At 41.0% G+C, this 144179-nt stretch overlaps 1 protein-coding gene across 6 annotated transcripts; it reads left to right on the forward strand.

The window, feature by feature from the left end:
- The first annotated feature begins 20543 nt into the window (after positions 1 to 20543).
- Positions 20544 to 118401, forward strand: LOC124554185 (zinc finger protein 723-like). Of its 6 annotated transcripts, XM_047128254.1 has the most exons (8): positions 20544 to 20593; positions 21975 to 22066; positions 23987 to 24073; positions 43312 to 43401; positions 97280 to 97351; positions 106029 to 106066; positions 114186 to 114754; positions 116908 to 118401. In XM_047128254.1, the coding sequence occupies exons 3-8, from the start codon at positions 24005 to 24007 to the stop codon at positions 117744 to 117746; spliced, it is 1677 nt and encodes a 558-aa protein (XP_046984210.1). In that variant the 5' UTR covers positions 20544 to 20593; positions 21975 to 22066; positions 23987 to 24004; the 3' UTR covers positions 117747 to 118401. The 6 variants fall into 6 exon arrangements, with proteins under 6 accessions (XP_046984210.1, XP_046984211.1, XP_046984212.1 ...); XM_047128255.1 differs by lacking the exon at positions 97280 to 97351; XM_047128256.1 differs by lacking the exon at positions 43312 to 43401.
- The last annotated feature ends 25778 nt before the right edge of the window (positions 118402 to 144179 follow it).

The following is a 144179-nucleotide window of genomic DNA, read 5'->3' on the forward strand; positions in this document are numbered from 1 at the left end:
AATCGTTTGGCACGCAGCGGGTTCAAGTGCCAAACGCACAAATTTCCATCGCTTTATTTTCTGACCCCACAATCAAATTGTGCAACCTCTGTTGCCGAAGTGTTAACGTTGTGGTTCCATCCTCATGCAGGAAGTAATCCTGTGATTTCTTACACATTCCGGCCAAGTATCAAGTTGGCATCATAGTTGCATGGATAATGAAAGAGATGAAATTTATCATATTAGGTGCTAGTGCGAAGTTTGGTGTCCGCCCTCCGACGTGTCTGAATAGTCCATAATAGAAACCTGTATTTGAAATTTGCGGGAATCGTTTATGTAGCTAATCTTTGAAAACCAGGTCCCAATTAGGGCAAAAAAAATGCTAAGCTGAAGTTACTGTGTACTACTGGCGTATTTTATTTGTCTTTGGTAGACTGACTTTACGTAGGAAAGCCTCTCCGGTACTCAGAACATTTCTGTGAACGACGCATACTACTTTTGTTTCGTTCAGACCTATGCTTAGATGTAAATATCGAATCTTGTAGCTGCTGTTTTAGAGATTATCCAAATACGGTTCTGGAGACGATATTTAGCAACTTTCAGTTTACTCAATATTGGTAACAAATGAACATACGTTGTTGTCATGCCGTAAGGAACTGATAGCACCCATTTTTTCCGACACATTATGTTTAACCACTTCTCCACGTACACCACAACGTCATCGACATTACGTTAGTCTTCTGCACTAGATATACACTGAGACCAGAAGAAAAATGACAGAATCATTGTAGTAACTTCGTCACATTTATTTTTGTGTTTAATATTCAGCTCTCGATGTGTGCACTGCTGTGTCTGGGAAGTAGGGGCGCGCCTCTAGTTAAGCAACGTCCGCAAACTTTTGCCCACGGCTGAATCTCTCTTTCCAAACGCTATCAAGCCGGGTCGCGCTTACTAACGAGGCGATGAAGTGATTGGACCAACTCGTCAAATGTTCTGCCTTTTATTTTCATTTCCTATGGGAACAGACTGAAAGTGCATAGTGATGTCTCCCTTAATTCACAGAAAACACAATAAGAAATGTTACGTTCTTCCGAATAAAATGGTTCGAATGGCACTGAGCACTATGGTGCTCAACTTCTGAGGTCATCAGTCCCCTAAACTTAGAACTACTTAAACCTAACTCGTCGTCGTCGGCTGATACTCGTATCCGAGTTTTCATTTCTCTCCTGAGATTTCCTTTGTCTCGGTTCACGCGTGGAAGTGTCGTTGATGGCTTTGCAATCCAATCCTAGCGTGGAACAGGCGGCCACAGACATTACAGCTGATGGAAAGTGGAGGACGTGGCTGAGCCTGGAGCAGTTTACGTCTCCGGCGTTTGTCATTCTCCATTCTTCCAGCTCACAGTTTTGAAGAGCATGTCCGACCCTCGCAGGATGAACTGTTCCCTTCGCTTCATTTCCGTTACGTATACTCTGGTCTCGGGGGAGGTCTCTTGCTGATACACTATGGTGACGTCATAACATCGACACTCGCGACTCATTCATTATTAACGATCCTGCACTGCCGCGTATGCTACCCCTGTAATCGAGTGTGTCTGCTCTGACACTCTGCTTCTTAAAGTAATGCAATGACTATTCTGAAAGTTCCGTGCGTTTATGGAAAAACTTGTTTTCTTTAATTTTACTTTCCAGTGTGTCTCATTTTTGTTCTAATGTCGGCCCCGATACATCTTGAAAAAGCAAACGGCGGAAATCTTTCCGATCGATTTTGTTAAAAAATTGTTCAAATGTGTGTGAAAACTTATCGGACTTAACTGCTAAGGTCATTAGTCCCTCAGCTTACACACTACTTAACCTAAATTATCCTAAGGACAAACACACACATCCATGCCCGAGGGAGGACTCGAACCTCCGCCGGGGCCAGCCGCCCAGTCCATGACTGCAGCGCCTGAGACCGCTCGGCTAATCCCGCGCGGCCCGATCGGTTTTAACTCTCCTGGTAACAGCTGCCGACTATACAATTATCAATCGCTCTGTCTTCTGATTCAGCAAAAGGATCACGCGAGCCCTGTAGACGACGTGTTTACACTGCTGTGACATTTATATTTCCTGTACGGAAATGGTGCCGTGATCTCATCAACAGTCCTGTCGTATGTAGCAACGGACCCGAACACGTCTTGTTGACATTCGGAATCAAGTAAAGTTATCATTTTTATAACCTCTTGTCAAGTATAATGTCGATACTCCATCGTGTTTGACAGTCGACCTTGCTAGTTTTGTGGATCATGTAGACGTTGTCTTTGTTTTATTGCCCACACTGGTGCCTCAGTATGAACATGGAAACTTTCAGCGGGTACCTTATTAAATTCTTGTAGTTGACCTACGTTGAGGCGTGAGGCAGTGTAGTGAAACTGTAAATATATGTCATAAAGTTAGACTCTGGCCAGTAGAAATAGATGACGTGTGTTTGTTTCCGTATAGTATTATTCTTGTGCCGTAGGTATGTAAGAGAATAGCAAGAGGACTTCATGTCTCCGTATTTTTGTCTCTCTGACTCAGATTCATCCTACAGGGGCGTGCTGTAAAGTAGTGCCTGCGATTTTTTTATGGAAGTTGTTAAAAGTCTGTAAATGAAACAAACGTTATTGATAATCCACGTCTGTATTCTTCGAGTCCACGCGGTGTGTGAGAAACTGTTCAGGAAACCGGAAGCTACGACCACAGCCACCCACCCACTCGGCGGCAGAGGCTGCCGCACATCAGCAGTGGCCGGCGACACAGCGCCCCGTGACTCTGGGCACAGCGGTACGGATGGGTCCTTACTCGATCAGATGTATTCTGGCCATCCCTAAACGCCTAAAGTCTTGTTCTTACACCAGCGATCGCCTCACTCTTCTTACCACAAAGAGCGTAATTTCGGTCGCTCAATAAAGCAGCTGCCAACACTTTAACACACGTGGATAATACTTTTGTACATCCCCTTATGTGGAACCTCATCATCTTCATCATCATCATCATCATCATCACCATCAATACTACTAGGGCAAGGTTCGTTGCAGCCCACTCTCCATTGTTGCCAAATTTATTCAAGATGGCGGCGCTGACGTCATCCAAGATGGCGGCATGTAGACTTGACAACAGCCGATTACATCATCCAAGATGTCGGATTTTGGTGGGAAAATAGGCCAATTGTGCTATGTCCACTAACCTAACCTCCAGAAAAAATGGCGGGAATTTTGAATTTTGGCGGGAAAATCAGTTGTGCTATATCCACTAACCTAAGCCTCCAGAAGAAAAAATGGTGGCAAGTTTGAATTCCAACAGGATAATGCATGCAAAACCGTACTTGTCTTTATTATTATTAATGATTATTATTTATTAACATTCATTATCGTTTATTGTCATTTAAATAGACCAATTGGGCTATGTCCACTAACCTAAGCCCCCAGAAAAAATAGGCCCCAAATTCAAATTCCAACAGGATAATTCATGCAAAACCGTACTTGTCTTTATTATTATTCATTATTATTGATTATCATTCATTATCATTTATTATCATTCATTATCATTTATTATCATTTATTGTCATTTATTATTATTTATTATTATTGACCTGCCTCCACTAGAAAATTCCCTCCAAATTCTAATTCCAACACGATAATGGCTGCAAAACCTTACTTTTGTTTATTACTATTCATTATTATTCATTGTCATTTAGTAACATTCATTATCATTCTCTGTCATTTATTATCATTCATTGTCATTTATTATCATTTATTATTATTATTATTTATTATTATAGGCCCACCTCCACTAGAAAATTGCGCCAAATTCAAATTCCAACACGATAATGTTGAAACGGAAATTGTTGTACCGTCCCAATGTTTTATTAAATTGCTAGCACGCAGAAATTATTAGCAAGAGTTTCTTCTCTTGCAGGTAATACCTCAGCTGGTGTCCAAAAGGAGAGAATGGACTAAACAGGGTATTTATTGAAATTTTTCTGTTGTGTACCACGTTACCCATTTTCCTTTCCCTTGTGCGGCCTGGATGGCATAAATGAGTGAGTGGCTGAACTAGCAGAAAGCTTTAGGCACATATTGTAACACTGCATGAATAGTCGTTCTGTGGTAGGGTAGTACCAACCCCCCAAGCGTGAACAAGTTTAGCAGAGACCAAGTTTGCAGGTCAGGGCAAAGATGACAGGCAGGCGCGCGTATTGGCTCTGTCAGGTTGGCGCGCCACCCCCACCACGTTTGTAAGCGGAACGGTTAGGCGAATTCGGTTGGAAGAGCACTTGTTCCTGGGTCGTGGTGCTGGACAGACATGGAGACGCAGCTCACGTCTTGGTAATGTTAACATAGGTATTAGATTGTCTGAAATCTGCTCTGTAATGAAGTCCAGATGTTGAAATCAGGGGCGAAATTACCACTGAACCCCATAAGGGAATGGATTTTCTTAATTTACTCGAATTTGAGTAGACCTTGCGTTAGTGTCTTGTTCAGGCAACGCACCATGTGCCTTAAGCTCACTGTCACGTTATTGCTCTGTGCTTAACGAAAATTCACTCATTCAATGTATTTTCATCTGCTCTTCCATTTACAGTAATATTTTGGGGATTTTTATTTATTTTCCATATGTTTTCTTTGTGAAATTGCTTTCGCGCCACGTAATCGGTTGGAGCAACCGCCACAGTGATAAATTGTAGTTTCATGTGCCTTAAGCTCACGGTCACGTTATTGCTCTGGGCTTAACGGAAATTCACTCATTCAATGTATTTTAATCTGCTCTTCCATTTACAGTAATATTTTGGCTTTTTTAAATTTATTTTCCGTATGTTTTCTTTGTGAACTTGCTTTCGCGCCACGTGGTCGGTTGGAGCAACCACCGCATTGATAAATTGTAGTTTCGGTCTGAAAATATGTTGTACACGATGAATAATCGTACGATAGTGAGCGAGTGTAAAATAGGAAGGAATAATCGTGTGTGTCCATATTTTTTTATGTTTCTGTTGGCCACTGAAACTTCGCCATGTGGGTTGAACAGCATTGAAGTGATGTTTCTTCTGCACCTCCATAACGATTTGATTTGTTGGCGATGTTGTGCATTAAGTAAAATACTCGTGCCAGTAGGAAAAGTATCGGATTTTAATGCCCACTGATTTGATAAAGATTTGCGAAATACTCTTCCACCCTGACCTAGTTTTGCTTGTATTGTCTTTGCGGAACTTGTTCTGAGTAATCTATAGTAACTGAATGTAATAACCGAGGGTATAGGTATGATTGTGTGGTTGTATAGAATTACATTGAATCCAGGTCTACGCTCCTCTGTCTCATTCCATAATTACGTGGCGAAACTGAACCATGTTAGCTAGAGACCGGTTATGATGATGTACACTGCAAGAGAAACACGACTAGTTGTTGAAATACCATCGGTACTGAATAAATATCAATTAATCTCTACCCTCGACTGATTATTTACTCTTTCCATCGTAAAGAATAGGTGGCAGTCAGTGCCACAGTCAAATTCTGTGTCATGAAAGCAAATAAAAGCTGTATAATGCCTATTACGCCCTGTATAGGTGCCTTCTGTAGTGGTTCAAAAAATGCGTTATCCGTTGCGTTCAAACTTCTACTGGTTCGTAAAAAACCTTCCGCTAGAAATTATTAATACCCAGCAATAACTCGCAGGGGCCAGTAATTTCGTGGACCACACGAATTTAAGAAACCATTTACTGCAGACGGTAGCTTGCAGGAGCGGTAGGACACGTCAAAGCGACGGTAATCTACCTACGTAGGTGGACTTATGCAACCATCAGTACTGGAAGGTTACGTTGCGATTTGTACATACTTGTCTATTACTCATACGTAAACTCATACTGGCCATTACTATGTACTTGGTTTTCATTTTAGCAATTCACTATCACCAATAAAGCGATACATAAAAGTGAATAAAAATACACACGAATGAGGAAACATGAAAAGATGTACATAGAAACACATATGTGCTCATTAGAGAGCCGTCTTCCCACTGGAAATTCATTTTATTGAATAACGTTGCTTGTAAAAAGAAAAATAGATACCTTTGGTTTCAATAGTATGAACAATTTATAGTGCCTAAAACTGAAAAACTATATGCTTTCGTAACATGAAATTTCATGTTCTACAACTTTGATTACGTTTTCCATTTGGAGTAGGCATTTTTGAGTTACAGGAGTTGAAGACGATTTTTTAGACAAGTTGCTAAAAATGAACGAACTTTGACAACTTACTGCAGCCAGATGGCTACACCGATATTGGCATTTCTACATCTACATCTACATCTATACTCCGCGAGCCACCTTACGGTGTGTGGCGGAGGGTACTTATTGTACCACTATCTGATCCCCCCTTCCCTGTTCCATTCACGAATTGTGCGTGGAAAGAACGACTGCTTGTAAGTCTCCGTATTTGCTCTAATTTCTCGGATCTTTTCGTTGTGGTCATTACGCGAGATATATGTGGGCGGTAGTAATATGTTGCCCATCTCTTCCCGGAATGTGCTCTCTCGTAATTTCGATAATAAACCTCTCCGTATTGCGTAACGCCTTTCTTGAAGTGTCCACCACTGGAGCTTGTTCAGCATCTCCGTAACGCTCTCGCGCTGACTAAATGTCCCCATGACGAATCGCGCTGCTTTTCGCTGGATCATGTCTATCTCTTCTATTAATCCAACCAGGTAAGGGTCCCATACTGATGAGCAATACTCAAGAATCGGACGAACAAGCGTTTTGTAAGCTACTTCTTTCGTCGATGAGTCACATTTTCTTAGAATTCTTCCTATGAATCTCAACCTGGCGCCTGCTTTTCCCACTATTTGTTTTATGTGATCATTCCACTTCAGATCGCTCCGGATAGTAACTCCTAAGTATTTTACGGTCGTTACCGCTTCCAATGATTTACCACCTATGGCATAATCGTACTGGAATGGATTTCTGCCCCTATGTATGCGCATTATATTACATTTATCTACGTTTAGGGAAAGCTGCCAGCTGTCGCACCATGCATTAATCCTCTGCAGGTCCTCCTGGAGTACGTACGAGTCTTCTGATGTTGCTACTTTCTTGTAGACAACCGTGTCATCTGCAAATAGCCTCACGGAGCTACCGATGTTGTCAACTAAGTCATTTATGTATATTGTAAACAATAAAGGTCCTATCACGCTTCCCTGCGGTACTCCCGAAATTACCTCTACATCTGCAGATTTTGAACAGTTAAGAATGACATGTTGTGTTCTTTCTTCTAGGAAATCCTGAATAATTCGATGCAAAATATAATGCTCCTTCATTTTGCTAGTAGTGAAATTCTGAGTAGGATGCATTGTGACCGAGTAATAGGTGAAAACCCGAGAAAAGTACCCACATTTTGTGGTTTTCTGTCCACCTAAATTGTCTTGAGGGTTTTGGATTCTACATGCTCTCAACTATATGCAAAAGATGATAAAAATTAAATATTCTATCTCAGCTTTTGGAAGCAAACAAACCCCATTACGGACTAATAGAGATGGAATTGCAGCAGAATAATGAACAATTAGATTATTAAACTAACAACTAAGTGCAAGTCAGGTCAATAGTTTGTGAAACAGCCGAGTCTCAGTATAGAAATAAACTTGTAAATACTTTACATGTACTGTTACAAAACCTACAGCAGTTCTCATTTCACAAGACATCTATGGTTCTCAATAATTACATTATTTCATTCAAAAAGCCTCGAGTCGCTTGAATATCGAGGCAGACATTGAATTTTACATATTAATCATATGCCAAAACACTCTCGTGCTATCATTTGCCAAAATCTTGTTTCGATATCTCAGACCATTAATGACGTACGAGGAAATTTTGAATAAGTCGTTCTAGTTTTTCACTGACACACGAGTTCGTGATGGAGCGCTTTACATACATTCTATTATCTCGAGATTGGAAACAGACAGCGATATACTTCCAAGTTTAAAGAATGACTCAATATATTATCTACATTTAATACACAGAAACATGTAATCTGACACGAATCAAACACAGGTTCATAGCGGTACCTATTTTTCACTGCAAACTAAGAATTTCTTGAACAGTTTACCTACTAGCGAAGTATCACAATAAATATAACCATTAACGAAATGCTAGATGGTTCATCATGAAGCTGGCGCATTAAGCTATGAGATGCGCGAGAATGAGCATTTACTACCGAATAGTTTCTTTAAAATCGTTTCAGAAAGATCGCAGATTGGCCGGCTTGAGCGGCAGTTAAGCGAGCCGGACTGGTTCTGCACCGAGTAGGTCTGTACTGCCATTACACTGTGGTCACCTGCTCACCCGCCCAGCACACACTCGTAAACTGTAATTCCCTCCACTTACTCTGTAGTGAAGTGTTGAGAGTCGCCACTTTTTTTAAACGCACTTAAACTTCAGGTTTCCATAGTGTAAATTTACCACAGTTTTCTGTGATTAAATTTTCATAAATGTAATAATTAAACAAAAGCGATATTTTGCCAACAAACAATTTGTTTCAGGAAATCAGTCTTTGTACTGATTGTTTCGTATCCTACAAATAGAAACAAATAAACGAGCATTTAGCGGCATAAATCATGTGTTTGGTGAAGCATCTTGTCTGTATGGTCATCACAACCCACTGGATCATATTAAAGTCGTCGGCAAACGTTTAGTTCTGAGTAATTAAGTGTATAACATTATATCTGTACTTTTGATTTCTATATGTAGTGCCATTGTTGCTGAAAGGTCACGTTTGATTTGATTTCATCTTTTGGTATATTTCAACATGCCAGGAAGGAGAAACTGCCAAGAGAAGGTGAGAGTGCTCGATTACAAAATGAGTGAAAAATAATTTACTGGTTTCAGTCTTACTTCTGTCTCGATGAAAGTGTGTCTAACATTACTGTATCAGTTGAGTGAATTACTTCCTTCATCGACAGCCGCTTGTCGAAAAAAGCCACCCCATTCTCACGAAGTTCCAGAATTCCTGCAGATGTGCGTCAGTTCCTTCATCAATAGGGAATACATGCCATCACCTTCCTCCCTTCTACCCAGCCTGGTTTGAACCCAACAATATCTGGCTTGTGCTCTTCATTATACTCCCCTAATCCTAAGAGTGACAAACACTGCCTGTCCAGTAGCTCGAAAAACAACTGCATCCTCCATGTGCATAATGTTGTAACAGTGCAGTTCAGACAAACATATTCTTGTGATGCCATATGTCATAACTAAAAACAAACAGTTTAGCCCATAATTCAGAACAGAAATAATATAGTTCCATGATAGTTACATAAGAGAATAACAATTACTTAATAAATAATAATAACAAGAAATGCAAACAATTACTTAATAAATAATAATAACAAGAAATGCAAACAATTACTTAATAAATAGAAACTTCGAGTTCTCAGACATTTTTAATTTGAATGAACACCTTGACAAGAAATCAGACAGCCCACCTCAAGATTTGCACATAATTACCATCTAGTGTGAGTTCCTGGACTTACACTAGGACTATTCTGTCTGCATCATGTAATTAAGTGACGTTAACCAATGTGCAGTTCCAAACATGTACGCTTGGGGCTCTGCTGCATAGGCTTAGTACTACATATTTAGGTACATCATGTAAAACAGGCTTAAAACCATATCACCTACAAGCGACGACTTCAAGCGACTACAAGTGGAAGACAGTTTTTGACAATGTTGGTTTTCAGTGATTAAGCCACATTTTGTGTGTCTCAAAAGGTGAATCATCCAAACGACATTAAAGAAGAATTTCGTGGTTCACCTAACATTAACGTCTTTTGAGCCCTGTCCTCTTCAAAAGTTTACAGACCACTTTTCTTCCTGGAGAAAACTGTGGTTTCGTGTACCTACACACACGGCAGCTGTGGCTTATGCCCTGAAGTACAGCAAGCAAGTGAACAGTTCATTTTGCAACAAGACGATGCTCCACCTTACTTTCTTTCAGACATTTATGGCTATCTCGATGCCGAACTGCCTCAGTGTCGAAATGCACATGGTTCCCATCGTGACCCTCTTCTCCAGTGGCCCCCAGGGTCACCTCTCTTAGCTTAATTTGATTTCTTCTTATGGGGTTAAGTCAAAGATCACCACATTCCTGCTTCCATTGTCACTTAATTTGGAAGAGTTGAAAGGAAGGACTAATGTGGTCCCTGACAATGTAAAACTGCCTTGGACAGAGAAACGGCCTTGGACAGATTTGGAAGCATAGAGAACATAACATTATGGATAAAATAGAAAATTCTGTTTCCAGTTCTTCAGAAGGATGAGAAATGCACTGAACTCTTCCTAAGACTGACATGAAAGAACGTGAGAAACCAATTTAAAAAATGGATTGGTCTTGTATGCTGCACAGTGATAAAAATTTCTCTGTATTCCTATCTGATAGTAAATACATAGCAGATGATGTGTATATCTGACACTGAAAAATTTCACTTGAGTACTAGTCACGAGCGGCATGACACCAGTATATGATGTAGTCGAGAACTAGATAACCTTAGGGTACTGCTAATTATTTTGAGCAGCTCGAGCTAATATGAAGCTAAAACATTTTTATTCTTTCATTTTTCTAAAGTGCGTTTGCGGAGAAAGACGTGTTCCCCTGAGTGGCATGTGGCAGAGACCAAGTGAACTAGTTGTGACATGTTTACCACAAGCAGCCAGAGATGCTAAACAGATCTATGAATTTCGAGTCAAAAGATTCCAACACGTCCTTCACTCTTTACGTAAATGTAAACAGTGGCGTAAATGTGCACTTTTGCTAAACGTTAGGGATTTTAACAACTGATTAGCAGCCAAAGAGTGCTGTGTAGACAAGTTCCACAAGGTGCATTTTAGTTGTGTATGTTTTTACTTGTGGTAAATCTATCTGCAATGAACTTTTTGTCAAGCCTGTGTGGAATGTGCAATCCGATCTCTACTCAAATGTGAATAACACATGAGTGATGAATGCACAATGGAACATGATGTAGACCTGAACAAGTTTTTAATGGTCTGAAGGTGACCAACTTAGCTGTTGAAACTGGTAAATAAAGAACAGGTTAGATCGAAATCTTGCCTATAGACTATTTCTTTAAAGTACGTAGAGATCTATGATTCTCATTTCTCATTATAAGAAACTTCAGAGAAGTAATGTGCCAGTTTAAACTTAGGGAACAGATGTATAATGAGCAGGTTACTGGAAACATGTGGTGAAGTATCACAAAAGTACCATCAGAAAACAAATTTTGTGAACAAAGAAAACAAAAATTTTGTACACCTGCTTGATATGTATTTATGTAGAAATCGATAACTGGCTGTAGTACCTTTTCAACATAAGGAAACTTTTGAAAGTGGAGTATTCTTATTTGAAATTAGCAAATTAGAATAAAAGTGATTGATGAACTTTTGTCATAGACTTTCTTCTACCAGTATAAAGCTTACAGTAAACGCACAATTTAAGAAAACACACAGACTCAGAGAGGAACAAAGCACAAACTGAGTGTGACTTTACCTTCTGGATTCCTTCCTGGACTTTATTTCTAAACTAATTTGAAGTAAAAATGTGAAAATGGGCAGTTAAATATTCATCTAATGCAATTTGCACATTTCTTTAACGCAATTATTTTCTTTCAACATCTAACGTTTTCTGTCATTGTTAGCACTTTTTAAAAAGAGGACATTTAAGCTTCATTTGGCTTCTTATTTTTTTCCTGAGGATCGCAGTTCCATGTGACTTTTCAGTGTAAATATGTACATTACTTGTAACAATTATTAACATGATATTTACATGAAATAATTGTATTTTGAATGCTATTAATCGCTTCCTGAAACAAAATTAAATCAATCCAAGAATAATAATAATTACCCACAGTTGAAAATGCATACAGTTTCTGTTATTCCACTTGCTGTGGCATCACATTGGTTGCAAGTCACTCCTGCACCCCACAGCAGTTAAATAGGAGCAAATATTAAAGTTACTCTGTAACGAATTTGGAATTATGTTTTGTGCAGGTGCACTTAAAGACACTCTAATACAATTCATTTGCATTGTTAAAAACTACACTTAATCTCTCGAATATCGTTCATTTCCTTTATTAAAAAGTATACTTGATCTGAAGTTATACTGTCACCAGAAACCTCCTTACTTCCTTCCTTGAATCCACTAGGTCAGTGTCTAACGCTTTGTACTCTGTAATGGAGACATAGGGCATCTGTGTACACTCATATTTAAATCGCCATCACCTGGTGGCGAGTGTGCCACAGAGAATTGCACTCTTTGTGGAAACAATAAGGTCACTGACCAACAATTAGGATATACATTAAAACAAGAAGTCCACTTTCTTGCAAGCATATTTACATCAGCATTACAATCCAAAACTTTTCATTGTGTGATATTTTTTGAATCTCTTCAGGGTGGTCTGTTTCCATATCATTTTACTCGAATTGTTCTCAGATGAATCACTGTCATTATATAGACTATTGACATGGAAATCGTTGTTGTTCCGGTTTTCACTCTAAGATTTCTGTAAAAGCTCTACAATCTCTACCTCAGAAAGGAATGTATATGAAGAACTAGCCATTTCACACCTACTTACTTGAACATGGTAGTTACAACTTTTCTCTCAACATTGTGGCTATAGTTCGACACTGAGTTGACACAGACTTCCCTCAATGGGAAGCAATCAAGTTCGAGAATGGCGCATGTAAGAGCTATGAAAAGCAATATTTGGAATATCGGGCGCCACTGGCCATTGGAGTGGGAAGGATTGAGAGCATTGAAGCTGCCAAACCTAAAATCCGAATATACTGCCAGTTCTGTATTTAGTTTCACCATTTGTAGAAATGAGAGCGCTAATGTATAACTACAAATCACATTCCATTAATTATACAATAATACTTACTTACTCAGACAGAAATCTTAACTGTGCAGCATATAATGGAACATCATCAACAGTATAAATGAACAATGACATGCCCACAACTGCAGTGGTCAAACGTTCCATTGCTAGCAACCCCAAATGTAGAAAGTTAATATTATATTGCTGTCAAAATACACACCACATAGTCACAGTCAGGGCACATGCTGTTTGGAATAAAAGCACCCATGATGTTGTCAAAGTTACTTGGTACTCACCAATAATGAAATCATGCTCCACATCTCTTTTTCTTTTTTTTTTTTCGCTTAAGTACAGTAACATTATTATTGTGATCAAACTTTCACAACTATCTCTCTGCATTTGAAAGAATATGTAGGATATTTTTCTAAATGCACATAAAATTAATTATTACTTTCTTTAAGTAGGCTATAATATAACTTATTTGCAATTATACAGTTGCAACATAGTGTTTAGAAATCAGTCTTTATAAGTGCCAGTTGGACTGGCAGACACACCACTTCCTGTGGCTGTAGCACAACAAACAGTACTAAAACCGACACTTTTTGTAGAGATCTTTGGTATGGTGTAAAACTGAATCTGCATATTATCCTAATACACTGGTATAAATATCAAAGCTACCAATACTGCATACTAGCTTCAGAATCACTGAAACCATAATGGCAATTGCTCGATTTACTTCTGACACTAATTAGTGTGGGTGAAGGAAAGTAGTGACAAATAGTTAAAACGACTTTGCCTTTTATGAAATAGTTAAAAGTGGCTTCACTTAAGTGATGCCACAGTAATCGGGGTGCTACAATTTCTGCGTAGTTACACAGTTTTCTATACAGCATCAGTGTCAACTGAAATTATTTAGGCAGGTATTATGTAGTAGTACAGATCGTGGCATTCGAATTGATTGAGTCAAGAGTTAATTACACATGAAAGAATATGCAAAGGATACCAAAACAGATTTCAGACAGGAATTAAATGGAAATTACAAATTCGCCATTAAAAGTATTGCCATTAAAACATGAAAACTGTTTTATAAATCATTTCTTAACTACAAAAACAAATGTTGAGTACTTCTTGAATCATGTACCAAGCTCCATTTAAAGATGAGGAAGACAAATTTTGGATGCAAACCCAGTTTGCCTGAAACTGCAGGTGAAAGATACTGGCATGTCAGCGTTATAGTGCATCTACAGTGTCCTCAGAAATACAGTTTTAGGGTACTTAAATGAGATGAAGGATGCTGTTTACAGATGTAGCAATCATAATAAAATTTCTATCTGTGAACCAATTTCGAATAACAAGAACAAATGTTGCATAGTTGTGGAGCTGCATATTGGACACTATTTAAAAATCAGATACTCATATTAAAGATGCATTATAAGTTCTAGTGAAACTGCAAATGACACTTCAATATTTCACATGTGGCATTTACCTGTCATCTCCCCAATATTTATATCATGTCCCCAAATACAAATTTTTTAATTCCGGAATGTTCTGTTGGATGCTGTTTACTATGACCAGAAGACACATTTGAAAGCTAATATTTTTTCATCCCTGCACCCAATGTCAGTTAAAAATGACAAAACATTAATGTTACTCTATAATAAATTTTGGAGTTATGCTTTGTTTAGGTGCACTATAATATAATGTAACATTGAATATCCATGTTGCTGTATTAAAAGCTAGAGTAAAGTTGAAAGTATATTGCCATCAGTAACCTTTGTTACTTCCTTTCTGAAATTCACTGGATAGATGCTCAAATGTATGTCGCCAGTACTATGATCTGAATACATTTTCCAATATTGCATTGATTTTCAACATTTTTAGAATTCAATGAGCTGCAGTAATTCAATTTCACATATTTACACACAACCAGAACCTACCCATGTACCAGAGAGCATGGATACGATACATTTCCACCACATATATTAACCATTTGTGCTCATATCTGCTATCTCAAAACTTTGACTATGAACAGCTTCGAAAGTAGGAAATTGATATATGCTTCTATTGAAATAATTTAACTAAGAACACACAGATCATGTTGTAAGAATTGCTGCGTACTCACCTTGTACTCAACCTACCAATTTCCGTGAGCAGCTGTTGTAAACACACATAAAATAAAATAACAGGTTTCTAAAGTATAATTTTTTTCATGTAGTGCCAAACATTTTCAGAAAACAATCTTTTTAGGTGCCAGATAAATCTGTACACACGCCACTCTTCTGAGACTTTAACAATTTCTTATGTTCATTGATTTAGACATAGTGATTAATTCTTATTTTAGCTTTTGGCACAACTAAATGACAACTGTAGACAGTTCCTGTGTACCTACATCTACATCTATGCTCTGTAAGACAGCCTGAAGTCAATGGCACAGGGTATGTCCAAATACCAGTTATTAGTGTTTCTTCCCATTTCATTCCCATGAATCATGAGAAGCATGAATGTTTGAACGCGTCTGCATGTGCTGTAATTATTGTAATCTTGCCCTCAGTATAACTATGTGAGCGATGCATAAGGGGTTGTAATATATTTACAGAGTCATCATTCAAAGTCGGTTCATGGCACTTTGTTAGTAGCCTTTCTCAGGATAGTTTATGTCTATCTTCAAATTGTGCAGTTCAGCTTCTTCAGTATTTCTGTGAAACTCTCACAAAGATCAAACAAACCTGTGACCATTTCCGGTGTACTTTCAATTTCTCCTGTTAGTCTTATCTGGTATGGGTCCCATACACTTGACCAATATGCTAGAACCAATCACATGACTGATTTGTAAGCAATTTCCTTTGTAGACTGATTGCACTTCCCCAGTATTCTACCAATAAACTGTAGTCTACCCTCTGGTTTCCCAACGACTAAGCCATCTCATATCGCTACAAAGTGTTACACCCAGGTATTTTTATGATTTGCCTATTCTAACTGTGACTCATTGGTATTATAGTCATAGGATATTACGCTTTTTCATGTTGAAGTGCACAGTTTTATGTTTCTGATCATTTAAAGCAAGTCGTCAGTTATTACATGCCTTTGAAATCTTATGACGATCTGACTGAAAATTTACGCAGCTTCTTTCAGGCAGTACTTCATTATGGATAACTGCATCATCTGCAAAAAGTCTGAAGTTACTGTTAATATTGTCTGCAATGTCATTAATATACGCTATGAACAGCAAGATCCTAACACACTTTCCTGGGGCACATGTGAAGTTATTACTACACCTAACGACGACTCTCCATCCAAATAACATGCTGCATGCTCCCTACCAAAAATTCCTCAATCCAGTTGCAAAATTCAGTTTTTACCCCATACAAACGTACTTTTGATAACAAGCACAGGTGCGGTACTGAGTCTGATGCTTTTCGAAAATCAATAAATACTGCATCTACCTGACTGCCTTGATTCAAAGATTTTAGTATGTCATGTGAGAAAAGAATGAGTTGGGTTTCACATGACCGATATTTTTGGAATCGTTGCTCGCTGGCATGGAGGAGGTAATTCTGTTTGAGACAGCTCATCCTGTTTGAGCTCAAAATATGTTCTAAAATTCTACAACAAATCGATGTCAAGGGTACTGGAGACTAATTTTGTGGTTCACTTCTACCAGCCTCTTACAGAGGGTGTGTCCTTTGATTTCTTCCAACTATTAAGCACCATGTTTTGTTTGAGGCATCTGCAACAGATTTTAGTTAGAAGTGGGGCTAACTCAGCTGTAAATTCGGTATAGAATCTGGCAGGGATTCCACTGGGCCCTCGAGCTTTATTCAAGTATAACTATTTCAGCTGTTTATTAGCACCACTGCCACTAGTACTTATTCCCTCATCTTTCCGGTGATATGAGGAGTAAATTGGGGCATTTCTCCTTGGTTTTTCTTTGCAATGGAAAATCTGAAAACGAAGTTAAGCATTTCAGAATTTGCTTTGCTACTCTTTGTTTCAGTTCTTGTTTCATTCACTAGGGACTGGACACTAACTTTTGTGCTACTAATAGCCTTTACATACCACCAGAATTGCTTTGGGTTTTGTGAAATATTATTTGACAACAATGCCTGGCAATTCCTGCCCATCAGTACGTGAGGTCTGCCTGGTCTGGGTTTAGCTATGTTTATTCCTTCACAGCTTCACTTCAAAGTCACAGCATCGATATTCGACGTAGGCAGCTGACAGAACACTTGACAATGTTCTGCTACAGCAGCCATTGAAAGCCTCACACAATGATCTCTTGACAGACAAATGCGTTTTATTCGGCAATTCTCTAGCTACAGCTCTATGCTTTGTTTTACATCAATTACACAGTAGTCTCTGTTTGTTTAGCAGTTTCTTTACAGTAACTGTATACTGTAGAGAGTGCCTCCTATTATGAACTGTTCTATTGGGTACATATCTATCCAGTGCATGCTCAGCTATTCTTTTAAACTTGGGCCAGCGTTCTTCTACATGCTGCTGCCCTGTGCTTAAACTTTCAGTTCCTCATTGAGATATGACACTATTGATTTTTTATCTAGTTTACTGAACACACACACACACACACTTACACACACACACACATCACACACACACACACACACACACACACACACACACACACACACACATATTTATATATATATATATATATATATATATATAGATATATTTTTCCCATGTGGAATGTTTCCCTCTATTATATATATATATATATATATATATATATAAATAAAAAAGAGGGAAACATTCCACATATATATATATATATATATATATAATAGAGGGAAACATTCCACATGGGAAAAATATATCTAAAAACAAAGATGATGTGACTTACCAAACGAAAGTGCTGGCAGGTCGACAGACACACAAACAAACACAAACATACACACAAAATTCAAGCTTTCGCAACAAACGGTTGCTTCATCAGGAAAGAGGGAAGGAGATGGAAATACGAAAGGATGTGGGTTTTAAGGGAGAGGGTAAGGAGTCATTGCAATCCCGGGAGCGGAAAGACTTACCTTAGGGGGAAAAAGGACAGGTATACACTCGCACACACACACACACACACACACACACACACACACACACACACACACACACACACATATCCATCCGCATGTACACAGACACAAGCAGTGTATATATATGCTTGTTTCAGTTATTCTTTCTACTTTGTTAGTACTCTGTTAAGCTGAATAGTGCATATCACAGTCACAATACTAGAAAGAAACATGATATCCACTATGAACAGCTAAATCTAAGTATGGTGCAGAAAGGAGTCCATTTCAGTTGCTGTAAGATTTTTTTAATGCCCTCCCTTCAAGAATTAAGTGTTTGGTAGATAAAGATCTCTTGTTCAAAAAACCTTAAGGCAGTTCCTATTGCAAGGATCATTTTATACAACAGAAGAGTCATTGAACTACAGTGTTTAACATTTCTTGTACGGTAAATTGCAAATGTATGCCCAAATTTGTATTTGTAATACCGAATATTTTTATTGCAAACATGTATTTTGTAATATCTATTTCTCTGTAACACTTATTATTTTGTAATCTTTATCTGTCTCTAAAATGTACTTTTTGTAGTAGGACTTAAGTTACTGTTTACTGTTTTTGTTTTGTAACCTCTGTATATCTCTAAAATGTATTTTTTTGTAGTGGGACCTAAGTGACTGTTCACTGTTTTTGTTTTGTTTTGTGTTTTACCATAAATTCTGGCCAAAAGCTTATAAAATTGACACATTCCATGTCCTGTGATAGTGTCACAACATGGATCACTGGAACAGATAAATTCAAAAATAATAATAAATAAAAGAAAGTCATTGCTGTCACAACCATATCATGTTCACTGATATGGACATCCTCAAAGAGGTCAGGTCTGTTTGTTGTTGCCATTAGAAACAATATATTTTCATCATGAGAGATGTTCCTAACTGTCTGTTCTAGGTAGTTTTCAGAGAAGCCATTTAGTAATGTCTCACAGGGTGTCTTACCACACCCATCACTAACAAAACTGTAATTTTCCTAATTGATTGTTGAATTACTAAAGTTCCCCCAATGAGTACAGTATGATTTGGAAACTGTTGTTGAAGCGAAACATTCTCACATGCAGCTTCTATTGCCATCATGGTGGCTTTGAGTTTTTTGTCTATTGCAACGAATTTCTCGTTAGCCTATTCTTTCGATATACTCTTAAATTTTCCCCAGAAATCTCACTGCCATTATTTTCAGGCTCAGCCATCTATAATTTAAGCAACCTATTTGTCTAAAGTTCTGTATTTCTGGTGATGGTTCTTGTACTTCCAGAAAAAGAACGTTCCCTACAGCTAAGGATCTGTAATAATGCTGCTGACAACAGGTCTTTAAACGTTTTTGGTACTCCAGAATGTGCATCACACACAAGACAATTTTATGAAATGGAAACCTAATTACAGTGATGGTGCTTTGAAATTCAGTCAAAAGAATGCAGCCAAATGACGCAATTCACTGGTGGGAATGGTAAGTGGAGTAGAAAGTAGAATCGAGTTGAACTTTATGTCGCAAGATAAATGTTACTTAATTTTTGCGATGTAACTGAGCCGGCCGCGGTGGTCTCGCGGTTCTAGGTGCGCAGTCTGGAACCGTGCGACTGCTACGGTCGCAGGTTCAAATCCTGCCTCGGGCATGGATGTGTGTGATGTCTTTAGGTTAGTTAGGTTTAACTAGTTCTAAGTTCTAGGGGACTAATGACCACAGCAGTTGAGTCCCATAGTGCTCAGAGCCATTGGAACCATTTTTTGATGTAACTGAAAACTGTGTCTTTACTCATTTAACTGTGGTGTCATTCCAGTATTCCATCATCTAGGGTGTCATATTAGTTGCACATATGCACTGGGCTTAAATCATGAATGAAGATTCACTACAAACTATTTCACGTACAGCACTATTCACTTAAGAAAACTCTCAGACATGCACTTTTGTTCATGTTGATATGCTCTGAAGTTAGGGATGAGGGATTCTCTGAATGCTAAAGTTGTATAAAGCATTGCTTTAATTAAATTTGTTTAAAATCTTATAGATGGTTCCTTAAGACAGTATTAAGCTGACAAATCATGCATTCCACATTACACTTCAAGCCATGAGAGTCTCTGTTTTCGTTAGTAGTATTATTTTTAAAATTTAGTAAGTACAGCATATATTTTTCGCAATATTGTTTTAGTTGAAGCTTTGCAATATAGCGGATTGGGTGAACAATGTTTTTGTTTTTTAAATTGTGTGACCATAGTATCCACAAATACTGTAGAATTATTTGTAGATTTCGAAACCATACTTGCAACTATGAAAAAATTAATAAAAAACACACAGTTTCCCGTACGACTTTCATGAAACAGCGAGGTGGCGCAGTTATAGCACAATGAACTCGCATTCCGGAGGACCACGGTTCAAACCCGAGTCCAGGCTTCCTGATTGGGTTTTCAGTGACTTCCCTAAATCGCTTCACGCAAATGCCAGGACAGTTCTTTCGAAAAGGCACGGCCGACTTCCTTCAGCAATGGGACCGATGATTTCACTGTTTGGTCCTCTCCCCCAAATTAACCAACAAATGACTTTAATTTTCTCCTAGCAGATATGCAGCTCTGATTCCAAGAATGTTAGAACGACCTCCTTAGTAGGTTCCTTCTTCCGCATTGATTGACTTTGACCACAGCAGCAGACGACCGTAGAGTTTAGTAGTTCGTGTCATGCGTTTGTATCATGGAGGTAAAAATAAGAGGAGTTGTCATGACGTCACAAACTTGAAGCCGATCCAAGAGAAGGTCCGCCATGTTAGCTACCCCAAAACATTCGCTTCTGGTGGTTTGATTCCGTGTAGTCGTGAAGTGTTTTGATAAAAAATGCCGGCTTGCGTCGCTCACGGGTGTACTAATCGTTCTGATTGTAGTCTAAAGTTTAAACAAACCACATTTCATTCGTAAGTGGACTTATTTAAGTGCTATTTTCTTATATATACTTGAAATTCTGATGCATTGTAAAGTTTTACAGTATGGTTTTATTTCTGTGATTTAACTTTAGATTTCCTATCAATCCAAGGCGAAGAGCTGTCTGGAAGTGAGCATTACACTTGGTTTTCACTGTGTGGTTATTCTGAAGTAACTGAAAAGTCCTGGCAAGAAATATCCTGGAAATGGGGACTAATGTTTTAAAATGCAATAATTTAATGTAAAACTAATGTAACTACATGTAGTTAATTAAATCTTCAGTAAAATGTGTGGAACACCTGTTACAGTGGTTAAATTATAAGTACTTAAATGGTTACATATTTGTTAAAGCAAAGTTCCCTATCGAAGTCCAGGCTTAAATCAATACATTAATCACTGTGTTGTCGTGTTACCCTGTAAATTTCTGTTCTTTGCTACAATGAATGTCATTTGGTAGGTACAATTTAAAAAGAAAGCAGATGTGGAAATTGCAATGGGCCTGACAATCTTAAATTCAGTTCTGTTCCTTCGTAATTTAACGTATTTTTCACTTTGTTGACATGACAGCTGGCTTGTTTATATCATCGCTGCATACATCTATGGGACACCAAAGGAAATAAGGTAAGTTTCTTGCAAACGTGAACATTTAAAATTTGCATTTGACTTGAAAATGCAACGAATACAAATCGGTGCCTCTTAACTATCAATCATTGTTTTTGGAGTTCTGGCTTTATCAATTATCGACACAAACACAATGAAAGTGAATAGAAATGGATTACAAAAGCACGCTTTTCATAGCACATACGTCTCTTCTCGGTTATTCTAAGTGTATAAACAAAAAGGAATTACAGTACTGAGGCAAGAAGCGTAACATTTTTACGTATTACTGTATCGAATACGCATTTAAGACCAGAAAAACGTTTGAAGTTGCGTCCCTTATGCTGTGTTGTTCACTAAAACCGAGTAACATTTACTATATAAAACAAATATCACGTGCACACGACATAAATAACGAACAAGAAGCAATTGTAAACACTCGTCTGCTAATGTTTTGGGGGATCCAAGATGGCGGCAGGCCTCGCCCACTGGCTTCAAAACAACTTACAGCGCAAGTCTGTAGCGCCATCTCCCCTTATTCTACCTCCATGGTTTGTATGGTATTGTGTTGCGTTTTCTGTGTAATATGTAAGTGATTTGATGGTGGAGACAGGAAATCACGGAAAGACACATATTGAGTGTGGTACTAAGTCAATACTTAATTTTTATTATCATTACAGCTAACTGCGTCGAATGAAGTAGTTTGCCAATGCCTTGTAATGATGCTATAGTAACTGTTCGTACAATTATAATATTAGTTTAATTTCATTTATTGGGCACATTTGAACGATAAGTTTGTTCCACATTTAATTCTTGTATCATCCTTGGCGCTTCTGGTTATGGTTTCAGATAGCCTTAGTATTTCGTAAGTAATTATTTCAGGTTATGTGTATCAGAACCAAACACTTGTTATTTTCAGTGAGCTTGTGTTTCCGCATTGCGAGCAGGAGGTGACTAGTGTTTAGACAAACATATTAGCGCACATTACGTACCTGCGCTGTTCGGCAATTACGAAGAACACCAGATCGACGCGTGGGTATGTAATGTGCTTGCTGTTTTCGTACTGTCCGATAAAATTGCTAAATGTTTCCCGTGATTTAGCAAAAGAACCGCCAGATATTTTGATGTGTTGTCTGTAATTACCGGAAAAGTGTCTATATGCTGTGGTGGTTAGAGAAAGTGAAGGTCATTGTGAAATACTTTGTCATGGACGAAAAAAGGCCCTCATTAAGTTCACACACACGCTGCATTCATATTGTTATATTTACTTGTATTGTGCATGCGAAGTTCGGTAACAATATTTGTGAAGGAAGGAATAGGGACAGTAAGAGCTCACTGTAATCTGATCTGTAGTTCGCCCGGGTTGTAGCGCAAACAGTTGTACTGCCGATACATCAGATTCGTTAGTATACGTTAATACAGAGTATCAGGGATTGGTTATGTTGGTATGAAAGAGAATGCTGTAGAGGGAATTCATTACGTTGCGTTTTCCGTGGATTTTCAATGTGCCTATGTGCTCCATAGTTCAGTAAATAGTGTTAACTGCTGTTTGTAGTAGTGTGCACGTTTCAATCTGTGGAAGGATATGGGAATGTAATTGACTCTGTAAGGCCTAATGGGTATGTGTAATTGCCACCGACAAAAGCATACGAAAACCACAGAACATTGTCATGGGTACGCTTATGAGAAAGTAATTTCACTAAGTCTTGTTAGAGGAATTTAATCGTTGTTAAATCTTGACAGTCAAGAATCATTTGTTTTTCTATGCAACGTGCAGGCAGCAGTGTGGGTAAAGATTGCAGCATTGCTCTATATTGAGTTGATAACGTTGAATATGGATCACTGTATAAGAAAACAGTTTTTAAAAATACATACTAAACTGACTGAAAAAAAGAAAGTACTGTCTGTATGGGTGGATTTTCATGTTCTGCTTTTCTGAATACCATGAGCAAATATGGGTTTATAGATTGATTGAAAATGCAGCCAGTATGATTGAGAAATAATTCTTTTCTGTTCTTGCATATGTTGTTAAGAACATAATTATAAACCTCTTACATTATTCTATATATTAAGGAATTTGCAAGATACATTAACAGGCTTCGATATAGCTCAAGGCTAATTTTAATCTTTTATTCTTCATATGTAAAATTGTCTACAGTAAATAGATTTGTCTGGTAAATTCACTTTATCTTAGTTGCTTCACATGACACTTAGAAATTTATGTGGAAAAAGAAAGTCAGCTACCATATTCAGAAAAAGACTGATTACCACAAGCAAATGCTACTAAGTAACAGCAGTAACTGAAAGTCATTTGTTTCCACTGTGTGGGGGTTTTTCTTTTCTCTCAAATTGAGTTTTGTTTACCATTAATGACACTGAGGCTTCAGAGCCCTCATAACCAGCAAGTTGTAAATCAGTTCATTTTGTCAGGTTCTTTGTCCCTCAGCCATTTTTAAATTTTTCATATGCATCGACTCATTTGCTGCAGCCAGAAAATACTGCCTGTGCACTATGTCGAATAATAACAATGTAAACATATAACTTTTGCTTTCTTGTTTTTCAGTGGCTTAGGAAGGCAATCATGGACTGCAAGGGAACTAGTTGGGTGAAAAAAGAGAAGAGTGAAATATATGCTGAACCAGAATCCTTGGTAAATAGCTTCTTGTATTTTTTACCATTGTTTCATTAATTTCTTTGTGCAGTGTGGTGTGTAAACAAGCAGATTACATGTCCTGTTGTTTGTCAGATGAAAAATTTGGTATTGACTGTTGGTTTTGCTTCTTGACCAAACGAAGTTGTGAGTGTTGGCTGTGCAACATATTTGCAATGGATTGGTGTCTTGTAGTATATGATGCTGCTCTCTAATATTTAATATGTTTCAAAATTTCTGCAGCTTAATGTTAGTGTGATGTTGGCATCCCAGTAGTCAATGATCACATGTTTGCTGTCTACTAGGAAATTGTCAAATGTTCTTGAGTTGTGACATTAGCAATCACTTGTTACAAATTAATTTTCTGTTTTGAGATTTAGTTCGGTGTGTTGTTAATGTCTAGATTTGTTCCTTTTTTAGAAAGAGGTATTATTAATGGATATGATAAAGTAATATATGAGTGGACTCCACTTGATAGAGTGCAGATGATTTAGCTACTACTGTAGATCAGTTGAATGGTTTGCTGGACGAATTGATCATATGCTATATGTGTGGTCAGTTTTTTTAAGTTGACCAGTGTTGCTTTCTCAGACAAGAGGGATATATATGTGGATTTATTGCAAAGACAATATTTGGCAGTCTATTCGTCATGGTGCATGATGGAGAAATCTAAACTCACGACCTACAATATTTCTTTCCTGGTGTATAATTTTTGCTATTGTTCATCTAATTGGTTTTATACCCTCAAAGTTATTGTTAGCAATACTACCGTTCTTGATCTGTTTTTGTTTTGTCAGTAGGTATTCAGAATCTATTAAACATAGGGAAATGGTAGGGGACCAAGAGTTGTTGAAATCCTTTGAGAAGCTTAAATACTATTAAATGAAACAGCAGTTGGTAGTGTAATGTACAACCCTAAAAAGAAATGGTGGTAATGCTGAAACTAAAAGGAAAAAAAGGAGTGTTATAGTTTTAACTACAGAGTGTTGGAATGTTTGCAGTGCTCTTTAACCAGTAGATCTTCACATTACTACTCTAAATATTTAGTATCAAATAAATTACTTAAATCTGAATATAATCACAGAGTTAAACTGTGTGGGCTCAAGTATGACACGTCTGTAACATACAACATATGCTTACAGGTTTGGTGATCATAAAAGAAGTAATTATAGCAGAATGTCACTGTCAGCGTCAGGCAAATTAAAACATGCTGAAGTTACTGTTAGAGCTCACTCCTTGATTCATTTTTTCTGAGATTAGCAGGATTTTCAGTTTTCCAGTGTGTGGCAATCAACATTTTATGGAAAATTCACTCCTCATCGAGCTGGTTTTGAAAATATATCCTTCATTTCTTTCTTCATCAAAGCGCTGTAATTTGTTTCATGTAGTTAGATCAAAACACTCCTGTGACACTGTAAAGATGTCATTTGCTCTGAATCATTCATCTTGAGAGTTTCTCTAGAAGCAGTGAAAACACAAATGTACACTCACGCTAGACAATGTCATGTTATAAAAGTAGCCTTGTCAGGTTGTTGTTAGCGTCAGCTGCCAAAGTCTGCGTCAAGTAGGACCTTCCTCCCCCCCCCCCCCCCCCCCCCCGAAAAGAAGAAAACCTTTGTGCTTCGAATTTCTCACTTACCTTTCTTTCTATGAACTCAGTGTGTGTAGTGTCGTGCTCATATTCAGGTTCTTCGTTCTTCTAGTGGTATTGTAGTTCGTGCATTGATATCAAAATGTCAGCAGTTGGTTAAGGCAAGTAGTTGTAGATATAGCACACATGCCTTCACTGTACCAATCTTCTTATCACTTCTTTTTGGAATAACTACGGAAGTGAGGACTATATTGCACCTTCATATCATGTGTTACATCTGTATTGTAAATGTATCTGTTTTTCCATTAGCTCAAAGCTGTGTAACTGAGCAATTGCTGTTCAGGCTTTTCATGTGGGGTTGTATCTGAACTGGACCAATGGTGACAAACAAAACTCAGTTGCTTCAGTTGTGTTTTCCAAAGAACAGAGAAATTAAAATCAAACACGGGAAATGTCAGGATAGAGTAATGATATACAAAGCATGCGTTCCAACTCAACACATTGAGGAGACCTTAGGTTGCAGGTAGGTAGAATGAATTGACTGCCAAATATTTAAGCTTTTGCACAAAGTAATTCATATGAAATACAGAACAACACTAGGCCATGAACACATCTAATGTGAGTAGAAATCTGTGGGAGTGAGAGGTAAAGAGGTGCTGTGGGGTGGGAAGTGAGGGATAGCAGGGTAGGGGTGGAGGTGATGCTGTGCTGCCTGTGGTATTGGTCAAGGACATGTGGGGACAGAATAGGGCTGCTAGGTGCAGTGCTTGGAGGCTGTGTGGGGCATGGGGGGGGGGGGTGGAGTTGTGGGATAGGTGTGTGCAGTGCTAGAATGAGAGCAAGGTAGGGAATAGGTGGGGTGGAGCATACAGACTAGTGGACGTTGAGGTTTATGGGGATGACTGATATGTTGTACGAAGAGTTTCCATTTGCACAATTTAGAAAAGCTTGTTATGTGTGTGCGTTTTTTTAATGTGCTCCCAAAGATGGAATCTTTGCTCATCTTCAACCTACCCTGCCACAAAAGACACCAATCATTTCCTTCACTGAGCTTCACAGTTCCTGCTCCTTTACCATTTGGCACCCTGCTCATCATTGTCAGTGCTGTCACCCTCTATGATTACATCCTCCAACACCCATGGCTTTCTGTTACTGAACAGTACCTTTCCCAGTGTCTGACTCTCTCCTAACCTACAGCCCCTTCCTGGTCGCCATGACCAACTAGATTTTCACCCACAATTCTCCATTGAAGGCACCGCCTACAAACAAATCTACAGAACATCAAAGGGCATTTGTATGGCACCATGTTCTGCCAGTTCATTCATATGCCACCTAGAGGATTCCTTTCTAACCACCCAGAATCACACACCCTTCACCAGATCAAGATTCGTTGATGACATTTTTATGATCTTATTGGTTTGTTTATTGAACCTGATCTGATTAGTTCCATCAGGCCCTCTATTAAATTGGACCACGGTTTCACAAATACTGTACGCTTTTTGTATCATATTTTCCTGAAACTAAGTTTTAATATGACAAATAGTATTACAATGATTTGGGTGTCTCAATTGGCAATGTCAGTGAATAATACTATGAACTAAAAGTTAATACTGGCAGTACTTCTACTACTGCAGTTGATACCACTAGTGGTGCTAGTAGTGGTGGTGGTGAAAGAATTTGAAGGAGTGTAAGGTAGATTTTTTCTGATACAGTGTGTTATGGGGAAAGGAATTGTAAGGAGACTCCATCAGCTAACAATATTGGGAAACAATGTGGTTGCAAGGAATATACTAAGGGTCACACTGAGGCCTGCACAGCCTAAAATTTCCTTTCGAGCATTATCCCAGAAACAGATCTCCCATGCCTTGTCTTGTCAGTCACAAATACAGAAGTGTCCAATTACACCCATCTACTTTGATCCATGACATCACAAATATGGCAGAAGCAATCATACACTACGACTCCAATATGGCACCTATGACGTCATTACATAAACATGACCACTAACACGAAAATACAATTAAAAACCCAAACACCCAAACACACACACCCAAACACACACACCCAAACACACACACACCCAAACACACACACACCCAAACACACACACACCCAAACACACACACACCCAAACACACACACACACCCAAACACACACACACACCCAAACACACACACACACACCCAAACACACACACACCCAAACACACACACACACACCCAAAAACACACACACACACACACACACACACACACACACACACACACACACACACCCAAACACACACACACACACACACCCAAACACACACACACACACACACCCAAACACACACACACACACACACACACACACCCAAACACACACACACACACACCCAAACACACACACACACACACACACTCAAACACACACACACACACACACACACACCCAAACACACACACACTCACCCAAACACACACACACACACCCAAACACTCCCAGTGCACTGTGCAGTTATTGTTTTCCCTTTCTCAGTTTCTCTTCTCCCCTTCCCCTCCCACAGTATAGCTTCCCAAAACTGCCGTTAGCAACCCATACTGTCTCTACCACATCCTTGCATGGTGTGACAGAAAACACATTATCTTCCCCCCACCCCTCCTCCCACCTTTACATTGCTGTCCCTCTCTCCCTGTGTGTGTGTGTGTGTGTGTGTGTGTGTGTGTGTTTGTGTGTGTGTGTGTGTGTGTGTGTGTGTGTGTGTGTGTGTGTGTGTGTGTGTAATCTCAATTTTTTAACACTCTTTCATTGTACATATCTGTGAATCAGTATAGAAAGTAAATGTGCCAAATTTCATGTTGATGGGAAAGTGAACTGGGAAAAAGATAACCAAATCTGGAAGAAAAGCTCTCAAGATTGTTGTACCTTATGTGTAAACTGAGAGTAGTGTTTGGTTGTAACATGCTCTGTATGTCATATTTTGGTTGCTTTGTCAGATACCTGTTTATTCTGCTGATATCAGTGGCATAAAAAAATCTGTGGAATATGTTAGGCAGAACATATAGTGGTGCCTGTATTTGTTTACCAGGCTTAGAATACTAATAGTTTTTGATATCTCCATGACTCTGCTGTTGGCATTAGGAAGAATGGTAAGGAATGTGTTGCCAGGACGCAGTTCACAAAGAAGATACTGTAAGTAATGCAAACATCCACATCCCAAGGCATGGGCTAGCAAGAACAGGAAACTCTCACAAAGTGAATGACCTCAAAAGTTTTATTTATTATTCCCTCCCTGCTTCATCCACATCATTTTTAAATTCCAAAATAAAACTGTGTGATTGGCTAATAGAAAATCCATGTTACAATTAGTTGTATGGTGTGGGTATTGTTGATTTCAATATTAAAGATTCTGGTTGTACCCACTGATTTCACTACACTATTGTTTTTTTTTTTATATGATGAAGCGCATTTCGTATAAAATAGTTACCGATAAGTAAATAAAGATTATGGGAGTAGGAAATATGATTCAAAGTAGCAGCCTAGGAAAATGAAGTGCAAGATGCTAATAAATTTTCAAATTTCTTGTCACTGATCATTCATATAACTTTTAGATCACTACCATTGAAATGCACCTTACTGACTGTCACTGAGAAGGCCACTCTGAAAAGAATGAGTCATTTATTGTTTAGAAGTGTCATAGACTTAAAATATGTGACAATTTTTTGTAATATATCTAAAATTGTCTTCTTAAAAGAACTCTTGGCAGATTTTTTAAATCGATGAGCAAGTGAACCAACAGATAATTCTAGAATTTGTGTGACTGTATGAAATTAAGCAGTGTTATGTTATGGCTCAATTTTGGTGAATATAATATAGATTGGCTTTATGCATTTGCCCATGCTAGACTACCCTCCACAAACCTCTTAATCTCTGATGACTGTCACCTCCTACATCCATTTGAGCTTGCTTCTTGCCTTGAAGCCATAGTATCCCTCTACACTTTTTACCCTCACATATGCCTCCATTACCAACTTTACTATCCCTAAAAGCCTCAGAATTTGTGCTATTAACAGGTTCCTTGTGTTAGTGAAATTGGTCCCTATGTTCCTCCCTCATTTGCTGTTTTGTGTACCCATCAAATCTTCAGCATTCTTCTGTATCACATTTCAGATGCTTCCATTCTCATCTTGTCTGAATTGCCTATCATTTATGTTTGACTTCCATACAGGGCTGCAATGCTAATATCTTCAGAAAAGACTTCCTAACACTTAAATTTATATTAGATGTGAACAGTCCTCTTTATTAGGCACATGTTCATTGATATTGCTAGTCTTCACTTTATTCTTTCGTACTTCGGCCATTGTCAGTTACTTTGATGCCCAAATAGCGAAAGTTGTCTACTACTTTTAATGTCTCATTTTGTAGTCGAAACTCAACATTGCCTGATATATTTCAGCTAGATTCCATTGCTTTTATTGATGTTTGTCATACAATCTCCTTTAGTGATGCTATCCAATTTTACTCTTCAGAGTTTTACCGCCCACACATCCCTTCATTGAGAGTTTCAAGATGCCTGTTTTGTTTGATAGAATTACATTGTCATTGGTAAACACACAGTTTGCTTTACTTTTTTCCATATTTCCTTCGTGTCTTCGTCGTACAGAATGCATATCAGATGTAGGCTACAAGCCTGTCTCATTTCCTGCTCAATGCTTCCCTTCCATGTCTTTAAAGTCTTACAACTGGTGCCTGGTTTCTATGAAAGTTGCAAACAAACTTTTGTTTCCTGTCTATTTATTCTGCTGCTGCCCAAATTCCAAAGAGTGCAGTGAACTCCACATTCTCAAAAGCATTTCAGTAAATCTGCAAAAGCTGTAAACACAATTTTGTTTTCATTTAACTCATCTTCTAAGGTAAGTCATAGTAGCAGTATTGCCTTGTGTTACATGTTTCTGGTACCCAAAGTGATCTTATGTAAGGTTAACCCTCTAAAAGCTTTTCCATTCTTGCAAACATGTCATATTAATCTGATAATATTCACAGTTGTTAGCACCTGCCTTTCTTCAAATTTGAATTATTACATTTTGGTTGATGTATGACTGTGCGTCAACTATCTCATATCTTGCACAAAAGTGGAATAATTTTGTCATGGATGGCATTCCCATGTATCCCAATAATTCTGAGGGAATGTCATCAACTGCAATGGCCTTGTTACTACTTCGCTCATTTAGTGCTGTATCAAATTCTGGTCATATTATGATATTTACAGTCTTGTCTACAACTACTTCCTTTCCCCTTTCTTGCGCAAGTTCGTTCCCCTTTGCCTTACAACCATTCTTGTTTAGCCATATTGCATGTTCTGTCAACATCATTCCAGTAATGTCTGTATTCCCTTTTGTCTGCTTAAATAGCTACATGTTTGTATTTTCTCTTCTCATCAATTAAATTCAGTATCTCATGAGTTGTGAAGGTATTCCTACTAGGCCTAACTTTTTACCTATGTTTCCTCCTGCCTTCACTGTTTCATCTCAAAGCTGCCTATTCATCACCCAGTGTATACTTACCTCTATTTATCACTTGTTGCCCAATGCTCATTGTCAAACCATCAATGAGTTTTGGTTCATGTAAGTTTATCCAAATCCCATGTACTTAAATTCTACTTTTACCATTTCTTCAACGTTACTCTGCAGTTAATAAAAGCAACTCTAGCCAGAGTCCACATCTAGCCCTGGAAATGTTTTGTAGTTTACATTCCTGTTTCGAAATCTTTGTTTTTGACATTACATAATCTGTTTGAAACCTTTTGGTTTCTCCATGTTATTCCACATACACAAGCTTCTTTCATGATACTTGAAAAAAGTGTTTGCAGTGACTAATTCATGCAATGTGCAAAATTCTACCAGGCGGCTTCCCCCTTTCAGTAATTTGTGCCATTGGATGTTCTCTTTACTATTTTACATCCTATTCCTACAATTGAATTTAATTATCTTCTAGAATTGGCTGTCATCTTCCTTAGCTATTGAATAATTACTCATCAAACTTTTTACTATTCCATCTGCTGGTCTGGTTGCCATACAAATATCTACCACTGTTGTATTTTCTTCATGCCTATTTCAGCTATGGTAATTCAGTGACATTGCTGTTGATATTAGCTTACTCAAGTGCCTATTTTCTTGCTTATTACTAGGGCTCTCCCTGCATGACCCCTATTTGATGTTTTGTTGATAATCCTGTACTGGCCTGACCAGAAGTCCTGTCCTTTCTGCCACTGCACTTCAGTTCATACTAAAACTGAATACAACCTATCCAATTTCCTATTTAAAGTCTCTAACCTTCCTAGGCTGTTGTTGTTGTTTTCAGTCCAGAGACTGGTTTCGTGCAACTCTCCATACTACCCTATCCTGTGCAAGTTTCTTCATCTCAAAGTATGTACTGCAGTCTACGTCCTTCTGAATCTGCTTAGTGTATTCATCTCTTGGTCTCCCTCTTTGACTTTTACCCTCCACACAGCCCTCCTATACTAAGTTGGGGATCCATTGATGCCTCAGAACATGTCCTACCAACCAATCCCTTCTTCTAGTCAAGTTGTGCCATAAATTCATCATCACCCCAATTCTATTCAGTACCTCCCCATCTAATCTTCAGCAGCACCACATTTCAAAAGCTTCTATTCTCTTGCACACACACACGCACACACACACGCACACACATGCACGCACACACGTGCACACACGTGCACACACGCATGTACGTGCAGAGAGCCGAGACCACACTGCCAAGCTGTGGTCTCAGCTCTCTGAGACTGCGATCGTGTGAGTGTGTGAGTGTGCGAGCGTGCGTGCAAGGGTGCACGTGTCTACTGCTGACAAAGGCCTTAATGGCTGAAAGCCTTAATTGTGTGAATCTTTTTATTGTGCCTATCGCGACTCGGCATCTCTGCTATATGGTGAGTAGCAACTTTCCTTCTCTGGTATTGTTACATTCCATCCTGGATTTTCCATTGTTTGATGTTTGCTTCTATTCTCTTCTTGTTTAAACTGTTTGTCGTCCATGTCGTCCACTTCCATACAAGACTGCACTCCATACAAATACTTTCAGAAAAGACTTCCTGACACTTAAATCTATACTCAATCTTAACAAATTTGTCTTCTCAAGAAAAGCATTACTTGCCATTGCCACCCTACATTTTATATCCTGTGTACTTTGAACATCATCAGTTATTTTGCTCCCCAAATAGGAAAACTCATGTACTACTTTGTGTCTCATTTCCTAATCTTAATCCCTCAGCATCACTAATTTAATTCAACTACATTCCATTATCCTCATTTTCCTTTTGTTGGTGTTCATCTTCTATTCTCCTTTCAAGACACTGTCTATGACAGAATTAAAATGTAATCAGCGAACCTCAAAGTTTTCATTTCTTCTCCATGGATTTCAATTTCTGCTTCAAATTTTTCTTTTGTTTTCTGAACTGCTTGCTCAGTATACAGATTCAATACCATCAGGGATAGGCTACAACCCTGTCTCACTCCCTTCCCAACCGTTCTGTCCCTTTCATGCCCTTTGACTCTTACAACTGCCATCTGGTTACTGTACAAATTGTAAATAGCCTTTTTTTCCCTGTGTTTGACCTCTGAAACCTTCAGAATTTGATAGAGAGTATTCAAGTCAACATTGTCAAAAGGTTTCTCTAAGTCTACAAATGCTATAAATATAGGTTTGCCTTTCCTTAATCTGTGTTCTAAGACAGGTTGTAGGGTCAGTATTGCCTCATGTTTTCAAACATTTCTATGGAATCCAAACTGATTTTTCCCAAGGTCAGTTTCTACCGGTTTTGTCCATTCATCTGTAATGTATTCATTTTAGTATTTTGCAGCCATGACTTACCCAACTGATAGTTTGGTAATTTTCGCGTCTGTCAACACCTTCTTTCTTTGGGATTGGAATTATTATATTCTTCTTGAAGTCTGAGGGTATTTCACCTATCTCTTACATCCTACTCACCACATAGTAGAGTTCTGTCAGGTTTGGCTCTTCAAAGGCTATCAGTAGTTCTAATGGAATGTTGTATACTTGCAGGGCCTTGTTTCGACTTGGGTCTTTCATGGCTTTGTCAGACTTGTCACACAGTATAATTTCTCCCATTTCATCTTCATCTACATCCTGCTGTATTTCCATATATTGCCCTCCAGTACATCGCCCTTCTATAGACACTCTATATAATCCTTCCACATTTCTGCTTTCTCTTCTTTGCTTAGAACTGGTTTTCTGTCTGAGCTCTTGATATTCATCCAAGTGCTTCTCATTTCTCTAAAGGTCTCTCTAATTTTCCTGTGGGCAGTATCTATCTTACCCCTAGTGATATATACTTACCCTACTAAGGTATGTAATACTCCACACTCAGACATATAGACTGCCTGGCCTGCTTTTCCTGATAACATCCTACTTAATAGCCTCCACCTGTAGATCTGAATGGGGGATTATTTTACTTCCAGAATATTTTGCCTAAGATAATTTTGTACAGTAGAGCTGCATGCTCTTGAGAAGAAGAAAACAAACATAGCTGCGGTTTCCCTTTGCTTTCATCTACTTGCAGTATTGGCACAGGAAATTGGTTAATGCTACAAGGCCAGGTCAGTTGATCATACAGACCATTGCTCCTGCAACTGCTGAAAAGGCTTTTGCCTCTCTTGAGGAACCATGTGTTAGCTTGATTTCTCCTCAGATAATACTTATTCGTGTTTGCACCTACCTGTTTTCAGTATGGTTGACATGCCAGCAAACCTACCTTGGCAGTGTCCATGGTTCATTTGGTGTGGGGGCTGTGCACTATTGTTTAAAGTGCTGTCTTGGAGCAGAAGAAATAGTCTTAGCATGTTGTTGTTGTTGTTGTGGTCTTCAGTCCTGAGACTGGTTTGATGCAGCTCTCCATGCTACTCTATCCTGTGCAAGCTTCTTCATCTCCCAGTACCTACTGCAACCTACATCCTTCTGAATCTGCTTAATGTATTCATCTCTTGGTCTCCCTCTACGATTTTTACCCTCCACGCTGCCCTCCAATACTAAATTGGTGATCCCTTGATGCCTCAGAACATGTCCTACCAACCGATCCCTTCTTCTGGTCAAGTTGTATTTGTAGAATTACTTCATTATCTGTATGAACACAAATAACAATTCTGTGAGACTGCATTGGTACACATACAAACCCACAGATGAAAACTGTTGCTATGTCTCAGATTTGTGGCTGTAACTCCTGGTTTCAGGACCAGTTACTTTAAAAATTACCCTAACCAAGCATGCCTCCAGGGCTGCCAAGGGGATGCCACTTGCATGTCCTCATAGATTTTCATCTTAGGTTCAGGATTTTAAGGTCAGCGACCAGCCAATAATTTTGTAAAGCAGTATGACACAGTTCTCCATAGAAGTAGAAACAAGAAATGCATTTGGCAGTTGGGTGATTTGTTAGTGCTGGTAAGTATAAAAAATTTATTATATAGTTGTCTGTAGCTGAGTGCATAGGATAACAGTATAAAAACCATAAAATTGGTGGTTCAGATAACACTAATCGCTACCAGTTCTTTTAGTTTTATTTACATTCCATATGTAAAACGAATGTTAATTTTATATCATGCTGAATCATACTTTATTAAAATTATTTTTAAGTAAAAGTTACATAAAAATGCAAGTATTGTTGAAAAATTACAGTTTGGTACAAAAATGGAGAGCATCAAATTGAAAGTAAAGAAATCTCACAGAAATGTATCAAAAATTTGGTTTTAATATGTCGAATGTTGAAAAAATGTAATTTTTACTAAACCGTTACAATTCAGTATTTGTTAAATTTGCAAGTTGTTAGTAGACATGGAAGTTTTCAAAAATTAGTAATTCCGACTAGAAGATTCAAACCAGCAGCTTTTTCATTAAGGCACTTTTGTGCTATAGTCTCAATTACCAGCAATTGTGTTAATAATTAGGAAATATTTTTTAGTTGACAGCACTCAGAAATCTTGTGATCATCAAAGTCAAATTTTTGTAGTTGTTTGGTAACTGCATAGTGCTGGTTTAGGAAATTGATGTTCCAGCACTGAACTCCAAATACTCTAAATCTGAAGGAAATTGAAGAGGATGATTTGCAAGATACCATTTTCAGTCAAGTTCTTATTATTGCAGGGATGTGTCCATAATGGTTAAGGTGACAGCCCATAAAATGCAAGAAATCCAGGTTTAACTCATCAGTGCAGCCAAAATAAATTTTTACGTCTGTTTCATAGACAATTCGCTAATATTAGGCAGCCATTGGATCAAATTGTGAATGTTTCTGATCAGCATAATTTATCTGGTATTCAAAATTGTATTGGCTGACTGCATTGCAGCAGAATTGTGAGTGACTAGAGCAACTGATTTTAATTGATCAATGACTGTAGGATCCATTTTTACTCTTGCAGAGGAACTGTTTTCTTTCCAAAATCATATAGGGGAACAAAATTATCTTCTGTTCAGGTCTTTAGCTCCAAACATGTTTCCTGTGTCTCTTCTTACAAACTGAAATGACCTGTGCATTTTTCTATTCCCATGAAAAGCCACTGTTCCATAAAGTAACACTTCAATTGCCAGAGGTTGTTCTGCAAGATCCACTTGTCTTATTTAATCTGATGGCTGCCACTTCAGGTCTAGTGGTCTACTGTGTAGAAAAAGTTTGGTTTTTCCTTCTCCCTCCAGTCCCCACCTTAGTCAATTATGTATCTGTCATTTTAGTATCCATGCTGCAGCCAAAAATGTGAAATACATTTTTGTGTTCTTTAATGGAGAAACTTTCTATGGCAAAGCATTGTAAATATGAGTTTTCTGTTACTGTCATCTGTTTTGCTACCACATGCATCATTGTCAACTTCCCTTTGTAGAGTTGTCTTTGATCCCTTTTCTAACATTTTTGTTCAGAAGTTCTGGGGTTTTCGTTTTTTGTTTCATGTTTTGCAAGATATGATCTTGCTTATAAATTAATGGAAGACTTCTTATATAGGCTGTCTTGGTGGGTCTCATATGTTCAACTTCTGGTTGGCCAAGGGGATTCAGGGGATTTAGCTTCATTTGAATTTGCTGTACAGATCTCTGCTGTCATGTAACTATGTAATGTTGTTAACATCTGCAGGTCCTCACCCTATTCCACAACATTCCCCATACTGGGTGTATTGGCTGTTACATCATGTTTGATCACCTTACCAGGTTTGTTAGGCAGAAGTATGTTCCTATGTTTCAGAATTTGTTTTTAACAGTAGCAATCTGTGATGCTTCAGTAGTCCAGTGCTCATGTTCCAATATCTGTATTTAGAGAATTTATTATTTTGGGCATGTTTATTGCTAACAGAATAAATATTTTCCTGTTGTGTGTGTTTTCTAAACAATTGCACAGGCTAATGTTTTGGAAAACATGTTTTGTAGATTTTCACAGGATTTTTTGTTCTCACAGCTGTGCTAATGTCACAGGATGTGATTGAGATGAATGAGTTCAGATTGTCCTCTGGAAATTTAGGTCTACATTTTCCATGGATTCTCTAAATTTCTTCAAGGAAATGGTTGGACAGCTTCTGATAAAATGACATGGCTCATGTTGTCTATATTTGACCAACCTCATGTTGTACTTTATTGATGTAATTTTCCTCCACATCTTTCTCCCCATCTAAAGGCATGCATCTTCAGTTATGTAGCTGAGAAGTATATATATCCTGTCACTACAGTATGATAGAGAAATTCGATTGTATACAATATTTACCTGACTATATCTTAAGCATTAGTCTACTATGATGGGTGGATGTTGGAACTCAAATGTTCTTTTTTTTCCCACATCACATTTGACACTTTAAAATTATTTTTTCCTCACATTTGATACTTATCTTTATGCAGATTTCAAATTTCAGTAACATGCAATGAGATAAATGCAGATTTATTTCATTCTACAGTACTGATTTTTCATGATAATAAAGCTATTACTGCCTGCATTATGTGGTGCATCTTTCTAATGGGTCCTCTGTATGGAATATCAGATTTTGTAGCTAATCATTTCTAGTTTTCCTTCCAGCATTGTGTGTATAATGCCACTGTTAGTTAATGAAACTCTGGATCTTGTCTTGAATGCTTACATACTTTTCTAAGAGTACGAGGATTGCTTCTTGAATGGGTGTGAGGCTACAAATTCAATGTTTTGAGTTCAGTCCCAAGCATCATCTGTCACTTTTTCTATGTGGAAAATGACAGTTTCCATTCCAGTGTGAAGCTCTAGGTCTTCATGTAACTTACTATGTCAGTGAGTTCAGAAGTTGGAGGCAGCCAGTGGCATACCACATCCAGTAAGACAATGCCTAATAGAGCACTAAGATGTTAATAACTACTTCTACTTCTACATCCATACTCCTCAATCCACATGATGGTGTGTGGTGGAGGGTACTTTGAGTAACTCTATCAGGTCTCCCTTCTATTCCAGTCTAGTATTGTTCGTGGAAAGAAAGATAGTCGGTATGCCTCTGTGTGGGCTCTAATCTCTCTAATACTATCCCCATGGTCTCTTCACGAGATATACATAGGAGGAAGCAACTTACTGCTTGACTCCTCCTGAATATATGTTCTCGAAACATCAACAAAAGCCCGTACCGAGCTACTGAGCATCTCTCTTGCAGAGTCTTCCACTGAAGTTTATCTATAATCTCCGTAACGCTTGCGCGATTACTAAATGATCCTGTAACGAAGCATGCTGCTCTCCGTTGGATTTTCTCTATCTCTTCTATCAACCCTATCTGGTACGGATCCTACGCCGGTGAGCAGTATTCAAGCAGTGGGCGAACAAGTGTCTTGTAACCTACCTACTTTGATTTTGGACTGCATTTCCTTAGGATTCTTCCAATGAATCTGTCTGGCATCTGTTTTACCGACGATCAATTTTATCTGGTCATTCCATTTTAAATCACACCTAATGCCTACTCCCAGATAATTTATGGAATTAACTGCTTCCAGTTGCTGACCTGCTATATTGTAGCTCAATGATAAAGGATCTTCTATGTATTCGCAGCACATTTCACTTGTCTACATTGAGATTCAATTGCCATTCCCTGCACCATGCATCAATTCGTTGCACATCCTCCCGCATTTCAGTGCAATTTTCCATTGTTAGAACCTCTCGATATACTACAATATCATCCGCAAAAAGCCTCAGGGATCTTCCCATGTTATCCACAAGGTCATTTATGTATATTGTGAAAAAGCAACAGTCCTACAACACTCCCCTGTGGCACACCTGAAATCGCTCTTACTTCTGAAGACTTCTCTCCATTGAGAATGACGTGATGTGTTCTGTTACCTAGGAACTCTTCAATCCAATCACACAACTACCTCCAAGTTGTTGAAAGCTTCACTTTTACATTGGGTTTGCATTAGTTTTGGTGACATTTGAGATGTATTTTCCTGAGTACCAAAATTAGGTGACCCACACTTAGATCTGCATTTACCTGCTTATTGTCTTTAGGGGTGGTTTTATAATCTAAAAAATGTGTTCTGCATATAACCTGCTACTTGTTTAGTTCCTTATTGACCATAGTGCCCTCATGGGCTTTGCAGAGGTACCCTATCATCTTCCACTGAATAACACAGGTCAGAAAATAGGGAGCTGAGATCATCATAAAATCAAAAAATATACTTATTGGAGCCTTCACTGTGGCACAGGCAGAGGAGAGAGAGAAGTTCCAACTTAGTGTCAAACCCAAGTGATTATAAATAGTGATACAGGAATATAAACATTGTTCTCAGTAAAGAAAAGAATTATAGCTTGTGAGTGGAGTTCTACAAAATGGACATGAAATTTTGTGGTGCAACAAAATTGCTTCATAGGTAGAGATTTGGTGATTAGCCAACCAAACTCACGGGAACATAATTTAGTTGCAGATGATAATCTATCAGTACGTAGAAAGATATAGAGGATCATATATAAACTAGAAATATACAAAAATTGGGTAATACTGAAAAGACATAAATTGTTATGAGATCTTGAAACATGTAGCTGAATAAAAGTACTCACTGATGATTGCAGAAAAATGCTGAATAATTTTTGGGCATTTATTAACAAAAAGTTTCCGTAACATGTGGATCAGAAATTCCAGTAATTGTACTATACATTACTCAAACTCACCATTGGAATACCACATCTCAGATGGAACTTTGGAGAACACAAGATCTCGACATGCATCTTATTCCCTGTACTTTTATCCTAAAAACGTTATTTTATTTTTCTAATCTTGTTACATAAATAACTCAGAGATGCTAGTATCATTTATTGGAAACATGATGTAGGGATATGCATCAACTTCTCCACAGTGGTATGTGTCACCACATTACTTCGTAGTGGTGTGTATCACTACACAGTGCTGCTGTGTGTCTGAGTCTCACTGTTCTGACACTGAATTTCACAGTGAAGAGCAACCCCTCACTGCTTGGTTGGATGCTGCAGTGAGGCATTCTTCAGGCCCAAATAAGCGAGTTGCATTGGTTTGGGTGTCCAATCAACAGTACTCTGCAGATCATGGAGCCAGTACCCTCCCTTTCCTTTTGACTGAAGACAAACCAGCGAAGTCTAGAACACTGGAAAGCTTATGAGCCTGTGGCATCTTGACTGGAACCAGGGGCTTCTGTCATTCCTTAGTCCTTGCCATGGAGACCTGATAAGTGCAGGTACTTTAGATGGACATACGTTACCTTGAAATAGTTTTGTGTGTCCCCATTAATAACATAGTTCCTCAAGTCAACAACTCCTGTGGACAGGTTTATTAGCTAAACTTCACAAACAGTGCTCCACGTACGGCACTAGTTTATGGTAAAAAGTAGATATTTCTGTCATGTCTCTGGACCGGTTTGTTGGCAGCCAATGGAAGGATATTACATCATAGACAATGCACAGCTGTTAACCATCTCAGTCCTGCCATTAACATACAAACTAATCATGTTGTGGATGGCCTTTACTTCACAGCACGCTTTTGATACATGTTGTCAATTCTGTTAATGTAATATAATCATATAAGTGTGTATACAGAACACATGTGCAACTTTGATTTTGAAAGTTTATTAATTTTATCTGATATAAATCCTGGTTTTGGTGAGTGGTATTGTCTGCATAGTCGTATCTTTGTGTTCTTCTGCTGCTTACAAGAGGTTCTTGTATTGGGGTGTAGAGCAGTGTTTCACTGCCTCTCTTCAAATACTATTAACAGCTTTCTCTCAGAGATGAATCTATGTTGTGGCAGACTTGATATATAGCCTTCCCTCGGGTTTAGGTTAGCCTCAAAACTGACACTTTCCCCTTATATCCTGTCTTTGTCCACAGCCCTGTTGGATACAAATCAATATCGGAAAGAAGAGTGCAAAAATAATTCATGAAAACCCAGTTTTACATTGTTACATGTTTATTTTGTTTGGTCACTGCAAACAGGCTTTTTCCCTGAACATTCACTTTGATCCCACTCTAACATCTGATATGTCAAGGTAGTTGTTAGATCAAACACTGTGTTTGTCTCTCCATTGAATTAAAAATATGTCATTGGCTACATAAATCGGCTTTTCAGCCATCATAACTTCCCATTACAGCCTGCAACAGGTGTTACCAATATACACTTAGGGGTTGGAGAGGGGATGGCCCATGAAAAAGTTGTACCAGCTTATCTTGGATTGTCATATTTTCCTCCAGGGTTGCAGATGCATAACTTCATTTCCTGTCTGAGGTGTTTTTTAACTTTATAAATGAAAAGAAGTTTGCAAAGAACTTACATGGCTTCCATGTGCAAAATAGTAGTGAGAAGCATTTTAACTAGCTTGCTGCATAAGTGTTTCCACATTCACACTGGGCAAAACCAAAGTACCTTCTTCAAACCTGTAGCTGTCAAGACATGTACTTGATGCAGTCATCTACATGGTGCCATGACTCACTCCACACTACTGTCAACAGTAGTTTCCTTATTGTGGTGGTTTGTGACATTATTCTGTGGTGTCTAAAGACCCCTATGTCATAATTATAATGTCATATGAACCAAATTACGTTTCATGTAATTGAAAGTTCTGCTGTCAGCCGATTGTAATGGATACATTCAAATGCCCAAATGATATTTGGAGTTTCTCATAAATGGCCAGTTCTGTTTTATTGCAGATTCTATTTGTAATATATTGATTGAAATAGGCTGAAAGGGGGCAGGAAGGACTGGAACCATCCAAAAATAAAATTAACTTAAATTCCAAAATAAAAATCAAGAAATGCTATTGTGATGTGTCAAGTGATTCAATTTGAATTCCATTTGAACAAGTCATAGTTCTGACTTCCAATAAATATTAGTAATATCAGGTCCAATGTCTAAAAAGGAAACAAAAAGTGAATATTTGCATTACACAGTAAAAATAGCAGGGTAGAGGAATAGAATTTAAAGCTAATCAGATACTATAACAGAAAGCTTAGGTTACATAAAACTACCTTTTGTTTTGTAAAATTTTATGTTTTACTTTATAAAGGAGTTAGCATCTGAACCAGTATTTTACATGTAATAAGAGAGCTTGCAGTTGATCTTTGACTTATAAATAGAGTGGAGAGCTCAATAGAATTGTATTGCAAGCTTGAAGCCATTGACCACATCACACTTCACCAAGCATTTTGCAGGCAATTGACCAGTTTTCCCTACTCCTGCACACTTCAAACGCGAAAGGTTCTCTATTTGGCTTCATTCATACAGCACACAGTTCAGTTTAGTAATGTTACTGGAATTTCTCAAGTCATGCAATTGCAAATATCATAATAATAATAATAATAATAATAATAATAATAATTCATGTTGGCACCTACATAAACACTGTGAGTAATCAACATCTTCCATTCATTAGTAAATACAGTGCATTTCTGTGCAGATAAATTTATTCAGTTCCTCACAATAATAAATAAATGTTGCAGTAAAACAGTAGAAATTCTAAAATTTGTCACATAGTATGATTTGCTTAATGATACCCAGAAATGTCTGCCTGCTTACGCAAATCCTGACATGCTCAGTGCCTTACGTCAATGCTGGTGACTGGAACCATCCCTGGCAGAGTTGCCTAAATCAAATTACAATGGTGGCACACTATTTAAATGTTTAAATAATGAATGAAATGGGATGACAGTGGTACTGGTGAAAAGGAGAAAATTACCATGATATTTTACATGGCGTGTGTAATTTTTTCCATGAAATAAAATTGTATTGCATTAGTGCAATTTTCTTTGAGCCAACTACCCACAATAACATGTCTCCCTTGCAAAATGAGCAAAATTTTAGTTGAGAAAAATAATAGTGTGTGTGTGTGTGTGTGTGTGTGTGTGTGTGTGTGTGTGTGTGTGTGTGTAATGAAAGTAGCTGCTTGGCAAGGATGAAATGATTTGTTGTTTGGTTGATGTCTGATGTGTCTATCTCCAAATTAAATAGAGTCTTGATTTCAAATGTGTGGATCAATTGGGATGAAAGTAAATCTTATTTAACGTGACACAGTTTCTTGTTACCTAATGCCAGTAAGTGAATACATGTGACCAATAGGTTTTTAGCCCCACATGATGTGTAACCACCAATCAAGTGCAAGGGACAGAAGCTTTGAATATGCCATTCTTTCTTTTTTCAGTTTCTTGAAGGTGCGCTAAAGATTTTAATGCCTAGTCTCCATATAAAGCAAGACCTAGAACTGAAACAGGAGGATGGCATTGAGCGTGATGTAAGTTTTCACATCAGTGATGTATTGTGCATGAAGTACTGTATGAATATCATGAGATGCATTGGATGCAGTATATTTTAGTGATCATAAATGATGAAACATTAAAACCTAGTATATTTGCACTCCCCCAGAATGTTTATAGAATTTCAATTGACTGTAGGTATATTGTTCTGTTGTGTAATGGTATTTGAATGAAACTTGCAGGAAACATAAGTTTATTAACTGTAACCCACGGTAATTTTGTTGTACATGTAAATAATGAATGCCTCAAATTCATTCTTGGAACAAATGTACCAAAGATGACTTCCTTGCAGCAGCTATCAATTTGTCTCTGTCAGAGTTCTATAATAGAAAAGATGTAAGATGTAAGAGGTAAAGCAATCAACTGTAAGCAGTATGTTATCAGACAAGTATTGTGTTTGTCATACTATTTCTTTTTGCTGAAGTATTTAATGAAAAACAAACTGCATTATTGGAATTGTGTTGGCTCTGTGTAAAGACAATGGGTTTATCCAGTATGTATGGCATAAATTTACAGTGTAATGGAACACTGCTTATCCCAAACTGCTTGCAGAGAGAAAACGTGATAGCAAGAATTTTTGTAAACAGCATTAAATTTAGTCTGTGAAATTCCATATTAGTTTGATTAACTATCATCATAGTGTACTAAATTTAATGCTGACGAAGGTTTGTCAGATCTCTAGCCACATGGTAGCATTGATTTCATGCGATGTTTCAGGAAGTCGTATTACCCATCTTCTGGCGTAGTGTCGAGATTCGTGGGGAGTGGGCTATTTATATGTGCCAGCATCCCCCTTCACTAGACCTCGGGTGGCTGCAGTTTTGGGGATGGTGGCTGCATTCGGTTATCGGTGTAAGCATTATGTCTGTGTCCACAGCGGAGGGCGTTGACGGTCGTGCTCCCGATGGATTGCCACTATCGCAGGGTTCCATGGTGCGCTGAGTTTCTATCCATTATATCTGTTGACCAGATTGTCGTGAATCCTTATTTCTATGGATTGTTTGATAATGCTTTCCCAGAAGCCAGAAGTTCAGCACAGTACTTTCGTGTTTTTGAAGTTGAAGGTGTGTTCTGCTGTGGCTGATTTTTCAGTGTGGCCTAGTCGCACACATCTGATATGATCTCCGAAGCATTTAGATATACAGTGCTGTGTTTGCCCAATGTATTGTTTTCAGCATTCGCATGGTATGCTATATATACTCCTGGTGTGTTAAGGTTCAGCGGATCTTTGGTAGAACCTAGGAGCTCCCTGGTCTTTGATGGTGGTCGGAGAATGCTTTTGATATTGTATTTGCCCAAAAGTTGTGCAATTTTGACCGGGAGCGGAACCGTGTACGGATGGAATGCGAGACGGTCTGATTCTTCTTCGTCATCTTTTTCTGGGGTTCTCACTGCTTCCTTCTTCCTTTGAAGTGAAGTGCTCTGTTAATCTGTGTTTGACTGTAGCCGTTTTGGTAAAAGACTTCCCTCAGGTGTTAATGCTCAGATGGTAGGCTGTCTTTGTCACAGATGGCATGCACCCTATGTACCAGGATGGTCAGTACTGTTTGTCTTTGTGCTGGATGGTGGCAGCTTGTTGCACGAAGGTATAGGTCTGTGTGTCTTCTTCCTGTGTACTGCATGGCCTAGTGAACCATCTGCCTTCCTCTTAATTAAAATATCAAGGATGGGGAGCCAGTCATTTTCTTCCATTTTCATTGTAAATTTGATCTTCGGATGGATGCTGTTGAGGTGTTGCAGAAATTCATCTAGCACCTGTTTGCCATGTCTGCATATGACAGAAGTGTCAATGACATAGCCGAAGAGTGCTTTGGTTTCTGTCTGGCAGTTTGAAGGGCCACCACCTCGAAATGTTCTATATAGAGGTTTGCAATCACAGGAGCCTGTGGGGAGCCCATGGCCACACCATCGATCTGTTTGAAGAATTCCCCATGGCACTGAAAGCAGGTGGTTGTTAGTGCTTGTTTGAAGAGCCTGACTGTTTGTGGGTCAAAGTGCTGGGCTAAAACTGCCAAGGAGTGTTGAAGGGGTTCTTTTGTGAAAAGCGACGTCACATTGAAGCTAACGAGTAGGTCCTCCATTTGTAGTCATATGTCCCTCAGTATTTCTACGAATTTGGCTGAGTTTCTCACATGGTGGCTGCAGTCCCCCACAAGGGGTTTGAGCAGTGTTTCTAGGCGTTTAGCAAGTCCGTAACAGTGAGAGTTGTCCACAATTGGTCCAGAGCTACCCCTTCCTTATGGATTTTAGGGAGTCCATAGAGGCTTAGTATTGCTGGTGCTCTGGGGTATAGGTGCTTCTTCATTGGCTCAGGTAAGTCAGATTTCTTAAGCAGGGCTATCGTCTTTCTACTTATCGTCGGGGTTGGATCCGTCTTCAGCCTCTTGTAGGCCTCATCTTGTTGCAGCAGGTTTTCTGCTGGTACTCGGCAGTGCTTAATAGCACTGTAGCATTCCATTTGTCTGCTGGTAGGATCGTTATTTCACGGTCATCTCAAAGGGTCCAAAGAGCTGCTCGTTCTTCCGCAGATACGTTATTTTTAGGCAATTGAAACCTGTCGATTATTCTGGAAGTTTCCCATGTGACTTCCTCTGCTTCCTCCTTGGGAAGCCTTCCACGCCACTGATAATGTCTCATTTCAAGTTATGTTCTGGGGATGGGGGCAAAATTCAGTCCTTTCCTGAGGACTGCCATTGTGGCAGCAGCCAGTTCTTTTCCAGTCAAATTGATCATGGCTCTGGTGTCATTCATCTACTTTTTTGTCAAAAACATTGCAAGATATCAATGCTACCACCCGGCTGGAGACCGGAGAAACCTTCATGAACAGTTTACGCTGGGAAAGCCAACAGTTAAATTTAATGCTATTTACAAAAATTAGTAATACTTAATAGAAATCTATTTTTTGTAACAGTATCAAGCTCTGTGGACTAAGTTCAGTTGCGGTGAGTATTAGAATTTTTACTGGGTAGATGTGATTGGAAAATGAAAAAGAACAGAACTCTCACATTTCAGATATGGGATTAGAGAATGCTGCTGAAAATTAAGTGAACTTAGAGGGAATATGGAGTCCTCAGCAGAACAGTCGAGGAAAGAAATGTACGGAAAATGCTGATGAAAAGAAGGGACAGGATGATAGCATAAATGTTAAGACATAAGGTAGTGAACTAGTCAGATGTGTTTCCTTCTCACTTGGGGAAAATGCTACTATTACACATATCATAAAGGAACTTTAAATGGGGTGTAGTTAATCTTGTTATGTAGTCACTTGTGGAACCTCATCAAGCACTGGCAGCTCTAAACTAGTAGATAAAGAAGTGCTTTTTTGAGGGGTATATCTTGCAAAGTAATTGTAGCAACAAAATAGGAAGCATTAGAGCTAATATAGATGCTTCCTGGCAATTGTTCTCTCCAAACACTACCTTCAAATAGAATAGAAAATGGTGAAGTAATGGATGTAGTGGTATCAGAAGTACCCTCTGGCATGCACCATTAGGTGACTAGTCTAGCGTAGATGTAGGTGTACAAAGAATCAGATATTAATAGGCAGGGATATGGACTATAATCACACATTTATTATGAGACACATTTGGGAGAGATTATGAGAGAATAAGGAATCCATTTCTTAAAGATCACAGTACTCACAGACAATGATTGCACAGCACTGCGAGTGTGTTGAAAAACATCGTTGTCGTTGTCCAAGTGCATTCAACATAATACTTGAGAAATTAACAGTGATATATTGAATGAGAGAATCTGTGCTTGGCACAGCCGTGGCAAATTCCAGAGCTAAAAAGGTTGTCTGTAGCATGTATGAAAGTCTGTAGAGCATTATCCGAGGAAACAGATGTGGTGGTTCTTCCTTCCGGAGTAATGCAGTGTGTGCCACTTCATACTGAATTTCATGTTTGCCACCATTGAGAACTGTTGACACATGGGTACAAGCGACAGCTGAATGTAAAGCACTATAGCATTAGTACATCAGTAACTTTGAAATTGTGAAAATGATGGTGTAAAGTCACAATCTCCAGTAAAATTAAAACTGAGGCATGTGATGTATAATCTCCTCACAATTACTTTGGGATTGACACTAGAGCAGGAACACATGGAGATGCAAAATGAAGTTGCTTAATTCTTCCCTGACTGTTCGCATGTTCTGACATTTCATTGAACACACTCAAATTTGCATACTAATCAGTGTACAAAGGTGGAAGTGGGATCAATAGATTCTGGAGGAGTTTTACTACATTCTCATTTGAGATGTGTTTGTGGTAATAAATTTTAAATTTTATATGCAGAATATTTTCGAAAATGCATTGTTCAATGTTCCTGAAAATTTGACTTACAGGGAAACTTTGTTACTAAGTTTAAATGTCCAAATTGTGTTAACAAAATATTTAGAATATATCTTACTTCCAACAGCTCCAAACTCTGTCAGAGATGTCTAACATAAGATTAATTTAAATTAAACATTGTGTGTGATGCTCTGCTCATATGATAAGGTATCAGTCATCTGTTTTGTTGAGAGAAACACAGCACAGCAATTACGGTTAACATGACATTACATTTTCTGATCAAACATTACAAATCTTTGTAGCAAGAAAGGTACCCATTTTGGTAGAGGTATGGAAATTTAAGTATGAAAGTAAGAAGAATAGTGATAACATCATTCACTACCTTCCAATTGCAACTATTATGATGGAAACAATGAAGATCTTGTTAATGTCATTAGTGCTGAATTCCTGAGGTGCACTTCATTTGACTGTAGTTTCCAGTAACAGCATTCTTAGTAACAATTAAAATTTATGAAAATACAATCTGCTCTGCAGGTAAATACACCACACATTCCCTGGTAATTTTCCTAACAGCTTCATTACTGAGTTCCTCAACTGTGGACAGTGTACCTTTTTTACTTGTTTCATCACTGTTTTGCAACATAATTGTCAATTTAGGTCCATATCAATTCTGTTGGGTTGAAGTGCCAGTGAGAACTTGTCAGCCTAATTATTTTATGCCTGTATGTTTTTGTCAACCTGTCAGTTTTTGTATGTGGGCAACTGCGGTTTATGGAGAGGTATTGGATTTATATGCTCCATATTTTTAAATGTTTCACTTACTTCCACTTACATATGCTGAAGCCAATAATTTCCTCCTTTTATTTTAGCTTAAGGTTCTCGTCAACAACAGATTATTTGGGAGCACTATCAACAACAGATGTTGATGATGTAGGCAGATTATGCACAAACCATTTATCTCAACTGATTTTGGTTTTATATAGCATTGCCTTGAACAAGTGATATCGATGTATCCACTGAATAACATTTGCTGAAGTTGCTTTTAACATTCTTAAGCACTGCACACTCCAGAACTGATAACAGTAATGACTGGTAAAATTTCAATCCTATTAGTGTACAAAATGAACACAAACAGAAACTCATAGTGCAGTGAGCAATTCCATAGGACAGCAAGCTGCCTAAAACTGAACTGTACCACACTTGCATAGTATATTGGCAGTGTGGTGAAGGTGTATCCCTTGGGATAGAGTGAATGTATGATCTGCAGTCTTTGAATGTGTCCACACTATTTCATATCTAGCTGCCAGTCCTAAAGTAATTCTGTATAGAGTTAAATTAAATTACCCTGTTGCTTTCTGGAACCAGGTCCTTGATTGTGACACAGGCAGGCAATGCAAAACAAATTTTGCGGGCTAAAAATCTTGGACATTATCTTTGGTCCAGTGCAAGACACTACTGATGATTGGGGAGGAGGAGAAGTCAAAAGAATACATTGTCCAGTAATGGGTGTCAAATGCCTGAACTCATTTGAGCTAAAGCTGCGAGTGTGAGAACAAGATAAGTGGATAAATGCGGGGAACAATAGGCAGGTGAAGGCTGAAGAGGAGTGATAAATGGTGTGTGGATGGGAGAAGCACAACATCGCAACTCGAGGCAAATTTCTAGGTCTCCAGATGATGGTCAGGGTCAGTAAGTGCTGTGCTGTGAATTATACAGTGTAGGAGAGAGCGGTCAATGTCTCTGCAAAGAGCACAGTGAAATGTACCACAAGGTGGAATCATGGGAATGTGAGTTAGAAAAGCTGATTAGCAAATTATGTCTTTGTATGGACAGATTTGCACAAGCTGTATTAATTCGAATATTCTTTGTTATTTTCTTGAAGGTCTGTTGGGAGTATTCTGCCACAGAGAGTGTATCAGTGAGGATCCCAGACTAAGTTTGGGGTGGGATGATCTGGATAACATTTCCAGCATTCATATCACTAATATTGCATGTAGAATGAGAAAAGTCACTGGCTAATTGAAATAATCATACATCATGAATTTTCTAGAGATCAGCAGTATATTAGTAACCAGCTGAGTTCGTGGTATTACCAGGGTAGGTATATATTCCAATCTGTTAGTCCATCTTCTCCTACCACATTCATTCCATCTCCTCCCTGTCACTCTTCTGTCTCCTCCTCACCCACCATTTTCCCATCTTCTTACCCACTCTCTCTGCCTGTCTCGTCCTTGCCCTTTCTCTCTGCCCCTCAACTTTTCCTCAACGTGTGCAGTCCACCTATGAGCTCCCTTGCAGGCAGAATGACATACCTGTCTACTTACAGTGTCATGTAGCCATAATACTTCAACTATCACCTTGAAAAATGTATTAGTCAGCAATGTGAAACACATACCAAGCAGCAGTAGGAATCAACTATTTCTTATGACTAGACACAGCCATGTTCCAGTTAAAGTTGTGCTCAATGCTATGGGCTGGTGGAAACTAGTTAACAAAATTAATTTTTTTTGTTGATAAGAAAACAATGACATTGCCAAGGCAAGGGATGAAAGAATACACAAAACAAATATTAAATGTCCAATTTTCTGTTTGCAAGTTGCGGCAAGAAGTATGTAATACTGAGATGAGTATAATTGGAATATCTATGCCAGTGGAAGAGCAGCAACATGTACACAGTATAAATGCCTGGGAAATGTGATAAATGTGTTGTATGGCAGAAATTCTGTGAGCTGATGAACAATGCAAAAAAGTACAAACTTTGCTAGAGGTTAACAGCTTATGTTGAAGAGAAATGGACTGCATAGCTAGCAGACAGTCCGACAAAGGGATAGGAAAACAGACTGAGGCTGCTGTTATTTAAAGTGCTGGGTATCCCACCCAAAAACCATTTGTCATGGTGGCATTTGTTACACATATATATCGACAAATTTAAATCTCTCTAAAAGATCACACCTCGTTTAGTAGAGCAGATGAGGTTTGTGGTTTAGATCCTACTACACAATGAATTTTCCTTCTCTTTTCCTCTACACTTCCTGTACTCTCACACTGCAGGACAGCTTCAGTGCATGTCGTGATAGGAAAATCAGTAAAATACTTTTGTTGCACCATGAACGTTATATGTACAGCTTGCCACTGGTGCATTTAATTTGCAATAAATTTGAGAAACAACGTACTAGGGACATTATGCGTCATTTGTTTTTTATATTAATTTTACAGCCATTAACCAGTATAAGATTTAAATTCAGCTTTCTTAACCCTTATTTTCAGTCATATGCCAACACATGCTGTCACCAACAAATATCCCCCTGCGGGTCCGTGATAAGAATAGGCACGAGGTATTCCTGCCTGTCGTAAGAGGCGACTAAAAGGAGTTTCAACCGTTTTGGCCTTCAATGTGATGGTCCCCATTGGGGTTTGACCTCCACTTTTAAAATTATACAGAAGTACGCACCTTTTGGGGAAGTACACCTTACCTGGTGTATCACCGGTCCTCAGTGCACTAAGACCTTGACACTCATCATCGTAACAGCACCCACTGTTCATCAATTTGGGCCTAAACACCTGATGGGTTGCATAGGTTATGCCCGTAGTGCGTCCCCATCTGCACCTTCGATCATGATGGACTTTCCATGGCACTCGAAATCCAGCACGGTAGCTAGCCAGTTGTGGTCGGGTAGTCATATACCCTCTAGGTTTAAGCCCCCTGACAACACAGGGGTCGTATGCCGATACCTGAGCTGCACCCTCTCCAAGTAAGCCAAGGAGTAGATGCCCGTCTACCTGGGGCATCAGGACTTCCAGCAATGGTCATCCTGCCAGGTGGCCCTTGCTGAGGCTGGGAGGCACCTGTGGAGAGAGCCCCTGGTCAGAGTGGGTGGTATCGGGGCGGACGTTTTGCAGATGAAACGTCAACATGCATCAGGTCACTCTTCGTCCGCGTCTTCTAAGAAGAAAGGTTCTGTCTCCGTCTCTGGTTCTGGTCCTTCTGCCTTTCCCCCTTGGCCACTCCCTGCGAGGAAGGACAGGATCGCCGGCTTGGGCGAAATACTTCCCCCACTATTTAGTCTGTTCTCGGACTGATGGGGGACGTTCGCCACCTCCAAGCCCATGTTCTTTGTACGGCATATCGAGGATATCTTCGGAGAAATCGAGGCTGTTAGTAAAATGTGTTCGGGGTCCATTCTAATAAATACCACCTCCGCTACGCAGTTGATGGCGCTCCAGGCATGCGACCAACTAGGGGACGTCCCAGTGTCCATTGTCCCACACCTGGCGCTCAATAGGGCGCAGGGGATTATTTTACATCGGGACCTCCTGCTGCAATGTGATGAGCTCAGGGCCAACCTGCTGTACCGTGGCATGCATTTTGTCCGGCGAGTCCAGCGCGGCCCCAATAATGACCATAGCTTCGACACTGGGGCCTTTATCCTCGCATTCGAGGGCGATGATCTCCCAGAGAAGGTAAAGGTGATGTACCACCAGTGCGACGTGCGACCTTACATCCCACCTCCTATGCAATGCTTTCGATGTTTGCACTTCGGGCATATGTCGTCAAGGTGCGAAGCTGAACCCCTTTGTGGCGATTGTGGACGTCCTCTTTGTGAGGGACATACATGCACCCCATCACCTCGGTGCGTCAATTGTGCTGGCCTCCACTCGCCTAGATCTTTCGACTGCCCTGTCTATCAGAAGGAGAAGAAGATACAAGAATTGAAAACCTTGGACCGTCTGTCTTATTCTGAGGAAAGGAAGAAATATGACCGCCTCCATCCCGTGATGTTGGCAACGTCATTTGCTTTGGTCGTGTCCACTCCTTCCGCAGTATCCTCACCCCTATCCTGTCCCCACTCCATCTCCTCACCCCATCCAGGGTCCATGCCTGCGCCTCCCAAATCCCTCCCTTCCAAATCCTCCTTCGTGGCCCCTGCCCCCTCTGCCCCAGGGGCCACCCTTCCTCCTCCTCCTCCTCCTCATCCTCCTCCTCCTCCTCCTCCTCCTGAGAAGCGATCCTCTTCTCAGGCATCCATCGGGGAAATGTTACAGACCCTGGCTACTAACCCCCCAGGGGGGTCCACAACTTTTTTGTGGATACGTGCGTGGCGAGCACGGGGCCCCGAGCTATTGCAGCCTTCTTTCTCTCCAGGGCTGCATTTCCTTCCCCTTCCCCTCCTTTCCCCTCCTTGCTCCTTTCCCGTCGCCCTCTCCTCTCCCTCTCTTGGTGTCCTTGCTTATGTTGGCCCCCGCTATCCTCCTGGTTCTGTTGGTTTTACACTCCGGCTTTGTTGCATAATCATCTCCTCCTTTTGGCATTCCCTGTTCCCCCTCTGGGGTTTGACCTCCATTACAAAATTTCTCCTCCGTAGTGTGTGCCATTTGGGGAAGAGCACCTTACCTAATGTCTTTGACGTGCGCCCTCCTAGTAAATTCCACCTTTCCTTTCACGTCCTTGTCTGATGCTCGGGTGCATAGCCAGCACGGTAGCCAGCCCGTGTGGTGGGGTCGCTATGTACCCTTCTGGTTGAGCCCCCTGAACACGCAGGGATCACACTTCTGATACGTGAGCTGTGACCTCCTCATGGATGCCTTGGAGTGGTTGCTCCTCATCCTGGAGCATCGGAACTCCCGGCAATGGCCGCCGTGCCAGAGGGCCCTTCCTGTCGCTGCGTGGTGCCCGTGAGGAGAGCCCCTGATCAGAGTGGGTGGTATCAGGGCAGACGCTACACAAATGAAACGCATCTGGGTCCAGAACTCTAGCCGTTCTTCTGCGGCCGTCTCTCTGCATGGAACTGATTAAAGTGCTGCTTCTCTTGCCCCTTCGGCCTTCCCTTCCATGGCTATCCCCTGGGAAGAGGGTCAGGCCCGTCGTCTAGGGGCGAAACCTTTCCTCCGTTATCTAGTTTGCACCAGGACTGATGGAGATACTTTCACCAATACCAAACCTTTATTCTTTGTGGAACACATTGAAGACAAGTTTGGCGGAGTGGACTCCCTGAGCAAGATGCGGATGGGTTTGGTGCTGATCAAAACTGCTTCAGCTGCCCAATCTGCGGCCCTTCGTGCCTGTACCCATCTTCGCACAATTCCTGTGTCCATTACCCCCACCAGTCTCTAAATATGGTTCAAGGTGTGATTTTTCACAGGGACCTCATCCTTCAAACTGATGAGGAACTTCGGGACAGTCTCGGATGACGGGGTGTTCACTTTGTTTGGCGTGTTCAGAAGGGTCCTAAAGACAGTTGCATTGATACTGGTGCCTTTATCCTGGCCTTTGAAGGGGATACCCTCCCTGAGAAAGTTAAGATTATGGTTTATCGATGTGGTGTGAAGTCGTACATCCCACCTCCTATGAGGTGTTTTTAAGTGCTTGCGTTTTGGACACACATCTTACCGCTGTTCGCAGGCCCCTCTCTGTGGTGACTGTGGACGCCCACTCCATGAGGGGCGTCCCTATGTTCCTCCTTCTGTGTGTGTAAATTGTCATGGCAGTCATTCTCCACGTTCACCAGATTGCCCAGTATATAAGAAGGAAAAGAAGATACAGGAATGTAAGTCCCTCGATCGTTTAACCTACACAGAGGCCCATTCAAGTATACATGTCTTTACCCTGTGTCCATGGCATCTAGTTACGCTTTGGTTACATCTTCACCGCTTCCTCCCCCTTCCTTACCCCCATCCCGGACCCCTCTCCTCCCCCCCTCCCATGTGGCTCCCACACCTTCTCCTCTGGACACTGCTCCCCCTCCCCAGCTGGAGAATTGTCCCACTTATTCGGCATCTGCCGGTCAAGGGTGGCTCTCCCAGGATGCCCCTTCCTGGCACCTTCCAGGACAAAGGTCTGCTGCCACGCGACGCCATGCAACGACCGCGAGAGCCGCGGTCTGTCGGTCCCCAGGTCGAAATCGGATTGGACCCCTGCGGGCTTCTGGTGGCGTTTGTACGTTGGTCCGTACAGACATTGCTAGCACATGGATTCCTCTTCAAACTACATTGGAAGCGGTTGCTGTTAGGGTCCACCTAGACTCTGAGGTCACGGTTTGCAATCTTTATCTCCCTCCTGACAGGACTCTTATACCTGCTGCCTTAACTGCCCTTCTTCAGGAGCTTCCTCCTCCCTTCCTCCTCCCTTCCTCCTCCTTGGGGTTTTAATGCTCATCATCCCTTGTGGGGCAGTGCCTTTCCATCTAGACAAGGTCTTCTCATAGACTAGTTTATTGCAGACCATGGCTTGTACCTTCTTAATGATGGCTCCTCTACTCATTTCAGTGCCGGTCATGGTACCTTTTCTGCCATTGATGTTCCTCTTTCTTCTCCCTCTCTCCTCCCTTCATTACACTGGTCGCCACACGACGACCTTTGTGATAGTGTCCATTTTCTGTTGATTATCTCGCTCCCTTCCCGCTCCCCGATGGACAGGTTACCTCGTTGGTCTTTCCAACGCGCCGATTGGCCTCTATACACTGCACAGGTCGTGTTTTCTCCCTCTTTGTTGGGTTGTATTGATGACGTCCTACGTGACGTGTCTGACGCGATTGTTCGCGATGCTGGCCTTGCTGTCCCGCACTCATCTGGACCACTTCGTTGCTGGCAAGTCCTGTGGTGGAGTACGGCCATTGCCATTGCCATCTGTGATCGCCGTCGAGCTTTGAAACACTTTAAGAGGCACCCATCCATAGCCAGCCTTGCTACCTCTAAACACCTCTGCGCTAAAGCCCGTTATTTAATCAAACATAGCAAGCGGATATGTTGGGAACGATTCGTTTCTTCCCTTGGTTCTACTGCTCCTGTGTCACGGGTATGGGCTACACTTCGCTCTCTCCAAGGTTGCCATCGGCAGTCCACCCTCCCAGGCCTTCACCTCCCAGATGGCATTTGTACAGACCCATTAGTTCTTGAAGAACATCTTGCGACTCATTTTGCAGTAGCATCAGCCTCCTATCCAGCTGCTTTCCTTCACCAGAAACAGCGGGCTGAAGCTTCGACCTTATGTTTTACCCCTTGTGAGTCAGAATCTTACAACGAACCTTTTACTGAATGGGAATTCTTTCTGCTCTATCTTCTTCTCATGAAACAGCCCCTGGCCCAGATTCCATTCATAACCAACTGCTTCAACATCTCCGTGCTATACAACAGCAACATTTTCTTCATGTGTTTAACCATATCTGGCTCCAGGGTGGCTTCCCTTCTCAGTGAAGGGATAGCATCATGGTTCCTGTCCTTAAGCCTGGTAAGAACCCCTTATCTGTTGACAGCTATCAGCCGATTAGTTTGACCAATGTTGTTTGTAAGTTACTTGAACAGATGGTAGCCCGTTGGCTCAATTGGGTCCTCGAATCTCGGGATCTATTGTCCCCTTACCAGTGTGGCTTTCAAGAGGGACGGTCTCCAATCGATCATTTACTTCGCTTGGAATCCGCAGTTCGGCAGGCTTTTTCCCAGCACCGCCATTTGGTTGCAGTGTTTTTTGACCTTCGCAAGGCCTATGACACGGCCTGGTGCCATCACATCTTACTTACCCTTCATCAGTGGGGTCTTCGGGGCCCACTCCCGATTTTTATCCGCCAGTTCCTGTTCCATCGGTCATTCAGAGTTCGAGTTGGTACTGTTTTTAGTTCTCCACAGACCCAGGAGACAGGCATCCCACAGGGTTCTGTCTTGAGTGTCCCTCTTTTCCTCATTGCTATCGATGGACTTGTGGCCTCTGTCGGTCCTTTGGTCGCCCCTGCCCTGTATGTGGATGATTTCTGCATTTGGGTTGGTTCCTCTTCGATGGAATCTGCAGAACGGCAGCTCCAGGGAGCTATATGGCGTGCCTCATCATGGACCCTCTCACATTGGTTTCAATTCTCTACTTCAAAATCGCGGGTGGTCCATTTCTGTCGTCATACTACGATCCACCCTGATCCAGAGCTCTATCTTGATGCACAACGATTGCCTGTGGTCCCACAGTTTCGTTTCCTGGGTCTTCTTTTCGACAACAAGCTCACTTGGCTGCCCCATATCAGACTTCTGAGGGTAGGATGTTTCCATAAACTCAATGTCCTTCGCTTCCTTGCCCACTCCTCTTGGGGTGCGGACCATTCCCTCCTTTCTACATCTTTATTGTGCTCTAGTTTTGTCTCACTTGGACTATGGTTGTCAAGTCTATGATTCAGCTGCTCCTTCAACACTGTACGTGCTGGATCCAGTCCACCATCGTGGTATCCATTTGGCCAATGGTGCCTTCCCTACGAGCCCTGTTGATAGTCTCCTGGATGAAGCTGGTATCCCCACCCCCTCCCTTCTTTTCGGCGGTCCCAGCTTCTAGTGTCATATGCACTCACTATCCGTTCCTCTCCCACTTATCCTTCCTATTATATCCTGTTTCCAGACCATGGATGTCGCCCACCCAACTCCCGCCCTCGGGCGGATTTAACGGTTTGGCTGTGCCTTGCGTCTCTTTGCCGTTATTTTCAGCTTCCTTCTTTGTCCTGTCTTCCTCGCTCCCTCCCCTCCACCCCCGTTGGTTAGTTCCTCGGCCTCGAATTCGGATGGATCTCTGCCGAGGTCCGAGAGATTCCATCCCCTCGCTGGTGTTCCGTTCCTTTTTCCGCCAAATTTTATGGGAGTTTCAGGATGCTGTTTTTTACACCGATGTCTCTAAATCTGCTCATCATGTGGGGTATGCCTTCACGTCCTCTGTTGGAACGGAAAATCATCTGCGGCCACCTACATGTGGGGTGTTAACTGCGGAATTGATGGCTATTTCCCAGGCCCTTACCTTTATTAAACAGTCCCAGCACAACCGTGTTTTGTTATGTACGGACTCGATGAGTGGCCTTCTTGCTATTGACTGGTGTTTTTCGCGCCATCCCTTGGTCCCTGCCATCCATGGCCATCTCGCTGATATTCACCGTGCTGCTTGTTCCATTGACTTCCTTTGGGTCCCTGGCCATGTGGATATCCCGGGTAATGAGCTCGCTGATCGTTTGGCTGGGGGAGCAGTCACTTACCCCCCGTTTTCTGTAACCCCTCCTGCAGCAGATTTGCGGCTTCACATCAAATCCCACTTCGCACAGTCATGGGCCAATTCTTGGGAGGCTACTCCCATGTCTAATAAACTTTGTGTGATTAAGGTGACACCAGGCCCATGGCGTTCTTCCTTTCGCCTCTCCCGAAGGGACTTGACCACACTGTGTCATCTCCGCATTGGCCATACCAGGCTGACCCATGGTTTTCTTTTGCGTGATGAGCCACCCCCACTTTGTGGTTGTGGAGCCTTCCAGTCAGTAGCCCACATTTTGGTTGACTGCCTCCTTCTTTTGGCTTTCCATGCTAAGTACAGATTCCCCCACACTTTACCTTTGATGTTGGCTGACGATTCCCAGATGGTCTCTCTGGCTCTCGGGTTCCTCCGGGAAAGTCCTTTTTATTCTCAGTTTTAAGGTTTTTAATCTCTCTCTGGTGTTGGGGCAGGGCAGTGAGCGTTTGGGTGTCTCCCACTGTAAGCCGTGTTTGGAGATTCCCGACTCACCTCCCTAACTGAGATCCTATTTCCTTCCCTTTTACTTTGTTTTCACCCCTTTTTTAAAGGATTGGTTAGTCTCCTTTTCCCATACGTACTTCTACACTCTACCGGTTGCCCCTTTAAAGTCACAGGTGGTCTTGCCTATGCTGTTTCAGCATAGTGTTGGGTTCGTTCTCTTGCTGACTTCCCTCATTTTGTTTTTACCATTGACAACATGACTGCCCTTTTACGTTTTTCGCATTTTCCCTTTTATTGTTCTGACTTTCCTGAGATGTCACATTAGCGGAATGGACCACATTTGAAACAAGGGACTGATGACCTTGCTGTTTGGTCCCTTAAACCACAAACAACCAAACAAACAACCCAGCTTCCGAGGTCCGGCGTTCGAAAAAGGACCCCAAGCGTGAGGACTTTCTTCGGGTTCAGCCCCCACAGCCCACCATCCCTGTGACTCATTGGTCTTGCAAGAAGGCGTCAAAGAAGAAGTCTTTATCCCCCTCTCCACCCCGGCACATTTCGTCTGATGCTCCATCCGACAGTCGCTGCTCCCGACCGTCCTCAGTTTCGCCAGGATGCTCTGCTGCCAGGCACTCCGCAGGCCTGTCGTGTCGCCAGCGGACAATGCTGCCTCTCCTGTCCAACCCAGGAATGTGGCCGCAGCTGGTGATGATGGAACAGGATCCGCCTCCCGACGGTTGTAGTAATATTCCCTCGAAACCTGGCCCTTTGCAGCCGTCGAGGTGACTAGTTCTTCCCCCCTTTCTTGACTCGCAATGGCTCTATTACATTGGAACATAAGAGGTATTCGATCTAATCGGGAGGAATTACAACTGCTGCTCCATCTGCACTGTCTGCTCGTCATTGGTCTCCAGGAAACGAAGTTACGCCCAACTGCTCGTATTGCTTTTACCCACTATACCTCAGAGTGATCTGACCTAACCCCTGTGGACGGTATTCCAGCTCATGGTAGGGCCATGTTGCTCGTTCGGGATGATGTCTATTACCATCCCATCCCATTGACCACCCCACTAGAAGCAATAGCTGTCCGTATTACTCTTTCTGCATTTACTTTTTCTGTTTGTACTGTCTACACTCCATCGTCCTCCGCAGTTAGTCAGGCTGACATGATGCACCTGTTTGCTCAGCTTCCTCCGTCGTTTATATTGTTTGGCGACTTCAATGCCCATGATCCCCTTTGGGGTTCTCCTGCATCCCGTCAGAGAGGCTCCCTCTTGGTGGATGTTTTCAACCATCTCAATCTTGTCTGCCTCAATACTGGCACCCCGACTTTCATATTGGACTCTACTCATACCTACTCCCACTTGGACCTCTTGATCTGTTCTACCACTCTTGCCCATCGGTTCGAGTGGTATGTCCTATCTGACACCTATTCGAGCGATCATTTCCGCTGTGTCGTTCGTCTCCGGCACCACACCCCATCCCCACGTCCCTCGAGCTGGAACATACCAATAGCTGATTGGGGACTTTACTCCTCCCTGGCGACCTTTCTGGACCAAGATTTTCTCAGCTGTGACAGTCAGGTCGAATACCTCACGGCTGTTATCATCAGTGCTGCCAAACGTTCCATTCCTCGTACTACCTCTTCTTCACATCGAGTGTCAGTCCCCTGGTGGAATGAGGCTTGCAGAGACGCTATCCGTTCTCGACGACGTGCTTTACGCAGCTTTCGCCACCATCCTACGCTGGCGAATTGTATTAATTACAAACTGCTCCGAGCGCAATGTCGTCGAGTCTCAAAAAGACAGCAAAAAAGCTTATTGGGCCTCTTTCACAAGCTCCTTTAACAGTTTTACTCCCTCTTCTGTCGTCTGGGGTGGCCTGCGCCGGCTGTCGGGCCTCGATACCTGGCCTGCCTCCAGGTAATGAGGTACTTTTGGACCCTGTGGATGTCTCCAACGCCTTCGGCCGCTTTTTCAAGCTCCGCCCATTACCACCCTGCCTACCTTCCCAGAAAAGAGGCAGAAGAGGCTCAGCGAGCTTCCTTCCACTCGCTGAATCGCTGAATCTGGGAGATTATAAGGCCCCCTTTACCATGTGGGAACTCAAACATGCACTTGCACTGTCCCGGTCCTCTGCTCCAGGGCCAGATGCGTTCACGTTCAGATGCTGACACCTTTCTCTGGCAGGTTAAATGCTTTCTTCTTCATACCTATAACCGCATCTGGACCGAAGGTCAGCTCCCCATGCGTTGGTGTGAAGTCATCGTTGTTCTCATACTCAAACCTGGAAATGATAGACACCTTCCATCTAGTTACTTTAACGCTCGGTTGGTTTGGATTCTTGAATCTCGATGGCTACTTGCTAATGTTCAATGCGGCATTCGTCGACACCGCTCCGCTGTTGACCACCTTGTGACCTTGTCGACATTCATCATGAACAACTTTTTGCGAAAGCGCCAAATGGTAGCTGTGTTCTTCGATTTGGAGAAGGCTTATGATACCTGTTGGGGAGGAGGTATCCTCCGCACTATGCACAGGTGGGGCCTACATGGTCGCCTGCCCCTTTTTTTTGAATCATTTTCAACAGATCTAATGTTCAGGGTACGTGTGGGTTCCGTATTGTCCGACGCCTTCCTCCAGGAGAATGGAGTGCCTCAGGGCCCCGTTTAGAGCGTAGCCCATTTTGCCATAGCGATCAATCCCGTTATGGATTGTATTCCACCTTACATCTCTGGCTCTCTTTTCGTTGATGACTTTGCGATCTACTGCAGTGTCCAGAAAACATGCCTCCTGGAGCGCTGCCTTCAGTGTTGTCTTCAAAGCCTATACTCATGGAGTGTGGCTAATGGCTTCCGGTTCTCTGAAGAGAAGACGGTTTGCTTCAACTTTTAGCGATATAATTCATTCCCTCCACCATTCTTACATCTCAGTCCTATTGTTCTCCCCTTCGTGGAGACAACGGAGTTTTTAGGGCTCACAGCGGACAGGAAACTTCGTTGATCTCCACATGTCTCTTATTTGGCTGCCTGTTGTACACATTCTCTTAATGTCCTCCATGTTCTTAGTGGTTCATCTTGGGGAGCGGATCGCACTGTCCTGCTTCGCTTATATTGGTCCATAGTCCGATCAAAGCTGGATTATGGGAACCTCGTCTACTCGTCTGCTCCGCCATCCCTCTTACGCCGTCTCAACTCCATCCATCATTGGGGGTTATGTCTTGCAACTGGAACATCCATACCAGTCCTGTCCAGAGTCTTTATGCTGAAGCTTCCGAATTAGCATTGACCTACCAGCACGACGTACTGCTTTGTCGGTATGCCTGCCGGCTGTTGTCAATGGCCGACCACCCCTCTTATCAGTCCTTCTTCGACGATTCTCTTGACCATCAGTATGGGTTGTATGTGTGTGCCCTGCTGCCCCCTGGAGTCCGCTTTTGTCCCCTGCTTCGACAATTGGATTTTGCCCTCCCTACCACCTTCAGAGAAAGTGAGAGCCAGACACCACCTTGGCTCCAGGCTCTGGTTCACATTCATCTTGAACTCCGCTCGCTCCCGAAGGAGGCTACTCTGGATGCAGTGTATTGCTCACGGTTTGTCGAACTTCGTTCGCGACTCGCCAATAACACCTTTATTTACACTGATGGTTCCCAAACTGACAATGGTGTTGGCTGTGCCTTTGTTGTTGGGGACGTCCCCTTTAAATACCAGCTCCTTGACCAGTGTTCCAGCTTTATGGCCGAGCTTTTTCCTCTCTCTCAGGCTGTTCAGTATGTCTGCCGCCACCGCCATTCTCCGTATGTACTCTGCTCCGATTCACTCAGTGCTCTTCAGAGCCTTGGAGCTCCATATCCGCTCCATCCCTTGGTGCAATGGATCCAGTAATCCCTCCATTCTTTTGCTGATGATGGCTCTCCTGTTAGCTTTATGTAGGAGTGCCTGGGAATGAGGCTGCTGATGCTGCGGCCAAGGCTGTAGTCCTGCCTCGGCCAGCCTCCCTTTGTGTCCCATCGTCTGACATTAGTGGGGTTGTTTGTAAGAGGTTTGTGTCATTATGGTGGGATACTTTGTCGTCACTTCAAGAAAATAAGCTCTGGGCCATAAAACCATTCCCAACAGCTTGGACAACCTCCTCCTGACCATCCCGGCGAGAGGAGGTCATTTTGGCCAGGTTGCGGATTGGGCATTGCCGGTTTAGCCACTGCTATCTGCTATCCGGTGACCCTGCCCCACAGTGCCCTTATGGTAATGCATTGACAGTACGCCATGTTTTATTGTCGTGTCCCCGTTTTAATCAATCTCGTGTTGTCCTGTCTCTGCCCTCTTCCCTACAGGAAATTTTAGCTGATGATGCTCAAGTAGCTGCTTGGGTTCTTTGTTATATTACTTTGACAGACTTATCCAAAGACATCTAACACTTTTAATTATTTTATCTGTGTCTTTGTAAGAACCTTCTTGTGTCTCCCCCCCTTGAGATTTACCAGATTATATGTGCACTTAAATTTGTGACTGGGCGCTAATGACCTCAGTAGTTCAGCGCCCTAAAACCCCACAAAAAAACCAACAGATATATAAAAGTAAGTATGAAAGTAGCATCACACCTATGAGCTGTGGAGCCCCATTGTGATATTACAGCACTCTTACCAATGTTAATGCATTTACTGTTCTAATAGGTGGTAGGTAATTTCATCTCATGTGGTTACCATGCATGAAGTTGCTGTACAACAGCTCAACAGTTTGAACAGATTTACTGTAAGATAGTTGGCAGCTTAAGATACGTTACCACTATTCTACAGCCCCAATATGTTGTACATCCTCCACTTCTGAGGAAATTTGTTCACTGAATGAAATTAGTTTTTACACTACACCTGTGTGAACAAATTATCATGCATGAACAAGGCAACACAATTTCCAAACAGATATATCAAACAGATTTTTATGAAAATGAGGCATATTACTGAAGTGGCAAGTGGCTTATTTTGACAAAGCATGGATTCATGTATATTGTTCTATGATTATGTACTGCCAGAACAATCTTGTCTAAAGAACATTGCCACAGTGCCTGTCTACATTTTTTTTGCAGTGATTGACATGCAAATGTCTAGGGTGTTGCATGCTTTGCTTTTTTACAGATACCACAGTTCACCGTTACGTCCACACAATTCAGTTTCTAAAGCATAAATGTGGCAGTACTGTGGAATGGTCCATGACAGAACTAGATCTCTCCTTTTCTCAAGGTACAAGTGCTGTAGGCACAGTACCTGAGCAGTTGGTTACATACAATTGAGTACAGAATATGGCACTGTGTTTCCAGGCGACTGACATTGAATTGAGGATGGCAGTATTTCCAAAATGCATTGAAACTGTGGCTTTGATCTGCAGTGTGCTGCAGACAAATAAGAATTCAATATGACAGTATACAGTAAGTGGACCAAACATTGAATGTAAGATTACAGTTATTGGTAGACGTGTCATCATCTGTTAGAGATTAAACAAGATTTTGGGTTTTTGACATGAACCGCATTTACAGGAGATACGCATTATCACAAAGAGTATGCTTCCACAGGCAGAAATCACTGTAAAGGTGACCTCAAATATTTGATAAACTGGGACCTAGAAAAGAGCTATGTGAGGTGATCAACATACTACTGTGAGTCAGATGATCAACACTTTGAATTTGAAGGCAGCAGGGCGTGTTGCTATGAGAACTGTACGGAGACAATTGCAATGCATAAGACTTGGCACCTAACCACATCCAATGCCTACCCATGACTCCTAGGCTACTCAACATATATGAAGATTCCCATTTTGTAAAATTTGTAACAAAGTTGTTCTTGTTAGTGTTCAGTGTGAAATAATTGCCTTTCCAATATTGTTTGTGTTGCAGCTATCTGCTGCATGTACGTACCCATGATCAATCTTCATTCTGTTTATACATCTGTATCTGTACTCTGCTACATGTGAGTGGCAGTCTTTAAAGAAGTTGGTTCAATAATTATTTTTTCATTTGTTTGCTGGTACATGTCTGCATTGCTGGTACCCTTTTTATTTTCCAAATCACAGTAGGCTATTTATGAAGAAAAAAGAAAAATTATGGAAAACCTTTAGTGTACAGTGATTCATTTCGGGCAGCAGCAGGAACAGTGCAGCTGTGTCCAGCTTATCTAGATGACTGACTTAGCTGTGTGCATGGGCTCCCATAGTGAGGAGCCACTCCCCCTCCCCCCCACACCCCTTGGTTCTCGCCACTCTGGTAGGTTTGTGCTTCACTATGATAGGGCCCCAGACTTTGCAGCATCTTTTCCCTTTGGTGCTGCCTGTCTGTCCTCTTGGTATTCTTTTTCCGCTCCCTTGGGGAACAAGTCTGGGGTGTTTCCGCACTGTCCGTAGCTGACATACGAAAATCTCACACTGTTTTTCGTTCCCTTTTCCTTTCTTCATTCACCTTTTCCTGTCCTTCCTCCACTTTGGCGTTTGAGGCTCCTATTCTTCTTCTTCCCAGTGTGTTCCTGATGGCCGGCCCCTCTGTGTGACATGTAACAGGTGACTGGTTAATGTATAATTCCCAGCCCTGGTTCAACAGATAGGGTTCAGAAATACAAGCCAGGCCCACGGAGGGGAGATTGCCTGAGCTGCTACCTTTCCAAATTGCTAGTTGGTCTCCCTATCAGGTGTTTGGGAGGTGCGACCTGAGGTGTAAACAATCACCTTAGGCCAGAATGAGATTTTCACTCTGCAGCGAAGTGTGTGCTGATATGAAACATCCTGGCAGCTTAAAACTGTGTGCCGGACCGAGACTCGAGCTCGGGACTTTTGCCTTTCGTGGGCAAGTGCTCTACCAACAATCTGGGGTAGCTCAGTTGGTAGAGTACTTGCCCACAAAAGGCAAAGGTCCCGAGTTCGAGTCTCGGTCCGGCACACAGTTTTAATCTGCCAGGAAGTTTCAATCACCTAAGGCGATTGTGCCCTCCTTGTGAACTTCAGTTGAAAGGATCATGCCACTGGAGACACTTGCTGTCATTGGCCGGAGGGGGGGGGGGATTTCCTCACAGTTTGCCAATCATCTTCACAATCGATGTCTGTTGTTGTGGTCTTCAGTCCAGAGACTGGTTTCGTGCAGCTCTCTATGCTAATGTATCCTGTGCAAGTTTTTTCATCTCCCAGTACCTACTGCAACCTACATCCTATTCACGTCTTGGTCTCCCTCTATGATTTTTACCCACCACACTGCCCTCAAATACTAAATCGGTGATCCCTTGATGCCTCAGAACATGTCCTACCCACTGATCTCTTCTTCTAGTCAAGTTGTGCCACAAATTTCTCTTCTCCCCATTTCTATTCGGTACTTCCTAATTAGCTATGTTATCTACCTATCTCACATTCACCATTCTTCTGTAGCACCACATTTCAGAAGTTTCTATTCTCTTCTTGTCTACATTGTTTATTGTCGATGTTTCACTTCCATACATGCCTGCATTCCATACAAATTCATCAGAAAGGACTTCCTGACACTTAAATCTATACTTGATGTTGGCAAATTTCTCTTCTCCAGAAATGCTTTCCTTGCCATTGTGACCCTACATCTTATATTCTCCCTGCTTCGACCATCATAAGTTATTTTCCTCCCCAAATAGCAAAACACACCTACTACTTTGAGTGTCTCATTTACTAACCTAATTACGTCAGCATCACCTGATTTAATTCGACTACATTCCATTATCCTCTTTTTGCTTTTGTTGTTCATCTTACATCCTCCTTTCAAGACACTGTCCATTCCGTTCAGTTGCTCTTCCAGTTCCTTTTCTGTTTCTGACAGAATTACAGTGTCATCGGCAAACATCAAAGTTTTCGTTTCTGCTCCATGGATTTTAATTCCTACTCCAAATATTTTTGTTTCCTTTCCTGCTTTCTTAATATGCAGATTGAATAACATCAGGGATAGGCTGCAACTCTGTCTGTCTCCCTTCCCAACCACTGCTTCCCTTTCATGCCACTCGACTCTTATAACTGCAATCCTGTTTCTGTACAAATTGTAAATAGCTTCATTCCCTGTATTTGACCCCTGTCACCTTCAAAATTTGAAAGACAGTATTGGAGTCAACATTGTCAAAAGTTGTCTCTAAGTCTACAAACGCTACAAATGTATGTTCACCTTTCATAAGTCTATCTTCTAAGTTCAGTGAACCCTCCACCAGGCACTTAAAAGTGATTTGCGGAGTATCCATGTAGGTGCAGGTGATGCAGATGTAGATAAGTTATAGGGTCAGTATTGCCTCACGTGTTCCACCATTTCTACGGAATCCAAACTGACCTTCCCTGAGGTCAGCTTCTGCCAGTTTTTCCATTCGTCTGTGAAGAATTTGCGTTAGTATTTTGCAGCTGTGACTTATTAAACTGACAGCTTGATAATTTTCACATCTGTCAACAACTGCTTTCTTTGGGATTGGAATTATTGTATTCTTCTTGAAGTCTGAGGGTATTTCACCTGTCTGCCATGCTATCAGTAGTTCTAATGGAATGTTGTCTACTCTTTGTGGTTTCACTTACTGAAGATGGTCACTCCTTCACAGCACTAAATTTGTTTCTAATTCAGAAGGGTGTTGATGCAATTGCTAGCCCTTGACATCCTGCTCTCATTTACAGAATGGCACTTTGCTTTTGGAGATTGCTTCTGATTCTCAAGCATCACGGCTTGCTGCTTTGCTTCTCGATGACGCCCTATTTGTGTTGAGGCCCATAGAACTCTACTCTTTCTGTGGTGGTGTTTACAGTAGGCTGCTGGATGGTCTGACCGAGGTCGAAATCCAGACATACCACTCTGACCAGGGTGCCATTGCTGTCCATCAGGTGATGAAAGAGGTAGAAGCATCTATAGTGTGCGTGCACTCTCTCTCTCTCTCTCTCTCTCTCTCTCTCTCTCTCACCTTTGATAGAGTGGTGCTTCTGTCAAAGATCAAAGCAGGCTATGAAGTTACCAAAGTCCAACCATGTATTCTGAATCTGATTTTCTGCTACCAGTGTCATCGTTTCAATCAGACTAGAATGTCTTTTTGACCCCCAGCCAAATGTGTAACCTGTGGTGGGGATGCACACAAGGGAAATTGTTCACTTCCTCCCCACTGTATCAACAGCAATGGCCACCATGCTGCCCCTCAGTCCCATGTATCTCGATGAGTGGGGTGTCCAGGAAATCCAGGTAATCAAAAAGTTCCTCACCTGGTTGCTCGAACGTTACTGGCTAGTCGCAAAACCTGCCTTCTACTGTCTGGTACTTACAGTACCGTTCTTGCTAAATCTCGCTCCATGCAGACATGAGACCTTAAATTCAACTCTGAGGTTGTGAAATTGCGCAGTGCCATGGTAGCATGGCTATTCCCTCTTCCAGCTGTGCAACAAGCTATCAAACTCTGGCCATATGGGATGAAGTCACTAGTTATACAGGGTGTGTGAAAAGTCTTTCCGTGATTACATAAATTGATAACTCCGGCTAGAAGTAAGATACAGATATGAAACTGCTGTCTAATTGTTTACAAACTATCAGTTTTTTTCACACATCAGTAAACTTCCACATGAGCACCCTTGGTAGCATGTAGCACATTTAGGCGCTATTCAATTTCCGTCCACTCATTAGCCAACATCACTGGAGGTATCGATTCAACGACTGTGGTTGACCGTTGCCGCAGGGTTTCAAGATCTGGTACACGTGTTCGATAGACATCAGGGTGATACTGAAGCAGCTGAGGAACAGCATACAGTTGCAACATGTCCAGATACAATACAGATGTGATGGTAGCCTTAGCGAAGAAGATTGGCCTGATAATTCGATCGTGCAATAGCACACTCCAACCATTCACCTTTCGACTGCCTCTGGTGCACTCCATGACCTTGTCAGGGGGTTGTGAACCTTTAATGCGCACATTATGGCGAGTCACTACTCCACTGACAAGAAAGGTCGCTTTGGCAGAAAAGGCAATTCGTCTGAGATAACCATCATCGTCCTCAATACGTGATAGCATTTAGACTGCAAAGTCATATCGACGTGTGCTGTAATTGGGCAACAAGACCTGAACGATTTGCACTTTGTGTGCACGAAACAATAAACGTTTGTGTAAAATGTCATGGAGAGAGCTTTTTGGCATCTGTAATTCACGTGAGGCCCTGCGCACCGAATTCTTCAGACTTTGCAGAAAAGACTGCCTTACAGCTTCCACCCTGTCTGCTGAGGTTCTTGGTCGACCAGACCTCGAAAGGTCAGCAACCGATCCTGTGTTCTTGAACTTCTCATACTTCTCATACCAGGCTTTCATCATCTTGACATCAGGTGGATTCTTTCCAAATGTTGCCTGGAAGTGTTTCTGCGCTGTGGTTGTTGATTGTGTCTCATGGTACCACTGGACACACTGTGCCTTCTCCTGATTGGTTAACATGGCTTCTTGGGCACTGCACCTCATCCACTACTTTCGTTCTGCGAACCTAAAACAGAAAAAACTTTGACAGTTGTAAACAATTCGACACATGTTTTGTATTTGTATCCTACTTGTAGCCTTAGTTATCAATTTATGTAATCAGGGAAAGACTTTTCGGACACCCTGTACAACTGGCAGGCCAGAAAGGAGAGCAGGAATACTCCCATGAAGAATTCGTATGTGTCTCCTGCCAGCCGCCACCTGAGTCTTCATCTGCTAGCCGGAAAGGTCTGAAGAAGTCCAATAAAGGCAAATGGTCTTCTCCTTTGCCAATTCAAAGATCCTCTTTGGTGATGTCACCACATGATACCTTGGCCTGGCTGGCCTTCCTGTGGCTGGTGTGCCCCACAAATCATTCCTCTGTATTGAACTCTGCAAGCTGGCTGCACAACAAAGACGACACATCTGTAGACTAAATGGAACAGGATTGACCTGGCTCTGTAGCACTGACTCCGGGCAGGATGGCACTCGGCAGCCTTGGAGGTTACATACATCATTATTTCCTTATCAGGACTCCTCGAATGGATGTTAGCGGCCTTCACTCCAACAAAGAAAATTTATGGCTGCTTTTAGAATTGAAGCATCCACTTGCACCCATCCCTCAGGAAACAAAATTGTGTCCTCATAACTGCATTGATATTTTGCATTTCTTCCTGGTCTGTTTTGACCTTCCCCCCAAGGTTGGCATTCCATCTATTGGGGGAGTTATGCTGCTCATACTGGATGATGTTCATAGTAAACCCATCTCCCTGACTACATGTCTTCAAGCTGTTCCAGTTGGCCTTTTCCTTCCTCATTCGACTTCCCTTTGCATCACTTACATCCCTCCATCGTTCAATGTCACCAGAGAGGACTCTCTCAGCTTATTGGGCAACTACCACACCCATTTCTGCTGCTCAGTGACTAATTGCACACCATCCCTTCTGGACCGTCCCCTCCCCTGGAAGTCCGGTGGCTAGAATAGGAAAGAGGTATGCCTATCTATCATAAGAGGTGTCTAAACGGAGTCACTCACGTTGTGGCCTTTGTGATGGTCCCCTGACTTGTTTGACCATCTTTCTAAATTTTCCCAAAGAGCGAGCCAATTGGGGAAGGGCGCCTTGTATGGTGCATCATGTCCATCGTGCATTGAGATCTTTAGTCCACTTTCTCATCATCGATTGCAGTCCCGCCCAGTCTCCCTATCTAAGGTGAGGACACCTTCCTGGGTGCATTTTCCACCATGCACTGTGCAGCGTCACTTTCTGTGCCAATGATGATCATGGACTTCCCTGCACCTTATATATAGCACGGTATCCAGTCTGTTGTGGTGGGGCTGCCATGTACCCTGTTGGTTGCAGCACCCCCTGACAACACAGGGTTTGCTCTGCTGATGTCTGCGCCATTAACTCCCCACATATGCCATGGAATAGATGCCCATCTCTCTGGGGCATCGGGACTCCCAGCAATGGCCATCCTGCCTGGTGATCCTTGCTGAGGCTGGGTGGCACCTGTGGGGAGGGCTCCTGGTCAGAGTGGGTGGCATAAGGGCACATGACACACGATGAAGTATAGTATATCATCTCTTGTTGGTGGTATGCCGCCAGCAGTCTCTAAGTGGGCAAAGTCTAACTTCATTGCTAAGAAATATGAGCCCAAACCGTCCCCCTCCCTGGCCACACCATGGGTGGAATGCCAGGCTAAGGATGGCAGTGAAGCTTTTTCGCCCCAGTACCTCGTGTGTACAAGAGTTCATGGGGAATCTTCGATGTCCATGAAGCCTCAGTTTTTTGTGGAGCATTTGGCAGGGTGGAGGGCTTGTGCAAAATGCGCTCTGGGTCAGTCTCGATAAAAACAGCATCCTCTGCCCAGTCACAGGCATTACTCCCTTGTGACAAGCTGGGGGATGTTTCTGTTCCCATCACCCCCCATAAGAACTTAAATCTGTTCCAGGGTATTATATTCCACAGGGACCTAGTTTTGCTGTCTGACGACGAGCTGCATGCCAGTTTAGAATGGCGAGGTGCTCATTTCATCTGCCACATTTATTGGGGTCTGAGGAATAATCAGGTTGCCACCAGTGCCTTCATCTTGGCCTTTGAGGGTGACACATTGCCCGAGAAGGTGAAGGTGATGGTCTACTGCTGTGACCTCAAGCCATATATCCCTCCCCCAATGAGGTGCTTGAAGTGGCCACATGTCTGCCTGCTGCACTTCCAGCATCAAATGTCAAGATTATGGATGTCCATCACGTCGCAATAATCAATGTGCCCTGCCTCCCATGTGTGTCAACTGTGGAGACGATCATTCACTTTGATCGCCAGACTGCAGGATCTTAAAGAAAGAGAGGAAATTCGTGGAAAATAAGACCCTGGATCAACTGACCTAAACTGAAGCTAAAAGGAAATTTGAGCACCTGCATCCTTTGGCTATGACATCTTACACAGCCACTATGAGAATGGTTGTCACCTCTTGGAACCAGAAGACTTCACATGCCCCCTTGATGGTGCGGGGTGCTTCCTGCCCTGTTGCTCCCGCACTGCCTACTATGGGAGCGACATCCTCCCAACAATAGGGGATATCGATACCCACTTCTGAGCTGGAGAAGTGTAAGTCATCTTTGGCTCCTATTGCTAGGAAGGGGTCCATTGGGTCACTGCCTTCTCAGGTTTCTGCTAGTGGTAAAGATGACACCCACCAGTGGCTGAAGAGCCCAAAAGCATTTGGTCATAGTGCTTCACGCTCATCCTCAGTCCCAGAGACTGTATCAGTGAAGTTCTCTCTGTCAAGGAACCCAGTGAGAGAAATAAAAAAAGGTCCCCAAGACCAAGGGAATTGTGGTGGAACTCAAACCACCACTACCTATAAGCTCTTCATCTGCAGATAAAGTGGAGATTCTGGTGTCCGCTGAGGACATAGATCTCGCCAGACCATCAGACACAATGGATATGGACTGCTCAGGCAAAAAGTCGGTGGCAGCAGGTGACCCTGAGGCGTAAACTGCCTTACTGAATGTTCCATGCCTTCCCAGTCGCCCGATGACATCATCCTCCAGTGGAATTTCTGCATTTTTTTCCACTGCCTGACTGAGCTACAGCAACTGTTCAGCTTTACACCTGCTTTCTGCATTGACCTCCAGGAAACGTGGTTCCTGGCAAAGCAGACCCCTGCCCTCTGTGGCTGTAAGGGATACTACAGGAGCCATAGTGACTATAATAGTGTGTCAGTTGGAGTTTGTGTCTGTGTCCTGAACTCGGTATACAGTGAACCTGTGCCCCTTCAAACCCATCTTGAAGCTGTGGCTGTCAGGATAGGGATGACACAGGAAATAACTATATGCAATATATATCTTCCTCCAGATAGTGCAGAATCCCTGAATGTATTAACTACACTGAGTAATCAACTCCCAAACCCTTCCTACTTTGGGAGATTTGAACTCCCATAACCTCATGTGGGGTTGCACTGTGCTAATTGGCTGAGGCAGAGATGTCGAAACGTTACTCAGTTCGAACTTTGCCTCTTAAATACTGGGGCCGCCAGACATTGTGGCTCATGGTAGTTATTCGGTGATTGATTTATCAATTGGCAGCCCAGGACTTCTCCTATCTATCAACTGGAGAGCACATGAAGACCGGTGCAGTAGTGACCAGTTCCCCATCTTCCTGTTACTGCTCCGGTGTCAGGCCCATTGACACCTGCCCAGATGGGCTTTAAAGAAGTTGGACTGGGAAACTTTCACCTCTGCTGTCACCATCGAATCTTCCCCACACGGCAACATCGATGTGATGGTTGAGCAGGTGACTAAAACAATCGTTTCTGTGGCAGAAAACTTAATCCCTCGCTCTTCAGGGTGCCCCAGCGAAAGGCAGTCCCTTGGTGGTCGCCAGAAGTCACTGAAGCAATTGAGAAGTGTTGGCTAGCTCTTCAGTGGCATACGTGGCACCCTTCCCTGGAGCACCTCATAGCCTTTAAATGGCTTCTTGGCCACGTTAACTAACTTAACAAACGACAGAAGCAGGAATGTTTGGTGAGATATGTCTTGACCATTGGGTGCGATACGCCACTTTTCCAAGTCTGGGCAAAGATGAAATGTGTCTCGCGAGTAACTGACTCTAACAAGTATTCCCGTTGTTAACATAAATTTTGTGTTATCTACCAACACAGAAGTGATTGCCACGCGCTTTGCTGAGCACTATGCTCGGGCCTCTGCATCAGAGAACTACCTAACAGACTTTCGCACTCTCAAATGGCTGCTGGAAGGACAAGTCCTCTCGTTCACTACACTCCAAAGTGAATTCTATAACGCTCCATTTACAGAGTGCGAGATCCTCAGTGCCTTGCACATCACCCTGACACAGCTACTGGACCAGATCAGATTCACAGTCAGATGATTAAACATCTCTCATCTGAGTACAAGCGTCATCTCCTTGTCTTCAACAGAATCTGGTGCGATGGCATCTTTATATTGCAGTGGCGGGAGAGCACCATCATTCCAGTGCTCAAACCCAGTAAAAACCCACTTGATGTGGATAGCTTTCGCCCCATCAGCCTCACCAACGTTATTTGTATGCTGCTGGAAAGTATGGTGTGTCGGCAGTTGGGTTGGGTCCTGGAGTCAAGTGGCCTACTGGCTTCATGTCAGGGTGGCTTCCACTAGGGTCGCTCTACCACTGATAATCTTGTCCCTCGAGTCTACCATCCAGACAGACTCGTCCAGCTGCCAATACCTGGTTGCCAACTTTTTTGATTGGGAAAAGCATATGACGCAACCTGGCGACATCATATCTGTGCCACATTATACGAGTGGGGTTTCCAAGGCATGCACTCGATTTTGATCCAGAATTTCCTGTCACTTCGCACTTTCCGCGCCAAAGTTGGTGCCTGCCATAGTTTGCTCCATATCCAGGAGAATGGGGTCCCACAGGGCTCTGTATTGAGTCTCTCTTTGTTTTTAGAGGGTATTAATGGTCTAGCAGCAGCTGTAGGGTCGTCCGTCTCACCTTCTCTGTATTCAGACGACTTTTGCATTTCGTACTGCTCCACCAGTACTGGTGTTGCTGAACGGCACCTACAGGGAGCCATTCACAAGGTGCAGTCATGGGCTCTAGCCCACAGTTTCCAGTTTTTGGCCGCTAAGTCATGTGTCATGCATTTCTGGGACACCTTTATCCAGGAAAATGGTGTGCCTCAGGGTTCCGTCCTGAGCATCGCCCTCCTTGCTATTGTCATTAACCCTATAATGGCCTGTCTCCCTCCAGGCACCTCCAGCTCTCTTTTTGTTTATTTTTCCATCCATTGCATTTATCATGGGCCTTTTTCATTGAGTAGCATATTCAGCGATGTCTCGATCGTCTTTTCCCATGGGGCTTTGACAGTGGCTTTCGCTTTTCCGCTCACAGAACAGTTGGTATGAATTTCTGGCATGCAGTTGATTTCTTCCACTGTCTTTACATCTTAGCCTTGTTGCTCATCTGTTAATTGAAACGGTGAAATACCTGGGTCTCTTGCTCGGTAGGAAAGTTTCTTGGTCCTCCCACGTCTCACCTGCAGCCCACTGTATGCGATCCCTCTATGTTCCGCACGTCCTCAATGGTACGCCACCATCCTCAGTTTGTACTGATCCCTTGTATGTTCGAAATTAGACTACCGGTGCTTTGTTCATGCATCTGCACTTTAGGATCTTGCTCCAGCAGCTTAACTTCACACTACCTGCAACTTTCCTGGTGGGTGTGAACCCTTGACAATCTTGGATTCGTGTGGCGGCCAACGTTCACGTTGGCCTTCATTTGCTTCCTAGGGACACTACTCCAGCCTTGCCCTATTTCATTCAGTTCCATGACATTCAAATGGAACGTCATGATAGTAACTTTGTGTACACTGACGTTTCTCAGACTGACCATGGAGTCGGTATGACTTCATCATTGGCGATGTTTTTCAGAATCGGCTTCTAGCACAGTGTTCAGTAGCTACAGCAGAGCTCTGTTCCCTGTATCAACGCTGGAGTACATATGGTGACACAGCCTTTACAATTATCATCTGCTCACTCTGTCAGTGCCCTCAAAGCCTCTGTGCAACATACACCGCCCATCCCATCATGCAATGGGTCCAGGGAAACTGTCCCTTGCCCACTCTTGATGGACCCACTGTGACGTGTATGTGGGTTCGTGGTCATGTCGGTATGACAGGAAATATGTCTGCTGATGATGCTGCTGCCAAGGCTGCATTCCTCATACCTCAAGCCACTAGTTCTTGCATTCCCTCTGATGATCTATGTGTTGCTGTCTGGCAGGAGGTGGTGTCACTTCAGCATTGTCACATGTCCTCCTTTCATGGGACTAAGCTCCAGGTTTTTAAGCATCGCCTTGGACAACCTCCTCTCAACCCTCCCGCCGCAAAGAGGTTATTTTAACTATGTTGTGTATTGGGCGCTGCCTTTTTAGCCATCAGCATTTGATAAGTGGCGGTCCCTCACCACTTTGTGCATGTTCCGGCCAACTTGTAATTGTCTGCCATTTCCTGAGAGAATGCCCTTTTTATGTACCTGCTTGGATTTGCTGTCAGTTATTGGCCATTTTTTCCTTAGTGAATGATGTGCTGGCTGTCGACTGCATTATACTTCTTATTCATCATAGCAATATGGCAAAGGCCATTTAATTTTTAGTTATGGACCTCTGTTTCTCTATATTGTATTTTGTAGACATTTCTCTATGTATCCGTTTTTTGCTGTCTTCAGTCGATTGAGATTGATATGTGGTAACTTTTATCTCCTCTTTTTCTCCATGTTTCACAGTTTTTACATGGGAACGTATCAACCTTGTTGTTTTTACGCCCTGAAACGAAATACTAGCAAATGTGCTTGTGAACAACAAAAATTTTATTTCACAACTTTATATTTTTGGCTACTGATTAAATATTGGACTACCTCACATGTACACTATGTGATAAAAATATCCTGAGACCCCCAAAACGTACATTTCTCATATTAGGTGCATTGTGCTGCCAGGTACTCCATAACAGTGACATCAGTAGTCATTAGACATCGTGAGAGAGCAGAATGGGGTGCCCAGCGGAACTCGTGGACTTCGAACTTCGTCAGGTGATAGTGTCACTTGTGTCATACATCTTTACATGAGATTTCCACACACAGCTTGATGCTGCTGCCAAGGGGTGTCACTGTGGGGCATCGAACGTGGGGTTGCAAGGGATGTCGAGCACGTCCCACATCTCCTTTGATTGGTCCACTACTGTGCCCGCCCCAGGTACTATGAGGTTGACCCCTCACCCGTAGTCGAGTGGGAGATCATTCCAAAGTCTGGCAGGCAGCAAAAAACTTTCCGAGGAGCCGATTGTAGTGCCTTCCTGGTTCATTTCACAAACAGGTTTTGGGCGTTATCTCCGGCTGATGATGTCTCTGAGCCAGACGCTGTTGTCCATCATGTTCCAGAGGAAGCTTCTCACTCCGCAAGGTCTGGATATTCACAGAGGGCGGGTTTGCTGGTAGTTGGGAGCTCCAACGTCAGGCGCATAATGGGGTCCCTTAGGAACATGGCTGCCAAGGAGGGAAAGCAAGCCAGTGTGCAGGGGGAGTCATTCCGGATGTGGGAAAGGTGCTTCTGGATGCCATGAAGAGTATAGGGTGCAGCCAACTGCTCATGTTGGTACCAATGACATTTGTCCACATCGTTGTCGACAGAACCGACTGTGGTCCATTGGTGCAGAGCCCAGTGGACGGTCTGAAACAGAGGCTCAGGCGGTTCTGTGACTGTACGCTGCAGATTCCTTGACTTGCACCACCGGTGGTGGGTTTCCGTGTTCCGCTTAATAGGTCAGGAGTACAGTACACACAGGAAGGGGCTACACTGGTATTGGGGGCTGTGTGGAAAGGACTGGGCGTATTTTTTTAGGTTAGAGGGTATCAGGGAACCATAGAAGGGACGTCAGTCTAAAAGTGGGCAGGTAAAACAAAGTGAGGTAGGTGTAGAAACGATTGGTATTGTAGTTGTAAATTGTCGTAGCTGTGTTGGGAAAGAACCAGAGCTCCAATAGAAAGGATAGTTGTAGGTACAGAGAGCTGGCTAAAGCCGGAAATAAGTTCAGCCGAAATTTTTTCAAATGATGCAACAGTGTTGAGGAAGGATAGATTAAATACAGTTGGTGGTGGAGTATTTATTGCTGTCAGAGGTTGTTTACCTTGTAGCGAAATTGAAGTAGATAGTTCGTGTGAAATAGTATGGGTAGAGGTTATACCTGACAATCGGACTAAACTATCAATTGGATCGTTTTACCGACCCTGGACTCAGAAGATATAGGTACTGAGTAGTTCAAAGAAAACTTGAGTCTCATTTCTGATAAGTACCCCGTTCATAAAATTATAGTCGGTGGTGACTTTAATCTACCCTCAATATGCTGGAAAAATCATACGTTTAAAGCCATTGGCAGGTATCAAACTTCATCCGAAATTGTACTGAATACATTCTCAGAAAATTATTTTGAACAATTAATTCATCAGCCCACTCGAAGCGTAGATGGTTGCGAAAGCATACTTGACCTTAAGCAACAAATAATCGTCGACAAATAGTGAGTATTGTGTCGGATACAGGAATTAGCGACCACAAGGCAGTTGCTGCTAGGCTGAATACCATAACACAACCATCAAAAAGAAACGCAAAGTATATCTATTTAAAAAAAGCTGATAAAAATACTCTTAACACCTTTTCAAGAGACAGTTCACTCCTTCCGATCTGATCATGTAAGTGCAGAAAAGTTGTGAAATGTTTTCAAAGAGATAGTATCGACAGCAATTGAGAGATATATACCACATAAATTAATAAGTGATGGTACTGATCCGCCATGATACACAAAACAGGTCAGATAGTTGTTGCAGAAGCAGTGAATAAAGCATGCCAAATTAAAAAGAAGGCAAAATCCCTAAGATAGGCAAAGTTTTACAAAAGTTCGATATATGGCGCATACTTCAGTGTGAGATGCTTTTAATAATTTCCACAACTAAATTCTGTCTCCAAATCTGGCAGAGAACCCAAAGAGATTCTGGCCATACATAAAGCACACTAGTGGCAAGACGCAATCAATACCTTCGTTGCGCGATAACAACTGTGAAGTCACTGATGACAGTACCACTAAAGGAGACTTACTAAACACGGTTTTCCGAAACTCCTTCACCAAAGAAGACGAAGTAAATATTCCTTAATACCAATCAAGAACAACTGCCCAGATGAGAAACATAGTAGATATCCTCGTTGTAGCAAAATGGCTTAAATCACTTAATAAAGGCAAGGCCTCTGGTCCTGATTGCATACCAGTCAGGTTCCTCCCAGAGTATGCTGATAAAATAGCTCCATATTTAGCAACTATATACAACCGCTTGCTCACAGAAATCTGTACCTAAAGACTGGAAAATTGCTAAAGTCACACCAATACCCAAAAAGGGAAGTAGGAGTAATCCGTTCAATTACAGTCCTATATCACTAATGTTGATTTGCAGTAGGGTTTTGGAACATACACTGTATTCAGACACTATGAAGTACCTCGAAGAAAACGATTTATTGACACAGCACAGTTTCAGATAATATCGTTCTTGTGAAACACAACTAGCTCTTTATACTGTGAAGTAATAAGTGCTATCGACAGGGCATGTCAAATTGATTCCATATTTTCAGATTTCTATAAGGCGTTCGACACCGTTCCTCACAAGCGTCTTCTAACCAAACTGCATGCCTATGGAGTATCGCCTCAGTTGTGCGACTGGATTCGTGATATCCTGTCAGAAAAGTCACAGTTCGTAGTAATAGATGGAAAGACATCGGCGTTCCCCAAGGAAGTGTTACAGCCCTCTATTGTTCCTGATCTATATTAATGACATAGGAGGCAATCTGGGTAGCCGTTGTAGATTGTTTGCAGATAATGCTGTCACTTACCGTCTTGTTAAGTCATCAGATGATCAAAACAACTTGCAAAATGATTTAGGTAAGATATCTGTATGGTGCGAAAAGTCGCAATTGACCCTGAAGAACGACAAGTGTGAATTTATTCACAGAAATAAGCTGAATTTCGATTATGCGGTAAGTCACACAAATCTGAAGGCTGTAAATTCAACTAAATACTTAAGGATTACAATTACCACTAACCCACAGTGGAACGAACACCCATATAATATTGTGGGTAGAGCAAACCAGAGACTGTGATTCATTGGCGGAACACTGAGAAGGTACAACAGGTCTACTAAAGTGACTGCTTACACCACGCTTGTCCACCATTTTCTGGAGTATTGCTGTGCGGTATGGGATCTGCATCAGGTGGGACTGACGGATGAAATCGAAAAATTACAAAGAAGGGCATCTCGTTCTGTATTATCGCAAAATGGGAGAGATGGTGCCACAGACATGATATGCGAATTGGAGTGGCAGTCATTAAAAGAAAGGCGTTTTTCTTTACGACGGGATATTCTCATGAAATTTCAATAACCAGTTTTCTTCTCCAATTTCGAAATTCTGTTGGCACCCACCTACATATGGAGAAATCATCATGACTATATAATAAGAGAAATGAGGGCTTGCACAGAAAAATTTAAGTGCTCGTTTTTCCCGCGTGCCATTCGAGAATGGAACGGTAGAGAGACAGCTTAAAGGTGGTTTCATTGGACTCTCTGCCAGACACTTCATTGTGAATAGCAGAGTAATCACGTAGATGTAGATAAGCCACATGTCATGCCAGTGAATGCCAAACGCCGCCTCGCATGGTGTAAGGAGCGTAAACATCGGACGATTGAACAGTGGAAAAACGTTGTGTGGAGTGAGGACTCACGGTATGGCGATCCGATGGGGGGGGGGGGGGGGGATACAACGAATGCCCAGCGAATGTCATCTGCCAGAGTGTGTAGTGCCAACAGTAGCATTTGGTGGTGGTAGTGTTGTGTTGTGTTTTTCATGGAGGGGGCTTGCACCACTTGTTTTGCGTGGCACTATCACAGCACAGACCTACATTGATGATTTACGCACCTTCTTGCTTCCCATTGTTGAAAAGCAATTCGGGAATGACGATTTCATCTTTCGACACGATCGAGCACCTGTTCATAATGCACGGCCTGTGGCGGAGTGGTTACACAACAATAACATCCCTGTAATGGACTGGCCTGTGCAGAGTCCTGACCAGAATGTGGGTTGTTTTCGATCACAGACTATGAGCCAAGCATCACCAATAGACATTGATACCTCTCCTCAGTGCAGCACTCCATGAAGAATGAGCTGCCATTCCCCAAGAAACATTCCAGCACCTGATTGAACGTATGCCTACGAGAGTGGAAGGTGTTATCATGGCTAAGGGTAAGTGTTTTGATGCCATGCAGCTGGAGTCTCTGTAAAAGTCTTCGCCTCTTAGGTAGTTCCTCACAAGCATGAGGTCATGTTCATATCACAGCCCACATTTTGTCACTATATGCGAAATGTGGGACCCAACTACTGCAACAAATAGTGAGTTCCTACATTATGAAATACTTTAAAGAAAATGATCTATTGACACACAATCAGCGGAGATTCTGAATGTCTATGTGAAACATGACTGGTTTCATATTCACATGTGGTGATGAATGCTAGTGATAGCGTATCTCATGTTGATACCATAATTTTAGATTTTTAGAAGGCTGTTAAAATCATTTGTCATAAGTAGGTTCCAGTCAAATTATGTGCCTTCATTGTTGTCACAGTCATGGCACTAGATTCCTAATTTTTTGTCAGTAAGGTCACAATTCATAGGAACTGATAGTCTTGTAATGGTACTGAAGTAATTAGTTGGTTCCTGAAGGAAGTGTTATAGGGCATCTTTCGTTCCTAATTTACATAAATGATATAGGAGACAATCTGAGTAGCTGTCTTTGTTTACAGATGTTTTTCTAGTAAACTCATCGGATAAAGACAAATTGAAAATGATCTATACAAGATATCTATATGGTGTGCTCCCTGCCGCCGTTGGATAAGCAGCAGCAGCAGCAAGTCGTATACCCCTAGCTTACATATTTGTTACAACGTTTAATTCTGAATTTCTTTGCGTGTTTTTGGGTACTTGCATTGTTAATTCATAAATTTCGAGCGTATTATAGTATTTGAGAGTTGTGGCATCGCGCTTTAGTGTTTACTTCGTAAATTCTAACTTAAATTGCGTGTGAGTTTCGTATAGGAGGTGTAATTTCGAGTTTTAGTTACTGTAATCGTAAATTCAGGCAGATTGTAGCGCAGTCGTTAGGCATTTGTACAGGTTAGTTAATACATTCTTTGCGTGTTTCCCTTGCGTTATCTAGGCACGGACTCGTGTTTCAGTAACAGTTGTTCAACATCGATTAGAATGGACAGGGACTGTGATTGCTGTGTTCGGATGAGGGCTGGGTTGGCATCCCTTCGCTCACAGCTGCAAGCGGCGCTGACTTCGGTCGCGCAGCTTGAGGCTGTTACCAATGGGCACCACTGTGGGGAGCCGGGCTTGGGTATCACGGGGATGTCAACCTCGTGCCGTCTGTCCCCAGATCGGTTTGCCGCTGTGGTTGCCCTGGTTGCTGCCCGCAGTGGGGCTGAGCCCTGGCCTGTGGTTGATTGGGAGGTCTTTCCAAGGCGTGGCAGGCAGCGAAAGACGTCCCCAGAGGCTGATCAGAAAGCCTTCCCGGTGCGTCTGACAAACAGGTTTCAGGCACTGTCTCTGGCTGAGCCAGATGCAGCTGCCTGCCCTGTTTAAGAGGATGATTGTCAGCCTTCAAGGTCTGGGCAATCACAGAGGGTGGGCTTACTGGTAGTTGGGAGCTCCAATGTTAGGCGCGTAATGGGGCCCCTTAGGGATATGGCGGCTAAGGAGGGGAAGAAATCCAGTGTGCACTCCGTGTGCATTCCGGGTGGAGTCATTCCTGATGTGGAAAGGGTCCTTCCGGATGCCATGAAGAGCACAGGGTGCAGCCAGCTGCAGGTGGTGGCACATGTCAGCACTAATGATATGTGTCGCTTTGGATCTGAGAAAATTCTCTCTGGATTTCAGCGGCTATCTGATTTGGTGAAGGCTGCGTACGAGATGAAGGCAGAGCTCACCATCTGCAGCATCTTTGGCAGAACCGACTGCGGACCTTTGGTGCAGAGCGAGGTGGAGGGTCTGAATCAGAGGCTCAGACGGTTTTGCGACTGTGTTGGCTGCAGATTCCTTGACTTGTGCCATAGGGTGGTGGGGTTTCGGGTTCTGCTGAATAGGTGAGGAGTTCACTACACTCAGCTGGCGGCTACACGGGTAGCAGAGGCTGTGTGGCGTGGACTGGGCGGTTTTTTTAGGTTACAAGGCCTCGGGAAACTATGGGGTGGGTTGCAATCACAAAGGGTGCATGGCAAATACACGACGTGCTTGGATCAAGGAACAATCGGAATTGTACATTGTTGTAGTTGTGCTGGAAAAGTCCCTGAGCTTCAAGCGATAATAGAAAGCACAGAAGCTGAAATCGTTATAGGTACAGAAAGCTGGCTAAAGCCTGAAATAAGTTCTGCAGAAATTTTTACGAAGTCTCAGACGATGTTCAGGAAAGATAGATTAGGCAGAATTGGTGGTGGAGTGTTTGTGTCTGTCAGTAGTGGTTTATCTTGTAGTGAAGTCGAAGTAGATACTCCGTGTGAATTGGTATGGGTGGAGGTTATACTTAACAGCCGAACTAAGTTAATAATTGGCTCCTTCTACCGCCCCCAGACTCTGATGATATAGTTGCTGAACAGTTCAGAGAAAATTTGAGTCTCCTAACAAATAAATACCCCACTCACACGGATATAGTTGGTGGGGACTTCAATCTTCCCTCGATATGTTGGCAAAAATACTTGTTCAAAACCTTCGGCAGGCAGAAAACATCTTCCGAGATCGTCCTAAATGCTTTCTCCGAAAATTATTTCGAGCAGTTAGTCCATGAACCCACGCGAATTGTAAATGGTTGCGAAAACACACTTGACCTCTTAGCCACAAACAATCCAGAGCTGATAGATAACATCATGACTGATACAGGGATTAGTGATCACAAGGTCTTTGTAGCTAGGCTCCATACCGTTTCTTCCAAATCCACCAGAAACAAATGCAAAATAATTTTATTTAAAAAAGCGGATAAAGTGTCACTAGAAGCCTTCCTAAGAGGCAATCTCCATTCCTTCCGATCTGACTATGCAAATGTAGACGGGATGTGGCTCAAATTCAGAGATATAGTAGCAACAGCAATTGAGAGATTCATAACTCATAAATTGCTAAGAGATGGAACTGATCCCCCGTGGTACACAAAACAGGTCCGAATGCTATTGCAGAGGCAACGGAAAAAGCATGCGAAGTTCAGAAGAACGCGAAATCCCGAAGATTGGCAAAAATTTACAGACGCGCTAAATTTGTCACGGACTTCAACGCGAGATGCCTTTAATAGGTTCCATTGTCTCGAAATTTGGTAGAAAATCCGAAGAACACAAGCGGCAAGACGCAGTCAATACCTTCGCTGTGCAGTGCCGATGGTACTGTTACCGACGACTGTGCCGCTAAAGCGGAGTTATTGAACGCAGATTTCCGAAATTCCTTCACCAGGGAAGACGAATGGAATATTCCAGAATTTGAAACACGAACAGCTGCTAGCATGAGTTTCTTAGAAGTAGATACCTTAGGGGTTGTGAAACAACTCAAATAGCTTGATACGGGCAAGTCTTCAGGTCCAGATTGTATACCGATTAGGTTCCTTTCAGATTACACTGATACTATAGCTCCCTGCTTAGCAATCATATACAACCGCTCGCTCACCGGTAGATCTGTACCTACAGATCGGAAAATTGCGCAGGTCGCACCAGTATTTAAGAAGGGTATTAGGAGTAATCCATCGAACTACAGACCTATATCATTGACGTTGGTTTGCAGTAAGGTTTTGGAGCATATACTGTATTCAAACATTATGAATCACCTCGAAGGGAACGATCTATTGATACGTAATCAGCATGGTTTCAGAAAACATCGTTCTTGTGCAACGCAGCTAGCTCTTTATTCGCACGAAGTAATGGCCACTATCGACAGGTGATCTCAAGTTGATTCCGTATTTCTAGATTTCCGGAAAGCTTTTGACATCGTTACTCACAAGCGACTTCTAATCAAGCTGCGGGCCTATGGGGTATCGTATCAGTTGTGCGACTGGATTCGTGATTTCCTGTCAGGAAGGTCGCAGTTCGTAGTAATAGACGGCAAATCATCGAGTAAAACTGAAGTGATAACGGGTGTTCCCCAGGGAAGCGTCCATGGACCTCTGCTGTTCCTGATCTATATAAATGACCTGGGTGACAATCTGATCAGTTCTCTTAGGTTGTTCGCAGATGATGCTGTAATTTACCTTCTAGTAAGGTCATCCGAAGACCAGTGTCAGTTGCAAAGCGTTTTAGAAAAGATTGCTGTATGGTGTGGCAGGTGGCAGTTGACGCTAAATAACGAAAAGTGTGAGGTGATCCACATGAGTTCCAAAAGAAATCCGTTAGAATTCGATTAGTCAATGAATAGTACAATTCTCAAGGCTGTCAGTTCAACTAAGTACCTGGGTGTTAAAATTACGAACAACTTCAGTTGGAAAGACCACATAGATAATATTGTGGGGAAGGCGAGCCGAAGGTTGGGTTTCATTGGCAGGACACTTAGAAGATGCAACAAGTACAGTAAAGAGACAGCTTACACTACACTCGTTCGTCCTCTGTTAGAATATTGCTGCGCGGTGTGGGATCCTTACCAGGTGGGACTGACAGAGGACATGGAAAGGGTGCAAAAAAGGGCAGCTCGTTTTGTATTATCACGTAATAGGGGAGAGAGTGTGGCAGATATGATACGCGAGTTGGGATGGAAGTCATTAAACAAAGACGTTTTTCGTCACGGCGAGATCTATTTATGAAATTTCAGTCGCCAACTTTCTCTTCCGAATGCGAAAATATTTTGTTGAGTCCAACCTACATAGGTAGGAATGATCATCAAAATAAAATAAGAGAAATCAGAGCTCGAACAGAAAGGTTTAGGTGTTCGTTTTTCCCGCGCGTTGTTCGGGAGTGGAATGGTAGAAAGATAGTATAATTGTGGTTCGATGTCCCCTCTGCGAAGCACTTAAATGTGAATTGCAGCGTAGTCATGTAGATGTAGATGGTGGAAAAATAGAAAATTAACTAAACATTAAAAATGCGTGGTCCCCTACATGAGTACTAAAAAAACTCAAATTATGACTGCACGAAATTCGCCCAAATTTAAAGACTTACAGCTTTACAAAATATGTGTGCACTATATGCATATGTTAGCTGGGGTCGCAATCAAAACAAAACAGTTTTAATTTGTAGCATGATCTCTTCCTATTATTTCAATCACCAACTTCCTCTTCCAAATTCCGAAGTATGATAAGAGAATAAAGAACTTGCACAGAAAGATAGTGTTCATATTTCCCCCACATCGTTGTTGAGAGAAGAAGAGTAGAGAAATATTCTGGAAGTGGTTCTACGAACTTTTGTCAAACACTTACATGAATTGCAGACGTATCATGTAGATGCAGATTTAGGTGTAGAAGCACTTAAGCTACTTGCTTGCTGCATCATTGGTCAAGGACTAGTTGTTAGCATGTCCATAATGCTGTCACATGTCTCAAATTAACCAGTGTCCATTTGAGCTTCTCTTCATAGTGTATGTTCAAAATCTCCTGTCAGTCCTGTTTCATACAAGTGCTGCATGCTTCAGATTTGTATTAGGATGGGTTGTAAGAGTTAGTAAGCAATTTCCTTTGAGGCTCAGTGTTTTTCCTGTAGTCCGCCACTGAACTGATGTCTGCCATGGGCTTTACATATAGCTAATCCTGTGTTATTGTTGAATTTCAAATTCCTAAATGTTGCTACATCCACATAATTGTTTGAGTGGACCATTTCCAGCTTTGACTCATTGATACTGTAGTAGTGGGATCCTACATTTTTTGTGAAGTGTAAAGTGTTATATTCTGAAAATTTACTGCAAGTTGCCGATTTTAGCACTACGAAATTTGATGAATATGTGACTACTTGCACAGCACTTTTCTTGTATAGATTGACAAAATCTAAACTGCGTTCTATTTGTAGTACATAAGAACCCTCAAGCAACAAAGAAATTAGAAATTTCTACACTCGTGTTTTATTCAGTACACGCTGCATTTCGGATCCTGTGTGCCATCTTCAGGTGTAATTCGTCTTAATACATGCTTTATTTGTTCTATTGAATGAGGGGAAATGCATACTCCTCTCACAAAAAGGTTTGATGTTAGGTTACAAATTCGTAAGTCAGATGTGGAAGATATGTGCAAAATAGTGGTAACGATTAGCAGCGTACACTTATCAAATAATCCAAGAAAAGCGTTTTTAACGTTTTAGTAATGGCATAAGTTATTTCCTCCATCGTTTTCAAGCAAATAATTTCATTCAAGAGACACCTTCACAAACACATGTATGCTAACACTTCACAGACGTTTTTGTACATGGTTTGGTTAAAGATGCATTTATCATAGTGCTAAAGATTTAAGTATTAAACAATTGACACATACAGGAAATAAATTCAGAACAGATATTTAAAATTATAGAAATAGCTGTGGCTTGCGAAATCTGTTCGTTTAACATTGATTCTGTTTTATTTTTTTATTTTGTGAAGGTGTATCTCCAGTTCGGGCAGATATAGGGTCTTACTATTGGCTTCATTATGTAATACTATCAAATTGTTTTCTAGATTGTTGATGACATGGTTCGTTTCCAACATATTTGTGCGATGACTGATTCTTCCAATTGGTTAAGCCTGAAAGCATTCACATGTTGTTGAAGACAGGTTTTGAAGTTTGTGCTTGTTTTCCGTACATAGGTGGCAGGACAACTAGGGCATGATACTTCATGCACTCTACTGTTGTTATATGTTTGTATATTTGAATTTATGTTACAGATGTGTAAGTTAAGTAATTTATTATTAGTTGAGAATGAAACATTTGTTTTTTTTAAAGGTTAGCTATTCTTTGTGAGATTGGTCCCAGGTATGGGATACTGGTGAATATTGTCTCTTCTTTCATAGTGTTGACATTCATTGTCTTGCTTTTGTATGTTTGTCTGTCTGAATTGTTAATTGTTTTGGTTGTGTAGTCATTGCTTATGGCAATGCTCTTTATTGTACCTATCTCATTCTTAATGGTGTTTCCTTCTCGGGCAAGGTACTCTGTACAGCATGGATCTAAATGTGGTGTGTTTCTGTGTGGTGGGATGAAATGATGAGTTGTCCAGTGTTACGTGTGTGTGTGTGTGTGTGTGTGTGTGTGTGTGTGTGTGCTAAACTTACGTTTTTGTTGATGGTTGGTGATTTTAAGAACCAGGAAATTTATCCATTTGTTGTCCTCATGTTCTGTTGTGAATTTCACGTTTATGTGGAAAGAATTGAATACTGCTAGTAGTTCCTCAACCTCATTTTTTGTTCCATGAAATAGAAGCAAGGTATCATCAACTTATCTCCAGTAATATCTTATTTTACTTTTGAATCTATTGTTTCCATTAAAGAACTTACTTTCCAGATGATTGAGAATTATGTCTGCAAGAGCACTTGATAGGCTACTGCCCATGGCAAGACCCTAATTCTGTTGGTGAACTTTCCCATTGAATGTTCAGTAATTGTAAGACAATATTAACTGCAATGTGTCCTTGACTTCTGATATTTCTACAATTGACAATTTTTTATGCGTTATTAAGTTTTCAAAAATTGTCTATTGTTTCGTCAGTTGGTACTTTTGTAAATAGGTTAGTTACATCAAAAGAGGCAAAATTTTAGTTGCTAATCCCTTTGTGTTCTTAAATAACTATGTCTTATCAATGGTGTAGTACTGCTTCAGAATTTTGTTCAGTAATTGGGAGACTCTAAAGCAGGTGTATTCCCAGAATTAACAATAGGCCTCAATGGAACTTAGGGTTTATGGGTCTTAGGTTGAGCTATCAGTCTTGGAGCTGTGATATTCATTAAAAGGCATGTTTTTGATTCTTTTTTTGTGAAGAGGAAATTGCATTTATCAATCATTTTTCCGATTTTGTTTTGGAATTTGAGTCAGATCTTGCTTGAGCTCTGTTATGTTATTTTCAAAAATGAAACTTAGTGTTTCAGTGAGCTATTCATCTTTGTTCATAATTACTACAGAATTGCTTTTGTCAGCTTTCAGAAACGTGTTGGTGTTATTGAGTTTCATGTTTATGCTGTTTAATAGCTTTCTCTCCTGATAAACTGTTTTGGGGATTTCATTATGGTTATTTATGCTTTCCTGAATAACTTTGTGTGCTAGGACAGTCTGTTCAGTGTTATTAAGATCAGCTAAATCAGTTGGTTTTTTAGTGTGTACAATGAGACGTTTTAGGTTATTAGTACTTAATCAGGGTTCTACATTGTGCTTTAGCCCTTCCTTAAATAGACATTGTTCTTTTTCATGAAGGTGATACCAGTTTGGTTAACGACTCTTTCTGAAACTGTTTCGTTGGGTGTCCTGCTGCTGATTTAGTTTCAGCTACATGGCTTCTAATTTCTTTTGGTGCCTGTGTGTGATTTCAGTTTGCATTTTATTTACAGTTCCACAGGACCACAGTCAGTTATGTATACGATGCTACAGATGGCGATCTCTGCCTTCATCTTTCAACCGAGACTTGGTCTTTACTACTTCAGCTAGCCATTCAAAACCATAGAGAATCTCTTCCAATCCAATGCAACGCATCTTTTTAGTTTCAACATGAGCCACTACCTGCACTTGGCAGCACCCTTTGTTCTTCATGGTATCTGGATGCACCCATTCCCCATCTAGGATAATGCCTTCCAAAATTCCTCCTTACATGTGCACAGTGCACAATGGATTCCTTCCCATCCTCAGCAGCCATATCCCCTAATGTTGGAACTCCCAGCTACCAGTAAACCCACTCTCTGTGAATGCACGGACCTTGTGGGCTGAGTGGCTTGCTCTGGAAAAAGAGTGCCTTTATCTGTCTCAGGGATTTTGTCAGCCACAAACAGCACCCAGAACTTCTTTGTCATGCTATCTGGGGTGGAACTCTGATCAGCCCCTCAGAAATTCTTTTGCTGGAGCTACCTACCACTCAACTGTAGGTGATGGATCACCTTCAGTGCAAGCAGTTCAGAGGAGGGCCACTGTAGTGAACCAATTGGGTGGATGTGTGGGACATAGTAGACATCTAGTCTTCCATAGTGATGCCCATTGGCAACAGCCTCAAGCTGTTTGACCACAGCCAACACCACCTGGAGCTGTTTGCTAGGAGTCACCAACTAGGCTCAAATCAGGACAGAGCAGTCAGTCCCTATTCATACCAAAGATGGAAAAACTGTATACTACCCAGTTATTAGGATACTAGACTATGCCTGGTAAGTATTCAGACATGCAATAAATTAGGAAGTAAACTGCATCCACGCAGAAAACTGAAAATAAGTCGCTCATGTTTGAGGCTTCTAAATATAATTTGCAAACAAATGATGTACTCACCTTATCTGCAGCAGCACATCAAATGAGTGCTCTGGTGGTCCAGCCAAACTGACCCAATCAAAGCAAAGCAAAAACAAAAAAATGCCTGTATGATACAGGGATCAAGAAAAGTGTCAGTACAGGTACTTCACACCACTCTGTGGAATGAACAGTTCTCATGACATGTCCCCTGATCGGGACATGTGCCACATGGTTAGTTATAGCAATCAACTACTCCATCCAGATAGGATGCCTCCCTCTTCCAGATGCTGCACCAAGCTCACTTACGTTTTATAATTTCATTATCATATCCTTTAAACCATTTAATGACATTGGTCCTCTCCTCAGACCTTACTGTGTCAGTGCGGCACTGTAATTCCTGCTGTTTGCAGAAAACTGTTTCACTAACAGCCCACAGTCTCACTTGATAGCCACACTGTTCACTCATGTTATGGCTTGTCAAATGACAGCATGTATGTCATAGTGTCAGACAAACAGTGTACAGTGTCAAATTTTGCAGTGGGATGTCCATAGTTGGAACTGATTTTTTCGAGTGTTAACCAATTCCTCATTAATGCAGCTACCAAGTTTTGCTTTGATATGATGATCAAATTCCACATTGAACGTGTGCGAGTAGCTGCTCATTAATTAGAACCACTTGGTGGTGAAGTCCCATATGTATAGCTCCCATATGTGTCTTGTCAAAATTAGATTTATTACAGCTTTCATGAACACATTTAAACAGTCGTTCTTTCTGCGCTCCATATGTGAATAGAACGGGGAAAAGCCAGTGGGACGTTACCTCTGCCATGCACATCAGTGGTTTGCAGAATTAAGATGTTAATGTAGACAGACCTCTCTGATTTATATTATACTGTAAGTACCAGTTCATTATTTTTACCATGAAGTGTCCACCGATACCTGTCGATTCAAATGTACATAATAAACATGCTTCATACTTAGTAATAAATGCCATCATATATTTCTCTAACAATCCTTGTGAATAACAAAATGATTTGTTTATATCTTGTGTTATTTCCTCACTGCTTAAACTAACATTATTGATTGACATTATCACTAATTACATTACATTGCTACACTTTTTCCAAAAAAAGATGCTTAACTTTGGTTTCTGTTCCCCCCCAGTATGTATGGTTGTATAGCTGTCATGGCGCATTCTTCATTCCCATATCAAAATATTGCTTTATTTTCTCCCTTTTATGTACATTGACATTTCCAATCCATTAAAGCTCATATATTGGCAAAAGTCTCATTTTTAGGTAATACTGTAAATACACATTTATTATTTTTATCATTATATTTCCACTGAAAACCTATTTCTTCCAACCTATGTAATGTCAATTCTTTATACATGTTAAAAAATAAAATTATTGATTTCTGTATGAATCCTTGATCATAAAATGCTATCCTATGTTGTTTCATTAATATATAAAATTAATGGTAGTGATGTATACAATAATATTTGGAATAAAAAAGACCTTACAAGGAGTCTGTAATCACTTGACTTAAATTCAAGTGTCGGTTAACAGCTCTGTGCCGATTGTTGCCATGAAGTCTGTGGAAAGCGGTAGTTGACACTGAACAATAGAAAGTGAGAGGTCACCCACACCAGAACTGTAGAATTCCACTAAATTTTGGTTTACACGATAAATCATACAGATTTAATGACTGGAGATGCAACAAAACACCCAGGGACTAAAATTACAAAAACCCTAACTTCACATAAAAATGTTACGGGAATTTGAACTGAAGTGTTTTGTTGGCATTCCACTTAGAAGGTGCAACAAATCTAGTACAGTACCTACACCATGCTTGCCTGCTGTCTCCTGGAGTATTGCTGTACAGTATGGGATCCTTTGTAGATAGGACTATGGAAGGGACTGAGAAAGTTCAAAGGAGGGAAGCTTGTTTTGTATTACTGCGAAATGGGGGGGAAAGAGTAATGTGTACATTATGAGATGAGATGAAGTGGCAAACAGAAGAAAGGCGTTTGTCTTTGTATTGAATTCTTTTCTCAAAATTTCAATCACCAACTTTTTTCCTCTGAATGCCAGTGTATGTTTTGACACCAAACTACGTCAGGAGAAATGATGATAAAATAAGAGGAAGCAGGGTATACACAAAGGGAATTGTTAACTGATGTGCCTAGATAATCTCAGCACTGCTAGATTAGTCTGGCCATCCATACACACAAAAGTAGTCTCCAGGGGTAGAATTAGACTTTTATTTATATTTCTGAACTGTTTCTGACTACTCGCGAAGCAGTTCTTCACATGCCACTACTCTGAAGGAACAGGAACTGTGTGTGTGTGTTTGTGTGTGTGTGTGTGTGTGTGTTTGTGTGTGTGTGTGTGTGTGTGTGTGTGTGTTGCTGAAGTGAGAGCAAGGAAGGGGATATGGGTAGAGGACATGGACTAGCATAGGTTGAGTCTAGAGGTGTTGCAGGGCTGGTGGGCGAGTAGTGCAGTCTACTGATTGCGAGTAAAACAAACATCCTTTCAGTATAGTCAATGTGTAGATTCTAACACAGCTGGTGATGTATTAATTCAGTTGAATGGAAGGGAAAATGGAAAAAGAGTGAAGGGCATCTACATCAATGTCCTCATAAAAATCCATTCTCCAGAATCTGCTGAGAGTTATATGGCAGACAATACATCCTACTACACCAGTAAGTAGGGCTTCAATTCCATTCACGTATTGAGTGCAGGATAATTGCTGTCAAAATGACTGTGCATGCTGTAATTAGTAAAGCCTTGTCCTTACACTCCCTGGGGAAGTGATACGTAGTAGGATGTAGTATATTTTTAGATGCATCACTTACTGCTGGTTCTTAAATCTCTGTAAATAGGCTTTTATAGGATAGTTGGCATCTATCTTCAAGCATCTGTGTGTCTCATTTCTTAGCAGTTGCATGACACTGTCACATGGGTCAAACAAACTTGTGAACATAGTGCTGCTCATCTTTGTATATGTTGAGTATTCTGTGATAATCATATGTGGTGCAGGTGCCACACACCTGGGCAGGCTTGTAGTATGGATTGTATAAATGTTTTATAAGCATTCTTCTTTGTGTACTGGTTGCATTTACCCAGTATTTTACCAGCGAATCAAAGTGTACTATATAAGTGCTGTTTTAAATTTCTGAACAGACCGATGACCTTAGCAGTTTGGTCACTTAGGAATTCACCCCCCCCCCCCCACACACCCACACACACACACACACACACACACACACACACACACACACACACACACACACACACACACACACACAAATATTTTTCTGAACATTTACAGCAAGTTGACAATCTCTGCACAACTTTGAATTCTTATGCAGATGTGACTGACCATTCGTGCAGCTATTTCTGGTATAGGGTGACAAAATATAAACAGCATTACAAATGACTTGCAAGCAACAAATTTGAATTCCTGGCTTTTATAAAATAATTAATTAAATCTGTATATTTGATACCTTATGAGATCGGAAAATTCCAGTTTGTTTTATACGCACAGGAATGTTGTGTGCCTTTCATATTCTGAACAAAATGATTTCTTAATTGATTTAATTTTTCCTTGCATTTGGATGAAAACACCATCAACAAAAGTTATTTTATAACAAATGGCGCATTATTTTTAACACAGTGACACCTTTAATTAATGTGAGAGAGGGAGAAACACTTGGTTATTTGAAAACAATCTTTAACAACACATTAATGAGAGGAAGATCAATGGGATGTGTTAGGAATGTCATAAGACATATTTAATATTGGAATATTTTTTCAGTTCTGACAAAAATCTCAAGTGATCTCCTGGAAGTGAGAAACTTCAGTCACTGGGCAGTGATTGCAGATCAATCAAATACTTTCTTCATAATTGTTTGCACCTCATGAATGCATTGTCATCATTGGTATAATGAATGGAAACCACCATCTGCATCACTATTTTCTGTAATAAATTTTCTGTAAATGGTCAGTTCTCATGGGAATTGCAGATTAGCCCCATATAAAAGTTTGAAAAGAAAAAGTGAAAGAAGGCAATATAAATATTATGTGAGTGTAACGCTATAAAACTTGTGATAATGTTACAACAAATACCATCAAATCATGGACTCTCTCATATCCAGGGCTGTAAGCTTTAGATTGTCAGTAATGACAATATTTTACAGAAAACTATTTAAAAAGTATAGAGGATACAATACATGAACCAAACAGGTGTCGTGACAGAGTGTGAAATTGTGAAAACAGTACGGAATTCTGTAAATTATGGTGATACACTAAGGAATGCCGTGTTCATTTGTCTAATGACTACTGAACACTCTCTTTTCATAGCCCTGTCTGTGAAGCCCAAAGAAGTTCCATTAAGGGAAAAAATCGTGTAGCCACAAATTTTTGCACAGTGCCAAGATGGAGTGTCCTGATCAATATGCTAAAAATCCTGAGTGGTAGGGTGTGTGTCTTGGGATGGGGCAGTGATGTTTAAAGGTCACATCTTACGCTTTATTTTGAGTAACTGAAAAATTGAGTTTCGACTGAAAATGTTTCCCCATACAGAATCAAACTGCATAATATTTGCTAAAAATGTTCTTTTTGCATCTATGACTAATAGCTTCCGCATTTCTGGGAATAGAAAAACAAGATTATTAACAATATTGCTTTAACTATACGAAATTAATTATCTTTAAATGGAGGGTTTAAAAACAAATTTGTGTACCACATGTAAGTGTAGTACAGCCATATTACAGGATAAATCGTGTTCTGGGAGCGCACCAGGATGATGGCGAGGTATTGGGAGTAGAAGCAAAGGACAGATCGATAGCCAGATTATGTTCATGCTCTTCCTTCCTTCACAGGTCTGCAGACTGAAGATAAAGGTGGTGATTCCCCATTCCATCTACCCCACTACGTCACAAGAAGCTACCAAAGCCACCAAAAGTTATTACAGCTGTCCACAATGTGCCTATGAAGAGCGCAGTACCACAGTCTGCAGACATGCCTGGAGGCCATTTATTTTCCACAGAATGCGTCAAGACTTAATGAAAAGCTGATATCAGTTACTAATGACATTAACAGAAGAAACACACACAGACAGTCTCTGAAAATCTTTCTAGACTGTTCTATGCTATCAGAGGTGAAATTGATTCTGTCCTCCTGTATGGAAGTTGTACCTTTTTGTGGGAAGTGGAAATTCCATCCGCATGAGCGCTGCTTACTTTTCAATTTACACAAACTATAGCTCCCCAGCATTTATTATCTAGTTCTCTTGTGTGAGTAGACAAAATATCTTCACTGAGCTCATGTTTGTACAGTGGAGTTATATTCAGTTTATTAAGGAAGTACTTTGTTATAGTTTTTTGTCCATATGTTACTTTTATTACCATTATTAATGAAGTGTTAACACATGTGCAAAAGAGATGAAACACCTTCACACTTCCCCTCCCCCTCCATCCCCACTCCCCCAGACCTGCTCCCCCGCCCCCTCCCCCAGCCACTCCCCTTCCCCCACCCCCTTCCCCCACCTACTCCCCTTCCCCCACCCCCTTCCCCCACCTACTCCCCTTCCCCCACCCCCTTCCCCCACCCACTCCCCCACCCACTCCCCTCCCCCACCCCCTTCCCCCACTCCCCTCCCCCACCCCCTTCCCCCACTCCCCTCCCCCACCCCCTTCCCCCACTCCCCTCCCCCACCCCCTTCCCCCACTCCCCTCCCCCACCCCCTTCCCCCACTCCCCTCCCCCACCCCCTTCCCCCACTCCCCTCCCCCACCCCCTTCCCCCACTCCCCTCCCCCACCCCCTTCCCCCACTCCCCTCCCCCACCCCCTTCCCCCACTCCCCTCCCCCACCCCCTTCCCCCACTCCCCTGCCCCACCCCCTTCCCCCACTCCCCTGCCCCACCCCCTTCCCCCACTCACCTCCCCCACCCCCTTCCCCCACTCACCTCCCCCACCCCCTTCCCCCACTCACCTCCCCCACCCCCTTCCCCCACTCACCTCCCCCACCCCCTTCCCCCACTCACCTCCCCCACCCCCTTCCCCCACTCACCTCCCCCACCCCCTTCCCCCACTCCCCTCCACACCTCCCCCTCCACACCTCCCCCTCCACACCTCCCCCTCCACACCTCCCCCTCCACACCTCCCCCTCCACACCTCCCCCTCCACACCTCCCCCTCCACGCTTCCCCCTCCATGCCTCCCCCTCCACGCCTCCCCCTCCACACCTCCCCCTCCACCCACCACCCTCCCCCTCCACCCTCCCTCTCCCCCTCCCCTTCCCTTTTCTTGTGCTTTACTTCATCAAAAATCAGCATCTCTTTGTTTTCATTTTGTCGTTTCCGAAAACAATTCTTAATTGTTCTACAGCCTCTTGGTTAATTCCACATGAGCATTTGAGATTATTTACTTTTGGAGATGTTTCAGAAGTTTGTTAAAACAATGCGTGCCTCACACCATGTCTATATCCTTTGAGCTTCTAATTTTCAAGAGCATGCTATCCAGAGTAAATTCATTGTCACATCACATAGTGCATTTTCTTGCTGTTTTTAAATTGGCTTTTCTTTAACATAGTGGAAAATATGATTTTCTGTTTTTACTGAGTGTACAATGATGTAGAACATTCGACTGAGCCATCTTATGGTTTTCATCTGAGACTTGTTTCTGGAAAAGATTGATTTTGGCATTTGCTTTCCTTAATTTATCACGTAATCTGACAATTTCTAGTTCCTGGCACATCAACATTGTTTTCAGTGATTACTACTCCGTTCAGTACTGATCTGCACCCTACATTTTCCTTTAGCAGAAGAAGTGCTGGCAGACATTGAAACTGCAGGTTGTTTACTGTCTTCCTTCCACAGCTTCACTTTAGCGAGTGCTTGATGGAAGATTTTCTTTTGTGTAATATTTTCGACAGATATTTCAATAAACTGGGAAATACGCGAGGAACCACTGAGCCCCTCTGGTTTTAAAAGACCGCCCTTGTCTTAAAATTTCAACTTATTTACTGATGATAAACATATGTTGTTCTTCACTGAAATGTGAATCACACACAAAACAACTCTGAGTCAGATTGTCTTTCCGAGGAATTGCTGTCAACCATTTTGAAAATTTTTGGAGAACTACAAAATATTTACCTTTAGTTTCTCTTCAGCCACATCGCTTCACTGGATCGAAAAACGTGGACATGTTTTGTTAGTTTTCTTCTATAAATACCAGTAACTATAACTCTCAACACCTCTTTATAATCACAGCCTTCAACTCTTAACCATTCACTGACAAGTCCGTAAACAAACTCTCAAAATAAGTTGAGGCAGATGCAACAAATGCCACCTGGTTACACGTCAGCTTGAGTCTCAAGTGACAGTGCTACTCGTAGTTCATGGGCATATGAAGATGGTACCTGTTCTTTCAGACATGTCCGAAAGGGCTAACTGGCTATTCGACCATCTTCTTCTATGTGGATGCATAAACAGTGCCCGAATTCTTACGGGAATTGGCAAAAAGCCGAGTAATGAGTATAGTGGGTAGGGGCACTATGAATATAGTGCGGGACAATAGGTTGGGAATGTGGGTCTCGTGGTAGGCATGCCAGAGATAAGTCCCTGCAGTCACACTATCATCTGTGTCCTTGGTGGCACAGATGGATAGAGCGTCTGCCATGTATGCAGGATATCCTAGGTTCAAGTCCTGATTGGGGCACATATTTTCAGCTGTCTCCATTGACTTATATCAATGCCTGTATGGAGCTAGGAGTATTCATTTCATTGTAGTTCTCGGGCTCGCTGCCTTTCCAATCCTACTATGTTAATGCACAGGGAGTAAGCACACTCTCTCTTCTTCTTGCTACGGGCAAACTGTTAGGTTACCAAAGGAAGGATAGAGCTCAGTAAGCACCGTGAAGTATGCTATGTAATGACTGATTATGTGTAAAATTAGTGCAGTATGGCACAGTGTGAAATTATGGAGATGCATGTTGGCAGAATAGCTGCTCATTAAAATATATTTTTTAAAATTTTTTGTGTATACATGATACAAATCTCTGAAAACTTGTATCATATTTATAAAAAAAAAAGTATTGAGCCATGTCATAAGTACAGAAGGGTATAAGCATTTTTAACTGAAAGTTTTTTCTTTCTTTCAGTGTCTTGAAGATAACTTGGGAATCTCTCATACAAATGATTTTATCAAGGAGGATCCTGAACTAAATTTGGAGGTGTGTAAACTGAGAATACTGTAAGCATTTGCATCTCTGATTTATTGCATGTAGGGTGGTAAAAATGTATTTGTGTAATTGCTTAATGTAAGGAATGCATTACTGTCAGACAGGCACAGGTTATGAGTTTTCTTGAGATAAATGCAATTAATAATTTTACACTACTGTTATGCTAATCCACTTGATGCGGATTAGCAACTGTTATTTGATTATTGTTCTGAATAGAATCTGAACAGAATTTGTAACAATGTTTTTAACCATATTTTCAGTGACCCTTTTGGATGTTAAACATTTTGTATAAGTTTAAACCACGGGAGTGCAGATCATTTGAAATATAGTCTTCCTTTCAGTAACTCATGATGCATGGATTGCAGAAGAATACATTGCACATGGTTCATCTTTTCAGTGAATCATTGATATTTGTCAGTTTGAACCAAAAATTTTCAAAGGTGCCGAAGGTCTGAAGTGTGATACTATTTGTATGTGATAGATCACCCTTGCTACATTGATCTTAGAATAGTTACAGTATGGCTACCTCAATCGTACATGTTGAATTACTTATAGATTTGCCAGTCACAGAAAAACTCTAGAACCTATGCAGATAAATCTGTGTATTACCACACCGTAGAAGTCATACCAGATCCAAATAAATTATCTTCTTGGCGCAACCTACAGCTTTGATAAGGTCTGCGTGTATGAAGCATAAAATTTAATCCAGTAAAATAAAATATTGTGGTATTAATTTTGTCCACTTTGCGTAAGAGAAAGTGGATGGTTAGATTCATAAACGTCTCACAGGAATAAGACATAACTAATATTGGGGAATAGAAGGTAGAGTACTGAAAAACCTAAATCTAAACTCTGACTTCTAGAATATTACAATCACTAAATCCTATTAATAGTTTCCTGTTTCAGTACACACAAACAGATGATTTCAGAAGTAACCAAAGATACTAGATGAAAAAAGAGTAAACAGAAAAATAAAGCTCTGTCTATCTCTGACAGTTACGGAGGATACACAAAGTTCGATGCATTATATTATAGGCAAATATTAATGTACGAATCAGACACACAAACTTTCATTATGTTTCCTTTACAATACACACTGATCAACATTTACATCTGCAGTATGCTTCAAATTCCAGCTCCCTACATTTTCTCAAAAAGAACGTAATCTGCCCTCCAAGGATTCCTGTTTGAGTATCTGACCCATATCCATAACATATGTGTGCTAATCAAAGCTAATAGTAGCAAATGTAGAAGCATGCCACTGAATTGCTTCAATGTCTGACTGGTAGAATGTCACATTGTCAAGCATGCGTGTGTTCCAACAAAAAAATTTTGGAAAACCGGAGTTCAAAAGAGAATATATGAAAATGGCGAGATAAAGCTGGGAAAATCAGATCAAAATCACTACCACACAATTTAAACCTGCGAAGAAGCTACAAAAATTGAATTTTCTGAACTTCGCTTTATGTGAGTTTCAGATAGACCCTGTTGTTATAACCAGTAAGGATACAAAAATTCTCGGTGTAAGAGCAAGAGAGGAATTTTTTAGTCATTTCAATGTCTCTTGCATATAAACACTAGATTTCAACCTGTCAGGAAAGAAACACACATGAATAAATCACTCATCATTAATCCATTTTTCAACAAATTATTCATTCATATACCATGAATTGTAAGAAACTTGCAGACATACTGAAAACCAGATTTTGCTAACCACAAAGGAAGAGAGAACACAGGTAGTGGAACATTGCCTATGATGAGGGTCTAGTAGATGCGAGGGAAAAAGCATTGGAAACTTTAAATGGTAACAAACCCCAGAAAATGGCAGTAATTCTTAAAAGTATACAAAAGAATGTTCAAGGCTATAAAAAATGTGTAAACTGGGTCACTTGAAACCAACATGAAAATAACAATTTTTGTCTATTACTTTCGCTCAGTTCTCGACTCTGTGCCTCTGAAGGAACAATTAGTTTTGGAAGAAAACAATTCTGATTAAAAATCATCTGTTGTGGAACTGAAGGAAACCAGTACTTTGCAATATAACAAGTCATGTGCAGAAGACAGAAACTCATAGAAGTAGTATGGGGATATGGATACTGAGCAACAGTAATCTCACACAAACAATTGGCAGAATTATGTTGAACATTTGTAAAAGTGAAAAAATTACTGAAGAGTGGAAATGTATATTAATTGATCCTCTTCCTAAAAATGAGATAAAACCAGTCTGAATAATTACAGGGAATTTCACTGAATCCAGTTATGTCCCAAATTCTATAAAAAGCCCTGTGAAGGCAACTGGATGAACAAGTAGGCCTATTAATAGGAGAGTATAAGGCACGATTTTGCAAACGCAATCATGTAGAGAACAGATATGGGAACCAAAGTCAATTTTGCAAAGATGACGATGTGTAAATACTGTGGCAACTTTTGCCAAGTGTCAGAAAGGCTTATGATTTGACAGAAAAGACTTGATTCAGTATGTCAGAGGAATTCAAAATTGACAGGAAAACAGTGGCAGTTATCCAATAGACATAAATGGGTACAACACTAGACATTAAACTGATTGGGGAAATTTCAGAAGCATTTGAAATGCACAACAGTGTGCAGCCAGAGATCCACGATCCACTCTAATTTAAATAATTCTGAAAAAGTTATGAAGACATAGGGTAAGGAGATAAGGGAATCCAAATCGAAATTAAAAAAGAGCAGAGCATTAACATGAGGTGTATGGCATTTGTAGACACTCACTATTCTAAGATACTGTATAGAAGCCAAACTTGTCCTGGAGAAGCTTCACAAAATGTCAAAGAAAACTACTCTACAAATCATCTGTGAGAAAACTGAGTAATGGACAGGAAGCCTACAGATAGTCTCTCCATTATAACTTGGTATGAGGAAGTGTCACAAGATACATACATTAAATATCCAGGAGAGATCATCCAATCACCAAGACATATTTATTTATTTATCCTATTCTGACAAGGGTCGTCAGGTTCTCTTTTGCATTGGACCAGGGTTTCCCACATACATCATAGTTACCTAAGAAACAACAATTTTAATATGACAAATAGTATTGAAATGATATTAGTGGTTTAAGTGGCAATGTAAGTAATACTGACTATGAACTAATAAAGTTGATAATGACAGTACTAGTAGTATTACAGCTGTTGCCACTAATGTGGTGGTGGTAACAGTAGTAATGACAACAATAATAGTGGCAGGTATAAAATGGATTTATAAATGTACAAGATAGCTTTCTGCTATAGTGAGTTCCATGGAAAGGAAATTTAAGAAGCCTTCACCATCTAAGAATTTTGAGAAAAGAGGAAGATCTGGTTGGAGCGTAATTATATGCTCCCATGTGAGTTCAAAGAGCAAGTTAAAAGCAGCCAAACCTGGGTACTGCAGGACGTTTGTAGAGGACACACATTGGTGACTTTCTGTTAATGGATGTGATCTCTATGAACATATTTCTCTTGTATATCTTCGTGATTGTTGGATGTGTGTAAGTATTTATTATATGATAAATCAGAGCATGTGTATGCCCCTACTCCACCCAGTTGTCAGTTACATCTGTTGTGTCTTAAAAAGATGTAGTCTTCTCAATTTACAGAACTTGTGGACATACTTGGTTGGAGCCACATCTCTGACGGAAGTATCAGATGTAGGTCCGTGTCTTGAAATATGTGACACTTTGTTATGATGAGGTGGCAGAGATCGAACATTTGCGTGTGAATATGAAGTTTAGTGCATTTAGCTACAAGGCTCATGAAGATAATAGATACTTCAGGCCAGTGAAGGTATGAGAACAAAGCATACCAGAGTGCATTATGGCAGGGGAGCAAGGTTCATTGAAGTGAAAGTGGGAGATATCTCCAGGAGGAGGGAGGTTTTGTTGCCAAGGCCACCATGCTTTTCACTGGTCAGTGAATGGTCAACTGAAAACAGGAAGAGAAAGTTCCTGAACAGAGCTAGAATAATGTATGCACAACAATAATGAAAGCAAGATAAATGGAATGACAGACTGCTGTCTTATTGTTGGTCCTAATGATGAGTATCCACAGTAATACGATGATAAATTATTAAAGTAGAAATAAGACTGTAAATTATCATCTGAATCAGAGCCTTGTGAGCATATTGAAGTAATAGTGAATTACTGAATAGTATTGGTATTGGAGTTATGAGAATTGAGCAGAAAATTAGTACTAAAAATAATCCTAGACAAACATAAAAATAAGAGGGGAAACTCTTTTAAATATAATATTAGTAAAACAAATTGTTTCTTTGCAAAATAAAGACCTGAAAGTAAACACACAAAATTAGGGCAATAAGAGTTGACAAATTTTTTAGCTTCTGACGTCCAGACACTCCAGCTCATCTGCATTGCGGACTGATCATTCCTATTTTAGTTCTTCACCATTATCCTGGCATCGTTGTCCACATGTTTTGCAGCTGAAGTCTTGGGATCACACTGTTCAAAATCGTCAGTCTTTCAAAAGTGAGATCCTCGCTTAGTGTCAAACCTAACTTCAGGAGTTTCTGGCTCAAAAGCTTGTCAGCTGATATGGAGTCATTATAACAAAAATCTATTTTAGTACTACTACTGGAATAACTCTTTGCTGCAGAAAGTACTCTGATTCATGGTCAAACAAAAATGACTGATTGAGAAGCAGGAAAGAAATATTCTCAGGAAAATATTTGGACCAGTTTTAATATTTGGACCAGTTTTAATATTTGGACCAGTTTTAATATTTGGACCAGTTTTCTGTGAACGAATTTGGATATGGAGTCCCTTTAGAGAGATTTATAGACAGATAGAAACAATAAGAGACAGCTTTAGATAAAAAGTGATAAAATTTTGTGGATGCATCACAGGATGACCGTCAACAGGCTCACAAGGCAGATCTCTGAGGTAGCAAGCATTAGCAAAAGCAATTCAAAACTGGTCATAGGTACTGAAGAAGTTGGACTCCCACAAGATAACATAATAAATCGAAAAAGAGTTAAGGACCATGAAACATACTTAAACAGCAACACATGGAAAACAGAAATGGATATAAATATTTGGAAGACCACAAGAGAGACCACAGAGGACATACACTATGTGATCAAAAGTATCCAGACAGCTGCCTGAAAAATGGATTAAAAATTCGTGGCGCCCTCCATCAGTAACGCTGGAATTGAATATGGTGTTGGCCCATCCTTATCCATGGTGACAGGTTTCATTCTTGCAAGCATACGTTCAATCAGGTGCTGGAATGTTTCTTGGGGAATGGGAACCCATTCTTAACAGATATTGCACTGAGGAGAGGTATCGATGTCAGTCGGTGATGCCTGGCATGAAGTCAGCATTCCAAAACATCCCAGAGGTATTCTAAAGGATTCAGGTCAGGTCTCTGTGCAGGCCAGTCCATTACAGGGATGTTATTGTCATGTAACCACTCCGCCATTGGCCGTGCATTATGAACAGGTACTCAATTGTGTTGACAGCTGCAATTGCCATCCCCAAATTGGTCTTCAACAGTGGGAAACAGGAAGGTGCTTGAAACATCAATGTAGGCCTTTGCTGTGATAGCGCCACACAAAACAACCAGGGGTGCAAACCTCCTCCATGAAAAACATTGACACCATAACACCAGAATCACCTCCGAATTTTACTGTTGGCACTACACATACTGGCAGATGATGTTCACCAGGTATTTGCCATACCCATATCCTGCCATTAGGTCACCACATCATGTACTGTGATTCTTCATTCCACAGAACAATTTTCCACTGTTCAATCATGCAATGGTTTCGCTCCTTAGTCCAGGCGAGGCATCGTTTGGAATTTACCTGCGTCATGTGTGGCTTATGAGCAGGTGCTCAATGGTGAAATATAGGTTTTCTCACCTCCCACCTAACAATCATAATACCCGCAGTGAATAATGATGAAGTCTGGAATTCCTGTGTGATGGTCTGTATAGATGTTTGCCTGTTACACATTACGGCCCCCTCCAACTGTCAGCAGTTTCTGTAAGTCAACAAACGAGATCAGCCTGTACTATTGTGTGCTGTATGTGTCCCTCCACGTTTCCACTTCACTATCACGATGGAAACAGTGGGCCTAAGTACGTTTAGGAGTGTGGAAATCTGGCATACAGACATATGAAATAACTGATACCCAATCACCTGACCAAGTTCGAAGTCTGTGGGTTCTGCAGAGTGCCCCATTCTGCTCTTTCATGATGTCTGTTGACTACAGAGTTCACTGATATGGAGTACCTGGCAGTAGGTAACAGCACAATGCACCTTACATGAAAAACCGATGTTTTTGTGGGTGTTTGATCAAAAGTATCCACATTGTGTATGTAAAGAAATTGGGAAGGATGCAGGAATAGGAAAAAAAATTTTAAATTTAGGCACAATCTCTTAAAAGTTAATGTATGAAATAGTAATAATGATAATAATGTAATCTGGAAACATCTCCCATAATTATCAGTGTGAGGAGATTAGCAATAGTCATAGGTATCTGATTGTCAGTAGACTTCACAAAAGTAATCTGCAGTAGCAGCCTCTGCTTTTTAATATGCTATGTGTCACATTCTGCAACCCTCTAGACAATATGATTTGTGGAATACAATGTGTAGATCCAAGAATGAGTGAGTGAGTGAGTGAGTGAGTGAGTGAGTGAGTGAGTGAGTGAATGAATGAATAACTAACCAACCTTCCCACCCTCTCTCTGACCAGGATATAGGCTACAGTATGATTTCACACTGAAAGAGAAATTAAATTTATGAATGAAATAAAAAAAAATGAAGAAATAAATTCAGCACAAGAAAACAGAGTAAGATCACCCTTTTTACTGAAATGGAAGTGATAGCTGTGTAACCAGATCGTGTGTAGGTTCCAAAAAGGTTATATCCTGGACACGATTAAAGATACAAATGTAGGATAACTTTATGTTCAGATGTATAGCTATAAAGCTTTTATTTGCAGAAAAACCATTCAATTTATCATGAGTACATCTTCTATATGCATGCATGTGTAATGGGGTACTTTTCACAATTTGGTTTAAGTTCAGTGTTTTCATTCACTTTTGACAAAATTCACTATTCCTTTAACTGGACACGCAACAAACATTGAGGCAATAGATTTGTCCCATACTTATTGAAACACATTTGGAGTTCTTGTGCTCAAAGTTTTTTTTATTTTTTTTTATTTAGTGAACCTTAAGTTACTGCATGGCAAGGCAAATAGATAGAGCCTTCAACAAACCCCGACAAAAAAATGACGTACTGTGAGATCAGACAAAATTCAAGGTTGGCAGGTGAATATGAGATGTGTATGCCCCTTATGGCTTATACATCAATAAGGCAGCTTATTGTTAAGAAGTGCTCTTTCATGCAGGTGGCAGTGTGGTGATGCTGGATAGTTTCCTTTGCATCTATCTCGAAACCTTCTGTTATTTCTATTTATGTTAAAATTTCATGTGTTGTGAAGTTCCTTGCTGTACTGATTATATTCCTTATTAATAACATGAAAGTGGTGCTTCATTAAATTACATAATTTGAATAACAAATCATGACCACCACCAAGAAATGGTTTCTTTTTCCAATTCACCATACATTATCCTTCTTTGTTATTACTCATTTTCAATGTAGTTATTTTTTAAAAATCAATTAATTGATATAGTTACCTTAATTCAACTTACTGTCAGAGATGACTCAGTCTTTCTTGTTATTGTGAAATAGTTTGTTTAATCTGACACGTTTCTCATTAGGTGATCATCTTCGGGTTTGCTGACTGCATTTCTGGATTATCCTTGACGTTAAAGGTTTTCTGCTAGGCTCCAGTAACAAACTTGTTTTAGTGCTATTGTAGCTCTCCACCTTCTGATTGCTTCTTCATATGTATTCATTGTATACTGGCTGTTTATAATTTGCCACCTGAATTTATCTGCAGTTGTATTAATCCATCATCTGCTGTGAAATGTATGAAAGCACATTCTTTCATTTGGAGAGAACACTGTCCTCATGTTGACCATGTTGTTTATTTCCTATTTATGGTACTACACAATTCTTTGTCATTTATATGCATATAAAATAAAACCACTTCATGTAATAATTCCTATAGCTTTCATGTCAAGCTGTACTCCTGGATTTTCTCTGTGGATGAAAGTGATGGGACATTTAACGACTATGATGTTCCATGCAGTGAGCTATCTCAAGAGTATGGCATAATATTTAATGCTACAGTTGTGAAAAAAAATACAATTAATAGCAGTTCAGATAGATATTTCTGCATTTCTTTCCTTTGCCAGTTTCATCAATAAAAATCGGACGATTTTTTTAAAATTTTTTCTGGTACTTTGCCTAATTGCATGTGCCCGAGAGGTGAAATGTATTTCACGCATTTAATTTTGAAGTATCAAGTAGGAAATTTGTTTTCAAATAAATCAATGTTTCTATAGTTACTTACACAGCTAAAAACAAAGTGCTGAAATGAAGTGTTAATTTTTACCTATAATTTTCTTCAATAACTGCTACATTTATGTAGTGTCTCTTTTTGATAATACTGTTTCGAAGTACTGTTTGGAACATTCAGATGTTAGTGGGTGTTAATACAATTTTATTTATTTACTGTTTCATCAGTTTTAAATCACCAGTAATTCTTTGTACTATTTCAGGTGGCAGCCTCAATAAGAAAAGCATCTGATAGTTTAAGGTACGTTTTTATTATGCACTGCAGAATTTTTTGAGCAGTATAAATTTTTAGTTACTCCATGTGAAAGGAAAACAAACAATAACCCCTAGGGACCAAAATACCATAAGTTATTTTTAAAAAGTTCTGTTTTTGGAGTTCTATTTTTTCTATATATTAACCATTTGCAGTATATACATACAGTATATACTGACTACAGCAACATTATGAATGTTATCAGAGAAAACACTACTATATGTACTATTCTGTTATTGCAGAAGATTTAAAAGATGCTTTCAAATATTACAAGGTACATCAGTCCCATTTATAACAGTGGTTTGCAATAACTGCACAAACAGAACAAAAAATCCATTTATGATTAACTGTCAATCCAAGCTTTCCAGTAATGAGAGTAGATGCAAGGTGAAGCACTAATTTTATGGTCTTAAAACATATCAGTTTCTCAGATTTACTGATCACCCAAGAATGTTGTTTACTGCTGGCCCCACGATGCCACATGTCACCTTTTGTTTTGTGGGTTTGACTTGGCAGAAGTTGTAAAGAAATACTAGTTTTGTCCACATTGCTGGCCTAAGATACAGCAAACTTTTCTCTCACTTGGTCAAATTCATGCTACCAATGCTTGCCCCTTCTTCATCAACTTTATTCATTTCATTGCCTATCACTGAGCATGAAATTTGGCCTCTATTTTGGAACTTACACAGCCAACAAACAAAACAATTGAAGTCTGTTTTGAATGTCTAAATTTTCTGCAGTCTAATTTGTTGTTCACTGAATTATATTTCCACTTACAGGTACAATGGAGGTGCACATATAGCTGAAGCACTGTAAAAGTAGAAGTTCAGCATCTTCATATATAACACTGTGAAGTCACTTCAGCATGCACGTGGAACACAGAGCAGCAGAATTAAGAACATTTCATTTAAGTAGTGTGGATAATGTAAATTTGCTGAGTCTAAACCTTCTTCCAATTGTGCTGTTTTTCAATACACCATATTCTGCTTCCTGCAGAATTTTTAGTTTCACTTGCTTATCTGTGCTTTGTGCTTCCTACTGCATGACAACCCTTTCACTTCTTGGAACTCAGTGTTACTACTACTGGCTCTATTTAAAGAATATAAAAGCACATCTCAACATGGAATTGCACTTGTTGATAGAATCTAGTTTTTTGCGCTGTTTGTGTCACATTTGTTTCCCTTGTTGATGGTGATTGCTCAACAATATTATGCACTAAGGTCAGCTAGAGAAACATTAGGAAAAAAGAAAAACATTGACAATTCAGGTTTAATGAAAAATGTAATGATGCTACAGACTCAAACACAGTTTGTAATTCATGCTGAATGAAATTTGTTAACCAGTAAAACATTGTACAATATCATGCACATCACTGCCAGTACTGATATTCTGCTGGTGTTAACGAAGTGATCATCTTAAGTGAATTCATGTTAAGCATGATGTTTGAAATATATATGATGGTTCATTATTATTCATAAGTAAAAATATTACAAAGCAGTTATGTTAGTAACACATTCTATAAAACAGCTGGTTTGTGTGTCTGTTCTTTAATAAAAGAGTGTACTTCTTTTATACAAAAGTGCAGGTGAGGTGTCAGCAGCTGTATAGTGCTAACTACTCGAATTGAAAATGACATGGAAGTCATACAAATTCAATGTGATGGGTACAGGCTAATGTCCTACCATGTAGAACAAGTAAGAGGAAAGGGTGAGTGGTTATATATCCAAAACCTGGAGTCAAGTTTCAGCCCCTTCAGATTAATGAATGTTGGGGTGAACAACTCTTGGATTACTGTGTCAGCAATGTGGATTGGGAAACAAGCTTGTTGTATTCACAGTTTACAGGCCACCATCATGTTATTAAATTTCCTAAAGCAGCTGTAGTCAGCTTTAGTATGGCCATGAAGACTTAACTGGTGAGTCATCTTTTGTGACTTGTGAGAAGCTAACCAAGGACACCTAGAATCCCCTATGTTGAATATGGGAAATCCAACACAGTACAATTCCCCAAAAGGACTTAGTGCACACATTGCAAATTTGGCTGATTTGGGAGCAAAACTGATAGTAATTTATCTGGCCACGACAGTAAAATGAATATTGATCAGTTGCGCTCAGATCATTGGAGGAAACTATTGTCATCACAGAATTAGAGGGAAATTACAGGACAAATGTTATCAGTCAGTATATAAGGGGCACAGTGTGGATGGACAGTTAAACTTTGTGTTAATAATTTTCCTAGTATTCTTATTCTGTAAACCACCACAATACTGCCTGGAAGTAAGAGGAAGAGATGAATAACTCCTTGGACTTGATTATCTTGTGCAAGGTAGAGAGAGCTCTACCTACTTCAGAAGACAACAAACTGTGATAGTGAAATATTCTGCTATACTGTCTGTAGTGCACAATTAGATCTTCCTTTGTGCTCAGTAAAGCTCTTTTTTCCTGTCACAAGATGTTCTCATCCCAAATTGTAGCTATGCCTTTTTGGTGTTAGAACTGTAGTAGCCACTTGACCTGTTGTGTAGGAAAGCTGGACTGATGAGGTTGCAAAATTATTTTTAGGAAAAAATTCAATTCTGCATTTACTGTGTATATCCATGGTAAAAATTAACCGTTTTTCACCTAGTAAATGCTCATAGATGAGTGTGACTGCTGTGTCTAGATCTAAACTTGTTCCTTGCGAAGCACAGTGAAATAAGAGATTAATATCTCTGGTTAGGCCTATATGATAAGCATCATACAACCTCCAGCAATGTTCTGAGGTGAGTCGCACAGTTGTTTTGAAAGCATTGGATTTCTGCGGTATCCTAGCAATGGATTCTCTGGTATCGTAGCAATGGACCGACTACTGTACCTACAACTGAACCAATGTAATGATTCCTTTTGGTATCTTCACATATTGCTAGACTCAAGAACATATGAGAGTAGTGATATGATACTATGTCTCTCATTTTTGTGAAATACACTATTTTTAGTCGTAATGTTTGAAGCTAGTGGGCAATCCTTGCACCACTTCAAAATTTTATCTAGGTAAAGGCTGATACATTCTTTTAAGTTATTTATAATTGACAGAGCTAGTAATTATATGTGCCTGTACAGTTGTGGATAGTTTTACCTTTTATCTGTCTTGGCTATGAAACTGAGTCAACAATACTGTTCATTATAGTTTACCTACATTTCTGTATTCTTATTTATAATAACTTCTACAGGTGCATTACCCTTCTTTTCTCCGTATTCACCTGACCAGAAATTTTGTTCCCACCATATCAAACTTCAACTTATCCATTTCTCATTTCATGTTCTCTGACTCACCTAATCAATCGAGGGACTTCACATTCCACACTCTGACATATAGCGATATTGTTTCTTTCACCTGATGATATCCACGAGTGTAGCCCCCTCCCAGAGATCTTATTGGGAGGCTATATTGCTACTGGAATATTTTACCCAATTGGATGTCATGATCATTAAACTATGCAGCAGAGCAGCATGTGGTTACAATAGGTGTAGTTCCCCTTGCTTTTAGCTGTTCACAGTACTAACATAGCAAGGTCATGTTGGCTAATGGTACAAGACCAAGTTGTATAATCATCCAAACCATTCTGCATTTATATTTACATAGATACTCTGCAAGCAAGCATATGGTATGGGGTGGCTGGTACCTTTACTACTAGAAAGACCTGCCATCCATCTTCATTAACCACATGTTAGTGTGTGGACCCTCCCTAGATATCCCTCCATTGCAGTTTTATGTACTTTGCGTCTGTCTGTTGTGTTAAGGCATGCATGTCACTTCACTTTGCCAAGATAAATGTTTCATATGGTAAGTGGGTGCCACACAACTGAAACATGTGAAATAATTTACCTATTACCAAAAAGTCATAAAATTAGGAAATCATGACATTGTGCCGTGCAGATGCTGATAGACTTTTTAATTGTACACTTAATATCATATATTCTCACTACATTCTTTAGTAAGTTATTGGTTATCATACGTTATTGTTCAGGAGCTACACAGGAATTAGGATTGGCTGGTAGAAATGAGGCAACACATACTTGAGGAAAATTATGAATAACTAAAATGGTAAGTTCCAGTTAAAAGATATAATATTAAACTCAAGTTCATAAGGGTTAACAATATGTGTAACTGCTCATGCAATCATCTTTAAAATGATGCCAAAAGTCCCAAATATCACAAGCTTTGTTGTACTGTGTCATTTAAGGGACAAGAACTCCATGGGAAATAGCAGAAAGCTGCATATGATTCAGGAACATAAGTGTTTCAACAATTGTACCAACTTGAACCATGACTGTCACTCACTTTTGTTATGGGAAGGTGGTTCCAATGAGACATCTTGGTATATTCAGTGTTGGAACTTTCACTAGCAAAGTCTTCAAGAACACATTTGATGGTGACTTGGGGGTTGTGGCAGCTGATGGGGGTGTTTCTTGATGTTCTACTCTATCCCAACAGAACAAGATAGAAAATACTTGAAACCTAAAGCCACCACCATACTCATTGGAGAAAAAACATAAATGAAATAACAACTGTCAAAATAATGAGACTTGATGCTTCCAGAGCATCAGGTACAAATACCCTATCCCATGAATCACAAGTGGACTCAGCCCCTAGATGCAAATATTGATGGTTTTGTGTTGGAACCGCCAAGTTCCACAGTGAAAACCCTAAAATTGTCATCTCCCTAATCAATTGTAGTAATGACACAAAAGCTTCTCATTGATTTAATTACTCCTATACTGCAATGGAGCATTCATAGTTTGATAGTACATTTGAAGTAAATGAAACTTTTTATTTGTAGACGGTCACAGTATTTCATGTGAGTCACTCTGTAAATGTTTCAATACTACCATGCTGTCAGGGCTCAGTATCTGACTGGTTGCCACTATGGGTAAGGATTGCTGAATGGACAAACTGTGTTTTTGCTGTGTGTGAGGCATAAGTGAGGCTAAGTGAGGACTGAGATCAGACACTAGCTGTATCAATTCTTAGGGGAGTTACTCAATGATAACAATAGATTTTGTTTTGATTTGCCAAGATCCTCTTTGCAAGAAGCATTGCTAATATTATCCTAAAATTTTGCCAGTCATTTCATTTGTAGGAGATATTAATGTCAGTAATATGCAGGTGTAATGTCAGCATCTCTTGGTGGGTTGAGAGATGAGCTATGTCTTCTAAATACAAGTGCTAGAATTTACTTCAGCACAGTTATTTGTTTTCTCACAACTAGTCTCTAATCCTGCTTAATTATAATTGTAACCTACACACAAATGCATGTCAAAAGGAGGTCACTGAGGTGGGTACCACATAGAGCAAACAGAGGATTGTTTTACCATCTGCTGATATTCAAAAATGCTTACATCTTGCCAGACTGTGATTATTGCAAGGTAGATTCACCACACTGTTGGTGCACTTGCCCTGTTGTAGAAGTAAGTGTCAACCCACAGTATTCATCATCTGCAAAGCTTGGTGATAGTTCCAATGTTGTTCATCTACAGTGAATATTTAGCACAGAACAGCTGTCTGCATTGTTTCTTTTGTGATCTGGGTCAACAAAAATATGAGTAGCAATGAGGAGGATTTATTATTGTTTTGATAGCACATAAAACTCCTGTATCAGGCAGGAACAAACCTAAACACCAGAGGGGAGAAAAGGAGGTAGCTCAGACAGTGTTGATGTAATGCCACAAGAAACCTAGATATCACTTATTATTTTCAAGTACTGCTACATAACAGCTGAACTAGTAGGAAAATTTCAGCTTTATGTGAGAAAGCAATCGTGCCTCTTCTACTGAACCCAGGGTAAAATGATACATTGCACAATAATTACTGTAAGGTGGCCCTCACCGACAGTAAGCCAAATGACAAGAAAAATTCTATCAGCATGTGCCATACCTGGTCTGTAGAATCCAAGAAACTGAGCACTCACATCCAGTGTACATTTGAAGGATATTGCTCGATCCTGAGAATGTGAATGGCTGGAATACGCTGCCTTTCCCTAATCAGATAATATGTTGGAACAGTGTGCAATTGTGGCTGTGTCCTCCTTGTATGTGTTGATAGGAGTGTTAGGGCAAAGGCAGTGCCTGCCATCTATGTCACCTGTAAGCTTTGAAAGTGGGAGGTGTTCCCAGCCACTTTGATAATGGGCACACCAGGCATCTACTCTTATAATATGGCCTATGTGGAAGCAACTGTGTAAGTAATATACCTACATAGGGCATACCGAAAAGGTGTTTTTTAAAAAAAAAATTCAGCGTACAGTACTGTAGTCAGTGGGATGTAATATTCTACATTAACTTAGTGTCTGGCCGTTTTAGACAGAAGCCCATTTTACTCAGAGTTTCTCTTAAAGAAAGTTTTCTGGTGTATGGCATTATTGACACAGTGTATAACTGTTCTACGCAATGTAGTGATTAACTGCAAAGGTTTTTATTAATCACATAGAAAATAGCTTTTACTGTAGTCTGATTAAAACTACTTGATAGCTGATGTGTGTCACTTGCCACTGCAATATTGCTACATCCACTACCAGCTACATTGCTTGGTTATAGGCAACACACAAACACAGCTGATTTTAAGTGACCTATGACTAAAATGTGGCAGATGACAGGTTTTGTAGCATTGAAACAAACTCGTGTCCTAACCTTACCACAACTATGTGATCTGCAGTATATCTGAGAAAATAGCAATCAACAATCTGCAGCACAATTGAGATCATGATCATTTTGTTCAGAGCTTTTAAGGCTAACCTGTATGACCGAACTGATGACTGAAATATTTCTTAGTATGTTTCTTTGCACAGACATCTTCTGCAGCAAAGTTACGGTTTTTGATAAAAGCAAACTGTAGCTTCTGACTGTCATTGGTTACTTGAAACCATATATCCATCAAAAAGCAAAACAGTCAAAAGCAGCAATCAGGATAGAATAATAGCACAGGAGTATGTGCATGCTCCTACCCACCCACAGCCATATCCACACTCAAATGACCTCATTGGGAAGCTCAAAGATGTCCATTTTCATTGTGATGGAATGGGGTAGCTGCAGGTGAAATGATTGGACCCAGATGTCACACGGATGGACCATGCACCTACTGCAATTATTTGCTCTCAGAAGACTATGGTAGGATTCGCTGTACATGATTCGTGCTGGTGTCACCATTGATATGTTTGTTTGATTCAGTCAAGGATGTTTTGGAACTCCAAGGGGCCAGATATTGAGTAGTTGTAAAGATAATTTTGAATGGGAGTCTGTAACTGCATTGGCATCCTCCCTGCCAGACAGTATGTCAATTAGAAAGGGCTACACGTAAGCTGTGCGTCTAACAATACATATGTAATGTTGGAATAATTTGTGTATGTCATTCACATTTGTTTATCAGTCTGGAAATTTATGTATGTGTTCCTTCATTTATTAACCTGACATTATTTCTTATATATGTGCAGGTGTTTTCGACATGGTTGATGGCCATACCACCTAGTCAATAAGAAATGTGATGTTGGTGGGAGTTGGTGATTAATCTGGAGTCAAATAAAATGCCATGCTTCATTGCTTTCAGAAATAGATTGATCATTGGTGGTTTTACGAATTTCTACCCAAAGCCTAAACTGTCCTCCAAAACAAAAAAAAATCCACATGGAAATAGTGATTGGTTTTTATTTTAAAATCATAGATTACTCTTATTTTTTGTTTCCCTTTATCTTTTGGTGCAAATTTTTATGTCAAAAGCTATTATTTCTAATAAATATAATAATTTGGTGTAAAAGATTGTAGAACAGTATTTTAAAAATACTGCAAGACTTTTAATAATAGATTCTACTAGAGAATAAGGGAACCTAGTCAGCACTGAATGAGACTGGGCGTTATTCAATTTCCTGTGGTCATTTGCTTTATAAAAATGTTTCATATTAGGAAAATTCTATCATTCTGGTAGAATGTCATGACAATTTTAAATCACCTACATTTACTAAGTTATCTGTGATGGCCATACATTTTTATGTTTTGGTTTATAGGCCCTGATTTTGTGGATGGTGAAATATTGTTCTGTATTGTGTAAATCAACATTTCACTCTTTCCTCCCTCCTCAGTTTTATTCAAAGTGCTGGTGACAGCTGTGACATTTCATATCAAGAAACATCACATCAAGGAGTAGTCAATGACAAGCTGGAGATATATGCAGAGAAGTCAACAGATTTCAGTGTGTCTCACAACTATACCAAAATACAGACTTCTCAAGAAGACGGCTTATGTGGCACAAGATTAAGTTGTAGCATCAGGGAAAAGGAATTCCATAAGTTTAACTGTAGTTTCTGCCTACAGAGCTTCCCTTCAAAATACAGACTCATAATGCATGTCTTCATCCACATTGACGGTGTGCAGGCACCTTCATATGTGTGTAAGTCATGTGGTGAGGTATTTCCCACTGATGACTGCTTTAAAGAACATTTGAGAATGAGGGAGGGTGACCAAGCGTTATCTGCTACCAACAGCGAGAAACTTGAATGCAGTGATGATCATGAAAACAATATCTCCTTTGAGTGTGTACAAGACGGAATCGTGGAACAGACTGAGGAGCCCCCTTCATACAAGGTACCCAGGAAAACTTTTAAAAAATCGTTTAATGACATATGTAATACACATACTGTGAAAGAAACTGGTTGCATCAATGACTACAAGTGTAATAAGAAATGCCAAGAAAGGAAGGAAAATATATTTGCTTAACAAGAGTGATAGGGCACAAATCGCAGAATATCTGAGTGACCACCATCAAACGTTCATTTCTGAGGAAGAGGATGTGGAACAAAAATGGAAAAAATTCAGAAACATCGTCCAGTACGCCTTAGATAAGTTCGTACCGACTAAGGTCCAAAGCGAGGGGAAAGATCCACCGTGGTATAACAATCATGTACGAAAGGTACTACGGAAACAAAGAAAGCTTCATCATAGGTTTAAGAGTAGTCGAATCATAGCTGATAAGGAAAAGCTGAACGAAGCGAAAAAGAGCGTAAAGAGAGCAATGAGAGAAGCATTCAACGAATTCGAACATAAAACATTGGCAAACAATCTAAACAAGAACCCTAAAAAGTTTTGGTCATATGTAAAATCGGTAAGCGGATCTAAATCCCCTATTCAGTCACTCGTTGACCACGATGGCACCGAAACAGAGGACGACTGAAGAAAGGCAGAAATACTGAATTCAGTGTTCCGAAACTGTTTCACTGCGGAAAATCGTAACACGGTCCCTGACTTCAGCCGTCGCACGGACGCCAAAATGGAAAATATTGAAATAAACGATATCGGAATTGAAAAACAACTGCTATCACTTAGTAGCGGAAAAGCATCCGGACCAGACGAGATACCCTTAAGATTCTACAGTGATTATGCTAAAGAACTTGCCCCCTTTCTATCAGCAATTTATCGTAGATCGCTGGAAGAACGTAAAGTACCTAGCGACTGGAAGAAAGCGCAGGTCGTTCCCATTTTCAAGAAGGGTCATAAATCAGATGCGAATAATTATAGGCCTATTTTGCTTACGTCAATCTGTTGTAGAATAATGGAACATGTTTTGTGTTCTCGTATTATGACGTTCTTAGATAATACAAATCTCCTTCATCATAACCAACATGGATTCCGCAAACAGAGATCATGTGAAACTCAGCTCGCCCTATTTGCCCAAGAAATTCACAGTGCCGTAGACACTGGCGAGCAGATTGATGCCGTATTCCTGGACTTCAGGAAGGCATTTGATACGGTTCCGCACGTACGTTTAGTGAAAAAAATACGAGCTTACGGAATATCGGACCAGGTTTGTGATTGGATTCAGGATTTCCTAGAAGAAAGAACACAACATGTCATTCTTAACGGTTCAAAATCTGCAGATGTAGAGGTAATTCCGGGAGTACCGCAGGGAAGCGTGATAGGACCTTTATTGTTTACAATATACATAAATGACTTAGTTGACAACATCGGTAGCTCCGTGAGGCTATTTGCAGATGACACGGTTGTCTACAAGAAAGTAGCAACATCAGAAGACTCGTACGTACTCCAGCAGGACCTGCAGAGGATTAATGCATGGTGCGACAGCTGGCAGCTTTCCCTAAACGTAGATAAATGTAATATAATGTGCATACATAGGGGCAGAAATCCATTCCAGTACGATTATGCCATAGGTGGTAAATCATTGGAAGCGGTAACGACCGTAAAATACTTAGGAGTTACTATCCGGAGCGATCTGAAGTGGAATGATCACATAAAACAAATAGTGGGAAAAGCAGGCGCCAGGTTGAGATTCATAGGAAGAATTCTAAGAAAATGTTACTCATCGACGAAAGAAGTAGCTTACAAAACGCTTGTTCGTCCGATTCTTGAGTATTGCTCATCAGTATGGGACCCTTACCAGGTTGGATTAATAGAAGAGATAGACATGATCCAGCGAAAAGCAGCGCGATTCGTCATGGGGACATTTAGTCAGCGCGAGAGCGTTACGGAGATGCTGAACAAGCTCCAGTGGCGGACACTTCAAGAAAGGCGTTACGCAATACGGAGAGGTTTATTATCGAAATTACGAGAGAGCACATTCCGGGAAGAGATGGGCAACATATTACTACCGCCCACATATATCTCGCGTAATGATCACAACGAAAAGATCCGAGAAATTAGAGCAAATACGGAGACTTACAAGCAGTCGTTCTTCCCACGTACAATTCGTGAATGGAACAGGGAAGGGGGGATCAGATAGTGGTACAATAAGTACCCTCCGCCACACACCGTAAGGTGGCTCGCGGAGTATAGATGTAGATCTAGATGTAGAAGAGAAACTCGAAAGATGTAATGACTGTGGAATTTTATCTACAAGTGACCATGTTCATGTCCACACTGTGCTAAGTGCAACGAGACATCACAAATGTGATGTTTGTGGTAAAACGTTTCCTTTGTTATGCTATCTTCAGAGACAGAGATTAATACACACTGGAGAGAGACCCCACGGATGCGATGTATGTGGAAAATCGTTTACTGAAAGGGGCAATCTCAAGCAACTTGAATTAATACACACTGGACAGAGACCACACAAATGCGATATCTGTGGAAAATCATTTACTCAGTCGGCCCATCTGAAAACCCACAGTTTAATACACACAGGAAAGAGACCACACACATGCGATGTCTGTGGAAAACCATTTACTCAGTCGGGCCATCTCAAGACCCACATTTTAATACACACAGGAAAGAGACCACACAAATGCGATGTGTGTGCAAAATCGTTTACTGAAAGGGGCAATCTGAAGAAACATGAATTAATGCACAGTGGACAGAGACCACACAAATGCGATGTCTGTGGAAAATCATTTACTCAGCTGGGCAATCTCAAGACCCACATTTTAATACACACAGGAAACAGACCACACAAATGCGGTGTGTGTGGAAAATCATTTACTGAAAGGGGCAGTCTCAAGAAACATGAATTAATACACACAGGAGAGAAACAATTTACCACAAGTATCACATTTGTGGGGTCTAATGTATTGAGTAATCTCAAGGCCCACAAGTTATTACACAGTGGAAAGAGACCCTACACATGTAGTATTTGTGGAAAATCTTTTACTCATTGGGGCAGTCACAGGAAACACAAATTAATACACACTACATAGAGACCACTCAAAGTATTGTTGAGGTCTGTAGACCTACACATGTTCATAGAAGACCACTCATGTTTTATGAAAATTGTTCGCATGTGCTACAGAGAGGTCACAAAAAATACGACAAATCCATTTCCGCAGCTTCACATTTGAAGAAGTTAGATACTAAATACAACATATGAAGCGCACAATTGTGATTTTTTGTTGCAAATGCTCCATGCTTTAATGATCGGGCTACCCGAAATTTGTGCATTGAGATATATCTTTTACTCGTTTGAGTAGTAGTACTGTGCATTTATCAGGACCCCATATTCTTCAAGAGAATGTACCAGTATGCTGCTAATTATTTGAAAGAAACTGCAATTTAAATCTTCATGAAGCTGTATCCACTACCAAGGCGACAGCAGAAATCTGTTTATTACACATTCATAATGTAGGAAATTTATCTCAAGAATGGACAAAGATTCAAAAATCTCTTGATTATGCAAACATATTATTGAGGTTTACCTCCTTAATAGTAATGCTATTTGTGTGATCAATAATCTACATCCATTGGGAAATAACTGATGGTGGCAAGTATGCTGAGATAAGAGAAAAATTATAATCATCTACCTAGTAGCGTTTTGATTCACCTACAGACCGCAATACAACAGTGCATCTCTATGGTTTGGACTCATTAGTTCGTTAGTTTTTCAGTTGTAAATTGGACTATAAGTCTACACACATCTCACACCTTTCCCATTAACTGTAGGCTATTGGTTCGTTGCTGTCTAGTTGGTGTGCAATAGCATCCCAGATTCATTTCATCATGATCTAATGAGGTGAGCTGGGTGGGAAAGACAACAGTGTGAACCATCATGCTGCTCGAACCATTGCAGTGTGATTCTTACCTTGTATTTTGGACAGTTATCCTGCTGCAAGATGTTGTCACTCTCTGTAAATACATCAAGCATTAAGTGATAAGGTTGCAATAATGTTCATGTTCTCCACATCTGTCATGGTGCTTTCAGTTATCACCAGCTGTTTTCTTGCCATCTCGTATGAATATACCCCATAGCATGACACTGCCTCCATCTTCCTGCACCTGTTGTGTGGTGCATGTATGAAACAACTATTCATTTGCATAATGACATATCTGAACACAACCATTGACCTGGTCTGAAAGAAATGTCATTCATCCCAACATGTGACACTTCCTTATAGGTATGCAGTCCAATCTCGAGTGTCCTATTTGTATTGCTATTGTAACTTACAACATTGTTAGATCAACATGGGAATACAAAGCTGTTATATAACTTGGGGCCTCATGTTAACAGTGTCTGCTTAATAGCTTGAAACTCTCGAGCCTCCTCAAGCATTTTCTCCTGTCTCCACAGATTGCCATCTATCCCACTTCACAGAGCAGCTAGGTTCTGATTTGCTTGTTCTAGATAATGCACGGGCATCCTGCAACCTTTGTCAACTTGTGGTTTCACCATATTTCAACAATGTTCCATAGAGGCTCATGACAGAAGCATCTGCACAGCCAACCACATTCGTGCTTCTGAGATGCACTTACCCAGACGCCAGGCAAAACCATCTGCTCTTTGGCAAAGTTATTTATGCCATTTTTTCACATACTGTCACTAGAATGATAACCACTCACATCTGGTTGTATAGTTTCATTACTACATGACATAACCACAGTGCCACTGCGTAGCAAACACTCCTCCTATGGAAGTGGGTATAATGATTTGGATCAACAGTGTATCTTCACAAAGAAGGGTCTTTTGGTAAATTGTGTAGTAATTCAGTTTTTCTGCTTTGTTAAATTTTATGTCAATACACTATTGCCAGTTCAAGTGCCGCATTTCTTGTGAAAAATATTTGTATTACAAAGCTCTGTACATAATTCTGAGTTAATGAAGTTTAATTTTATGCATCAAATCTTTTAATTATTTGTCTGTTTTTAAATATCATGTAACTACTGTACAAACATCAGATTATAATTCCAATTGTTTGTAGAAACACAAGGACAGTTGAAAGAGCTCAGTGTGATTTCTAGGTTATGAATTTAATCCGAATGCTTAATTTTCATTGTAATAAGTTAATTTATCAAATGTAGTTTCTTTCAAATTGCTTTGTTTTAATTTGATTTTTTAGTTGTCTTTTATATGCTTTAAACATGATTTCATGGTGTGTATTTACCATAATTTCTCTGAGTAAATGTGAGGTTTTCAGAAATCTTTACTAATGCTTTGCTTCATACTTCATAATGTTGGTTTTTGGTCAGTTTTTTTCGATTTACTACCAATTTCTTATTGGTGTAAGGTAGTTTGTTTATTAAGTTTTGTCATACTTTTAATAACTTGAGACAGTTATTTTTAAGTGATACGCATTTATGAGTTTCGCAACACTTTAAGCTGTGTGGCTTTTTACCGAAATGAGAATGTATCTGTCATTGTGGTTCTTGCAACATAATAGTGTGCTGCTATCTGGGCTATAATACTGCAGTGGCTTTTAAATATTTAGGGAATGCTGATCTAGTTGCAGTTTGTGGGCTCTCATTCTTCGCACACTTGATGAGATATTTTGGTTGTGACTTGGAATGAAATTGCATGGATTTTAAATTGTGTCATTCTCCTTATAGTAATGTTGTTACACTATTCTGTCCAGCTACTTAGTTACATGTTTCTACTACAGTTCCTGTTGGTACTGCGTCTTTGTGGATGGTCTTCTATAATCATAACAGAAAATATTTTGTTCTCTCAGTAACGCTTGCTGAGACAAAAATCATTACTATTTTTATTCAAGTAAGAACAGAGCTCTGAATTCACAAACTTACAATACTGCTACTCTCATGAAGCTAAAATCCTGACTCGAAACTGTCCTATTTTAATAGTCTCATCACTGAAAATAAGCTTGTGTTGATTCTGAAGGTTCTGTACAGAAATTGAGTAAAGTAACCCACAGTGATATGTTAAAATCGGATTTCAAATGACAAAGGGAATGAGAGATATTGACAATAGTACTTTATTTTGACAAAGTGCCATTAATTGTTATAATGTGGTATTTACATGATAACACCAAAACAAATGTCATTACTAGTAACTGGTTATTACTGCCATCATCATATGATGTTCCTGACCACTTTTAGACGTTTTGTACTGAAATATATCTGGTAAATGCCATAAAGGCTGCAAGGACTATCTTCACATTATCACCATTGCTCTGCCCCCAGTAGCTGAGTGGCCAGCACAACAGACTGTCAATCCTAAGGGTCTGAGTTCGATTCCCGGCTGGGTCAGAGATTTTCCCCCCTCAGGGACTGGGTGTTGTGTTGTCCTAATAATCATCATCGTCATCATCATCTCATCCCCATCGACACGCAAGTCGCTGAAGTGATGTCAAATCGAAAGACTTGCACCAGGTGAGCAGTCTACCTGACAGGAGGCCCTTGTCACACGCCATTATATTACCATTCACTTCAAGCTAATATGGGTGGCATTGGCCAACCAAAAAGTTCTAAGGAAAATCAGTTGATACGATAATTGTTACCTTCCACTCCTGTCCAAAATGGTTCTTTTCAAAACCTATACCGTTAGTCATCTGTCAAAAGACTAACATTAGTGTTCACTTGAGGCCAAACTGAATCATAAATAAAGAAAGTGTGATTCTAAATATTGTTATAAGAAGAATTAGAGTACTTTTTGTTTGAAATTACTTGAGTGATTGGAGGTTGATGGAAGACGATACAGCTTTCATACAACGCTAAAAAAAGCTACTTTTCACTAAAATATAAAATTGTCAAAAGACTTTGCAGGTTGATGCTACTTATTTGGATTTGTGTGTGTGTAAGTATTTGTGCTATTAAAATTTTTTATTGTTTAAGTTTAATGTGGCTACGTTTACTAAGGGGAAGTTAACTAGTGTGCCACATGCGACTGCAGGTGTAACTCTCTTATATTTATACCCATAAATTTGTACAGGTTGTAGCTATGCAGTTGCACATCGACATAGTTTCGTATCTTAGGTTACAGTGCATGGCACATGTGATAGATGTATGTAATTCATACATTGTCTCATAAAGAACAGATTGAGACACACCAGTATCCCTCTGTGGTGGTTGCATTAGTTAACTCTATTCAGTTATACTCAGGTTAGTTGATTTTCAACAAATATTGCCATAAAGCATGTAATGGGACATTTCGTAAGTATTTGCATTACTACGAATAATTATGAGTAGACTGATCCTTTCACATCAGAAGTATTACAGACATTAAGTCAGTGGTCGTTTTTGGGCCAGTGTTGACTATAATATCCATGAATATTGACAGAATACCTCCCTACAAGCAACAACTCTTGCAAGACTTGCCGCACTAAGCACTGTGATATTTTGTGTGTTCAAGAAATACACACAAACACTCAGCAGAGACTTCCTTCAGTTCCTGGAATAAAACTGGTTGCTGAAACACAACATGCACAGTATGGAAGCGCCATCCTTATAAGACCTGACCTTTAAGTCTGTAGTGTTCGTCAGTCAGAGGATAACAATATTGAGATTATTATTGTTAAGTAACATTAGAGTCACATCAGCATATAAACCTCCAGCAACAGATTTTTTCTTCACCCCTACTGAACATTTTATTACAGGGAAAGCTTCTATTGTGGTATGTGATTTCAACATTCACATCCATGTTTGGGGGGTACACTCAAGAGGATCAAAATGGTGAGGCTGTCCTCCTGTGGGCTGAAACTTTCCATCTCTCACTCCTTCACGACGGCAAACTACCTCATTCTTTCTTCAGTGGACGCTGGCTATAATCCATATCTGCTTTTTGTTAGCGAAAGTATTTTTCATACCTGCACTAAATACGTCTGTAAGCCCATACCGAATACACGTCGACCTATTATGTGTCAAGTTCTCCCACAAGTAAGCCCTCAAGTAATCACTTTCAGATGAAGGTACAACTTCAAAACGGCTGATTGGCAGAAATTATCAAAGTTATTACATGAGAAAATTGTAACTATAGCTCCTGTGACAGATCAATATAAAAATTTTGTTAAAGTCGTTAATGCCTCCTCCTGAGCATCAATTCTTAAGGGATGCAGAATGAACTATATCAAGGGTGTAACACCTGAAACGACCACTCCTCTTTAAGAGTACTACAGAAAGTTTGAAGAAGATCCTTTTAGTGCAGCCACATCAATTCATGCACAGAATGGTCTCTCTTCAATATCTGAGGCAAACAGAGAACAATGGATACAATTAATGGCAGACTGTGACATGAGTAAAAGTAGTCAAAAGGCCTGGAGGCTATTACGTCGCCTGAGTAATGATAACACTCAGATCAACACATATTTTAATATTAAACCAGACAAAATTGCTCAAGAACTCCCAATTAATGGCAGATCACCTAAATCCAGAAATATAGAGAGGAAACAATTATTCAGGCAAACAGACCAAGAGAATAGTATCTTATTCCTTATTTATCTGTTGAAGAATTGAATTCAGCCCTGAATAAATGTAAATACGGAAAAGCAGCAGGACTGGTTGACATTAAAGCTGAACAAATCAAGAATTTTGGTTCCACTAAAATGCTTTGGTTACTGCAATTTATGGGCAACTGTGTTCGCGAGTGCAAGATCGCTAAAGTATGGCGAAAAATCAAGAGTAATTGCCATACCGAAACATGGAAAGGATAGGAAAGAGCCCAAAAATTATAGACCAATCTCTTTACTCTGTCACCTCCACAAAATACTGGAGAGGCTCATTCTTCAGAGAATCATTAAAAAGGCGGAGCCTCTTCTAATACCACAGCAAACAGCTTTCAGAGAAGGGAAGAGCTGCACATCTCAGATATTAAACTTAACAAAACATATCGAAGATGGATATGAGAAATGGCACATTACAGGTGCTGTATTTATCCATCACAGCTTGTGATGCGATCATCCATCGGCTTCTTCTGAATAAAGTTTATGACATAACTAAAGACTTCACATGCATGTGCAATATTAGAAACATTCCCTAGAATTCCAGATATTTTTGTGGAATTTTAGGGTGAGAAACGTAGGTGGAGAACTCAGAAAAATGGGCTGCCACATGGCAATGTGCTTGCACTGCTATTATTCAACATCTATACCAATGATCACCCTATCCCTGAAGGAGCTCGAAGCTTTATTTATGCTGATGATGACTGCACTATCACTACTCAGGCTGACTGTTTTGAGACTGTAGAAGGTACGCCATCAAAATCTTTGGAAGAATTCACTGTTTGCAATTATGGGAATTACTTGATTCCTAATCCTGCCAAGACTCATATCCGCACTTTCCACCTCAAGAATAAACAGGCAAATAGATCCATAAAAATATCCTGGGCAGGTATCGTACTCAAACATAATCCTACTCCCAAATATCTTGTAGTAACACTGGATCGCGCGTTAACATATAAAAAGCATTGCTTAAACACCAAACAGAAAGTGGCAGCCAGAAATAAAACAGTGCAACAATTGACACATACGTCATGTGTGCTAATCCATGCACTGTGAGCTCAAGTGCACCTGCTCTATGTTGTTCCACTGCTGAATATGCATGTTCAGTATGGTACAAGTCCAGTCATGCCAGGAACGCAGATGAGGCTCTAAATGAGTTTTGCCAGATTGTCACAGGTTGCTTAAGACCTATTCCTGTGGACAAACTCCATTGGCTCGCTGGCAAAGATCCTCCTGAAATGAGACGTCAGGTAGCTGCGAGATATGAGAAAAGTAAGGCCACATCGAAGAACGCCCATCCACTATATGAGGCAGAAATCAAGAAAGAGCTTCTTGACAACTACTGAGGCTCTCATCGAGAATCCATATGTGGCAAGGATCTCGCGATGGCGGGAGAAATGTCGGTATTTGGGAGAATGGATCGCACCAAAGGAAGAACTTCCTACTGGGTATTCGGAGAAGTGGTCAATAAGGAGGTCTCTCAGTAGATTACGGTGAAACACAATGAGATGCTGGACCAATCTGCTGTGTTCCTCATCACCAACCACGTGCACCATGCAAGACCTTATGAGAGATACACCAAATGCACTTGAAGTGTCCAATTTTTTGTCCTCTTTTGTGTAAAATTATGTCAACACTTATATATGTTTTTGACATTTCGGTACTTTTGAAATGACAAATAAATAAATAAATAATGTAATAAAAGTAACAGTAAGAAAAAACTGTATTATTTGTTTTTAATGTCCGGAGAAAAGAAGATTATTCATACGTTAGTGGAGGAAACATGACAAGACAGCTTTTGGTACAGTGATATTAGCAACGAAATAAACCCAGCACTGCATCTTTTTTATGGATAACTAGCTGGAATGCCACAATCATAGTATAAACTCTCATCATTTTGCAGGTACGAAGATGCACAAGCAACTTAATAGAAACACAGTTTGATATTCCTTCTGACAAGAACAGGGAAAGTAAGGATATGGTGGAAAATATTAGTACTCAGTGTATGAAAATTTAGCTAACAGTAAAAGGATGATTGATAGTAGCAGCTTGGAGATGTGCTTAAACAAAAATAGAAACTAATGAAATCCTAGCATGAAACTGTATCAGCATCATTTTTGGGAATATAGGAGCTGCTGCAGTGCAGAACACCAGGTGGATTTTGGGCAAGATAGAGCTGATGGTTGCATGATTGTTTGAGGTCCAATTAAGTCATGAATATAGTCAGAGAAGTCTGCAGTTATTGCAGTGCTAGTTTATATTGGGCCCTCCAGGAAAGATGAAGTTGCCAGTCTCGATGGGTTGCCTGCTCTGTGACAGAGATAAAACACAAGTGAGGCTGTTGTAGATGGCACAAACCATGTCTGCTTTAGCACAAGTAAATAAAAAAAGACTCACAAGCATATCGGACTAAATCAACTCCACTGTACTAGCATATGCACCGAGCTACGATTGAGCACAGAAGGTAGAACTGTAACGAAAAAAGAAAAGATAAAATTATTAATATCTAAGGATCCTTGTTTGGACTAGCACACTGAGTTGTACATTCTTAACGTTTCACCCTTTTGAATAGGCCAGGGTGTAGGTGAAGGGTTATTGTTAGGGACGTGAAATTACAGGGCAGCAGAATTTGTTCAGATCTGAGGTTGGTTTATATTACAGTAACGGAATAAAAAAAACATTATCCATAAGAAAAGGTTTGCTGCCCATTAGGTGACCCAGGGTAGTTGTTGTCATATTCCATATCTGGCAGAACTGTTGAAGTGACATGCTCAGAAAAAGAAAATATTGGAAACACTTGGACAATCGTAATGGAAGGAGTCTTCAGAAATACTGTAGTAATAATAACACAAAAAGGCTGTGTTGATACTGAGGATAAATGTGGTAAGCAATAATTATTTTAACTGTGGGAATCAAAATTTATTAGAAGTACAAAGTGCCAATACATTTACCATGAGTTGACTGATACTGTGCAAAAATTAGAATATGTTTAACAATGGTGGAAATTTGAAAATGTATTAGCCAGTTGTTAGTCCACAAGAGAATGAAATGAAAGAAGGAAATACAGTAAAGGGGACAAATTCAGAAACAAATGTGTACAGTGTTTTAGAAACTAGTATTTCATATTTTGAGAGGCAGTAGTACATATCATAACAAGAAAAACTGCATAGGAGACATGGGCTCTAAAATACTTACTGTACCTTAAGGGGAGATATAATGGAAAATGTAAACATTTATTTAAAAAATCATTACAGCCATATTTATTAATGTACAAATCTAAAATCTTGCATGTGTAAAAAAAGGAACTGTGTTTTAACGGAAAAATATTATAAAATATGCAAGAATATTATTTTGCCAGAAATTTGAATGGTTATAATAACGTGAGAACCTAAAACAGAGAAAATGAGGTTCAAAAATTTTCTGCTCATAATTCTACATGTAATATGCTTACCTCAGTTTTAAAATCGTCCATACTGATACATCGTCCAGATTTCTCTTCTCTCTTTACATGTCCCTGGCCCATATTTGCAGGTCAGACATTGATCTATTAGCTTTCTCGACCTAGGTCTCGCCGATGGTGTAAAAAGCTTTTGTTTTAAACACACCAGGATCTATATCAACTGTATTCATCACTTCAGTTCTGCCATTATTTCCGTTGCTGTAACATCAAACTTCATCATAGACACCTACTTTGAGTAGTTCAAGTCCACAGAATGTCTGAAGTTTCTGGTTACGTCAGGAGATGAGTTTGGAAGGCAGTAGAGGATCCAATTACCATTTCATGTCCACCACTGATACAGAGTCTTGCCCAATCAGCCTCTCATCCAGCTTCAGTTTCTATCTCAATGGATTTCAGTTTTTGTGTACTGTGACAAATACATTGCTTACATTTCCCATTAGCCTATCCTTTCGATGTACACTTAAATTTTCCCCCAAAACCTCATTGCTATCAATTTCAGGTTTCAAATGGCTTTCAGTATTATGGAGGCTTGATTGCTTTTCACGAGTGCTTTGAATTCTGGCACTTTGTTGCGAATGCTTCAGCAGTTAACCACTAGGATTTTAATGCTCTCACCTGTGTGAGGCATTTGTTTCGATCTTACACTGATACTACTTCTGGATTTACTGCAACTCTGTTTCCCAGGATTGCATAGTAGGTCGGCTAGTCTAAAAAAACTTTTGTTTGCTCCCACATACAATCAGCTACCTGGACAGCAGCCTCTGATGTGTAGTGCACACCTGACCCATGTAGAGCACCCTACAGTTCTCAACAAAATGGTGCAAGTCCAGGAAGTAGCGGTCTAGCTTGTCACAGAACTTTCGAAGTCTCTGGTTCAGTGCTTCCACCCAGTGCAGAACCAATGATCCACAATCAGTTCTGGAGACAATGCTGCAAATTGTGAGGTCTGCTGAAACTGTACACAAGGCTGGTCTTCTCAGCCTTCTCTAGCAGTTGCTGGAATGATCCCAGTATGACCTCAGAGCCCAGATAACAGGCTTCATTTATTCCAACATGGTTGCTTGCAGTTGCTTGCACCTCATTCCCTCAATGGCTGTTGGAATAGCCTCTTCAACATGTTGAATGAGGCCTCCAGATATACACACAGGGTGCACCTCATGCCCTTTCCCGTCCCTTGCTGCCGTTTCCCTAAGGGGAACCATCATTCCCTGTACAATTGAACCGCCAACAGTTAATACACCTCTGCCTTTTTGCGTTTACCTTCTACTGGCACTGGACAAAACAGGTTTCCCAAAAACAGGTGAAGTGAGTCCCACTGGCTTAGTTTCAGTTTCAATTGCAGTGAATGACAGCACCTAGAAATTGATATTTAGGGTATCAGACAGCACGCTAAGCCTCCATGGTCCCTGGCCTCCATGGGCCTGGATCTACCACTGAAACGCTAGTTACAGTCTAGTGCACGAGTAATGAGAGATTCCATACTCTCTTCAGAGGAGACAGGGTCCACAGGAGAGGACAGTACTTGAGTCACCATTGATACTGGTACCACAGGTACATGAATCTCAGGAACTCTTCACCACACTGATTCGCAGCAGCTGACAGTCCTTTGACAGTAGTGAAGGCGATTTCCAGCTGCCTACAAATGTCAACCAGCTCATCCCATTTTTGAGAACTGCATTCACTCCAGGGCTCAATTTTGGCTGGCGCAATGTATTGCAGGAAAGTGAACAAATAACTTCAAATTAAGCCTGCTGGTTGTCTTTTATGTCCATTGAGCTAAAAAGCTACTAATTCCCGTAAGAACTGAAGCAAATATAGAAAGCGATATTTCTATTAAGACGAGAGTAAACTTTTTAAGGTTAGTTATAGCTACTTGGAAATTTGAAAATGGAGTTCATTTATGAAAAATGTAGGTAATATGTACGTTATTTAATGGAAAATTATATGTCTGCTACAGTACCTAAATCACAAACTTTGATTTACAACAAGTTAGATTATGCACAGGACAAGTTACTTCTGAAAATTCTCAAAAATGCGCATTTATTTGCGTCGATATACGGTGAAATTTGGGGTGATCTACTCTTTGGCAGTAACTGTGAATAACAAACATTGATTTTCTACGAAATAAGTTATCCAAAAACACTCGCAGAGATAACTTGCGAAAATATAGTTTTGTAAGCGACTGAAATTTCTCACAAGTATTTCTCAAGTAATTATACAATGCAAATAGAGAAAGATTGTTTTCAAAAGGATAGGCCTACTCTTCTCAAAATTCTTATAAGAGCAAAATTGAGTTTCAGCCTAGAATTAACAATAACAGTAGGCGTTCACTGTGACACTCGCGAATGTTCGAATATCACAATAGACCAAAATACAAACGGATATTAATACAATCAATAATAGATTATGCTTAACTGATGTGATCAGTAAAATATGTGAATGTAGAATTTCAACTCAGCACTTCAGTCTCACACAAAGGAAAATTCCGAAGTCAACTTTAACATATAAACAAACACGCTAACTGCACAGGTTTTTAAGTTAGCTGTTTCTGTGCTAACTTCTACCCTAGCGTGCTACAGAAGAACACTGCAGCATGTGCTAAACACTCTAAATATAGAAAAATGTGCAGCACCAACAAAACACATCTTCTGCTTATTCCAGCTAGCTAGATATCTGGAAGTGTAATATGAGTCAGGAGTTTCAAGTGCAGCACAGAGGAGAAAACCTCTGGTGTGTGTGTGTGTGTGTGTGTGTGTGTGTGTGTGTGTGTGTGTGTGTGTGTGTAATTGCACATAAATATGGACAAAAATTTATGAAGCAATTTTCATTAATCATTTGAAGTTTGATTCACTGGCCTGTGTGAGATACCAGTGTAAGATATACTTTTATCTTATGATCATAAAATTCATTGTACTCATTTTTGTAAGACATTGATCACTGCCTCTCCCATAATGTATTCAAAAGTAATTAATTTATTGCCAAGTCAGCTATTGGCAGATTGCAAGAAGTTTAGAGGGTTATGCACTAAAATTATGAAACTTAATTCCAAAATTTCTTTCAACAAACAATGCCTAATGAATCATGTGATTCCTAATTATGTAACAATTAGTTTTAAATACCAGATCAAACATAGAAAAATTTTTATGACAGAAGACTAGCATTTTATGGATTAGATCTGAAATTAAACATGCATATAAAGAAAAAGATGCATTAAATCTTGAAATGCACAATTTACCTTTAAAAATTATCAGTCAGTTGTCACCATTAATATTTTCGCACTTACTTAACTTTACAGATGACAAAATTAATGCAGTACGAGAAATTATTCTTAATAAGCATAATAAGAAAATTGCAGCCCTTGTTAGTCACCAAAATGTGTGTTCATAAGATGTTTCACCAAATGTACATAACTTTTATCCAAAAGTAAGCAATCTAACCAAAATTACTTTTACTCCTGCAGAGACAACACTTTTAAGCAAAGGCCTAAAATATAAATTAGCTCCAGAATTGAGCAATGCAAACATTGAACTTGTGATTGCTGACGTAAAGGTTGCTGCAAAACATTCACAATTTAGTAGGTCTGAAATACGTGACATTGCACGTAAAACTAAAAATGTCATTACTAATGAAAAAGATAAAAATAAACTTAATAACGAATTAAAACTTGTAAAACAAATCAATCAGCTGTTAATAACTAATAAAGCTATTGCAATCAGGGTAGATAAAGGGAATACTCTTGTCATTGTCAGTGAAGATGATTATGTTTTTAAGACTTTACAGTTTTTGACCCTAATGGAATAACTGAGGTTAATAAAGACCCGACTTCAAGATTTCAAACAAATATTAAAAAGCTGATTGATGATAGTGACTCTTTACTTTCACCTAAAGATAAAATAACACTTAGTTATGAACCCCACCTTACCTAAGTTGAGATCACAAATCAAATTACACAAACCAAATTTACCAATTCATCCAATTGTTAATAATACCAACAGTCCCTCTTACAACCTGAACAAAAAGCTTAATCAAATCTTAAAATTCTTTTACATTTATGAAGAAAATTATAGTATTAAAAACAGTTTTGAATTAACAAAATTAATTTATGATGTGGATATTCCAAAAAACGCAAGCTTTGCATCGTTGGACATCACAAATATTTACATGAATATACCTATTCAAGATACTATATTAACTTAACGTATCACAAAATCATGAGCCCCAAAGAAATAGTAGAATTCATTGAACTGTTAAGAATTACGCTAGATTTTAATTATTTTTCATATAATAATAAAATATACATACAGGAAGATGGACTTGCAATGGGGAATTCACTGGCTAGCACTATAGTAGATATCTTCGTCAATTATGTTGAAATTCAATTTTTCATAAATAATCCAGAAATAACAAATAAAATTATATACTACAAAAGATGCGTTGACGATACATTGCTATTATATAACCGTTCTGAGGAAGAAATTGATGCTTTCGCTAACAACTTAAATACTTTACACCCAAAACTTGTATTTACAGTAGAACACGAAAGTAACAATAGTATTAATTTACTGGTCTTCACAATTACAAACAAGAATGGAAAACATAATATTTCTATTTATAGAAAACCCACATCAACCGACATAACAATAAATGCTACATCATGCCATCCATTAAGATACAAAATGGTATTTTTTAAAACTATGATACATACGATACTGAAATTACCTCCTCAACCTGATGCAATCCAGGAGGAAATTGATACATTAAAACAGATAGCAGTTGCTAACAATTATAATTCACATCAGGTTGATCTGTTATATCAAAAATTACAAGAAACAAGTGATGCTGTTATAAATTCCAAGAAGAGATTTACAAAAATGACATACATGGGACCTATTTCAGATAAAATAAATAAATTCTTTAAGAACACAAGCATGACAATAGCATTTAAAACTAATAACTCCCTGCAGATGAAACTTAAACACACAATTGGGGACTCAAGTATATACCAAAAGTCAGGCGTTTACAAAATAATATGTAATGACTGTGAGAAACAGTATATTGGCCAAACTGGCCATAACTTTCTAACACGTTTCAAAGAACATACTACTGGTACTGCACATACCAAATCAATATTTGGTCAACATCTTGATGGATACAATCATTCTGAGGGTTGCGTTTCTAACAATTTGAAAATATTACATACTGTGCCAAAAGGACCACTGCTAAATACTTTAGAAGAAATTGAAATCTTTTCACTTCGCAAAAGTAATCCATTATCTGTTTTAAACGAACAAATTCATTTCAAAGACAAACATTTCTTAGAGCTTTTCGATGATCTGCCTATAGTCTATTTTCTCTTCTATCCTTCGTTTTTTAAGATTATTAAGACTTTTAGGAAATATTTTATCTTTACATTGTAATTTTATTTCACCAAACATTATTTTATAACTGACGATCTGTTTTAGAATTTTTGCTTATATGCTTTTAGACTGTATATTGCTAATTCACATCCTTTTATTTTTGACACTATGGCTCATAATATTACAATTTTAAATTCCTTCCATTTTCATTATTTTTATTTGTTTATAAGACTGGCATATAACTTAATGAATAGCAATACCTTTTAAAAATTGTCACATGTAATTTACATACCAACTTCATTGACAATATTTCATATATATGGACAACAACTTCGTATTGTATTTGTGCAGCATGTAGTATACATGTCAGCTAAAGATTATTGCAGCCTACTCATTGAAAATCGTTTCAATAAAGACATGTTCCTGCTCAATAATACATCGTTTGACGTGACAGTCTTTGCCATTCCACTTTCGCAACAACTTCGTTGGAAAGAAGCCTGCTGCCACATCTTTGCACTGGCATTTGTCCTCACCATGCCAACCACTAGCTCGCCTATCGACTTTACAACAACTTCAGTGGAAAGAAGCCTGCTACCTCATCTTTGGAACAGCGTCCAACTTCACCATGGCAACCAGTGGTTCCAAATGGTTCACTAACAGGCCTTGAGAGGGCAACCCATGTACTGCCAAACCGAAGTTCATTTTACCTACATGTTGAAATATTTTTAACGCTTCTTAATTGACAACAGCTGTTTAATAAGATAAGTTTAGTGTGTATTTATTTTTAATTCTTGACAATATTCTTTTCATAAAGAAATTTTAAATTGTATTTCGACTTATAACTCATTGGTTAGTAATGACATCATGCCATCAGAAGGGGGCGGAGCCTCCATTATATATAGTAAGACGTGCACTGGTTTGTCCAGTAGCGATTCTCCAAGAGAAAGCGTTTCCTACTCAATGGTAATTCATGGTTTTATAGCTTTATAACTTAATGTATTTTTTTAATGTATGTAGCCCTCTAATTAAAGATTTGTATACAACTGGTAGGTCTGAAGATGGCCACAGTAGTGGTCGAAACCGGTCACCTTGATAAATAAATCGTGATCAGGACTGTTTTTAATAGTGAATATTTGTAAGACATTGATCACTGCCTTTCCCATAATGTATTCAAAAGTAAATAATTCGTTAAGATTTTAAAACCTTTCATTATTGTCATCAGTGTCATCATCGCCATAAATCTCTTATGGCAACATAAATTTGTATTAAAGCTTAAAAATATCGTCAAATTATGTATCAACATAAATCTTGCAGTGCACGTCCCATTCCTCCCAATCCACAATACTCGCTGTGACAAGAAGCAGTGCGTAAATCATATATTTTCAACTCTGTCATGCTGCTGATTATCAGGTGTGCAATACTACTTTAGAATTTGCCCACTTACTGTCAAATGCATTTAGCCTCAATGTACACTACTGGCCATTAAAATTTCCACACCGTGAAGATGTCGTGCTACAGACGCGAAATTTAACCGACAGGAAGAAGATGCTGTGATATGCAAATGATTAGCTTTTCAGAGCGTTCACACAAGGTTGGCGCTGGTAGCGAAACCTGCAACCTCCTGACATGAGGAAAGTTTCCAACCGATTTATCATACACAAACAGCAGTTGACCGTCGCTGTCTGCTGAAACGTTGTTGTGATGCCTCGTGTAAGGAGGAGAAATGCGTACCATCACGTTTCCGATTGTGATAAAGGTCGGATTGTAGCCTACCGCGATTGCAGTTTATCGTATCGTGACATTGCTACTCGCGTTGGTCGAGATCCAATGACTGTTAGCAGAATATGGAATCGGTGGGTTCAGGAGGGTAATACCGAACGCCGTGCTGGATCCGAATGGCCTCGTATCACTAGCAGTCAAGATGACAGGCATCTTATCCACTTGACTGTAACGGATCGTGCAGCCACGTCTCGATCCCTGAGTCAACAGATGGGGACGTTTGCAAGACAAAAACCATCTGCACGAACAGTTCGACGACGTTTGCAGCAGCATGGACTATCAGCTCAGAGACCATGGCTGTGGTTACCCTTGACGCTGCATCACAGACAGGAGTGCCTGCGATGGTGTACTCAACGATGAACCTGGGTAAACGTTTGGCAAAACGTCATTTTTTCGGATGAATCCAGTTTCTGTTTACAGCATCATGATGGTCGCATCTGTGTTTGGCGACATCGTGATGAACGCACATTGGAAGTGTGTATTCGTCATTGCCATACTCATGTATCACCCAGCGTGATGATATGGGGTGCCATTGGTTACATGTCTCGGTCACCTCTTGTTCGCATAGACGGCACTTTGAACAGTGGACGTTACATTTCAGATGTCTTACGACCCGAAGCTCTACCCTTCATTCGATCCCTGCGAAACCCTACATTTCAGCAGGATAATGCACGACCGAATGTTTTAGGTCCTGTACGGGCCTTTCTGGATACAGAAAATGTTCGACTGCTGCCCCGGCCAGCACATTCTCCAGATCTCTCATCAACTGAAAACGTCTGGTCAATGATGGCCGAGCAGCAGGCTCGTCACAATACGCCAGTCACTACTCTTGATGAACTGTGGTATCGTGTTGAAGCTTAATGGGCAACCATTCAAGCTCTGTTTGACTCAATGCCCAGGCGTATCTAGGCCGTTATTACAGCCAGAGGTGGTTGTTCTGAGTACTGATTTCTCAGGATCTATGCACCCAAACTGCATGAAAATTTAATCAAATGTCAGTTCTAGTATAATATATTTGTCCAATGAATACCCGTTTATCATCTGTGTGGTGTCACCGCCAGACACCACACTTGCTAGGTGGTAGCTTAAATCGGCCGCGGTCCATGTAGTACATGTCGGACCCGCGTGTCGCCACTGTGATCGCAGACCTAGCGCCACCACCAAGGCAGGTCTTGTGATACGAGAGTGGACTCGCCCCAGTTGTACGCGAACCTAGCTATCGCCCCAGTTGTATGCGAACCTAGCTATCGCCCAGTTGTACGAGAACCTAGCTACCGCCCAGTTGTACGAGAACCTAGCTACCGACCAGATGTACGAAGCCTTTCTCTCTCATTAGCCGAGAGACAGAATAGCCATCAGCTAAGTTAATGGCTACAACTAGCAAGGCGCCAGTTGTATCAGTGCCTATAGCTTACGAGTATTCAAGAGAGATGTATTCCAAGGACTAATTAAAAAGATAAGTAATAAGCATCTACCTACTTTTCTTCTTATTCATTTATAAGTTCTCATGTTCCAGACTTCACGCCCGTCTGCTTTAGCAGTGCGTGCCCTATCGGCTACAGCGTTAGTGTAGCTTGCCTTTTTCAGCCACCTAAACTTCACGGTGTCGGCCCAGCTACCGACACAACATTTATTGGCGACGAGCAAAAGAGTTTGTATTAATTCGTTTACAACATTGGCGACGATTTAAAGTGTTCTGCTTGCTTACATTTAATTGTGTCATGGCTTCGCCACATTCTCCAGATGTACTGTCCGAATTTTATCGCTTGCAGAATCAGCAGACGCAGGCGTTACTGGATGCCCTTGGACAGCTCGTCCAGGGTCAACGTACCATTCAAACCGATGCGGCCGCCGCCGCTTCTTCGCTACCGCTGCCACTAAACGCTGTTGCACCTCCCTTTCGACCATACGTGGCAGCCGATGAGACCTGGCAAGAGTGGTCTAGCCAGTTCAACTTTCACCTCGCTGCCTACAGAATTCAAGGTAAAGAGCGGCAGCCGTTTTTGCTTTCTTGTGTCGGTGTGTCCACATACCGTGTAATAGTGAAATTGTTTCCCCGACGCGACGTAGCAACTCTGTCCTACGAGGAAATTTTGTCTGCATTAGATGCCTATTTCAAAGAAACAGTTAATGTGGTTGCAAAACGGTATACGTTCTTTCGTACAAAACGTACGGCCGGTCAAACTAATAGGGAGTGGGTAGCAACATTGCAAGGACTTACTAGGGACTGTGCCTTTGAATGTGACTGTGGTCTTTCTTATTCAGATACAATGGTGCGTGATGCAATTGCACAGAACGTTTCTGATGTTCGCATACGGGAGCAACTTTTGAAACTAGTTAATCCCTCCCTTCAACAAGTGATAGACATATTGGATAGACAGGACACACTTGACTGTGCTCAGGAATCTTTTGAAACTTCGCCAGCCGTGTGTAACATTAACCGGCCCGCTGGACGCGCTGCGCGGCCCGGTAACCGGGCCTTGCGCACGTCGACACAGCGACCGCCGCGTGCTAAGCCAGGTGTGCCGCGCCAGCCCACAAATGTAGTGAAATCATGCCCGCGGTGTGCTACTAGACATTCGCGTGAACGTTGCCCGTCACGCCAAGCTATTTGCTTTTTCTGCAATAAGAAAGGACATGTTCAAAGTGTTTGCCAGAAAAAGCTCAGATCAGACAATCACAATCATTCCAGGCCCTTTGCTTCGTGCCGGAATCGAACCAAGGACACTCAGGCTCGTGGACCTTCGCCTATGGACATTCATGTCGTTCATTCCGCTTCGTCCAGTGACACTTTCTCTAACAGTAACTGTGATCGTCCCACAAAAACTGTGTGTCGACGTCGCCGGAAATCACGTCAATTAGCAATGTGATTCTGTACCAGTGTCTATTCAAATTGCACAAAACAGTCGCTCTTGTCGTCAGCAGAACAATAAACTTTTTGTGGACTTAGACTTTGAAGGCAAAGTGATACCATTCCAGCTCGATACCGGAGCTGCAGTTTCATTGCTCAATCATGACACGTACAAACAACTGGGCAAACCTCCGTTGCGTTCCGCAAATGTTAAGCTAACTACATATTCCGGACAGACAATTCCTGTGTTAGGACAGTGCAGCCTTCTTGCAACATACAAGGGACAAACAAAACTTGTGTCATTTTACGTTCTTCGTTCTTCTTCTGCAGTGAATTTGTTTGGTCTAGATTTATTTAAGTTGTTTAACATGTCTATTGTAAATCAGGTCCTATCGGTGAATCAGACTGTGCCTACAGACAGTGTTTCTCGGCTGTGTGACGAATTTGCAGACGTTTTTGCACCGGGCTTAGGTTGCGCTAAAAACTATGAAGCACATTTAGAACTGAAGGTAAACGCGCAACCGAAATTTTTCAGGGCGCGCAATGTTCCCCACGCATTGCGTGATGAGGTCGCAAGAACGTTACACGATCTCGAATCACAGGGTGTAATTGAACGTGTGCAAGCTTCTCTCTGGGCCTCACCCTTAGTAATTTTGCCAAAACCTTCCGGACAATTGAGACTTTGCGTGGACTTCAAGGCCACAGTGAATCCACAGCTAGTGACTGCTACTTTTCCTTTGCCCCGCCCGGAAGATCTTTTTGCTAAACTGTGCCCGGGTAAATATTTTTCAAAGTTGGACCTAGCCGATGCGTACTTGCAAATACCGGTGGACGACGAATCCCAGCGCGTATTGGTGGTTAACACGCATCTTGGATTGTACCGCTTCAAAAGACTGCCTTTCGGGTGTGCATCCGCCCCTGCCTTGTTTCAGCAATATTTACAAACTATTTGTGCGTCGGTCCCTACTGCAGCAAACTATCTGGACGATATAGTGATCTCCGGACAGACAGAAGAAGATCATCTTGCGAACTTACGAACATTATTTCAGGTCTTGCGGCAAAATGGTCTTCGCTTGAGGAAGGACAAATGTGTGTTTTTTGCTCGTGACTTACCATACCTGGGACATGTCATTAATGCCCAAGGCATACATCCGAGTCCAGAGCACCTCCGTGCCATACAAGAATTGCCTTCCCCTCAAAATGTGAAACAGCTACAGAGTGTGTTGGGTAAAATTAATTATTATCATCGCTTTCTGCGCAATGCCTCTTCTATTTCAGCTCCGCTTCATCGCTTACGCCGTAAAGGTGTTCCGTTTCTCTGGACGACGGAATGCGAACGCGCCTTTCGCCAGTTGAAATCGGCGTTGCTTTCTAATACTTGCCTCACGCCATTCGATCCCCAGAAACCCCTTTTGTTGATGGTAGATGCATCGGATTTCGGGATCGGTGCTGTGCTTGCGCACAAAGTTGGCTCCCATGATCGCCCTATTGCCTTTGCGTCCAAATTGCTCTCGTCTGCGCAAAGAAATTATTCACAGATAGAGAAAGAAGCTTTGGCTCTCGTGTTTGGTGTTACTAAGTTCCATGATTTCTTGTATGGTCGTCACTTTACCATCATCACAGACCACAAACCTTTGACATCGCTTTTTCATTCGACCAAGCCTGTACCTCCACGTACAGCGCAGAAATTCATTCGCTGGTCTATTTTCCTCTCGCAGTACCGCTATGATATCTTGTATCGGTCCACTGCTAAGCACGGAAACGCCGATGCGTTGTCCCGTTTGCCTGTTGCTGAGGATAACGCATTCGATTCTTCCGAACTTGCTTGCATGTTCATTGATTCGGAAACCGATGAAGTGGTCGCATCGTTTCCGATTGATTTTCGTCGTATAGCTACAGCCACAGCTGCTGACCCTGTCCTTGCTACTGTTTTACGTTTTGTTGCTACGCAATGGCCTTTGTCAAAGTCTCGGATCGAGGATCCGTTGGTTCGCCGATTTTTTGCTCACAAGGAGAGACTTTTTGTTCGACGTGGTGTTTTGTTGTTGCGTTCTGATAATGATCAGTCCAGAGTCGTGGTCCCACGTTCGTTACAGTCCTCTGTTTTACGGCTTCTTCACCAAGGACATTGGGGTATAGTGCGAACGAAACAACTTGCTAGTCAGCACTGTACTTGGTTCGGAATCGATGCTGCGATTACGAATATGTGTTCTTCGTGCCCGGCGTGTGCCGAACAACAGTCCGCACCGCCGCGGAAAGTCTTTGCGTGGCCAAAAGCCACTTCCCCTTGGCAACGCTTGCACATTGATTTTGCTGGTCCATTCTGGAATGCTCGATGGTTGGTTCTGGTCGACGCCTTCAGTAATTTTCCTTTTGTTGTCCGGATGTCTTCCACGACGTCCTCCGCCACCATCCAAGCGTTGTCTGCTATCTTTTGCATTGAAGGTCTTCCGCAGACTGTTGTTTCCGACAATGGCCCACAATTCATGTCCGCAGAATTTCAGTCATTCTGCCAGGCCAATGGTATTCAACATCTGACATCCGCGCCGTTTTCGCCTCAGTCCAACGGTGCCGCTGAACGATTGGTCCGGACTTTCAAGTCACAGATGTTGAAATTGAAAGAGTCGCATTCTCGGGAGGACGCATTGTTGCTCTTTTTGTCTTCGTATCGCTCTCAGCCCCGAGATGGTCGCTCGCCGGCTGAGTTGCTCCACGGTCGTCCTCATCGCACCTTGATGTCTTTGCTGCATCCGCCGCATCAGGTTCCTGTGCAGCGGCAGACTCCTGCTTTTGCTCCAGGCGACGTTGTATTTTATCGCAACTATCGAGGTTCACGGCGTTGGCTCGCAGGGCGCATTCTTCGCTGCCTCGGCCGCGCGATGTATTTGGTTTTGGGGGCCTCTGGTGAGGTGCGTCGGCATCTCAATCAGCTGCGCCTCTGTCGTCGCTCGGTTTCTGCCGCTCCCCGTCTGCTTTCAGCGACGGTGCCGTCCGGTCAGCGCCCTGGGGACCCATCTACTGGCTCGCCTCATCCCCAGGTGTTACCGACGATGCCTTCCATTTTGCCCGATGGCGACGCGCCGCCGCCGCCGCAGCAGCAGCAGCCGCCGCCGCCGCCGCCGCTTGTTCTCCCGCCGGCGCCGCCCGCATTCGACGCTTCGTTGCAGCCGCCAAGCGCCTCCCAGGGTCACGCGCCGCCGATCGCTTCCCGTGACCAGCTGTCCTCCGCCATGGAACTCCCGCCCGCTCCGGACCACATGCCGTCATCGCGCGTCGGCTACCCCGACGCAATGGAGGTTGATCCTTCGGTCACTCCTGTCTCTTTACGGGCGCATACGCCGCATGTTGACGTGCACCCTGGACTAGTTTTTCAGGCGTTTCCTAGCTCCCCTCGGACCGTATGGCCGGGTGCGGGTGGCACAGCCTCGCCTGTTGTTCGGCTCCCCACCTCATCGCATACGTCAACATGTGGTCCTCCCCACGGCGGGCGGAAGCCTTATCACACGACCGTTCGCCGATTTGCGGGGGAGGAATGTGGTGTCACCGCCAGACACCACACTTGCTAGATGGTAGCTTAAATCGGCCGCGGTCCATGTAGTACATGTCGGACCCGCGTGTCGCCACTGTGATCGCAGACCTAGCGCCACCACCAAGGCAGGTCTCGTGATACGAGAGTGGACTCGCCCCAGTTGTACGCGAACCTAGCTATCGCCCCAGTTGTACGCGAACCTAGCTATCGCCCAGTTGTACGAGAACCTAGCTACCGCCCAGTTGTACGAGAACCTAGCTACCGACCAGATGTACGAAGCCTTTCTCTCTCATTAGCCGAGAGACAGAATAGCCATCAGCTAAGTTAATGGCTACAACTAGCAAGGCGCCAGTTGTATCAGTGCCTATAGCTTACGAGTATTCAAGAGAGATGTATTCCAAGGACTAATTAAAAAGATAAGTAATAAGCATCTACCTACTTTTCTTCTTATTCATTTATAAGTTCTCATGTTCCAGACTTCACGCCCGTCTGCTTTAGCAGTGCGTGCCCTATCGGCTACAGCGTTAGTGTAGCTTGCCTTTTTCAGCCACCTAAACTTCACGGTGTCGGCCCAGCTACCGACACAACAATCTGCATTTCTTCTTGGTGTAGCAATTTTAATGGCCAGTAGTGTAATTGGGCCATGGCTGGTTCGTCTTATGCCTTGCATTAAACTTTGGTTGCTATTCTGTGCTCAGTGTCCTGCAGTTATCACGATCATGCTGCTATCCTCTCTCTCTGCAAGTGGCAGCAGCAACGTGTATCGATATTTACATCCTTGTAGCATCTTTGGCCTCACGCTTATAGTTTAAGGCTGTGCCATGTGGGCCGTTGGTCTATTTGCGTGGAGCAGCGAGGAAGTCTCTGTGGCGCATGTCTGGTCGGACCTGCTGGTGCAGTCCACATGCAGTCAGAATGTGATGGGCAGTTCCCATTGATACAGGGTCCATGGTTAACCGATCCCAGGCACGAAAGTTGCGTCTTTACTTAATCTACCAGCCAGTCTCACCTGTTCACATTGAGTCTTTCATATCGTAGTGGGCTGTTGGGACATTCCCGCAAGCAACAACTTGTGTTTTCAAGTTGGCGAAATTCTAGTCGCCCTCCTGTGTAGTTTAACTTAAATCGATTATTTTCGAATTGAAGTGCACCAGCGGAATTTTCTACCTTGTGGCCGATAATGCCCACTTTACCTGCCCTGGCCGTTGATGTAAACTCAGGCAGTGTAGTTTCCTCGTCGTGTTGTGGCTGTCCAGCATGGCGCGTAGTTTGACAGTTGAAGATGTAATTCGTTGCGGGCGCCGATACCTTCTGCGTGTTCCTTTGAACTCCCCATTGTGTGCTGGTCGGGTGGAGCGGAAGTTATCCTTTCGCTTGGTCCATTGACTGCCTGTCAGTTGGGTTGCCGTCGGATTGAGAATTGTTGGGCCGACTGCCTGTCTCACGTAAGTTAGCATTAGTGGTTGATTTCCAGGCCGACCGCTGGAAACTTCTGAGCGCCGTTTGATGTGCTATTTTTTCTTATTTGTCCTTGGTGTTTGTTTATGTATGGCTTCTAGCCGACTTTAAATTAAAGTTGTTTTGCCCTTGAGGAGTGAGATTGAATGGCTCATTTAGCCGGGAATTAAGTTCTAAAATTAATGTTTGGCTTGCTCTGTTTTTAATGTTTCCTTTACTCTTGTAATGTTTGTAAAATGAATAAAGTAGTATGTTCGAGTGCAACTGACAGCGACTCGTTTTGGCCCCTCTCCACAAATTAAACTATCTGTCCTGTAGTGCGGGTATAGCAGGGGATCTCACTGGTAGCAGAGCATGATTTCGCTTGTGTTTGCTATTCCAGTTGCTGTCAGTCTCACTCTTGTTCTGTTTTTGTGTTCTGTGGAACCATATTGTTTAGGCTGTTACTTGTTTCAGGTGTTTATCGTAGTGGCAGTCAGACAGTGTCTGGGGATACGCAAGCTCAGAAAGGACCACCTTGTTTACCAGTAGGCAATAAGGCGCCAACCGATTGAGGGCAGTGTTCCGGAGTTAGTAGCCCGTTTGCGCGCTGCCATTCTTCATCTGGTTGACGTCACGTCGGCGGGGGTGGGTGAGACAGGAGCAGCAACTGAATTTTTGTTTGAGGCTGTTAGAGGCTTTGAGCAAACTATTTGAGTTTTTGAGGGAACCCAACCTAGTGACAGTTACCTGGATAGGGTGCAGGCACAGTTAATGTATTTAACTAATCAGATAGCGGATTTAGGCACGTTAGATTCGGAAGATCTTCAGTGGAAATTAACCGTTGGGTTGGGAACTTTGGTGAGCACATTACAGGTTAAGCTTGCGTGTTTGGAGTTGGATGGGAGGAGGATTGAAGATCGGGATTTGCGCTTTCAGAGAGAGGGTGAGAGCCAGCCCGGTGGGGTACTGTTGCATCCTCTCTTATGTTAGATGCTGTATTTGCCAAGCTGCCTAATCCTCTGGCCTATTTCTTCTGAGATATTACTGAATTGATTGTGGAGCGACTTGATGAGGTGGAAAAATTAGTATTGTTATTGGTTCGCTTAGAATAACAAATGGCTGCCTTTTGCATTCCGCACCAAGTAATTTTGTCATCGTTGTACCCGTTAGCTAGAGGTGAGTTGCAGAAGCTCCTCTCGCGAGCCATGGCGAAAGGGTTTTCCCTGCAGCAATTAATGGAGCTGGTGATTAGGCAAACGTTGACCACCGGAATTCGTAAACAGTTAGAGTGACTTTACATTTGGGAAGTACATGGTGTGAGGAGCTGTTACATCAGTATGTCGATAGAGTACAGATAGCCTCTTGACATTGTTAATTGATTTACCTGAACAAGAGTTGGTCTCTATTGTTCTTAGGCGAATGCGCGCGGCGGATTAGTCACATTTTGTCTTCCACAAGCAGCCTTCAACCTGGGAAGAGCTGCGTGATGTGGTGGTAACAGCATCTGCAATACCACTTGGTAACAATGTACGTCACAAGGTTAAGGGGCAGGTCGTCAGCCCTGATTCCAGAGTATCTACATCCACTGAAGCTATCAGAAGGGAATGCTGGCGTTGCTTCAGGTGCGGCAATATGGCGCATTTGGTGTGCGCTTGTGTTCATCTTCATGCACCCAGAGCCAATAGATGACGCCGGGCTAGACTGTGAACTCTGGATCGAGCATTCAGACCTTGGTGTACTCGTGTAGTCACTCCGCCATCACCGCCCTTGTCCTACGTTTGTTCTCGGATAGGTGGCGAGCCGATTTGTGCTCTTTTGGATTCTGGTAGTTCCTTTTCATTATTGTGCTTTGAGTGGCTTTCGGAATTTGGGCATCTTACGAAACTTCGGTCAGTCCCTTCGCCGGTGCAGAGATGTTGGGTGGCCAGTGGCCAAGTGTTGCCTCTACATGATTAGTTCTGGGGGAGTATATCGGTCGGCGATTTTTCCTGGCCTATGTCTTTAGCCTTGGTTAAGGAACTGCCAGTTGATCTAATTTTGAGATGTGATTTCATCAATAAAACTGGGTTGGTCTTGGATTATTCTGGGCACACCTTTTCCTTTAAGTTTGCTCCTGAGGAGAAGTTTGGCCTTTGCGAATACGATAAACCTATTGTACATCGTACTGTTAGCGCATTGGCTGTTGAGGTCGTAGCTATTGAGTTTGATCCGGCCCATCTATTGCCCCATCAGGCTTCTCAGTTACGCAATTTGTTGCACAGTTTTCGCCACGTCCTGAGTGATAACTTGGGTGTTACTAACGTTGTTGATTATCATATCCGTCTGTCCGACAATATTACGGTTTGGCAGTACCTATATCGCCTCTCACCCTCTAAGTTGAAGATACTCAAGGCTGAAATATCTCAGATGCTCCAACAGGGAGTGATTAGGCCTACTACATCTGCTTATGTTTCCCCAATATCCCTTGTGCCTAAAGATCAGGGGCGCGATTTAAGACCTGTGGTTGACTACCGCCGTTTAAATGCTAAGGTTGTCGTTAAATCGGCACCCTACCTCA

Source organism: Schistocerca americana, chromosome 11 (assembly GCF_021461395.2).
Source record: "Schistocerca americana isolate TAMUIC-IGC-003095 chromosome 11, iqSchAmer2.1, whole genome shotgun sequence".
Classification (NCBI taxonomy): Eukaryota; Metazoa; Arthropoda; class Insecta; order Orthoptera; family Acrididae; genus Schistocerca; species Schistocerca americana.

Bases quoted from the DNA above. Each gene is read 5' to 3' on its own strand.
- LOC124554185 (XM_047128254.1), top strand. From the start codon at position 24,005: ATGGACTGCAAGGGAACTAGTTGGGTGAAAAAAGAGAAGAGTGAAATA. The intron at 24,074-43,311 runs GTAAATAGCTTC...TTCTTTTTTCAG, and splicing joins ATGCTGAACCAGAATCCTTG to TTTCTTGAAGGTGCGCTAAA. The intron at 43,402-97,279 runs GTAAGTTTTCAC...TCTTTCTTTCAG, and splicing joins AGGATGGCATTGAGCGTGAT to TGTCTTGAAGATAACTTGGG.